The 121,896-nt window shown below is 36.6% G+C and overlaps 2 protein-coding genes across 5 annotated transcripts; one reads left to right on the forward strand and one right to left on the reverse strand.

Annotated features, from left to right (window-relative positions):
• Positions 1–14,973: 14,973 nt before the first annotated feature.
• ASIC5 (acid sensing ion channel subunit family member 5) lies at positions 14,974–52,193 on the forward strand. The gene is made up of 10 exons (XM_003899295.5): positions 14,974–15,013; positions 17,439–17,745; positions 26,862–27,099; positions 28,807–28,932; positions 37,304–37,453; positions 38,787–38,934; positions 42,165–42,221; positions 44,140–44,308; positions 49,074–49,165; positions 50,963–52,193. The coding sequence occupies exons 1-10, from the start codon at positions 14,974–14,976 to the stop codon at positions 51,151–51,153; spliced, it is 1,518 nt and encodes a 505-aa protein (XP_003899344.1). The 3' UTR covers positions 51,154–52,193.
• Positions 52,194–71,575: 19,382 nt separating this feature from the next.
• On the reverse strand, positions 71,576–120,022 carry GUCY1B1 (guanylate cyclase 1 soluble subunit beta 1). Of its 4 annotated transcripts, none has more exons than XM_021938889.2 (14): positions 119,857–120,022; positions 119,140–119,213; positions 104,027–104,127; positions 101,443–101,561; positions 89,136–89,333; positions 85,149–85,379; positions 83,918–84,034; positions 82,857–82,990; positions 79,276–79,473; positions 76,576–76,813; positions 75,410–75,550; positions 74,433–74,587; positions 73,952–74,078; positions 71,576–72,784 (listed from the first exon to the last, which is right to left on the reverse strand). In XM_021938889.2, exons 1-14 carry the CDS (start codon positions 119,857–119,859, stop codon positions 72,761–72,763), a joined length of 1,860 nt encoding a protein of 619 aa, XP_021794581.1. In that variant the 5' UTR covers positions 119,860–120,022; the 3' UTR covers positions 71,576–72,760. The 4 variants fall into 4 exon arrangements, with proteins under 4 accessions (XP_021794581.1, XP_021794584.1, XP_021794582.1 ...); XM_021938890.2 differs by lacking the exon at positions 119,857–120,022 and adding an exon at positions 119,459–119,815 and having other exon boundaries at positions 72,267–72,784; XM_021938892.2 differs by lacking the exon at positions 119,140–119,213 and having other exon boundaries at positions 119,857–120,008.
• Positions 120,023–121,896: the final 1,874 nt, after the last annotated feature.

Consider the following 121,896-nt stretch of genomic DNA (forward strand, 5'->3'; position numbering starts at 1 on the left):
CTATCTCCTTTTCTACAGCTAAATATGTTTGTTGGTGCTTTAAATTGAGAAATGCAATTCTAAAGCATTAGAAGTTTGAATTATTAAATTATCAATGTCTTTTCTTCCAAAACATATTTTACATTACTTACTTTTAATAGACAATTGTGGAAAATGAGTGATATGGTTTTGCTTAGTCCCTACCCAAATCTCATCTTGAACTGTAGCTCCTGTGATTTCCACATGTTGTGGGAGGGACCTGGTAGCAGGTAACTGAATCATGGGAGCGGGTCTTTCTCATGCTGCTCTCATGATAGTGAATAAATATCACGAGATCTGATGGTTTTATAAAGGCGAGTTCCCTTGCACACGTCCTCTTGCCTGCTGCCATGTAAGATGGAACTTTGTTCCTCATTCACCTTCTGCCATGATTGTAAGACCTCCCCAGCCATGTGGAACTGAGTCCATTAAATCTCTTTCCTTTATAAATGACCTAGACTCGGGTATGTCATTATTAGCAGCATGGGAACAGACTAATACAGTAAATTGGTACTGGTAGAGTGGGGTGCTGCGGTAAAGATACCCAAAAATGTGGAAGTGACTTTGGAACTAGGTAACAGGCAGAGTTTGGAACAGTTTAGAAGGCTCAGAAGAAGACAGGGAGATGTGGGAAAGTTTGGAACATTCTAGAGAATTGTTGAATAAAATGCTGATAGTGATATGAACAATAAAGTCCAAGCTGAGGTGGTCTCAGATGGGTGTGAGAAACTTGTTGGAAACTAGAGCAAAGGTGATTCTTGTTATGTTTTAGCAGAGACTGGTGGCATTTTGCCCCTGCCCTAGAGGTCTGTGAAACTTTGAACCTGAGAGAATTGAATTAGGGCGTCTGGTGGAAGAAATATTTCTAAGGAGCAAAGTGTTCAAGAGGTGACTTGGGTACTGTTAAAAGTATTGAGTTTTATGTATTCACAACTATATGGTTTGGAATTGGAACTTATGTTTGAAAGGGAAGCAGAGCATAAAAGTTCAGAAATTTGCAGCCTGATGATGCCATAGAAAAGAAAAACTCATTTTCTGAGGAGAAATTCAAGTGGGCTGTAGAAATTTGCATAAGTAATAAGGAGTCAAATTTTAATGGTCAAGACAATGGGAAAAATGTCTCCATGGCATGTCACAGATCTTCATGGCAGCCCCTCCCATCACAAGCAGGGAGGCCTAGGAGGAATAAATGGTTTCATGGGCCAGGCCCAGGGCCTTGCTGCTTTGTGCTGTCTTGGGACTTGGTGCCCTGCATCCCAGCTGTGGCGAAAAGGGGATAACTTGGAGCTCAGGCTGTTACTTCTCAGGGTGCAATTCCCAAGCCTTGCCAGCTTACACATTGTGTCAAGTCGATGGGTGCAGAGAAATCAGGAATTGAGATTTGGGAACATCTGCCTAGATTTCAGAGGATGTATGGAAATGCCTGGATATCCAGGAAGAGGTGTGCTGCAGAGGCAGAGCCCTCATGGAGAACCTCTGCTAGGGCAGTGCAGAAGAGAAATGAGGGGTTCCAGCTCCCACAGAGTCCCCACTGGAGCATTGCCTATTGGAGCTGTGAGAAGACGGCCAACATTCTCCAGACTCCTGAATGGTAGATCCACTGACAGCTTGCACTGTGTACCTGAAAAAGCTGCAGATACTCAATACCAGGCTGTAAAAGCAGCCAGGAAGGGGAATGTACCCTGCTAAGTCACAGGAGTAGAGGTGCCCCAAGACCATGGTAACCAACCTCTTGCATCAGTACAACCTGACTATGAGACATGAGTTGGAAGGAGTTGGGCACATTCCTCAGCCCCGGGCTCAAAACTCCCTGAGCCTAGTACAAACACATCCCATCCTCCCATCCCACCACATACCACCATATATCTCTCCAACTCCCTGAGCCCAGTACAAACACCACCTGGAAAGTCTCCGATAAGGGGACAGCCGTTCAAGGTTACTGAAAGCACAGGAGCCAAAAGAATTTCTTTGTTCCCCTGCAACTTTCGGGCTATAAAAAGCAAATGCTAGCATTGTTCGGGGCCCTCTTGTGTACTGTGGAATGGAGGGACCAGGTTCGAACTTGTAGTAAAGATCCTTGCCGCTTGGCTTTGACTCTGGTCTCTGGTGGTCTTCTTTGGGGAACCAACTGTCTGGGCATAACAGAGTCAAAGGACAGCATTTTGGAGCTTTACAATTTGACTGCCGTGCTGGATTTTGGATTTGCATGGGGCCTGTAGCCCCTTCATTTTGACCAATGTCTCCCATTTGGAATAGTTGTATTAACCTAATGCCTGTGCCCCCATTGTATCTAGGAAGTAACTAGTTTGCTTTTGATCTACAGGCTTATAGGTGAAAGGGACTTGCCTTGTCTCAGACTGAGACTTTGGACTGTGGACTTTTGAGTTAATCCTGAAATGAGTTAAGACTTTGCGGGACTGTTGGGAAGGTGTGATTTATTTTGAAATGTGAGGACATGAGATTTAGGAGGGGCAAGGGGCAGAATAATATGGTTTGGCTGTGTCCCCACCCAAATCTCATCTTGAATTGTAGCTCCCAAATGTCATGGTGATAGAGACAGGAGGCAGCCAAGGGTCCTGCTACCCTTTGCAACCCACCCACACCCACCCGCTCCGCCCCTGTGAAATGCAACCTTCAGGCCTAAAACAGCCTGAAGGGTGAAAAACCAGACTGCCAATCTGAATGAAGCCCACCCTTTCCTAACTGACTCTGAATAATGCTCAGCTGTGCACTGGGAGGATGGGGTGTAGTCTCAGGAACTGCATGTCATTTGTTGGGGGGCAGAGCCTGGCTTCTCCTGTTCCTGGGTGTGGACCTGGGATTCAATTTGTAAGATGGGAAACCTGCTCACAGGACTCTTTACTGCTTTGCTTAGAGTTAGTTTTCCTTTTTGCTTAATAAAATAAATTTTGTTCCCCTTCCCCCTTTAAAATGTCTGTGTGCCTAACTTTTCCTGGTTGTGTGACAAGAACCCAGTTTTTTCTACAACATTTTTGGTGGCCAACATTGGTCTTGAGGAAGGAGGGTGTGTACCCTGCAAACCAACAAATCTTTTTTTTCTTTTTGCTTCTAAGCCTTTTTCTCCTTGGACCTCTTCTGAGGGGAGAGGAAATTGTGCACCACCTCCACCACCCCCCCCCCCCCCCCCCCCGATGACTGCAGGCATGCACTGGATGGGCAAATAAATGGTGGGTTCCCCACTCTCCTCCCTGCCAGGACTGGGCTGCATGGCTCAAGGGTGCCCAACAGCAGGCTGGTCAGTGCTCCCTGCCATGCAACCATGGAGCCTTTCCCTCCCCTGGCCAAAGAATTGGACTCTGATTGACTGCAATTAAGTTATCTCCCTTGTGGAGGAAACTATTTGCATAAGAATAAGAGGTTCTTCCACAGGCATCTTTTCTTTTCTCCACCCTGTCAGCAGTTAACACAGCCCTGCATTTAAACAGTCTTTTCCTTTTCTCCACTGGGTCAGGAGCTGACTTCAGCAAGTTTTTTTTTTCTTTGGTTTGGTTTTGTTTTCCTTTTGGAAGATGTTTTGCTAGGCCAGGAGTGACGGGATCATTGTTTATATTTTCTGCAGAGTTTTAATTGTGACAAATTCTTTATGAGGTTGGCTTTAAGCTGTAGCCAATCTGGCATGCTTTGCATGACTTCCTTTTTTTTTTTTAAAGATGGAGTCTCACTCTGTCACCCAGGCTGGAGTGCAATGACACAATCTTGGCTCACTGCAACTTCCACCTCCCTGTCTCAGGTGATCATCCTGCCTTAGCCTCTCAAATAGCTGTGATTACAGGCACGCATGCACCACCACACCCAGCTAATTTTTGTATTTTTAGTAGAGATGGGATTTCAACATGTTGGCCAGGCTGGTTGCTAACTCCTTACCTCAGGTGGTCCACCCGCCTGGGCCTCACAAAGTGCTGGGATTATAGGTGTGAGCCACCACTCCAGGCCTTTGCATGACTTTCTGTATGGTCAGCAGTGAACTTTGCTGCAGGCCTCCATCTTGGTTTATGGATTTGGGGGCATGACCTGTAACCCCCACGGCAATGCTTTGTTTAGCCTTCGCACAGCCTGGGTTCAATCCTGGCTTAGCAACTGAGTCCTTTCAGGTTTGATCTGCATAACTTTGCTATTTGTTGATTCTCTTCTCCTCCATGAACCGCCCTGGATTTTTCTTTCTCTGAGGCTTTGGTAAAGTTTGAAAGGTGGAAATACTGGCTTCTTATTATGGCTAAAGTCGAGTAATAGGGGATTTAAAAGGATTTTCTTAAGGAGTGGTTAGCTTAATTAAAGATGAATATCTAAGTTATAGGTATATTTAAAAAGCCTTTATGGTTTTTTTTTCTCTCTTCTGACATCTTGCTTTGCTGCAAAACAGCTTTTTCTCAGTCGGCTGTATTATTTTTCTCCATTTTGCTTTACCAATTTTAATGCACACATGAGAAGGGAGAGACCTCTGTCTTCTTCATGGAACCCCAGGAATTAAAAGTGGATAGATCCCTCTCAAAATCTCTTTTTGCCTCCCAGTAATACCTGCCTATTAGGCTCTAAAAGCTGCATGTTTTCCTAGCCCTGCCTCTTAAAGGGACCAATAATCCAAATAGGAGGTCAGCAAATGAAAAATTGTATGGCTACTGGATTTTCTTCTTCCTGTCTGTGTAGTTATATATGTGTTGTGTGTGTAATGTCTATTTTTTTTTAAAAAAAAGGTCTAATTAATTGGCCTAAAAGAAGGTAAGTGCTTGGATCAAATATTTTTAAAAAGAGGAAATAAAAGCTGTGGTACCTTTCAGTTCACATGACTTTAAACTTCAAAAAATTTAAACAGCCTAAAAGATTATTGGTAAAGTGCAGATGTCATCAAAATATAAATAGGTGGACTAAATTATGTAGGTCAAGTGCTTCTTTTTGGGTTTTGAGAACTATTTGTCTTGCCTGCTCCACAATTGGTAAGGCCTGGGGACATATAGAAGTAACCATGCCCTTAATTATGCTGGAAAGAGTCAAATCTTGTTTACAACTAGCACATAATCAAAACAACTTACCAAGTTTTAAAGTTAAAAATTGCTAGGAGTAACCATTATAACATGTAATAGAAACTACTGGAAATAGATTTTCATGCAAGCTGTATAAGAACAGTAGGATGTGTTTTTAGTAAAAGAGTACAAGAAAGAGTGGAAATGTAAGTTCTTGATTAGGTTTAAAAGATTGTTTTGAATTTGATAAGATAAAGCTAAAAGTCCAAACAAGTTGTAAAGGGATTGTACAAATTAATCTTGCAAAAATTCAATATTTGAACATATTGACTAAATTCAAAAGGATATTATATGGTTTTATTGTGAATTGAACATTAAAATAAAAGCAAAACAAGGTTCTTTAAGGCACTAATCTGCTCTTAAGCAAAATTTGTGAGGGGTTATAAAAGGTTTTTTGTTTTTTTAATTTCTGATTCATCATTTTGGCAAAATAAATAACTTAAGGTAATCTGGAGTTCTATTTCATAATATCAAGTGTTTTAAAACTCTAACACATTTAACACGCTTCTGAAAATCAAACTTCAGTTTCAAAATTGTCTTTCCTGATGCCTGGCTTTTGGATGCTTCAGAGAGCCACTGGAGTATCCAAAAGAGAGGAAAACAGGATTATTTGACATATTTACATATATGAGATTGCCAAAATGGTGTTCAATATTCTTTAGGTTATATTTTGGTAAATAATACTAATATATGTTTCAAATTTGTATGGGATTTTAAAAATTCTAATGTCTCAGTATATGCTACCATAATTAAGGTTTTTATGTTAAATAATTATAAATGACAGAGATAACCATGCTGCTTTGTCAATTGTGTTTCTAACTGTAACTAACCTGGACATTTTGTTATTCACAAACAATTTTCTTATTTTAATCCTTTTCAAAAGATGGCTTATAATAAGCTGTAGAACTCTGACAGGTGCTCTCAAATACAGGTTTCTGGTAACTTCGGAATAAAGGGAAAACGTACAGAACTCACGAAGAGCAAAAATATTCATGAATCCATAAAAACTGAGGCAATTTTTTTTGACTTATGCTTGGAATATTGCTAATCCTTGTTTTTTTTCAGATACAAGGAAACTTATTTTGAACTATTTATGACCTTTAATATTTGAGTAAGGTATACTCCTGTGAACAAAATACAGAGCATGTTTGTCTGTCTGCCTGGCTTCTCCAGAATTTGGAAACTAGTTGTCAATATTCTTAACTTATGGCAATATAGATGTTTGCATCAGTGCAATAAGAATACATTTTCTTTTGAAAGAGGGTGCAATTGGATAAACTGGTTGTTTTACTAAGGCATTGACTGGAAGGGTATGCTTCCTTTTAAGGAGTCAAGCTCATCTTGCAGATGAGCTTCTTGAAAAAACTGGCCTCATACCCTTGTCTACCCAGTCCCTCTACAGGGTTTCTGACCTGTGGTGAGTAAAGAATGTCACTTTCTTACAGACTCAGAAGCTCCAAGTTTATCTTGGGACCTTAAGAGGAGAGAATTACCCAACTCACAGGTATTTGAGCATACAAACTGATGGCTGGGCTTGGCTTTAAAAAGTCTTATCTGAGATTCCCTGTGGAACAGATTTCCATCAAAGACAATGTAAAAGGTCTATGTAGAAATAGTTATTCCTTCTGCACTTTATGCAAATAATTAGTCCAAGTGTAAGATTAAAGTCTATTTTACAAACAACTCAGTCCTATAATGATTTTTTTTAAACAAAATTGAGGATTGGAGAGAGAGAAATTATGTTTCAAAACTTATCATATACTTGTTATTAAATTCTAGACTGAGTTGTTTTTAAGTTTTTGCCTATATTTTAGAGTAACCCTGCTTCTTCCTGTGAACCAACCAGTAATCTCCGACTACAGCTCAGAAGAAATAAAAGGGATGGGTAATGTCAAAAATTTGGATCAACATTCTAGTTCTGAGCAATTAGCCTGCAAATCCTGCCAGGTGATGGGAATAAATAGGATGCCCATCACCTGTAGGTTTCCTTTTTGGGAAAGTAAGACGAAGGGAGCTAACCAAAGCCAAGCCCCATGCACCCAGATCTTAGCAAGGATAACTATAGCCACCAGTTATCTGGGCATGTCACAAGACGTCCTTTTCCTTGTTGGAGGAGGACTCAATTCCACAGCCTCACCTAAGCATTTGGCTTGTGATAAGAAATCCACACTAGCCCCTGAGACACATTTTTGTGCCAAACTCAATTCTAACCTTCAGATCAAAGCCCTAGGGGAAAACAACAACTAGATCTGAAGACCTAGATGCAGATGATAATGGCAGTTAAAAGGCACAATGCCAAGCTTCCCATTTCATGAATAAAGGTCACACTAGTATCCATGGCATAAATGAGGTCTGGAGAATCCAAAGGCTATTGACAGCAGGGGAGATAGGGTGTACAAGGGTAAAAGCGAATACTCCCACCCACATTACCCCCTGTTAACAACATAAGTGAAGACCGCTTTGACACCCACCCAGTCGCAGTCTCTGGGACTTGGGGATACAAGTAAGGAGGAATCTGCTCCTCTTTTTGTAAATGAGTAGCCGTTCATCATCAGTCTGTATACCTTTCTTTTTTTCTTTTTCTTTCTTCTTTTTTTTTTTTTGAGACAGAGTTTCATTCTTGTTGCCCAGGCTGGAGTTCAGTGGTGTGATCTTGGCTCACTACAACCTCCACCTCCTGGGTTCCAGCGATTCTCTTGCCTCAGCCTCTCGATAGCTGGGATTACAGGCATGCGCCATCATGCCCAGCTAATGTTTGTATTTTTAGTAGAGATGGGGTTTCACCATGTTGGCCAGGCTGGTCTTGAACTCCTGACCTCAGGTGATCTGCTTGCCTCAACCTCCCAAAGTGCAAGATTACAGGCATGAGCCACTGCACCCAGCCGTCTGTACCACTTTCAAATGCATCCTGAGTCTCTAGGACCCCTTTGAAAAAAAAAAATCCTTCTTTTTTCGTGTTTCTCCTCTATTCTGTCTTCACAGATACGTAACTGTGTTTCCATACTATGGGACACCTCCCCCAGATGCATTCTCCAAACTGGGGAGAGTTAATTTCTCAAACTTTAAACTGGTTGGCTTAGGATTGGGCTCAGGGGAAGGGAATCCAGAAGCCTGACATGCTGGCTAAAGGGTAAAAGATTTTTTTTACCAGTTGGGCTTTTGGCCTCCCTCTCCCTGTGCAAACTGGTAAAAGGCCTCAGAATTTTTTTAGCTGTGTTCACCCCCACCCCCATTTTGTTTTGATACATGTTTTCTATAATCCGGTTTGTTTCTCGCCTTTAGGCAATCAAACTCCAAACGTTCATGCAACCAGAGACTTGGATGAGGGCCCCTTTTGCCAGGGACCCTTTGATAGGCTTCTGAGGGAGCTCTGACTGCCGTTTTCCCCAAACAGCGCCCCCTGTCAGCAGAAAGCAGTTAAGATGAGTCTTTGTCCTTATCCTTATTCCAATGGAGGTTAGGTATACTTCTTTAGAGGGGGAAATGATAGAGACAGGAGGCAGCCAAGGGTCCCCCGGTGAAACTCTACCTTCAAGCCTAAGATAGCCTGAAGACTGAAGAACCACACTGCTGGTCCCGGATGAAGCCTACCCTTTCCTGACTGATTATTTCTAAATGACGTCCACCTGTGCACTGTGATGATGGGATGGAATCTTGGAAGTGCATGCTGTTTGCAGGGGAGAGGAGCCTGGCTTCTCCTGTTCCTGGGTGGGGAGTTGGGATTCAATCTGTGAGGTGGGAAACCTGCTAACAGGACTCTATCCTGCTTTGGTGAGATTGAGTTTTCCTTTTCATCCAATAAATTCCATTCCCCCTCACCATTCAAAGTGTCTGTGTGCTTAACTTTTTCTGGTCCTGTGACAAGAACGCGTTTTTGTTTTTTGTTTTTTGTTTTCTAAAACAGTGGGTGGAACCTGATGGAAGGTAATTGAATCATGGGCGTGGGTCTTTCCCATGCTGTTCTCATGATAGTGAATAAGTCTCTCAAGACCTGATGATTTTATAAAGGAGAGTTCCCCTGCACATGTCTTCTTGCCTGCTGTCATGTAAGATGGTACTTTGCTCCTCATTCACCTTCTGCCATGATTATGAGGCCTCCCTAGGCATGTGGAACTGTGCGTCAATTAAACCTCTTAAATTACCTAGTCTTAGGTATGTCTGTATTAGCAGTGTGAGAACAGACTAATACAATGAGTAAACTTATTTTAATTAGTCCTTCTAAAAAAGGTGCCAATTTGAAGAATTTCTTAAATGAGTAACCACAGAATAGGTTACAATGCATAAAATATTGAAATAATCCATGAGTCCACAAATACATTTAAAAACGTTTAAAAATTAGGAACATCAGAAGATGAAGTTCTTTTGTACAGATGAGTGCCAACAAATAAATATAGAATGCTAGAATTTGAAAAATCATCATTTTGAAGCATCATAAAAGTAATTATTTCAGACAGGATTCATTGATTTATGCTAATAACATTGTGTGAAAGATTGGGAACACAATACTCTAACCTGAAATAATTGCCTCTGTAGATTACTTGTTAGTTACAAAAAGAAAAAGATTCATTTACAAAGTAGAAATTTTGCAGACACCTCCATAATTAAGAGATCAAAGTTACTGTCACCAAATATAGGAGACCCTGAGATCACATGCTTCCTGATATGTATGTGCACTGTGAAGGATACAAAATCACCTATGTATTACTCCTACTGGAAGTATTTGACCTGAACTTAATCATGAAGAAGGAAACAACTCTTATCTGAGAGGCATTTTGCAAAGCCTCTGAGATGGATTCTTTGAAAATAGCAATGTAATGACAAGACAAAAAAATAAAAAAATTAATTAAGGTCTAGGGAACTTTTCTGGATTAAAGGAGCCTAAATAGACATGTAAACTAAATGTCAGCTATGATTCTTGATTGGGTTCTGGATTAGGAAAATTAAACATCATAAATTTAATTTGAGGAAGAATTTGGAAAATTTGAATATGAGTTGCACGTTAAATAAAGTGCTGTATAAAAGTTAAATTTTCTAAGTGAGATCACTGTATTGTATTTATGCAGTAGGATATCCTGCTGAAGAGATAGGAGGTTCATACATTTAATAATGAAGATACATCAAATGTGGGAAAACATGAAAAATCATTGAATTAAAGTAAAGTATATGTGGGTATTCCTTGTATAGTTTTTGTAACTTTGCCATAAGTTTGCCCTTTTTTTTTTTTTTGAGACGGAGTTTTGCTCTGTCACCCAGGATGGAATGCAGTGGCACAATCTTGGCTCACTGCAACCTCTGCCTCCTGGGTTCAAGCAATTCTCCTGCCTCAGCCTCCCAAGTAGCTAGGATGACAGGTGTGCATCACCACGCCCGGCTAATTTTTGTATTTTTAGTAGAGATGGGGTTTCACCATGTTGGTCAGGCTGGTCTCGAACTCCTGACCTTGTGATCCAACCACCTCAGCCTCCCAAAGTGCTGGGATTACAGATGTGAGCCACTGTGCCAGGCTAAGTTTGCACTTTTTAAAATAAAATGTTTTAAAAATTACAATAATTTTCATCATAATGTGTAATAAAAAAGGGCAAACTTCTGTATTTGAATTTTTTTTTTTTTTTTTTTTTTTTTTGAGCCAGAATCTTGCTCTGTCACTTAGACTGGAGTGCAGTGGTCTGATTCCAGCTCACTATAACCTCTGCCTCCTGGGTTCAAGTGATTCTCGTGCCTCAGCCTCCCGAATAGCCAGGATTACAGGTGTGCACCACAAGGCCCAGCTAATTTTTGTATTTTTAGTAGAGACAGGGTTTCCCCATGTTGGCCAGGCTGGTCTCAAACTCCTGACCTCACGTTATCTGCCCACTTTGGCCTCCCAAAGTGCTCGGATTACAAGTGTGAGCTACCACACCCAGTCCAGGGATGAACTGACTCATTCAATGAGCAGCCTATTTCTTTGCAGTTGGATAGATAAACAAACAAAACAGGCAAAAAGCCCTTCCTCTGTAGAACTTACATTCTTTCTCCTTATTTCTGAGCTTCCTTTGTTAAATGGATGAGGGCGGGGAATGGTAAGAAGTATTGGATTTGATATTTTGTGGTCTCTCTCTTCACTACATGGAATTATTTCAGATGCATGAATTTGTTTGATTTGAATATATATACCTTGGCTAATTTCTTCCACCTAGGGCTCTATAAAAATATTGTAATAAAAACGCTAACCAACAACACTTATGCATAGTCATAACAGAAAATGACCCTATTAGTTCTGTCTTTTGTATTATTATAGACCCAAAGCAAGACACCACTGAACCATTTATTACTCTAAAAACATTCTAAGCTGTGAGGTTGCTTTTGTTTTTCCTTCTGAGATTAAGAATAAAATATCTATTTCAGATGTTTAAAAAAGCATTCCTTAAATTGTCTTTGTTTACAGGCCTTGTAGGCTGTATCTTGTTTGTCTAAATCTAAAAAGATTAATTGTAGCATTATTAATGGTCATGTATCACCCCCAATAGAAAAAAACTATAAAATTTTAATTTAAAGCTAAATTAAAAAATAGTACTCAAAGTTTATTTATACCTTTAGATACATGCCAATTTAACAGAATCAAAATTTATATTAAAACACATAAGAATTTTTTAAAAATAGAGTTAACAGGAAATATTTGACTAACACACATTTATGTATCTATAAAACTGGTAATGGGTCAGAAAGAATATACTTCTCTAGACACTGCATATTGTTTTTAATGTTGCGTAGGCTCTAATTTCAATTGCAGGGTCAGATAAAAGGTTGGTTGCATTGTTTTTCTATATATGCTTTTTAATTTCATCCTTTGCATTTATTAACACTAATAGGTAGTTTTGTTGTTGTTGTTGTTGTTGTTGATGCTACCTGTTCAGAGGTATTGGAAAACAGTTTTTCAGAACTCCCTAGATTTTCACTTGGTTTGGTTTTTTCATTTAATTACCTACCTTTATGTGTATAAGTATTTGGGTGGTATGGGAGAGAGGAAGAAAATTTGAAATCTCTCTTTTTAAATTTTTTTTCTTATTACTTTTTTACAAGTCCCTCCTAATGAAAATCTACATCTGTCAAACACATTTGCTATTCAAAACAACTTTAGTGAGCAGATGAAACAGAAGGAAGGAAAGTGGGCACTTCCATATTTATTTTCAATGAAATATCTTAGAAAGTTAAGAAACTTGAGATCACAAAGGAGAAGCAAGGCATAACTCTGAAGAGGACACTGGGTTTGATTTCAAATAAGGGAAATGAGGGAAAATGGAAGGAGATTTCCTAACTCAACAGAGAAGATGGAATTTAAATTCAACAAAATAATAATAAGGTAGAAGTGAGAATAAAGTACTTTCAAAGCTAAATAGAGAAGGAGAAAAGTGTTTAAATGCTCATTTTAAAGTAAAAGAGAGATGAGGAGTTACTGGATTTGTGTGAGAAAGTGCAGATACATTTATTGTTTTTAAATATCATAGAAGAGAGGAATAAATTTGAGCAAATAAGTTTAAGAAGAAGCTTTCTTTCCTTTTATTATTTGTTAATCACCAAGACAGTGGGGAAAATGTCTTTAGGACATGTCAGAGACCTTTATGGCAGCCCCTCCCATCACAGGCCCAGAGGCCTAGGAGAAAAAAATGGTTTTGTGGACCAGGACCAGGGTCCCCCTGCTATGTGCAGCCTAGGATCTTAGTGCCCTGTTTCTCAGCTGTTCCAGCCATGGCTAAAAGGGGCCAAGGTACAACTCAGACCATGGTTTCAGAGGGTGCAAGCCCAAAGCCTTGGCAGCTTCCATGTGGTGTTGAGCCTGTAGGTGCACAGAAGTCAAGAATTGAGATTTGGGACCCTTCACCTAGATTTCAGATGATATATGGAAACATCTGGATGTTCAGGTAGAAGTTTGCTGCAGGGGCAGGGCCCATGGAGAACCTCTGCTAGGACAGTGCAGGAGGGAAATGTGGAGTTGGAGCCCCCACATAGAGTCCCCATGGGGGCACTCACTAGTGGAGCTGTGAGAAGAGGGCCACTGTTCTCTAGACCCCAGAATGTTAGCTCCATTAACACCTTGCACCATGCACTTGGAAAAGCTGCAGACACTCAATGTCAGCCCGTGAAAGCAGCCAAGAGGGGGCTATACCCTGCAAAACCACAGGGGTGGAGCTGTCCAAGGCCATGGGAGTCTACCTCTTGCATCAACATGACCTGGATGTGAGACATGGAGTCAAAAGAAATCATTTTGGAACTTTAAGGTTTAATGACTGCCCTGTTGGATTTTGGACTTGCATGGGCCTTGTAGCCCTTTGTTTTTGCTAATTTCTCTCATTTGGAAATGGGTGTATTTACCTAATACATGTATCCCCTTGTATCTAGGAAGTAACTAACTTGCTTTTGATTTTACCCACTCATAGACAGAAGAGACTTGCCTTGTCTCAGGTAAGCCTTTGGACTGTGAAATTTTGAGTTAATGCTGAAATGAGTTAAGACGGGGCACTTTTGGGAAGGCATGATTTGTTTTGAACAATGTGGGGACATGAGTTTTGGCAGGGGCTAGGGGCAGAATGAAATGTTTTGGCTGTGTCCCCACCCAAATCCCATCTTTAGTTATCGCTTCCGTAATTCCCATGTTCTGTGGGAGGGACCCTGTGGAAGTTAATTGAATCATGGGGGCAGGTCTTTCCCATGCTGTTCTCGTGATAGTGAAAAAGTTTCACAAGATCTGATAGCTTTACGAAGTGAGGTTCCCCTACACAAGCTCTCTTGCCTGCCACCATGTTAGACGTAACTTTGCTCCTCTTTCACGTTCCACCATGACTGTGCAGTCTTCCTGGCTATGTGAAACTGTGAGTCAATTAAACCTCTCTCTAAATTACCCAGTTTCGAGTATGTCTTTATCAGCAGTGTGAGAATAGACTAATACATAATTTAACCCCAAAGAAGAGCTCTTTAATGGAGAAATTAATATATCATGAAATTGATCCTATTCCTGAAATCTTTACTGTGATGACTGAGGACCTCTAGCCAGGTTCCTTACTTACATCACTTCGAATTAGTTGGCCTCCATATAAGACTAGTTTGAACTGACAGTGCTGAGTTTACAAGTTTTCAAATATATGCAAAATATACATAACCATATTAATGATTAATGGTGACATGCTTATAAAACGGTGACTCTAACAACCTCTATTAGGTAGAGATACATGCAATCACTGAGTTCTGTCAAGAGATGGTGCCATTTATGCACAATAATGCACATTTTTCAGTTTATTATTCAATATAATAAATTCTAACAATTTTCCAAAAGTGCTCATATAAAAAATAATTAGCCTTTATGTTTTAGTAAGTTGTTGTTTTTAGTAATCATTTCTTCCTGAGCAGATATTTTTTGGTGTTTTATTTTGTCATATTTATTGGCTATTATTTCTGTTGGAAACAGCTTCTGATACTAAGAAAGAAACATCAACAAGAGAAGACACCTCTCCCACAAAAAATTTATTCCAGCTGCATTTTGATTTGAAGTTGAATAAAGACAAAGGTAAAAAGAAAAGCTAAGAAGACATTCCCAGGTGAGTCATTGGAGTTTCAACTAGCCTGGTCAGGGGCCACTGTTAAACTACAGATATTTGATAGGAATTGTCCCTTTAACTGTGAGAAAATGGTTTCTTAATGATACTTTTTGCTTTTTACTCTAGGTTAGCTTCTCTTCAGTTCATAAATGCCCATACCTGGTTCTGTCAACATTTTTGGTTCAGATTATGTGCTTTATGAGGCCAAACATAGCAACACAAACATTTAAATTGCTTCCATGTTTTACAACCTCAACTGCTGTATTTTATATAAAGGCCACAAAATGAATACTGTTATTGATGAAAATTGGGTTACCCTGAGGACTCTTGCTTAACTGAAATCACAAATGGAGCAGACGGAAAAATCAAAAGTGTATGCTGAGAACCGTGAGTAAAGAGTGAACTCCTCAGAGCAGTAATTATTTTCATTTCTAGAGGCCAGAAGTAAGAAAAGAAGGATTTTTTTTCTTATTGGGAAATTTTATTTCCAATGTTACAAAAATGAATAGTTTTAGTTACTTAGAAAAAAAGTTATTTGTAAGAGAGACTCAAAAATAGTTTTTAAATATTACTATATGCTAGAATCTGATTGTGTTTATTTGTTTTGTTTTGTTTCTTTTGGTTTCTATTTATCGTAGGCCTGCAGGTTTTATTTTTAAAATGTAACAAAACGTATTTGATGTTCCTCAAAATGCTTTTATGTTGATCAGCACTCAATGCTAGGTCTACCTGTCATAATTATACTGTATATACTTCAGTCAGGAAAGTAAGAAGCTTCTGCTTTGAAAACTAGTGGACCATTTATTAAACCAATTTTAATCTTCCTGACAGTCATACATTCACCTAAAACAATAATAATAATAATAAAACTCTATTAAAACACTAGAAAATAGCTGGTATTTCTCCAGAGAGACCAAACCAATTGTCAAGGATTAGATCTATATTAAATGGGCTGATTTTTGACAGGCAAACTTGAAAGTTAAATGTTTTTGGGTAATGCTTGCAACTAGTCATACTTTGCTTGTCAGTAGCTAGTTACTAGGCTAGTCTTCCCCTTCTAATAGCTTTGATCCCTATTGTAGGAAGGGTACAAATTATCCAGAGACTGTTGTTTTTTTATCAGAGTAAATTCTTCACATATGTTTGCATATGTGCAAAGACTAAAGAATACACAAAAGAGCATATTTAAATATATTTTGCTAATTAGTAACAATAACTTTTTTCTTGTTTCTGATTTTTCTCTGGGATTGTGCCAGTTAGTTGATACATGTTCATTAATTTTATACTAAAAACAACATTAATGAGGGTGCTATTCTAAGATTTTAGTCCAACTTCAAGCTAATTATATTAATACAAGCTCTCCTGCTTAGTGAATAATAATCATAATATGATTTGTAAAATAATCATATAATTTGTAAGTGAATGAAATGAACTCCCTTAGAAAATGTTAATAGAGACTTTTTTATAGCGTATGTCCTATAATTGAATAAAAAGCTTAGCTAATTGATTGGTTGTTTATGTTGTATTAAATAATGATTTAATAATAAATGGAGTTTTAAACTTCTTGTAAGTAAATTAATGCTGGATAGTTGAATACCTATATTCCAAAAGTATTATTTTGGGCAAAGGATATAAAAGTTAATTCACATAACTATGAACATATATAAAGCCATTAAGAACTAATTTTTTAAGACACTTTTAAAGTTTTTTAAAATTCCTGAATAGTTTGCCATTTACTACATCACCACTAAATTAGCAGAATAATAAATATAGCTAATACCCTTGAGTACTTATTATGATCTAGATAATGTGCTTAGCTCTCTCCAGGTATTATCATATTTAATACAACAAACTCATAAGGCAGATACCATTGCTGCCATTTGACAGAAAAGGTATAAGACTAAGAAACTTGGCCAAAGATGTGCAGGTTATAAGAGGCTAGGAATGGGCTGGAAGCCTGATCTTCCATTGCGAAGCCCATCTCATGCTCTTACCTGTATTGCACCTTTCCCTCAACAGAGGGATTCTTTGCCTCTTCTCCTATGAAAAAATGGAAAGAAATTTAACCAAAAGAAAATTTTCAACATATCATATATTGCCAAAAAAATGTAGTGTTACCTTCCCTGGTTCTCACCAATGAATATCAATAAATATTATTGATTGATTCCTGATAGATTTGAAAGGATGAATTCATTCCCTGAAGAGGTAGAAAATAGATTACTAAACTAACACTACAACTGAACACTGAACATTCTGACTAAACAACCAACAAAAATTAAAATAGTCGTACATTAAAGGATACAAGAATGAAAGCTACATTTATCATAAATTATACCATCACAGGACAAACATTAGTTAAGAACAGATTACTTTTAGCCATACTTATGACTCTCAGAGGAATAAGCCTGATTTTGTTCATGACTTCTAAAGGACTTTCAAAGAGAAAGAATATTTAAAAAGAAGAATTAATATTTAAAGTTTATGAGTTGTTGTAACCAACCTCTTGAAGGTGGATTGGTTTTAAAGCTGGAAGTCACCTATTAATACCATACCACTAATACATTTGCATTAATAATAGCCATTCTATGAATAGCATTAGCATCTTCTCAATAAACCCACGTAGTCAACACTTATACTTCTTGATTCCTGAATAAATCATGCAACAAAAGATGAATTTTTAGTTTCTATGAATTACACATAAAAGAGTCACCTCTTTAATTTATGTGAGTTGTGTTTTTTTACAGATAGCATTAAGGTTTCCTAACTAATTACTTTATTTTTGGTTTAATCTTTTTATGGGCAAAACCTTAAGGACTCTTAGAAAAGATAAAGCTTTGCCTTTCAAAGAAACCACTGCTATCTCCCACTGAACGAAAGAAGTTTGACCATGACTTTGCCATCTCCACTTCCTTTCATGGGATACACAATATTGTTCAGAACCGGAGCAAAATTCGCAAGGTGCTGTGGTTGGTGGTGGTTCTGGGCTCAGTCTCACTCGTGACATGGCAGATCTACAGTCGCTTGCTCAACTACTTCACATGGCCAACCACAACGTCCATTGAGGTTCAGTATGTGGAAAAGATGGAGTTCCCAGCTGTGACATTTTGTAATTTGAACAGGTAAAATTAGTTTTTTAAAAATAATTAGTTCCTATAAACTTGCTAGTGTAATCTTTCTTGGATGACTGACAAAGAGTTTTCGCATGTGGAAATTATCATATGTAAAACCACTTAAGTTCTTAAATTGCACTTAAAAGCACAAATTTAAGGGAGCAAAGAATTCACTAATTTCTTTTTTCACTTATTTTCCTTCTTTTCTTCCTTCCCTCCACAATCATATTCTAGGTAACATCCCAAATCCTATCATTAAATAGATGTAAAAGAGATGGGGGTTTCACTACATTGCCCAGACTATTCTCAAACTCCTAGGCTGAAGTGATCCACCTGCCTCAGCCTCCCAAAATGCTGAACTTATAGATGTGAGCCACTGCGCCCAGCCCAATGTAAAAGTCTTGATCTCTGCATGTTAGAAGTTAATTAATTGCCAGAAAAGAGAAATATCAACAATCACAGTGCAATATGGTAATTGCGCAATAAAATAAAACAATGTGCATGGGTTCTGAAATCCCAGAGAACAGATTAATAGTCTCCATCGTGGGTGTTATGGAAATCTGGGTATTAAAAGATGACTAGAGCTTTCTAAGTGGAGATGAAGAAGAACTGGAAGAGGGAACTACTTTGCAAACACATAAAGATATAAAATGTTCTGATGTACACATGAAGAGCTATTTAATGTAGTAGAGGCAAGGCCAGCTCCATGGGTCTGTGATCAGTGCAGCTGCAAAGAACCCTGAGCTTAGAAGAGGGTTACATTTGATTCAATGCTCTACTGCCACTGTCTTGAGTCCTTGACTGCAACTTATTCCAGAAAACTGCAGTCTATTGACTGTACACCAAATCTGCTGAGAGGAGGGCAACTTTCCACCACTAGGCTTCCAGGCAATGCTTTGTAATTGCCTGTGGTGAAGCCTGAAATATCACACATAGGATTTTTGCCTGAGAAAGGAGGGCTTCTTAAGACCCACCACTTAGTTATTAGGGAAGTCACTCAGCCTTCTTAGTGTCAATTTTTATATTTATAAAATAAGATAATATCATCTACTTCACATATTTGTTGTTACATTAGATAAGGTAATAAGTACTCCATTGTGTTTCATTCCTGGGGGACTTCTAGAACTGGTGCTCAATATACAGTAGATGTTACAGCTTGTTTGTATGATTGTCAATATTTCAAGAACTCAAGATACATGTCCAGGTCCTAACAAGTCAAAGCAAATCAATCCTTTCCCACCCAAAAATGATTTTCAATACTATTGTCTCATACTATTTTAAGTAGCATGTGTTCTAACAAAAACAAAGATTGGTTGCTGTTATCCTTGACTGAATGAAAATGTAGATATTACTTCCAGAATGGCAAAGTGAGGAAGTCCATCAATTCTATCCCCTACAAAACCAACCATAACTGGTGAAAAAGTATTTATCTTAAAAGGCAAACTTTTCTGTTAAAAAAGAAACATTTCAATAGTATCTCCTCAAATTCAAGTCTACTGGAACCTCAGAATGATCATATTTAAAAATTGGGTCATTACAAATATGATTAGATAAGTTGAGGTTATACCACATTAGGGTGAACTCTAAATCCAATGACTGAAGTTCTTACAGGGAGAGGAGAGAACACACAGAGATACAGCAGGGAAAAGTCATGTGAAATAGAAGCAGAGATTGATATAGTTTTGCCACAAGTCAAGGTATATTTAGGAAAAAAGGCATAAGACAGAGAAAACAAAAAGTAAAATGGCAGATGCAAATCTAACTATATTACTAATGAAATTAAATTAGAATGGATTAGACAATCCAATAGAAAGGCAGAGGTTATCAGAATGGATTTTTTTTAGAAAGATCCAGCTACATGCTGTGTACAGGAGAGACAATTTAGATTTGAAGATGTGAATGGGTTAAAAGTATAAGAATGGAAAAAGGTATGTCAACCATGAGAAAGCTAGAGTAGATACCCTTATCTCAGACAAAATAGACTTTAAAGTAATATATGTTACTTGATATAAAAAATTGTCATTTTATGTTGAATACATGATCAATCTATCAGGAGACATAAGTTAACCTATATAGTTAGATTTTTCAATACCCCACTTTTAGTAATCAATAGAACAACTTGACAGAGAATAAACAATGAAACAGAAGACATAGAAGACTTGAACATCCTTATAAACCTACTAGACTTTGCAAACATCCTTAGAACAATCTACTCAACAATAGCAAAATATGCATTCTTTCCATGTGCACATGGCACATGCTCTTAGAATAGACCATATACAAGGCCATGTACAGGGTAAAGTAAGTTGAAAAGATTTTAAATTATTCAAATATGTTTATCAATCACAATATAACAAAATTAGAGGTCAATAATCAAAATAAATTTGGGATATTCACAAATATGTAAATATTAAAGAATACACACCTAAATAACAAAGAAATCAAAGAAGAAATCACAAAGAAAATTAGAAAATACTTTGAGATGAATGAAAATGAAGACACAAAATAGCAAACTAATGGGATGCAGCTAAAACAGTGCTTATAGGGAAATTTGTAACTGAAAACAGCTAAATTAAAAGAAAAAGATGTCTAAAATTATTTAATAGTCTATGATCTGAGTACTTTTATAATTTTTGGTATGAAAACCTAATCCATTTTGCATAGCTCAAATCTCAAATCAATGATTATAGCTTTTGTGTTAGACGACATTGAAAAAAATGATTGTATATCCTAGCTCAGTTAGATATAAGTATCCAGACCAACAAAAAAAGATTTAATATTTTAGAGGTTATAATGATAGAACAGGAAAATTCTTAATTATAAGAAAATTATTCTTCCTTAGGGAACAAGAAACTAAAACAACATCAGTTTACAGGCATTAGAGATATCTCCAACTCCCAAAGTACAATTTTACAGAAAGATAATTCAGATTCCCGCTTTAAACATTATACTCAGCATTGCTCAGCAATACTGAAATCTATAATTTCAGTTCTCAGAGGCAATGATCTTCAAACATTTTAGTTAATGTGCTATATAAAAAAATTTGAAAAACCGTGTATTTAACTTGCATTTGCACTTGCATATGTCTACATTTTTAGCCATAACCCTAAATAATTTATTCATTATTTTTAGGAGATGAAAAATATTATATTTTATATCAAATTATATTATCACAAATGTAAGTATTATATATCATTATATTCATGAGATAAAATAGGATAAGGATTTACTGTAATAGGAATAAACATTTCATGTATTTTCATAAGATTTTAACTACTTTATTGACTAAAATACACCAGTAGAAATTATTTAAAATTTTTATCTGTGGATTATATTCAAATAACCCCAAATCTGGAAGTCTTAACAAATAGTCTAGTTACATTAAAAATAACAACTTTCATTATTCTACTTAAGACTCTGTCAATTTAGTCTTAAGCAAGGGTCAAATACCCTGTGTCTAATGCAGAGCTTCACCCTGGCTGCAAATATGTGTATGACAGGCCAAGACAAGATTTTAGGAGCTTTGATTAATTCTTAAAGGAGTCTTTCCCTGAAGCAAAATACAATTTGTATGCCCGTATTAGGAGCCCTGAGGTTGTTATACACCAGTATGCATTCTATGTTAAGATTTCTGATGGGTGACAGGTTAACACTTTTTTATACATGGGAGATGAACCACTGTAAAAAGAGGATGGGAACTTTTATTTCCTTAAAATTCTCTGTGCAGGAGAACACTCAGACATATGCACATTCTAGTTTGAAGGCCATTGTTCTAAGTTGCATAGTCTCTAATTCTATTGAAAAAAAAGTAAAGCTTAACGCTGTAATTTACTTAGAGTTTACCAAGTTAGAAACTGGAAAAGTCTGCTGATAGATCCCAATTTCTATGCTTTTTTTGTTAAACCACCTTGTGACTAGAAAATGGACACCTGAGATGAGGAAACTTTGCCAAATGACTTTGGATTATCAGAAAGGTTTTACTTTTCACAATGGGTACCAGGAGCCTGTACCAAGTGTATGTCAGAGATCACTTTATAATATTTCCCTCCTCTGTGTGACAAAATCATTTTTGGTAATAGTCATGAAATCAAACAAATAATGAAAATGGCCTATATATATTCAAGTCAATAAAAATGTTAAAAAAAATACAAAAATAAGAAAAAGTAATGCATTAATACTTTTTGGACACTGACATATTTTTTTTTTAAAAAAAAGGTTTTAATATCTGTTCCAGTTGTGAAAGTAAAATAAAATCTCAGGACCCCCAACTCACTATGTCAAAGGGGAAAGTTAAGCTCGGGAACTGCGTCACACACAACCGCTTCCCATTTTGTTCCTAAACAGATAACCACAAAGACAGAAGGCACATACCTTCTCAGGGGCCCTCTATTACAATTTTCTCATAGGAAATATCCTGTGGGCCCCAAGATCCTTATCATAAAATGAAATTGTAATGAATTTCACCCTGAGAATGTAAATCAACAGCTTATCTTCACAGGTACAAGACAAAGATAGAACTAGAAGTCATCCCTCTACTCACCTGAGGCAAATGCATATTTGACTTCTTCCTCTACTCTATGTTTATTTTATCCTATATAAAAATGAAGATTCACTGAGCACCAGACAAATACGTAGTTGACTATTCCACTACCCACTCCTTTCACAGGTAAAATGTAAATTCAGTGAAATTGATCAAAGCTTCAAAAGAATGCAACTGCTAGCCTCCATTATCTACCCTCCCCTTTTTGTTCTTACCTTTCTCCCCTACTGCCCACTCTTTCCGCTTTAAATATTGTGTCCCCAAACCCTGTTTGGAAAAATCATGGATCACAGATATTTCTGTGATTTTGTTTCTTTTCCCCAGGCTCATCCTCAACCTTGCAAAATAAACCTCTAAAATGACTGGGGCTCCCCTCAGATATTTTCTTTAGTTTTACACAGAAATGAATAATAGCATTGTGTTTCCATTTTTTAGCCTTTCTTTATAAATATTTGTCAACGATTTCATCAAAATTAACTTTATCCATGTATTCATGTTCCATAGCACAGCCATATTAGTCTAATTTTACCTGTAGTTGATTAAAGAATACTTATTAATTTTAATTTTGAAAAGTTTCTTTCACACAAAGCAATGGTTATACAGAAAGACAAACTCCTAAGAATACAATTGGCAGAAATTAATAAAAAGTCACATTTCACAAAAAATTCCAGAAATTTTAATAATATTTGTGACTTGGTTCTTTGGTATCAGTTCTAGTGCTTTTCAAATGTCTTTGTGTCTGAAATTTTCACTAAAATATGTTTATCACAAAATTCATCAAAAATTTCTGTTCATTTGGTAAAAACTTCAGAATTTTATTTTCTTCCACTAAAATCAGAAATAATAATTGGATGTAGTGACTACTGATGCTATTTGATCCATTGTTTATGAGAACTCATGTACTGGGTCTTCATGTTTATAATCACTGTGATTCTTTGTTTATTTCAAATTTGTTTGATGCAAGAAAAAATTGCTCAAGGATTTTTAACCAAAAGTAAAATCATTGCTTCTCATACAAATATAAAGACATATCAAAGGTTTCATTAGTTAATCAGAGAAAGGTAAGATGTTAAAATTTGCTCAAAGAAGAATACAAAAGACAGACATTGTTCCTCATTTTCCTTCTCCATAAAATTAACTGTAAAATGTACAAGAAATGGGTCTGTTTTGGCAGGACTCAAATAAGACCTGAGTCAGGCATCAACTTGGATTTTAGATGAAAATTAATCATTTGGGTGACATAATTTGGGGAAGTACATTTAGAACCATTGATATACATAAGAAGGACAGATTTAATTGGTTACCAGATGTTAAATTGTTTAAACCAATTAATATATTTTTAGTGTTATTTTCTTCTACTAGGCTCTTTACCAGTTGTGTTAAATTAAAGAGTAAGGCAAATTCTAGCTAAGCAAGGTTTTTGAAAGGAAAGCTTGGAAGAGTTTTGAAGTTCAAATTAAAATTGAAAATAAGCCAGATGCAGTGACTAATGCCTATAATCCCAGCACTTTGGGAGGCCAAGGTAGGCAGATTGCTTGAGCTCAGGAGTTCGAGACCAGGCTGGACAACATGGTAAAACTCTGTCTCTAAAAAAAAAAAAATACAAAAATTAGCTGGGCATGGTGGTGCACACCTGTAGTCCTAACTACGTGGGGGGCTGAAGTGGGAGGATTGTTTGAGCCCAGAAGGTTGAGGCTACAATAAACCATGTTCGTGCCTCTGCACTACAACCTGGGCAACAAATTGAGACCTTGTCTCAAAAAATAAAATAAAATTGAAAATAAACTCAGTGCAAAACACTTTTGTTTTGTGCAAAACAATATTTCTCACAAAAAAATTTTCTTCCTTGGCTTAATATGGTTAGGCTTTATTTATTAAATTTAATTAATCTATATAAATTACTCTCATGGTCTCAAATATTATTAGTATAATAAAAAAGCTTAAAAATATTTTAAGATGCCCTCCTATTTAACCATTTTGTAGGTTGTATTCATTCCTCCTATATGTATAGTAATTCCTTTACTTCTCTGCATAATGATTTTGAATATAATCCAATGAACATGTATCAGGGAGTACTGGCTCTGACTGTGCAGGATTTCACAGTTGTAGGGCTTTGGAGCAGATTGCTGGGAACCTGTCCATCACTCGGAGTTGGAAACCTGTAGTAGCTTGGAGGTCTATCTCTCAATACAGGGTTTACACCATCCTTCTGCCAAATCTGTTGCTGATGTAAACTCTTAATTTCTTAATGATCCAAGAAATACTTTTGACCAAGAAAAGCAGGGTTATTAGATGTACTGTAGTTAGACAGAATACCACCATGACAGACGACCAATAGTGCCTTGGAATCAGGAAGTTTGAGGAGGATATTTACAGAGTTTTAGGACCTGGGCTAGCTTTGCAAGGATCAGAGCCAGTTTAGTAAGCTACAATATTAGATATTGACTATGAAAACAGTTTTTCATCACTTAAAGAGTATGTAATGTTGGCTTGAGGTTGTTTCTCCATTTTTGTGTTTTGTGTATGCCCTACCTTGACAGAGAAAGGACTTAATATAGCTTGAATTTGAAAGAAAAATTATATGTATGTATTGTATGTATGTATGTATGGCCCCCTAAAGATATGCTGAAAAATCAGTGACATGAGGCAGATTGATTAATAGAAGAAAAGGCTTACAATGATATTTAATGTGTATACACATGAGCCTTCAGAATAAAGCCCAACATCCCAACCAGATACAGAGGCCTATTTATCATCATGAGATTACAGAAAGGATGTGGGCTCAGAACATTACTGAAAGCAGGTTTTAACAGCAAGACAGGTTATACAGGTTATAGTAGGGAGAAAGGAAAAGGCTTGCCTAGCAAAGGTGACCTTGTTATATAGATGATGACTTCTTCAGAGAGACAAGATGGCAAATGTTTCTTTTTAGACTTTTAAAGGTGTCAGAATCTCAGTATCTCCTATACCTAGCAAATGCCTAGCAAGAGGAGGCCCGGCTGCATTAATGGACATTTTCTACAGATGCAAATTTTCCACATAAAAGACAGCTTTGCAAGGTTACTTCCATTAGCTGACCCTGCAGCAGCCATTTCAAAATATGCCAAAAAATATATTTTAGAGTAAATATTTTTATTTTCTTCTCTCTTTATATGTACATATATACACCCATATAGATATATATATTTATATATTAAATAAGATATATAATATAAAGGAAAATAGAAATAAAATCAGGGATACAAAAGAGGTTCAGGTGTAACATACGAACCACATATCCCATATACTTACCAAGAGTGGAATATACATTCTGTTCTATGCTTTCAGCAGTCAATTTAAAGAGAGAACATTTGTTCAGTTTCAAAATTTATAATATCCAAAATATGAAAGTCCTGATCATGTTTGTAAAGGAATGGAAGGCATGCAAATAAAGAACCATATGGAATGCAAAACAAAATTGCCCCACAAGATAAGAGAATTAGAAAGTGATACAGTCGTTAAGTTAAATAGATTACTTCTGCTTTGGTGGCCAGAATGAATCATTTATTTAATAAGTGCTTACCTAACACTCACTATATTCCAGGCAGCTATCTAAAAATTTTAAGAAGAACAATTAATGTAATCATTAAAACAACACTTTGAGGTAGGTTGTATTAATATATACAGATTTTACAAGAGAGGAAACTTATGTCACAGGGAAATGAAAAAATTAACTAAGTCATACCATTAAATGGCTGTAACAATTAGAACCTAGCTGGAGAAACAGGAACACCATGAATGACAGAATAAAGGGCTTTTTTCTAGGGATTAAGCCCCACTTCGTTGCAGGAGCTGGGTAAGCAGTCTTTGTACAGTCGTTCGCCTGTTCCTAGTGCTGGGGCTGAAGTAAGCAGGGCCAGAAGGAAGGGAAAATGGATATGAAGTTGGGGAAACAAATACAAGCTCAAAATGTAGGTCTCTTTTTCACTACCTCCAATCTTGATGGTGTGAATGACCTGCAGGATAGTTGTCATCTTTACCAGGTTGTACTCTTACCTAACCCAGTATTTGAAGAAGCTGAAGGAAGAGGTCACAAAGGAGCTGGAGGAGCTGTGGTCCCGGCTGCTGCCCAATACCAGCAAGTTGAGTCAGCAGATGGATTGCAGTGTAGGTGAGCTACCACAGCTCCTGCACGACAGTGAAATTCATATATATACAAGGATGGGAATGCTGGGAAATGCAGTTCTAATTTAGCTAAGCTGACATAGGACAAGGCCACACACAGGAAATCTGGCTCCTAAATGCATTTTTAACAACTATACATTCCCACCTCTTCCTTTAAATTGAATCTTGAAGATCCATTAGGTGTAATCCAGATCAAGGTCTGGGGTATATTCTAGGTAAACGAAACTACATGTGCAAATAAAAGATAAATTGCACAATGGGTCAAAGACTTCCTAGGAATCAAATTTTGCTTAAATGTCTTGCAAATGAGGGAGAGTGTAGGAGATAAGAAGAAGCTAATAGAATCCAGATGTTGGTATCTCTCTTCTAGATAATTATACGTTTTCATTATTCTAACTATGGCCTTCATTCCTGCTAATAGGTTCCAAACAGATGCTGTAGCCAAATTTGGTGTTATTTTTTTCTTATGGCACATTGTATCCGAAGTCCTCCATCTTCGAAAAATTACTGCCAATTCCACTGGCTCTACAGAGGCTACTGATTTTGCTGCAAGTCACCAAAACTTCAGCATTGCAGAATTTATCAGGAACAAAGGTTTTTATCTTGACAACAGCACTTTGTTGGACTGTGATTTTTTTGGAAAGCCATGTAGCCCAAAGGTAACGATTTGCTATTCTTCAAATATAATCAAAGTGATAAGTTCCTTTACTACACTGTTTCACATTGAGCTCCCACGGCATTTACTCCCATGGTGAATCAATCCAAATTTCCTTACAGATTCTATTTCATTAGCTCAGCCTTATGATATTGGGGGTATGGAAAACACATGAGACAAATTTCCTCTTTCAAGCAGTTAGATAAGGAAAGATAGAAAAGAGAAAACTTGATTGCCTTTCTTGTAGTATAGTCTTTCCAAAAGAAAGACAATTTAACACAAGAGGATATTTTAAGTTTTTCCATTCATCAACAAACAACCTATTCCAACATAGTATTTTTATAATCACCAAATATCCATCACTCTGCTTATATGCTTATGGTATTGCATTAGAGACTATAGAAAATAAGAGGATCCCAGCATTTAACTATGAAAAATTTATGTATTATTATATATTATATACAATAACTATTATATATTATATAATATACACTCACTCATAACAAATAGAAAACAAATACATAAGAAATACAAAATCCTGTTATTGTTTATAGAGTTAATCTACATTTAAGATAAAGTACTAGATATATCTGCAATCTATTAATAAATAACTACATAGGCAATTTGATGCCATATTTCCTGTATCAGCAATTCCGTAGCCTGTGTTGTTAGGGGAGTCTAAGTAAACACAAATTCTTGGTTCTTGGATACAATTTCTTATGTTTTTGGTAGGCCACCTTAGCACACAATAAGCAGAAAAAAATGCCTGAGAGACATTTCACAGAGATGAGTTTCTGACCTAAACTCTTAACTTGGAAAGTAAGCTCTCTTATGCTGTTTTTATTCACCAACATGTTTAACTCACTACCAAGAAATTTCGTGTTAGAGAAATTTTTCAATTGCATATTATAGAAACCCATTTCTGTTCTAGTAAACTGAAGACTAAAAGTAATGAGTTGGCTTAATTAAGCGGGAACTCCCACAGTAGTTCTGGCTTCAGAAAAATGCTGAACCAATGGTCTCCAAGACTATCTTTAAGATTCTGACTTTGTTTCCATCTCATAATTCTGGTTGGCTTGTTTCTGTATGAGTTCTCCCCATCTCACCAAAATGGCTGCTGACTGCCCCTAGACTTTCATTATCAGAGTTTAGCACTCCAGTATCCACTTAATAATCTCACCGAAGACTCTGATTAGCTCTACTTGGGACACATATCAATTCATGAACCAATCACTGAGACAAGAAGGTGAGGTTTAAGTTTGGCCCAGCTTGTGTCCCATGCACACCTCTGTAGTGGCTGGAAAAAGAGGGTCAAAGGAGCAGGGTCATATGATTGACTGCCACAATGTGACCATACAGGTCACAGAAGGCGTAGCTCCTCCAAGAAAGGATGCTGCAGTAGTGCTCCACAGGTAAAAACACATTTCCATATATCTTCAGGAAAATACAAAAAAAGTAATTTTTAAAAATGTTTTAAATACATGCTTAATTTTATATAAAAATGTCTCCTTTAAATAATCACATGCAAGTTGACAAATGTATATTACCAAAAAAAACTACCATTGAAAACACATATAAATCAGACTATTCTCTCTGATACTTCTGCAGTCTTGTTAGATATTTGTGCTTTTTTAAAAAGAAGTTATAGCAAACTTCAGAGGTGACAAAAATATCAAATTGATGATTTTTTTGGTTCATTTACATATTGGAGGATTTTGGACATGTCTTCACTGAATATGGAAATTGTTTTACTTTTAATCATGGTGAAACTATCCAAGCAAAGAGAAAAGTGAGTGTCTCTGGAAGAGGCTTGAGCTTGCTCTTCAGTGTGAATCAGGTACTGAATTTTCTCCAGGTTCAAGACAAACAAGAATGGGTGGGGGTTCCAAAAATTTGATCACACTATTGGTCCATATCAGATAGCTCCCATACATTGGATATTATTTCAGTTTTTGTTAATTTAGTCTAGACTCCTATGGATTTTATATAACTATTGGCTTAGAAATTAAACAGGCAAAATTTTGAGGCATAAACTGGAGATTTTTATTGACTTAAATTTTTGACTCCAGGGAATGTTCATGCCACAAAATAATGAAACGCAGAGATTCTAAGTTGCAATGTATGTAGCTATTTTAAGAGAACTCTTTGCATTTAACAATAATTTTAGAAATATGTTATTGTAAATATGACAACATGTTTTAGAAAGAAACTCTACATACACATTTAACAAACTATAGGATGTACATCTGGAAAAGTGATGGAAAACATCCTGGTTATATAAGGAATATTATGTAAATAGATTTTGTCCGAGCCCAGCTTTTGGAAAGTTGTAATTGACCTAATAAGTTCTAAGTGTTTAGCTCTGGGAGGCAGATGTTCAAACACCTAAGAAATGCAGTGGTGTTTTCCTTCAAGGTTTCCTGGTATAGCTCCCACCCAAGATTAGTTAATTCTGACCTTTTGTCTTACATAACCACTTCTAGTATTACACATTTAAAGGCATTCTACTTCATTATGATGGTTTTATAAAAGAGGATTCTAAAATGCTGATAAATTAAGTATCCAAAAATCATACAATTAATGACAAAGATGAAAAACAAACTTGGTGTTCCTGCATTCACCTTCCAATCCAAGTGAATCATGCCATTGGCTACTTTTAAAGAATTTTCAGTAATGTACTCTTCATAGCTTCCTTTTGTATCCCATTCAAGATATTTTTCTTTATATCCAAACATAACATTGAAAACTTCAATGCATGTACCCACCTATAGGTGTAATGTATTTGATTAATACTTTCGAGTCATTCAAATATTAGCCATAAGGTCAGTTCAAACATTATATTATCAATTTTTACAAACTAGAATTTTCCAAATATTTTTAGAATGCAATGAAAATCTATAAATTCAATGCAATGTTCCATAAGAAAATAACATTGAGATATTTCTCCAGACTAGATATTTAAGTGTTTCTTAGAGGGTTACAAAAGGGCCAGGAGAAATAGACTTTTGAATTACAAATAGAATAGTATGTTTATTATATGTAACTACATATGCAGTTGACTCATTCATAGACTATATTCTTTATACTCTTAAGCCTGTTCCTTCTCCTTATAGCCTAAAATTACAACTAATGACAAAAGTTTAGTCTTAAATTTCTTCATCTGACCTAAGATTTATTAAAAAGAACATTAGTGTTAAAGAAATAGTGTAAATCTTCACTTTCGATTTGAATTTTACATAAAGACAGAGATTTTGATTGCAAAATGAAGAGGGCCAAATGATTTTCTATGCAAATGAGTCAAAGAAAGCAGCCAAGAAGGAAGCAACTAAAAGGCAACTAGGTGAAGATAAGGCCAGAGGAAACAAGATCATTAACAGTAATTGTAAATACTTACCTGCAACTATCTAAGATGAAATGTGATCCATGGAAACCTATAGAGGTCTTGAGCAACGATTGTCAATCGAGAAAAACGATGAGACAAGTCTCAATCATTTTAGGAGGTTTATTTGCCAAAGCTAAGAACAGGCACCAGTGACATAGCCTCAGGAAGTCCTGAGGTAGTCCAAGGTAGTCAGGGCACAGCTTGATTTTATACATTTTAGGAAGACATGAGACATCAATTATATCTAAGATGTACATTGGTTCCATCCAGAAAGGTGGGGACAACTCGAAGCAGGGAAGAGGCTTCAAGATCATAGGTAGGTGAGAGACAAATGGTTGCATTTTTTTTTTTTTTTTTGAGTTTCTGATTGGCTTTTCCAAAGGAGGCAATCAGACTAAGCATCTGTCTCAGTGAGCAAAGGAATAACTTTGAATAGAATGGGAGGCAGCTCCCAGTTTCAAAGGGCCCAAGATAATCTCCTTTCCCATTAAACCACTCCCTTTAAAAAAAATCTTCAGGAGAAAGCATTTTAGGAGAACATGAGTCTCTGGTCTCAGTTTTCATCTGATTTTCTCATGGTTAGGATGGTTTATTACTAGATGGGTAGGTCCCAAAAGTTTATTTTTAGAAGATTACAAAGTCTTATGTTCTATGAAGAGAAAATAGGGGGAGGAAGGGAGAAAAACAACAACAAACAAAAGAACAATCCTGGAAAAATTAATATAGTCCACATTACTTTGAAGTCTGTACATCAGTAGCTAGGTATGAAAAGTGGCTATATATGTAAATAGATTGCTGTTACTTTCTTCTAAAGTTTAAGTTGACAGGCTTCAGTTTGCAGGACGTTAAGAAAGCACAGTTTAGTTTTCAGGGACTCCAAATTAGGAAAAATGGGGGGAAGAAAGAAAAAAATTGAAAACACTATTTTGAAGGCTTGCAGCCAAGAAAAATTATTTGGTCTATACTGTAGAAAACAATAAAAACTGAAAAACACTGGGCAAGACTAGAATCTAACAACAGGTGTACTATAGTTTTGGAAACATAATTTTTCTGTCTTCTCTAATCCTAATTAAAGGATTAATTAGGACATAAAGTTTCACATTTTTGCTAAAGACAAATCATGTTAGGACTAGTTTACTTTATTTTATTTTGCCAAATTATTTGTATACAGTTCAGCAAGAATAGTTATTTTTTACATAGGCTTTTAAATTGTCTTTGGTGGAAATTTGTTCCATAGAAGGAATCTCAGATAAGACTTTTTAAAAGCCGACTCCAGCCATGGATTTTTGCCATCAAGTATCTATGAGTTTGATGAATTTCCTCTCCACTTGAGGTTCCAAGATAAACCTGGAGCTTCTGGGCCTGTCAGAAAGTGACATTCTTTACTTACCACAGGTCAGAAACCCTGTACAGAGACTCTGTACACAAAATATGAGGTCAGTTTTTCCAAGGACATTATTGGTTTCATAAGCCAAGTTTGAGTCCTTAAAGGAAAGCACACCATTCCAGTAAAAGCCTTGGTAAAATAACCAATTTCCCCAACTGTGTCCTGTTACAAATGAAAACAGATTCTTATTACACTTATGCAAATAACTGTATCAGCACAAGTTAAGAATACTCACAAATAGTTTCCAAATTCTGGAGAAATCAGGCAGAGAGAATTAACTATGCTCCACATTTTGTTCATAGGAGTATACTAAATTGTTAAAAGCTGTCAGTAGCTCAAAATAAAAGTTTTAAGACTCTGAAAAACAAAACAAAGGATCAGCAAACATTTTAAGTAAAAAGTCAAAAAGATTATTTGAGTCCATGCAGTTCATTCCTGTTCTGCTTAATATTCATGAACATTTTAGCTCTCCATGAGTACTGAAAGTTTTTCCTCTTCTCTGATGTTACAACCTCCAAAGTTATCAGAAACCTGCATTTAAGGGCACCTGTTAGAGTTTTATAGCTGATTATAAAAACACCTTCTAACAAGGACCAAAACATGAGAACAATTGTCCTTGGATGAAAAAAGTTTCTAGAGCAGACATAGTCAAAGACACAACTGACAAGGAAATTTGTTACCTTGGTGGTAAACAATAATTTTAGCATAACGATTATGATTATTATTGATAATGTACACTAAGTCATATCAGAATTACAGGCCTTTCCATTAATTCTGGAACACATACCAATAACATTTATATACAGCCCAATGAAAACTAAACACAATTTCATATTTGATAATGCTTCCTGTGTAATTTTTATACCAAGTAAGCCAAATTATTTCATTTTTGGACTTTAGGGAAACTAATATCTTAAAGGATTAATTAGGTCAGAAAAAGACATTTATTATTTGATTTTAGAAAGATCATCAAATATCAAAAGTTTAAAACACTTGATATTATGAAATAGGATTACAGGTCATTGTAAAGTCATTCATTTAACCAAAGTGATAACTCAAGAATTTTTTTTTAAAAAGAAAAAAGCTTCATTCTTTGAGAGAGGAGACTTAATTTTCCAAATAAGAAGCCTTAATAAAAACAGCATGAAGCCATTAAATTTGTTTTTCAAAATTTTGTAAACAATCTATAAAATTTAATCTTGACCATAAAATATAACTTCCATAAGCCTTTTATAACCTTTATGACCTTTATTAAGTAGTTAGTTAATGCTTCAAGAAAACCTTGTTAATCTGACACAGGAGTCAATATGCTGGTCTTGAATCATTGTGCCTTTGATGTTCATGATTAATTTATAGAGAAACTGAACTTATTTTGTCTCTTAATGTCACCCATTGCAATCTCACATGCCCACTTCTTCCTCAATAGGCACATGGCCTTGAGGAGTTGAATGGCTTTAATTTCTGGCCCTATGTCTCAAAAATGCATTTTATTTATTTATTTATTTATTTATTTTTTATTGAGACAGAGTTTCACTCTATCACCCAAACTGGAGTGCTGGAGTGCAGTGGCATGATCTTGGCTCACTGCAGCTTCTGCTGAATGGGTTCAAGTGATTCTCATGCCTTAGCCTCCCAAGTAGCTGGGACTACAGGCATGCACCACCATGCTCAGCTAATTTTTTGTGTTTTTAGTAGAGATGAGGCTTCACCATGTTGGCCAGGCTGGTCTGGAACTCCTGACCTCAGGTGAACCACCTGCTCAGCCTCCCAAGGTGCTGGGATTACAGGTATGAGTTCCTGTGCTGGCCAGGAATGCATTTTATTTTGATTGGAGTCTGCTATGGGGCCTGAAGTTGAGGCTTTAATTGCTGTTAGTGTTTAAGATTTAGTAGGACTTGGTGTCCTTTTTAGACCCTGGAGTCAAAGCCCTGTAACTTAATGTCACAAGGACTATAAAAGCACATACAGGAAGATACATGGATGTAATAACCTTAATTTAAAAAAAATTTATCTCAGTGTTTTTCTTAAGCAAACCAAAACTTAATAATAATGTGACAACTGAACATATTAAAGTTTTTGGTTTTTTTAAAAATTAAATCTTTATTGTGACTTCCACTGACTATTAATGACATGCTTGGACTTTCTGGCTTGTCCTGAACACCTCTCCTTTCTTAAACAACCAGTCATTTTATTTTAGGACTAAATTTACCATATTATTTCTCTTTAAGCTGTCTTACCACAAAAAAACCTCTTTATTTTTATAATTTTCTTTACATCCCTTTTTGTTTCCTTGTTCTTTTTAAATTGTGTTATACATAACCTTTAGATAAGCTTTAAATTAGACAAGATTTGTTTATCTTTATTTAAAAAGGACACACTTTTTTTTAGCAAGACTGTTTTTCTATAATACATATTTATTGGAAAATACCCACATAATGGCATATCCATTATTAAATTAACATAACTTTATATTCTAAATTATGATAACTTTTCTAGAAGTATTTATCCCTTACCTATTTTATTTTAATTGTTCACCTAGATTATTTATGAAAACTGCAACAGTCATGATTTAAAGTTATGAAACTGCCATTGCAAAAATATAACTGAGGCAGTAAAAAAGATAGGACCTAACTGACTGCATCTTGCTTCTAACGTCCAAGCTGTCCTTGTTCATTCCTGGACTTTGGGAGGAACTTAGTTTATTGTTTAGCTTTGAAACAGAGACAATAGCAGTCCTTTCCACAACAAACCTCCTTACTGCCTGTGGAATAGGCTGCCTAAAGTTACAAGATTGGAAGTTATGGTAATCTTAGAAAATTTAAGCTGCAGCTATTTTCATTAAACCAATATCAGTATCTTATTTATTAAAAACTGCATAAGCAGCAATCATTCTCTTTGGGGCTAGGTTTATAGTTTTGTAAACTCTCTGCCAAATTTTGACATTTTATAGTGTTTGGCAGGGATAAGTTGAAATTGCCTGATTAATAAATATAAACAAAAAAAGTATGCTGGCAATTCTTAAGACATTTCTGATATTACTTTACCAGTAATTTTAAAGCTAGTTTTTTTTTTTTATTAAAGATTTTACTTAAGTTACATAAACTTGAAAAATAATTCGACTATTCTTTTCTTCTTTCCTGATAAAATATTTGATTTAAACACTTTTATTTTTCTTTAAGACAATGAATTAGAGCCCTTTTATATATTTTCTGTAGTGAAACACTGTGTATATGACATATAAATACATAGACATGTTAGGTATGCCAATAAAGGTACATTTTATAGATTCATAAAGATCCTTTTATTATTTTTTTCCTATCTTAGACTTTCAGATTCTTGATAACCTGTTTTGCAACCCTAGGCAGTTTTTAGCTAAATAGCCTTAAATTTGCTTATTAAATGAAACAACTCAGTTGAAAATAAAATAGCAAACTTTATATCATAAGGTACAGAGAGAAAAAGTCTGTTGGTGCTAGAAGGAGATGCTTTTAATTTTCTTTGAGCCAAATCTAACCTAAACTTATAGAACTCTACCATAGTATTGTATAACGAGACCAGTTTTATTTAGATAGGGACTACCTATATTTTAACTGGCTCTCTAAGCTCTGAGCAGAGCTCACATTGAATCCTGGGTCTCCAAAAAAAGGTAGAATTATTTTGAGGTTAGACCATGTGATGCTTTTACAGTTTGCTTATTTTTTTTTAACAAAGACATTTCTGAGTGTCTAAATTACACTCTTCCTTAAAAACCCAAGAGAAGCCTCTGTTGCAATAACTATTTTAGTCAAAAGGTCAGATGAAAACAGAATTCAGTCAACTGAAGGAAAAAAAAAAAAAAAAAAAAAAAAAACTTTTGCTGAAAAAAATAGACAAAGTCTTAGGAGAGAAAAACAAAAAAACCCAAAAACCTGAAGGTCTTTTAAATACAAACATGCACCCATGCACACACACACACACACATCTTGGATGTTAACCTTTAATTTAGTTGACTTTGAACCATTGAGCTCCTTTAAAAAAATTATTTTTAGATCTCATTACCATATTTCAGCTAGGACAAAATGCTGCTATTTCAGAAGTACAGTCATTGCTCTTTCAGTTTGGTCTGGCTGATAAAAAGGTGACTTTGTTATGTAAATAAAGCCCCTTTAGTAGTCAAAATCAAAAATCTTTCCTTTTTTTTTTCCCTTTTGATTGCTATTTTCTTTCCACTTCAGAGGCCTTGTTCCCCATAATTTAGAGTTCCCCTTTGGATTTAACCAAGTTGGGACGTGCGTTGGAACCAAAATGTGCTGCTAACAGACCTAGCTTTTCAGGGCTGTTACCCCCTGAACCAGATTGGTCCTCTTGTGTTGCAGCTCCCTGGCACAGTGTGTCAGGGGCTCAAGATGCAGGAGGGGTCGGCTCCTACTATGCACCTGCCAGCTGAGATTAGACCCTAAGTATATTCTTCTAAGGGGGATACTTATTTAGAGCCACTACACATTTTAGGGAGCATTCCTCCCAGACACCCCCATGTGATTCTCAGTCACCTGAGAATGCCCCAAAAGGCTTAGGGGAGCAAGGTGCTCTATTTCTTTGGAGTGGAAAATTCCATACTCATGAGTTAGAGGATTCTGAGTTGGTCAAATCCAATGAGAGGAAGAACTAAAACACATACACGAACCCAACAAGACAGAAACAAACAACAAAACAGTTAAGCAAAACTAACAATGATCAAACACAAATTATATGATTTCTGAGCGCTCTAAGTTTAAGCAGAAATTAATACCATCTGGTTGTTAATGCTAACTTTAGTTCTTTAAAAAGAATTTGCAAGAAAGAATCCCAAACCAGTTTTCTCACCTAGTGATGGGGACCAAGCTGAAAACTGCTCTCTGCCAATACAGAAGCCAACAGGTTCACTTTCCTTGATGGAAGCGAGTGGAAACTTCCACAACAAAAGGAGTTTTTTTTTTTTTGAACAGTGAATGAACCTCAGACCCCCAAATGAAAAACAATGGATGACCAGGGGTCCCTGGAGGAAAGAATTCCTGGACTTCAGCAATCATCCTATTGGTTTGGGCTATAAGGTGCCCAAGCTGGTACCAAGCACCGATAGGCTAGCTGCTGCGGGCCAGGTTGCCTTCACTCAGGATCCCTTTCTGGTTACCAGATGTCAATCAAGAAAAATAATGAGACAAGCCTCAATTATTTCAGGACTGCCCTGAGTAGACCCCAGCTTGAAGGGACCCAAGATATTTTCCTTTCACAGATTCAACCACTAAAGTATGTCTTAGATGTTTAATTTTCACACACTTTAGACAAAAAGAGGTTGAAATATAACATAAAATATTTAGGATTAGTCAAATGCTATCATGAGATGATAAAACGAAATCCTAAACTTGTATAGAACTGATATAGTCAATTTGCAATTTGGGCAAAAACGTATTTTTGTTTCAGGAGACATTCACTGATAACCCAGCCCTTGGTTTCGTTGATGCTGGGATCATCTTTGCTATCCATTCACCAAAGACGGTGCCACAGTTTGATGGGTTAGGCTTGTTGTCACCTGTGGGAATGCACACAAGGGTAACCATCCGCCAAGTGAAGGTAAATACTGCAGAGAAGTCAAGTCTGAGGAAATTAGGTGGGGTAGTGAATGCATCAAACACATAAGTAATGCTTTTCACTAGAAATTCCTTTCTCCCATACCTGTAAAACACCATTAGAAATTCCAAAATTTCATTTCAGATCCTTTTCCTTTATCTGAAGGTACATGATTAGTGGAAACAGAAACTATATAAGTGAAAGCTGGGAAGCCTATCAAATCCAAAGTAACTTTACATTTCATTAGAAATGGAAAGGGTCATTAAGTATAAAAAGGTACCTAAGTTGCTGAGCCATGATTCTTCAATGAGACTATCTGGGAAGGAGAAAATTAGTGGGAAAAGCAGGAATCTTGGAGTCAGGCTGGTCTGGTAGGTTTCTGTTTGCCAGCCACTTACTTGCTCAGTAACTTTCTTTAACTAGCTTCCTGAATTTGCATCTCCTTTCTGCACAAATGGGACAGGGGTAATATTTTCCTTTCATAGTAAGGAAGTTTAAGTGAAGTACTGCAAAGAAAGCACTTATCATTGATAGACACAAGAGACAGCCAACGGCCCCTGGTGAAACTCCACCTTCAAGTCTAAAACAGTCTGAAGGCTGAAAAACTAGACTGCTTGTCTCAGATGAAGTCTGCCCTTTCCCACCTGATTCTTTCTGAAAAATGCCCATCTGCACATTGGGAGGAAGGGGTGGAGCCTTGGGAAGTTTACATTGTTTGCAGTGGGGAGGAGCCTGGCCTCTCCTGTATCTGTGTGGTGACCTGAGATTCAATCTGTGAGGTGGGAAACCTACCAGCAAGACTCTCTCTCACTTAGCTGAGAGTCATTTTTTTTTTTTCCTTTTTAACCAATAAATTCCATTTCCTTACCCTTCTATGTGTCTGCGAGCCTCATGTTTCCTGGTCATGTGACAAGAGCTCAGTTTTAGCTGAACTAAGGAGAAAGTTCTGTAACACCGTGTTGCCTGGCACATAATAGTTGCTTGTTAAAGGATCTTTTTAAAATGTGATTTTGGTTGCTGTTTTGTAGGTGAGCTGATTACTACACTAATATAACATTTACGTAAGTGATCTTTTTTTCCTTATATGAGTTGATTTTTAGAATACTCAATGTGTCTGACTTTATTAATTCACATTTGGGATATATGTTTAAGGATCACTATTATACTTAGCTTCAGGGAATTTCAGGTCAATAGAGTAGGCAAAATAGACAAATGTAACCAATTTTGGTTTTGGAAATCCAAGAGCTCTGAGAGTAAAATAAAAATGTGTATCAGCTTCTTGATGGAAAATTGATGTAAATAAATCTCCTGAACCAAGTATTTATCTTATCTTAAGACAGTTCATCAAGAATACCCTTGGGGAGAATGCAATCCTAACATCAAGCTGCAGAATTTTAGCAACTACAGCACTTCCGGTTGCTTGAAGGAATGCAAAGCCCAGCACATAAAAAAGCAATGTGGATGTGTTCCTTTTCTTCTTCCTGGTAAATAAAGACTAACTGCCCCCTTACTTAACTAGACAGTTAAGTGTTTCTTACAGGGTTACAAAAGGTCTGGGAGGAATAGAGTATTGAAATACAAATGGAATATTAAGTATTATTAAATGTAATTACAGATGCTGCTAACCCATTCACAGAAAATTATTATATTCTTAAACCTGTTCCTTCTCTTTGCAGCCTAAAATGACAACTAGTGACAAAGTCATCAGAAGTTCAGTCCTAAATTTCTTTGAATTTTATGTTTATATTTACTTAATTTGAAACATAGCAAATCAACATGTCACTAAATTGTTTTCCACTCTTATGAAATTCTACACTGGAAAATTATCCACTTGCCAAGTACAACTTCGACTGACAAGTTTTACATTATAAAATCATAGCAGAGATTTCTGGAAAAGAAAATTGTTTTATCAGGGTGGGGCCCCAATACTTACTCCCAAAGGCTAAAATTTGATGGTCTTAAATATCTAAAACAGCACACCAAGTTTTTCTTAATTTTGAAAGAAAAATTAGATCATGGATATGTCTTACCAAGCCTGAAGATTTCACTGTTGCAAAGTTGTTTCCTTTGTGACTGTAAACTTACCTTCCGGGGCCTCCTTTTCATACAATTTGCAGCTTTTCCAGAACCATGGGTGAGAGGCAAGCATTCAAGGAAGCAATCGAGCAGGGTGAATAAGAGCCAGATCTCAACTAGGCCGCTCATGCCAGCTCCACAATTTCTCTCCTAGGTGATCTTGAACAAGTGACCTAACCTCTCTACTCTGCTGTCAAATGGAGGAGAGGATAATAATTCCATCTTATAGGGTTGCTGTAAGAATGAAAGGGGTATGTAAGTGGTTCAAATAGTGCCTGGCACAGAATACAGTCTATATAAATGTCAGATATTTTTATTCAGGTCTCTTACATCCCCCTCCCACAGCATATCTAGAAAGATATATTGTAACACAATCTACCTGCCAAAATATTGTAACTGCCCAACGGGCTCACTTTGCCTGCTGCCTAGACAGAACTGATTTATCAAGACAAAGGAATTGCAATAGAGAAAAACTAATTCATGCAGAGCTGCGTGCGGGAGGCTGGAGTTTTATTATGACTCAAATCAGTCTCCCTAAGTATTCTGAGATCAGAGTTTTAAGGATAATTTGGTGGGAAGGGGACCAGTGAACCAGTGAATCAGGGATTCTGATTGGTCAGATCAGAGGTGAAATGATATGCAGTTGAAGCTGTCTTTTTGCACTGAGTCAATTCCTGGGTAGGGGTCACAAAACCAGATGGGCCAGATTTTTTATCTGAGTGGTTCCAGCTGATCATTGGAGGCAGGGTCTGCAACATATCTCAAGCACTGATCTTAGCTTTTATAATAGTAATGTTATCACTAGAAGCAATTTGGGGAGGTTTAGAATCTTTCACCCTCCAGCTGCATGACTCCTAAACATAATTTCTAATCTTGTGACTACTTTGTTAGCCCTACAAAGGCAGTCTAGTCCCCAGGCAGGAAGAGGGTTTGTTTTGGGAAAGGGCTGTTATTGTCTGTTTCAGAGCTAACCCATAAAAAACTAAGTTCCTCCCAAAGTTCAGCTAACGCCCAAGAATGAACAAGGACAGGTTGGAGGTTAGAAACAAGATGGAGTCACTTACGTCAAATCTCTTTCACTGTAATCATTGTTTGAGATATAAATTTTGCAAATGTGGTTTCATTATTTTTCAGAGGTTTCCAGAATCATCACATCCTTCTTTCTAGTATCCAGATTATTGATCTCTGGCCCCTCCAAAAACTGCTGTTCTATGTAAAACTGCTGGCTCTGGCTTTGATTTCTCCTTCCTAATTTACTGGCAAAGTAACTGGAAAGAAGTCTGAATTGTTTCATGCAGAATAAGGTTTACAATTTTAAAATTTATTATTATTAAACAAAAGCCTACTGGCTAATGTGGACCAGAAACTAGGCAAGGTGCTACATAAAACACAAAGAAGGATATCTGCATGATCTTTAAGATATATATCAAATGCATTCAGGAATATGATCTTATTTGGTTAGATTCTCACACATACCTTTAAGTCTACTGATATATGAATAAATGGAAGATTCTAAACGTTAAATGAATTCACTGAGGTAATTCCACTAACAATTTGAGGAAGCAATCTCCAAAATAGCTTTTCAGATATTGGTTATTTCCAAAATTTCATTGCTCTTTTTTGTTTGTTTGTTTTTCTTTTTGTTTTCTTTTTTGTGTTCCATCTACCATCTTTGTTTTTTTTTTTCTCAATTGTTCTTTATAATGGAAGAAATATTATTGCCAGAGCAAGAAATAATTCAGAAAAATGAAGCTTTTTCCTAACTCACTGTTGGAGGTAGATTTTTTAAACTTATTTTATTTTATTCATAAAGAGCACTTCCTTATAGTTAGTTAAACATTCCACAAATTGTCCACACATTGTAAGTGGACAATCTCGTTTGGTTATTTTTAAGATTACTGACTAAACATTGTGGCTAACCGTTGAGCCACATGGACTATAGCAATAGACAAATATTGTGTTAAGGCTAAGCGACTAAGGCTTTAGAATCAGCCCTAGGAGTAAACCTAGCTCTGATACATAGTGATTTTACTACGTATCTGACAATCTGACAATCTATAGTAGGTGCTTAACAAATATTGGTACTTACCTGCCCCCCTCCCATCCTACCTCTGGAATGGCAGTCTATCAGGAATGTGTGTGTGTGTGCGTGTGTGTGTGTAAATGGATAGAGGGAGCAGGATGGAAGACATACAGAATGTGCCAAGGTTCCCCTAACTGTGTGGTCTTGAGCAAGCCACTTTCTGAGGCTTAGTTTCTTTATCTGTAAAATGAAGATTCTCATATCGCAGGATTGTGAACAGCGTCAAATGAGATGACGACTGTGAACATAATTTTAAATTTGGAAACTACTCACATTTTAAAATTATTATTCCCACTTAAAGATTTTAGAATAATGTAGACAGACGGAAAGAGGTATGGAAAGAAACGAAAGCATTATTCTTCCTCCCAACACATATTTTCACTGAATACTAACTTGATTCCATAGTTTTGCTTATGAAAGAATAAATGCTCATATAGATGAATGGGTGGGTGGATGAATGGATGGACAGATGTATGTAAGAAAGGTATTTTTGTCATTAGATCACTTATTTTACAAAATGTAAAGTCTCTATATGTTACACTTATTATTTTTAAGGAAATGGGATAGAATGCGACCTACAAAAGTACTTCAACTGTGTTTCTCCTGTACTTGGTAAGTGCTTAATTTACTTTTGTTTTCAGGATTTATATTAAAGTTGCTCAAAGTAATACAAGACATTAAGTCAAACTATGGATAGCCCAGAAATTAAACAGAATATAGTACATACGAGAAGATCTTTTTGTAAGTGTTCTTAAATAGTAGCTAACAAACACAGGCAGTACACACAAACAAACAAAAACCCTCTGATACTAAGACACATCTGAATTTTCAAATTTTGTTCTTTTTTATAATCAAAATATCCTAGTTGTTTTTTTATTGTTCCACAAATAAAACATGTTTATTGTGAATAGTTAAAATACTACAGAATAGAAAGGAAATCACGTAAAAATAAGTAGAAATTTTATTACTGAGAATTCCTCTCACTGTTTGGGAGTAATCTTTCATTCATTCATTTCATTGTATGTTCATGGCATATAAAATTTTTTCATAAATGTAATTATAACTGTACATGCCATATTTATTGGGGGCAAGTTGTTATTAAAGAGCCCACTCTTTTTTTTTTTTTTGCTTTTACCTTAACCTGGAACAATTGCTAACACTTTAGTATATCCTACCATCACTTTCTCCACATACACATCTGCATATCACTTGAAGTCATGGGTTGTTTTATTAAAACAGAATCCCAGTATATACCCTTCTACACAACTTGCTTTTCTAACCCATTGTGGAAATATCTCCAGGATAGCAGGAATAGATTGAAAAGGTTCTTTTCAATGGTTGTAAAATATTTCAAGGTATGGCTATAGGTAGAAGGAATCTTTTTTTATGTAGACCACAGACTGAACATGCAAAAGCCATATTACTAACCAATAGACTTGAAATGATGTTGCCAGATTTCTTCTGATTCCTTATCCCTGTTGGAGGCTGGAGGGAGAGCTTGGAGAAAAAAACCATGCATGCAGTTCAGCAGGGACTGTTGTGGGATAAGGGGGTCAGAAGAGTGTGTGTGTTTGTGTGTGTGAGAGAGTATTATGTACATGAGAGTATATGTATGTAAGTGTGTGTGTGTGTGTGTATGTGTGTGTGAGCTTATGTGTGTATGGGATTGTGTGAGTGCATGTGAGTGTAGGGGAAGAGTGATGGTCTTTACCAGCAGTGCTAAAGAACTAGCAGATGCATGCAAAAGTTATCTCCCAGAGAAGTCAAAGTTAGAGTCTGAAAAACAAACCCAAAGTTTGTCAGTTACCGGGAGGTCTTGGTAAACAACTGGTTCATGAGAACAAAGGGTTTCAGTATCAAAACCAAAGGAAAAACAAGAACCTGAGTATCTAGCTTGGATGAGGAGCAGTGAGAATGGGCACTGGGAGGTGGTCCAAAGGGAAGCTGGAGACAAACACTACCTGCTGCAGGGACTTTTTTCCAGTATGCGTTTGCATGGATAGCCTGGTTGCTCTGAAGGAGCCAAGAGAGAACACTGAATGGAGAACCTCGGGGGTTGATTTGGAAGTGACCGGGCCAACAGAAATAAGAGACTGCAAATACCCAGGAGCACATTTCATACCACTGTATGTTGAGAGAAATCTGAAGATGTTTAGTGTAAACCTGAGACATTGGTTTGCAGGGTTGTTTGACTGTCCCTCTCAAAGTGACATGGGGCCACACACTTTCCATCTTTCTTCTGTCCAAATATCTGATATTTTACAGAAATAGACCCAGATACTTCCTGAAAATAATTTCTTAAATCCAGTAAAGATCCCAATCCAGTGACTCAATGAATTCAAAGATAAAAACTTCCAGGCCTTATATTGTGTCTCCTCTGCTACATTCAGAGTAACATATAAACACCATTTGTTGTTGGTAACCACTTTTTTTTTAACATTGAAAGTGAAATGATAAACTTTATAAAACTATCCTAACCATGATGAAATATTTCTCTTCTCTGAATTCCCTGTCCTGATTTTCATTTCAGACCACATTGAACTTAAGGAGTTATGTACAGTGGGAACACATAACTCTAGCTGCCCTGTTTCTTGTGAAGAAACAGAATACCCTGCCACTATTTCTTATTCCTCTTTTCCAAGTCAAAAAGCTTTGAAATATCTTTCCAATAAGTTGAATCAAAGCCGGAAATACATCAGGTAATCTTACTAGCTTTTTAAACTACTGATAATTAACATAGATTTTTTTTTCTTTATTGAAAACCCTCGAAGACTTAGGAAATGAAATTCTGATCAATCAAGGGAGGCAATAGCTTTTTTCACTGAACTAACAATGAAACCATAGAATTTTAAAAGTAGATAAGTTCATATCGTTCAACTCCTTACTTTAATTGTGTGAAGAGGAAAATGATGCTTGTGTGAGTAATTTACTCATGATCAAACCTTTATTGCCCAAACTGGGGAAAATAATAATGTTGACTGATAACAACGGATGCCTTAAAATGTGAAAATTTCCTACCTGTACGTTATACACTTTGAGTCTTCTAATAACTGTACAAGGTAGATGAAACAGAAATTAATATTCTATTTTTACAGAAGAGGAAACTGAAGGACATCGTATTTTAAATGGTTCTGTGAAGGTAGTCAGGGGCCCAGAAAGAAGTTATGCCTGAGAACTTTGATGCTGGTCCCCATGTCTTTGCAACCCAGATACATGATTCCATGTACCCTGATTAACTGAGAATTAAATTAGTCCTCTTTCTGCTATACCATACTGCCTCTTAAAAATTACAAATCAAACTTCATAAATAACTCTTTGTTTTTTAACAGGGAAGCAACTTTAGCATTTCTCTGTGTTTCTTCTTTGTAGTTTTAGGACTAGGACATGAAGCAGCAATATATATAGTATACTGGTGTTTGTAGTTATATCTATTAAAATGAAAATATGTTAACTAAGGTTGATGTACATTTTCATAGATGTGTGCATAATTTGGAAAGCATGCTTTGATTCCAATGTTAGCCTTGTACTTACTTTAATAAAATAAAAAAAAAATTCCCATGTAAACACCAAGATAATAAAGTGGTCTTTACAGATCAGAAAGAAAAAGGATTTTCATCAAAACAGGGCTAATGGAGTGATTCCAAACAGCAGATAAAATGATAAACAGCTATAAAATGTACAATTATGTTTGTTTACACTTCCAACTCCAGCACAGACATCTATTTATATATTTTGTTTTAATGTGAGAAACTGATTTGCTTTTAATATTGTTCCTGATATATTTAAATATGACTTAGAAGAACATTTCCTGTGTCTTTTGGTTGATGGAAATCTCCTGAGTTTCATAATTATTTAATATGCAGAGAAAGTAGACATGATTTTGGAGACATACTGGTGAATCAGAAAAGAAAGCCATGTATGAAGCAAGAGGATCTTAAGGAATGCTGTTTTTTTCTTTTTTCCTCCCCGCAAAACTCAGATTATTCTTGAAACAGGAGAGTTCTCTGATTTCTCCTTGCAGAATGTGCAAAAGGGGTGTGGCTTGCCTGTTCGGTGTCCCTGCAGCTCAAACTCCTATGGAGAGCATGCAGAGGGGCAGGTGCAGAGGCCGGGGGAGCGCTTTGGGCTCCTGCCCCATGATAGTGTCTAGGGGTGGGTGCCTGCAACCCTAGGGTTGCAAAACTCTTTCAGCTTTGCTGTCTACAGATGGCTGGAGGTTTAATCAACTCAATGGACCCTCTGCCTTATCGTAAAGGCAAGGGCCAGTGCGACAGCCTTCTGTATCCCAAGTTCTTGCCCAGTGTCCCAGAAGAATCGGATTACACACGGGCTCGAAGGATGAGTGCAAGATTTTATTGTGTAGTGGAGGTGGCTCTCATTGAGATGGATCAGGAGCCAGAAGGAGGGATGGAGTGGGATTGCGATCTTTGCGTGGAAGCAGGCAGCCTATGGCTAGACTCTTCTCTCTACACCCCCGGCTGAATTCCCCTTGGTGTCCAGATGTGCCTCCTCTTCTCTCTTTCTCTGCCGCATCATTTTGCCATCACTGGTTTGTTGATCTGCTGGTCTGCTGGTATCTTCTGGAGCTTGGGGTTTGGGTTTCATATGGAGGCAGGATAAGGGGTGTAGTAGGCCAAAAGGCAACTTTTTGGGTGCAAAAACAGAAATGCCTGTTCTCATTTAGAGCCACTTTATCCAGGCCTGAGGGTGGGCCTTTGCTAGGGAACTGCCCTCTTCTACCCAGTATTTTTCTGTTTCCTGTCCATATAATTATGAATAGTTCTCCAATTAATCTTATCACATAATGTACATGTAGGGACCTTACATGGTTTTAAACAGTGGAGGCCATTACCAGGAAGACTAAGGTGAGCAGCTGAACAAAGGTGGCTGGATTCAGGGATTGTTCAGCTCCTACATAAAGACAGTTAGAAGTCACACATATAATTAAATAACTGGTTTGTGTAAAGGTACTGGAAATCAGAGAGTGGTAAATCAGAAAACAGAAATGCAGTTTGTCAGGACGGCAAATGTGAAATATTAGCAGCAGTCATTTTAAAAGAAGCAACCCCTAACTTAATCATGAAGCTGCATGTGTGTCTTCCTGGGACAGAAATAAATGCTACTTCATGGTCAATCCAGGGCCTCACGAGGCTGCTGCTGGACCTCAAAATGTTGAGAGGCTTAGCTTCACCGTAGCAGGCAGTGTGGAGTTTACCGTTGAAGATAAGGGTAAATTGTGTCTGAAGTTAGGCCAACCTCATCAGTAAAACAGGTGAATTTTTAAAATTGTTCTGTTTGAACTTAACAAATTTTGAAATAAAAATTGTATAAAATTATTTCCTTTATGCCAAATTAATTAATTCCTCTAATGTAGCACTCCTGTTCAAGCATCTGGAAGCTCTTTAAAAACTATCTTGGGATAGAATAAAAAATTTAGTTTTTATTTTATAATTGTGCCTCTCCTGACACAAACAAATATTTTTGGAGTTAAATCCTGTTAAATCTTGAACAACTTCACTATTGCCATGAGGCACAGATTCAGTGAGACACAAACGATTGGACAAAACAACTGCCTGAGAGAAGTTGAGCAAATATCACAATATTTTTGCAGGGGAATAATTTATCTTCTCTCAAAATCGCAGGTGGATAATGCTTGGAAATGATTATGAATGTTGTGCTTGGGAAATTAAACAATATTATCAGTGCACATGCAAATTAGGAGCACAGTGGAGGCCAAAGAGATTGGAATATTACTAAAATTTCTGGACTTCCTAGACAACTTTATTATTTCCATTACTTTGGGAACTGGTTTATCATTTGTAAATATTACTTCAGTCCCTGATTATCTACTTAAACATAGTACATTCTCCTGTTACTCAGGGTTAAACCAGTGAAAATTAAGTAAACATATTAATGATATATTTTGAATTAAGTATATTTGTAATTATTGATTTCAAAAATTGTAAACATGAAGGAGAGTGATTTACAGCCATGTTCCTTAGGTGTGTTAAAGATCACCACATAATTTAGGAAACCCTGCTGATAGTATCCATTCTTAATGGATACTATTATTATTATTGACATTTTAAAATCAGAAGGTGCTTGGTTTCAGATTCAGCTTATAACACTGAGAGGGTAATATTGATCCATTCATTTATTGGTTTTCATCTTTAATTTGCTCCCTTATTTGTCCGTTTTACATATAGGTAATGAACAACCTATTATTTGTTAAGATTCAGGAGTAGTCTAGGCATTAGGGATACCTCGGTGTACAACAGACAAAAATCCTGCCTTGCTGCGCTTCTGTCCACTGGGATGGAAATGGGTGATCACTGTATGTAGTCTTGTCGGATGGTATAAAGCACTGTGAGGGAGTGGCAGCAGAAAAGCAGCCTGGGGAAGCCAGGGTCAGGGAGGGTTGTTCTCAGGTCTGTGGATTATTATTAGAAAAGTCCTTCCTGACAATACTTGTTGAAGTGGGAGTACATTAAAGTTGGAAACAGAAAGACCAGTTAGCAAGCTATTGCAAAAATCCTGGTGAGAGGTCATGAAGGCTTGGGCAAAGGTGGTAGCTTTGAATGGGGTGAGAGGTCGTAGGAGTCCAGATATATTTTGAAGGTGACACAGAAAATGGGATTTCCTGATGGACTGACTATGGAGTGTGAAAATTTACACTGTAAATAACGGAAATGTGAAGGATTTGACTTAGAACATGTTAAAGTTGGAACATCTATTGGATATCCAAATAGAAATATAAGAATGAACTGAATATATTATTGAAGCTCAAGGTAGGGGTCTGGGCTGGAGACAGAGAAAGTGAGGGCTTCCAAGACCATGGAACGAGCTATTAATATCATTTTAAAAGATGTTTAGCCACTCTGGTCACGTATAAAGATTTCAAACAGCCATTAAGAAAACAGAGTCTTTGCCTAAGTATACTAATGACATATAGTTAATAATTAGTATTCATCGAACACCCAATATACTTCAGGCTCTGTGTCAATTTTGCATATACATAATTTAATTGCACCTCACTACCACTCTGTGAGCGTAACTCTAAAATCCTGACTACTCATGAGGAAACCATGACTCAGAAAATACAATGTGATTTCTTGAAGGTCGTGTAAGTAACAAAAGACAGAACCAAGATTTGAATGAAAACCAAACACACATTTAAATGTTTGTAAATACTTTATTCAGTAGATATTTACATTTAATGCCTTTTTCTAGTTTCTCAGGAATGAGGTACAGAAAAATTATTGGGGAAAAATATTTTTTCTTAAAAACCAACATGACAAAATGCCTTCTACATCCTGCTAATGGTGCTTAATAGTAAAAACAATCCTGTGTCCAGTTTAACATGAAATAGCGTATAAAACAAAAATGAATATTACTTTTATTAGATGGGAATTAAAAGTAATGCTGACAATCTTAAGCTATATTAACTCTATTTTTTATCCCTAGAGAGAATCTTGTAAAAATTGAAATTAACTATAGTGACCTAAACTATAAGATAACCCAGCAGCAAAAGGCAGTGAGTGTGCCTGAGTTACTTGGTAAGTGTTATTTAATTGCTCCTTATCATTATTATTATTATTATTTATTGATACAGAGTCTCGCTCTGTCACCCAGGCTGGAGTGTAGTGGCGCGATCTCGGCTCACTGCAAGCTCTGCCTCCTGGGTTCACGCCATTCTCCTGCCTCAGACTCCAGAGTAGCTGGGGCTACAGGCGCCCGCCACCAAGACCAGCTAATTTTTTGTATTTTGAGTGGAGACGGGATGTCACCATGTTAGCCAGGGTGGTCTCGATCTCCTGACCTCATGATCTGCCCACCTCGTGATCCACCTGCCTCAGCTTCCCAAAGTGCTGGGATTACAGGCGTGAGCCACCGCGCCTGGCCTAATTGCTCCTTATTTTTTAAAATTTTTATCAGTTTTTTTCTTTCATATTTAAGATTTAGCTTATCAATGGAGGACAAGAATTCAATTAAACTTGTCATTCAGCTGCTATTTAAATCTGTCATATTTCCACTCCCTAGAAAACACTGTACAACCTCACATGGACTTTTATAAAGAAAAGGCTGGTGGTGTTTCATCTCCACTCACACTCACATCAAACTTTACCATTAGATCCCTCATCAAGTGACTCTTGTAGAATGTTTCATCTATCCTACACCTGGGTAAATGTCAGCCACCGTATACCTCCACACAGGGCTCTATCCCAGAGTGGCTTAAAAAGAAGAACCTGAGAAAGCAAAATTAGGCATTTCGTTTACAACCACTGCCTGCTCGCTTGCCTTCTCCACACAGTCCCTAATAAACATAGTGGCTGATTTTCTAGATCTCACCGCATCTTAGAGGAAGCCGTGTGGGAGACAGAAGAAGGGCTTAGACTCAGGCAAAAGTGACAGCAGTCAGACATTGCAGCTGAGACCCTGAATATGGAGGAAATATGTCAATTCGCCAAAGCTCTTGGAGAAGCCTATACTTCATTATTGCACTTTACAAAAACAGAATGGTCCTAAGAATGGCCTAGGGCAATGAGATAATGGCTAATAATGTAATCTATTTATGAAAGTGGTGCTGGAGTAGTCAGATTCAGAGACAGAAAAGTAAAAGAGTTGTTGCCATGGGCCGAGAAGAGGAAGAATGAGGAGTTAAAGTTTAATGCATACAGTTTCAGTTAGGGAAGATGAAAACATCCTGGAAATAGATAAAGATGATGGAATGGCTGCATAACAATGTGAAGGTACTTAATGCCACAGTACTGTATACTGTGGTTAGTATGGTAGTTTTTATGTTTTATATATTTTATCACAATAAAAAAGCACAAACAGTAAATATAAGTATCAATTTTAAAATATCAAAAAAGGCAATGTTGTGTTAATATATTTTGGTTAAAACCAATATTATGAATGCATAAAAAGAAATACAGTTTTGACACTTGATGTCAAAACTTGTTTGGAAATTAATTTTCTGGAAAACATCATCATCCAGTAGTGCCATCTGGATGACACTTTTCTGCTCTTCATTTAACACCTAGAAGTGAGTTTGTAATTATCTAGAATCTCTAATGAATTTACCTAGATTTTATATCCTCCAAAGTCTTAGAGTTATATGTTTGGAATCAGATTTTATGTTTGCTTTTCTTCTCTGCTTTTTATGGTGATTTGTAGGAATATTGCTTTGATATTACCAATTGCTATTAACTTATTCATAGCAAATGCTAAAAAACAATTAACCAATCTTCATCTCAGTTATGATGATATTTTGCTTCAACTAATTTAACTTCTGATAATATTTGTTTTTTATGAAAAATAATGACATTGAATCTTTACTGGTTTTATTACAGCAGATCTTGGTGGTCAGTTGGGTCTATTTTGTGGGGCCAGTCTGATCACGATCATAGAGATTATTGAGTATCTATTCACCAATTTCTACTGGATATGCATTTTCTTTTTGCTGAAGATACCTGAAATGACCCAGTGGACTCCTCCACCTCAGAATCATCTGGGAAATAAAAATAGGATAGAGGAGTGTTAATGGTCATTTAGAATAAAATAATTTGCTTTTCTCTTCATGATACCTTCAGATTTATCATGACTAATTCATTGTTATATCACTTTGCCATAGTTTCGAGAGTTCAATAAAAGCCATTAAAGATATATATCTCTTCATAAATATTTCTATTTGTCTTTATCTGCATATATGTGTGTGCATGTGTGTATATATATGAAATAAAGAAATAGGAACTATGTTTTTCACCTTTGTGTTCCCTGCACCTAGAACAGTAAAAATTATATAAAAGACATCTCATAAATGTTTTTCAATGAAAGAATATTGGTGTAGTGAAAAAAAGACATTATTTATGACTAAATATGCAAACTAGACCCAATAAACTATACATGAGGAAACAAAATATTTCTTTATTCAAGAAATGGTATGTATAATTTATGCTTTATAAAGTTTTAAAGAATTTTTATTTTCATTAAGATTCAACATATTTTTTTTTTTCTATTTTATGTGGAGTGTTCTATTGTAAGTGACTTTTGGAGGGACAGAAATCTATGTTTCCCATACCAGTGGTACTTAACACCTATCTAATTGAAAATAAAGTTATATGTATGCTATCTTGAAAATACATGGCATTTTCTCATTTTTTCCCCAAGTACTTCTATTTACATATTTAGTCCAGAGGGAAATTCAGGAGTTTCGGTGTTCTCTCTCCCCTTCGGGTAATAGGTCTACTTTCAGTCTCTCAGAATATTCAATTAAAGGTGACTTTTAGATGAATTCTCAAACATATTTAAGAAATAATAATAAGTCAAAGAATCTTTCCTCTAATTTATTCTCGATGGTATTGCAATTTCTTCCAGATGTAAGAGAATAACTCCTGAAAGTCTTGATATTGTTTTCCAGCTTAATGATAAGCAAGTACTAGTTCCGTGAGAATGAGGCCAGTGCAATTTGATGGTACTAACATTAGGAATATGAATATCTCATAACTCAGAAATCCCAATCTTGGGTAAATGGGTAAATACTCTGGAGAAATTCTCCCACCGATGTGGCATGCAGCTTCGGACTTTATTGCAATTCTTCTACTTATCCTTTTTTTTTTTTTTTTTTTTTTTTTTGAGATGGGGTCGTGCTCTTTCACCTGGGCTAGAGTGTAGTGGTGTGATCTCAGCCACTGCAACCTACGCTGCAACCTCTGCCTCCAGGGTTCAAGTGATTCTCCTACCTCAGCCTCCCAAGTAGCTGGGATTACAGGTACCTGCCACCATACCTGGTTAATTTTTGTATTTTTAGTAGAGATGGGGTTTCACCATGTTGGCTAGGCTGGTCTCGAACTCCTGACCTCAAGTGATTCACCCACCTCAGCCTCCCAACATGTTGGGATTATAGGCATGAACCTCCAGACCCAGCCTACTTATCCAAATATTGGTTCTAATTATAGCCATGTGCAACTCTTTGAATGCAATAACTTTTTTGCTTATCTGTGTTGGTGGATATCATGAAAATTATGCATGGATCTTCTTTTTCCAGTTCATCAGCTATCATTAGTGTTAGTGTATTTTGTGTGTGGCCCAAGAAAATTCTATTTTCTTGAATATAGTGATGCCCAGGGAAGTCAAGAGGTTGGAGACCTCTTAAAAATTAAGCTAGAAGATACTATTCTTTCCCCTTTTTTTCAATATATTGAAAAATATTGAAACAATTTGTATTTTGAGTGATTCATAGAAGGATTCCACAAATTTTGTTGTGTCTAACATAAAATGGGTCAAGTAGCAGAATACAATTGAGAAAATGCTATTTTTTGAACTTGAGGAAGTCTATGTTTTAGGAAGTATTAAGTATCACATATAGCTCACTAATTTATCTTCCAATTCTCCTGTGGTAAGAAAACGACAAATACATATGCGGTTGACCCTTGAACAATACAAGGGTTGGGAGCACCAAGTCCCTGTGCAGTGAAAAGTCCACATATCATTATAGACTCATCCAAAAGTTAACTACTAATAGCCTCCTGTTGACAGTTAATTAACACATATTTCATTTGCTATATGAATCATACATTGTATTTTTTTTTTGAGACAGTGTCTCACTCTGTCACCCAGGCCAGAGTGCAGTGGTGGGAATCTTGGCTCACTGCAAGCTCCGTTTCCCAAGTTCACTCCATTCTCCTGCCTTGGCCTTCCGAGTAGTTGGGATTACAGGTGCCCGCCACAACGTCCGGCTAATTTAGTACAGATGGGATTTCACCATGTTAGCCAGGATGGTCTCAATCTCCTGACCTGGTGATCCTCCAGCCTCGGCCTCCCAAAGTGCTGGGATTACAGGCATGAGCCACTGCACCCGGCCTATACACTGTATTCTTAAAATAAAGTGAACTAGAAAAAAGAAAATGTTATTAAGAAAATCATGAAGAAGAGAAAACACATTTACTATTCATTAAGTGGAAGTGGATCATTATGAAGCTCTCCATCCTGTCTTCTTCATGTTGAGTAGGCTGAGGAGGAGGAGACAGGACAAGGGTTGGTCTTGCCATCTCAGGGGTGGCAGAGGTGGAAGAAAATCCATGTATAAGTGGACCAGTGGAGTTCAAACCCACGTTGTTCAAGGGGCAACTGTATTTTGCTTGAAAGAGATAATATGGGGTTGATGTCATGGAAGAGCTAACTAGCTGAGAACAGAGATTATTAAAATTTAGGCCTCCTTAAAGGTTTGGAAAAACAGATTGTCGATCAGTTTGGTTTCTACCAAATACATTTTATTTACATGGTGACATGCCACTGCTATTAGTATGTACCTACATGAGATAAGAAGCTTAACATTGTATCTTATTATATCCCCTACCATCCTCAAACTGGAATCAAAACACCTTACTAAAATGTGGGAAGGATGTGCTAGAGACATGAAGAGTTGAGCTGACTCCTGAGTAAATACCTTATCTGAATATGAGGGATAGTGGAGGAGGAACACCTTTGAAACGGTTTCTGGGATATGGGGATGAGGATGAAGGTTCAAGGATACTCTCTGACTTTCTCACCTCAAAAACATTTTTCTTATTTTACTGCATCGAGTTGTACCAGATCTGGGATTACATTTGTGTGCCCCGCATCCTGGGAAGAATGACCATGCAAATATTATGCCGATTCTTCAGAAAGTATAAATATTCCTAAGGGAACAGATAGATCGAGTGAGGACTCCGCATCATGTGACTAACGGAGGGCTGACTGGAAATGCTGACCCACTGCCTCTGGTAGGGATAGTCCTATAATCCTTGCCTTTCTAACGGTACTTCTTCTTGAAAATGGACAAAAGGGGATGTTCAAGGAAGGCTGTTTCTGCTACTTGTCTATAGATGGTAGAATGACTGAATGAGAAAAATCTCACCTGAAGAGGACAAGTCTGAGATGAGACAGGTGAAAATGGAAAGGGAGAAACTGTAAGAGATGGGAAGAGAGCACGTTAATGACAAATGGGAAAGGATGCTATTATTCTTTTCCTGAGAGAGAGACTCAGAGCAAGATAATTAAGACTCTTAGTTCTCTCAAGGTGGGGTATGGGTCAGGATCCATGCTGAGACAACCCCTGGATTTGCTTTTCCCCGGAAGTGGAGAAGTGACCTGAAGGCAAACTCTGATGTTAACCCAACAACTCTGTTTGAGTTATTTGAAAAAGTATATCAATCAGTATCCCTCGATGACCTGCCTAAAAGAAGAGCAAGTTGGAATCATAATTTGGGATTTTCTTTCCTCAAGTTATGTTGATCATGTTCATACTTCTGTATATTCATTTATCACTGGTGATCTACTCACAGAATATCCATAAAGCACCTAGGGGACCTGGCATTACTGGAAGCTGCCTGAACAGATAATGTAGAGATACAAGGGACAATAGATATTTCTACACTAATGGAGCATCCACTTCCCAAACATCCTGGGAAAGAGCACATATCCTTAGTCAGGAAGGATTTGATAAGATCTTGATTGCAATAATAGGGCAGCAACATAAAAATAAATGAGCTATCGATCCATGAAAAGACATGAAAGAACATTAAAGGTATATTCCTAAGTGAAAGATACCAATCTGAAAAGGCTACATACCACAGGATTCCACTGATATAGCATGCCGGGGAAGATAAAACTATGGAAACCATAAAGAATTTAGAAATACCAGTGATTGATGGGAGCTTGAGGGAAGGAGGGAAAAGTGAATAGATGGAGCACACGGGATTTTTAGGGCAGTGAAACTAGTCCGTATGATACTGTAACGTTAGATACATGTCATTATGCATTTGTCAAAATCCATAGAATGTACAACACAAGGAGTGAATCCCAACGTAAACTATGGACTTCAGTTAGTAATAAGGCATTAATATTGGCTCATCGATTACAACAAAAGTACCACAATCATACAAGATGTTAATAATAGGGGAAACTGGGGATGGTGGGTTGAGGGGGTATATGGGAGCTCTGTATTTTTTACTTAGTTGTATGTGTGTGTGTGTGTGTGTGTGTGTGTGTGTGTATAAACCTAAAACTGCTTTTAAAAGTGTATTTAGGCCAGGTGCAGTGGCTCACGCCTGTAATCCCAGCAGTTTGGGAGGCCAAAGTGGGCGGATCACCTGAGGTCAGGAGTTCTAGACCAGCCTCACCAACATTATGAAACCCCATCTCTACTAAAAATAGAAAAAATTAGTCAGGTGTGGTGGCAGGCACCTGTAATCCCAGCTACTTGGTAGGCTGAAGCAGGAGAATTGCTTGCACCTGGGAGGTGGAGGTTGCTGTGAGCCAAGATTGCACTGCTGCCTTCCAGCCTGGGCAACAGAGTGAGACTCCATCAAAAAAAAAAAAGTGTATTTAAAAGTGGGGAGGCAGTGGCTCAAGATGATAAAGATTGAAGCTACAGGAGTACATTTGTAGGAATATTATGTACAGACTAAGCCAATGTCAATGATTCTCTGGTAAGAACACTCATGTAACATTACTATTTCCTGGCCACAGTGCTGCAAATGAACAAGGAATTTTCCCATTGTACATTCAATTGGTTGGGAGGTAGATGGTCAGTGCTTCATAATGATACCTGGTAATATGATTTGACTCTGTGTCCCCACCCAAATCTCATCTTGAATTGTACTCCAATAATTCCCATGTGTTGTGGGAGGGGTCCAGTGGGAGATAATTTGAATCATGGAGGCCGTTTCCCCCACTGTTCTCGTGGTAGTGAATAAGTCTCACGAGATGTGATGGTTTTATCAAGGCTTTTTGCTTTTGCATCTCCCTCATTTTTTCTCTTGCCGACAGCATGTAAGAAGTGTCTTTTGCCTCCCGCCTTGATTCTGAGCCCTCCGCAGCCACGTGAAACTGTAAGTCCAATTAAATCTTTTTTTCTTCCCAGTCTTGGCTATGTCTTTATCAGCAGCGTGAAAACGGACTAATACACCTGGAATCTTATGTTGTTGAAAAAATTTGATTCTTGAAGGCTGAGTTATGGTTAAGCTCCCCCTATTGCAGATGGAACCTGAAGTTTCATGAGCCTCTGGTAACTACCATAGTAGCAGGAAATGCATCTTATATAGAAAATCTGTGCCGGAAGGTTTAGGAAATAACATGATAACATCAACTGAGGTGTGGTATATAAAGCAAAAATTTAATCTCTCCACTGAAGTTATATGTTATAATAAAAGATTTATAGTTTTACTTATAGACCTAAATATAAATGAAAGGAGTAGACAATAATCCTAGAATGGAGATGTGTTTGTGGAAGGAAATACCTGAAAATCGTGTTGATGTCATATCCATGGAGATTGAATGCCAAGGAAAAAATAAATTTAAGTTTGGAAAAGTTGTATCTGCAGTTAAATATCCCTAGCAAAACCTACTCAAAGGCAGGCAAATAATGGATAAAGGAAGGAAGTATGTAGTTTAAGTGGTAAAGAATTACCAGAAAAAACCTGTGAAATTTTTGGACATAGCTAGCACTATTCAGATTTAGCCAACATTATATTTTGACGTATTTCCATCCTATTTTCTGTGTATGAAATCATGCTATGTACATTAGCCTGAAACATACTTTTCAATTTTACCTGTTTAAAGTATGTTCATGTTAACAAGTAAAGATCTGGTTTATTAAACTATTGCACAAAATTACATCCATACATATATTATGGTTGATTGATTTTCCCCTATGAATGCATATTTACATAGTTCCAAATTTCCACTTATAACAAAGATACTGCAATGAAATTCTGTATACATTTCCTTTTCGTATGTACCTGGAAGTGAAATTGATAAAATTTTTTGGTATATGCATCTTTACCTTGACTACATATTGTCAAATTGCTCCCTGACATAACTGTACCGATTTATACAACCAACAGTAGCACATAAAAATTCAGAAATCCACCATTACCTTGTGAGAAAGATTTCTCCAAACTAATTTGTGAGCATTAATTTTTTGCTATAAGAGCTCAGTAGGCATTGAAGGGCAGATGGAATTTGAGATGTCCTGGAGAACAAGAAATCATGGGCAAGTAGGAAGAAGCTGCAGCTCAAAGATGACCAGGTATCTGTGTAATTTTGACGGGATTCAGAAGATAGTAAACCTGCTACAGAAATTGTGACACCAAAAGAGTCAACAGGGTGAATGAACAGTCACACTTACATTTTATCCCCTGTAACATGATGGAGGGTGTATTGCATGACTTTCAGGTAGATATTGGCTAATCTATCGAATACAGATACTGAGCAGCTTCTTAGGTTGTTTGTTTTGTTGTGGTGTGAAAAGATAATCGCAGTAAATGTCATAGTTACTGGGGAAAGAGTATTCTAAATACGAATGGATGGGGATTTTGAATTCTTATCCAAGATCTTCACCCTACCACAAATTTAGAAAGAGCTACTGCAGTTTCCTGAATGAGGTGGTCAGATTGTGGTTAGGGCCAGAAAGGAAAATAGGCAGTACAGTGCCAAATGTTGGCAAGGAATATAGGAATATGAGAATTCTCATGTACTGGTGATGGTAATGTCCACAGGTACAGCAATTCTGGAGATCACTGTGATAGTACTTAAGGCAAATTAAATATAAACATAATTAGGACCCAGCAATTTTACTCTTGGAGAATGTGTGTATGTGGGTATGGGTGTACCTGTGTGTGTATGTGTGTGTGTGTACCATGTATATATGTATATAACATCTCTCTAGCAGGAATTATCACATAAAAACATGAAGAGACACATACATCTCAAGATTGGAAGTTGGGCACATTCTGGGATCCATTAGTAAAAAGTGTTACTCTGTAGACTGTTACATTGATGACACCCATACCTCCCAGTATTCATACCCTTTGGGAATCTTCCACATTGGGCTTGGCATTGTGATTCATTTTGACCAAATGGGTCAAATGTAATGTAAAGGATCATTAAGAGCTTGCCTTTAGGGACTTGTCCCTTTGAAACTTGTCCCAGCTGCCATGTTTAGGTCACATACAGTTAAAAATGTCCTATGGAGGAGTATTGAGATGTGTAACAAACGGCTAAAGTCTTCTTGGACAGTTGCCAGCTAAATATAACTGAATGAGTGACTCTAGCCAAGGCTATATGGAACAGAAGCAGCACTCAGATGAATATGCTATTTTAAGCCACAAAATTTGTATTAAAATAACATGGAGATATGAAAATATATAGCAAACAAGGGAAAGATAACGATAAAAAAAAAAAAGAAAAAACAAGAGAAAGAGAGAGATACAAAGAGAGAGAAAGAGAGGAAGGAAGAAAACCAAGTAGCTGCTACTACACTGGAAATTGCATGATTGTTGTCTCATGAATGATTCTTTTAAAGGTGTCTATAAGCACTCATTATTAACATGATTTAGAGAAGGGAAAGACACACAGTTGCATGATGCATGGTCTTATAGGTATGATATGGACAAATGTAGAAAAAAAATCAAGCTTGGTGATCTGGGCATGCTGGGGACAAAGCATTACATGCACAAATACCTCTAATACACAGAATAGATGAGTCTATTTGGTCAGAGGTGGTCAAAAAGTCTACAAGACAAAGAAGAAAAATCCCCTCAGGACACCGTTTCATTAGTAAATGCTCAACCCCAAGAAACATTACAAAAGAAATGGAAATAAAGGAATAAAAAAATGCTGTGTACATTAATAGAATACTTACATCTCTATTAAAAGTGTGTTTCGCCGGGCGCGGTGGCTCACGCCTGTAATCCCAGCACTTTGGGAGGCCGAGACGGGCGGATCACAATGTCAGGAGATCGAGACCATCCTGGCTAACATGGTGAAACCCCGTCTCTACTAAAAATACAAAAAAGTAGCCGGGTGTGGTAGCGGGCGCCTGTAGTCCCAGCTACTCGGGAGGCTGAGGCAGGAGAATGGTGTAAACCCGGGAGGCGGAGCTTGCAGTGAGCGGAGATCGTGCCACTGCACTCCAGCCTGGGAGACAGAGCAAAGACTCCGTCTCAAAAAAACAAACAAACAAACAAAAGTGTGTTTCATAGTGTTTATAAAAACAAACATCCCACCACCAGACACCAAAAAATACAAATAGGCCATAAAAATCATAATATACAATGTGTTTACAATATTGTATATACAATGTGCTACCTATGAGCTTTTTCCATATAATTCAAAATATAGATATATCATTAATTTAACAGTTTTTATAAGTTAAATTTATTTTCATTTTTAATCATTACAAATCATACTTCAATGAACATTCTTAATCACAAAATGTTTTGCCCATTTCATATTGTTTTCAGAGAACAAATTTCAAGGATTTCTTGATAATGTTTAACCTGTTTTTTATGTATTTTCAAATTACTCTTCACACAGTTAAAGACAAATTAGTAGTTTAGGAGTATGTCCATTTTCCTGTACTGTCAACTTGTCAACTGCAAAGAGAGTTTTTGGTTTTATTTAGAGACGAAGTCTCTTTCTGTCAGCCAGGCTGGAGTGCAGTGGTGTAGTCATAGCTCACTAGCTCACTGCAGCCTTGAACTTGTGGGCTCAAGTGACCCTCTGCCCCAGCCTTCCAAATTGCTAGGATTACAGGCATGAGTCATCACATCTGGCCAGTTATTATTTTTATATTCTTTAAAAATAATTTATATTAGCAAGGATATCACTGTAGCATTGCTTATAATAATTGAAAATTGGAATTAATCCAAATATCTAACAAAAGAAGAGTTATGAAAAAATTGTGGATAAGCTATATGATGAAATAATACATAGTCATCAAAAACCATTACCAGGAAGCAGGGAGCAGACAACAGCAAAAGGCATAAAAAGGTTTCATGAGTGAGAATAGCAATGCATGCAGGATATTTCAAATATCTCCCTATTACATTGGATCAAAGGATAATTATGAACTGTCTCAGCTTCCCTGGGACATATATTTTCTTTCTTATAATTAAACTCGTAGATACTAAAAGGCTTGGTTGCTCCTGGTACACTCTCCTTTTGGTTCCTGGAACACAAGCAACTTGAACCTGTCATGAGCCCAAATACTGGCAGTCTCTCCCTGAGCTTCTTTTCTGTCAAATAGTTGCAATACCTACCTCACAGCATTCCAGTGTTTACTCACTCATCACCTTCACTCTTCATCGAGGCCATTCCCAACTCCTAATTTCCAAATTGCAAGTAGCCTCACCGCATCCTTGCACTCCTGATCTCCCTTCCTCTGTGCTTAATTTTTTCCCCATAGAATACATCATCCTCTATCATTTAATTTATCGTTATATTATTAGGCTGGTGCAACTTACTTTTAATGTCAAAAACACAATTACTTTTGACCCAACCTAATACATTTATGGTGTATTTTCTGTCCCCCTCTGCTAGAAGGTAAGCCCTCTAAGGGCAAGGAGCTTTGTTTACCATCAGTCTAACCCATGCTCTTAGACCAGAGTCTAGCACATTGTGGGAGCTCGATTAATATGTGCTGAATGAACTGGTAGGTCTTGCTTCAGTGTATTAGGGCTGTACCATGTAGGCAACTGAAATGCACAAGAAAACTGGGCTGTGCCTCACTACCCAATCCATCCTCAGCTTCTGAGTGTCAATGTCTGGCTATTCTAAAATGGTTGAGAAAATCATGGTCCAGCTACAGGATGAAATTTTATGTGAACATGATATACTCAGTCTATGAAAACTCTTAAGATGTGGAAAAATGCTTAACTATGATATTGAGTGAAAAAAGACCCAATACTGTGTAATCTTTTACAAAAAATATATAAACTAGGAAAAATACTGTAACTATAAGCATGGGGTTATTCCCTAAGAATACTTTGAGGAAAAAAAAAACCCAACTTTTCTATTATACTAAGGATGGTGTAACAGAGAACCATTTTTAAGCACACAAACCACTTTTTATGGTAAAGGGAATCTCACAAAGATATACAATAGTTTCGTTCTAGGTACCTGTTGATTAATTTCACTCCATGTTAGATCCATTACTCCAACTCTCCAAATTCTGTCCTTCCCTCACCCCAAGTACTGCTCTATTCATAATTATTTTTATTGAAATCATTCTGTAATGAAGAGTTGACCTTTTTCCCTCATTTATTTATTATTTCAGTCATTTACTTACATAATTATGAGTTCAGGAAGTATTCTTAACTATATGGGCTATAATCCAATACTGTCATTATTAATTTTACTGCTCAAATCAGATTCATATGAATCACTGAGCAAATCAGGTTCTTTCTTCTCTCGCCATTTGATGTAGAAAAATGGATGAAGATTTTATATTTTGGTGACATTTGATATTTGTTTTTAGTATAATTTGGCAGCATAAATAACTTATGCTTGGAAAAATGGTAATTTTTGGTCATGAAAACAGTATTATTCAGTGGTGTTAGTGATGGTAAAATATTGATACTTTTTTGTTGTTATTCAGCTTAATTCATGCTTTAGTTTTAAAAGGAGCAAAACTTTCCAAATGATTTTTTAATGATGTAATGATGTTTTAATGATTAACATAATATATTCATAGTAATTTAAAAACAATTTAAATCTAGTCATTAAAATGTGGATAAACATATACAATCCCATATAAATAATGTGTAATTTCTAAATTACTAAATGAAAACCAGAGGGGCAAGATACTTTTTCTTTTCACTTAGAGTGGTTGTTGCTTTTGGCAAATATCTGCAAATCACGTTCTTTCTTATGGCATCATTTAGAAGAAAGTGCATCCATAATGCTTGAATGCTGGGATGTCTTCACATATATCAACAATGTTTTATTATGTGATAGTAATGATAATTGCTAACAATTTAAAAATTATTCCCTTAACTTCATAATAAATTGTGATAAGTTCTAGACATCAATAATGCAAGAAAACTGACCAAACCTCTAGGTAGGCCAAGAGAGATTTAGAGGCACTGGGACTTGGTGAAGAGTGAAGGTAGAAAAGATTCCTCGCTGAAGCATCTTTTGGATGGCACTGGGATGCCATGTGATTGAATATAGCCAGGGGAATTTAGAAACTTGAGAAGGAAGAATAATTTTTTTTTTTTTTTTTTGAGACTGCGCTCTGTTCCCAGGCTGGAATGCAGTAGCACGATCTCAGCTCACTACAAACTCTGCCTCCCAGGTTCAAGTGATTCTCCTGCCTCAGCCTCTCAACTAGCTGGGACTGCAGGCACCAGCCACCATGCCCAGCTAATTTTTGCATTTTTAGTAGAGATGGGGTTTCACCATGTTGGCCAGGATGGCCTCCATTTCTTGACCTTATGATTTGCCCACCTCGGCCTCCCAAAGTGCTGGGATTACAGACAGAAGAATTTCTAATCTTGAGTGTTTTATATTCTGAGCAACTATTCCCTTCTGATATTATCCTTCAAATGTTCAACAATGCTTTGTTAAAAACTACAACATGGTATCAGCCATGGGTGTGTACATGTATGTGATGGGAAGGCCATTCCAGTAAATAAATCTAGAGCCGATGTAAAAAACAGACCATCAAGTGGAAAACACAGATACTTTACAAATTGTACAAATGCCATTCTTCCTCACCAACTGTTCTCCAGTATTTGGAGGAAGGACTCCTGACAATTCTGAATCCCTACTGTGTGACAAGGCTCCGGAACTGGCTGCTGGGGCTCATGAGGGGATGTGCAGTCTCTGACCTGATTTCTCCCACAGTCTATTTGACAAGAAGACAGTAGTAAATCATTAAAATTGTAAGAGAGAAGAATAGCAATGGTCTTCTACTTAGATACTATGGAAGCACGGACCTAACTTAGATTGGGAAAGCTGAAAAATGTCTTCTATGTTTCTGGAAGAACCTGTTACAAGGCTTAGAAAGAGCCCTCTCCCTGCCCCAAATTTCCCTTGTCAGAAGCCCATACAAATAAGATTAAAGTGCTAGTCATGGTGGCAGAGTGAGGAAGACTAAGTCTGTCTACTTTCATGGAGGATTCCCTCCACATCCAGCAAGCCTGCTCTCTTAGCAGATGCCCTAATGGAAGGATACAGTCAATGACATTCTTTTCCTACTTTTACAGTTCATCAGGGTTTGCTGTTGGAGTTCATCAGTCCCCACATCTGTAAACTCTAGAACCGATCTGGGTTTCAGGCAGAAGAATGTAAACCTTTTATACATAGAGGGGCAAATAAGTATCAAGATGACTTTCCTCCTGCACAGCATATGGATTCTCCTGGTCTAGCCTTTATCATTGCTGTCTTGTGAGCCATCTTTAGTGGAACATGTTCGCCCTTCCTGCTTCAGTCCCCACTGCTTGTGCCCCAGCCTTCCACCTCCTGTTCTTCAGAGTTAGTCATAAAGTTTAAGGCCAATACCACCTGCCATATCTTCTTCACACTCCTTGCCTGCTTGCCTGACTAGAACTTTGTTACCTGGCACACACTCACCTGGTGTTAAAACTCCCACCAGATGTACACCACTTGCCAGCTGCTAGCTTATTGTGTTGTGAGATGCATCAGAGCATCCTGGTTGGAAGCTTGGGTTCTGGAATCCATTTGTCTGGGTATGGATACTGGCTTTACCCACTCACTCTCTGTTTAACATTTGGGCAGTTCCCCAAACTTTATGTGCTCCAGTTTCCTCATGAGTGAAATGGAGTCGATAATAAGAGTATATACTTAATAAACTGCTACAAGGATTAAACACGTAAAACGTTCAAATCACCATTGAATTGTAGTGACTGTGGGATTGCTCCCTGATTGCCATGCTGGTAGTTGTGAGCCTGAGGGGCAGCAGGGATCTGTTCATCACTGAACTCTCGTGTCTGTTGTTTGATGGTCAGTTGTAATACAGCACAATATTTAAAGAAATATACTTTTAAAAAACAAATTTTAAAACTTTTATTATAGTATTAACACTATCTTTAAAAGAACTCTTTTTGAAAGTGCTTTACATGTCAAGAAATCCAACAAGCTGTATACAATGAGTTTTGAATTTCAAACATTCAGGAATCAGGAAGAACTTTTGGTAAATTCACAAAAGGACATATGGTCAGTGTGACAGGAACATTTGTTCCTCCTGAGGTCTGAAGGGTCCTGAACGTTCCGATACACTTCACTGAGCACGAATCAAGTAAAAATTGTTCATGTGTATTCAAGGGTACAAATCTTTTGGTAGTCATCTTTTGCATAATTCTCTTTCAGTTAATACTTTGGTAACATTACTGTCAAGTGCAAAAAGAGTAAGTTGGGTTGACAGGGAAAGAACAGCTTTTAACAGGAATACAAATGAAAAAAAGAAATATGATGTGGGTGGTAACTGACTGATGAACTAGATCTTTATAAAGAGCCTTAACTTTGTCAAAAGATAATAGGTACTTCTTAGTGCTTTATAATTGCTTCTTATTAAGAGACTGCAAAAGAATTGTCAGGTGAAAATGTAAGATCCTTAATCATCTCAAATCGTGAAGTTGCTAATGTTAGCAACTTACAAAATAGTACAACTTATAAAATAGTACACTTTCTTTTCTGTAAATGTTATTCGAGAAATACCTCATATAGAACTCATTTTCCTTTATTACTCTTTTTATCACCATTTATATTATGTTGTATTATATAGAATGTTAAAGTTCAAAAGAAACATCTATTCAAAACTACATCTTATAAATCAGAAGAAAAAGTATAAACCTGCCTATACTCTTTTTCCTGAATTTAATGACCACCTCAACTCCTTAGCTATTTGTTTTGTTTTTATAAATAACAAGGTTGATCCAATTTTCTGGTAAGAAGGAAACAAAACAATCAAGTATCTAAGATGATTGTTTTGGATGAAAGATCCAGTCAATAACCTGCATATCTAGACCTGCACTGTCCATTATGGTTGCCGCTAGCTTCATGAGACCACTGGGCACTTGAAATGTGTCTGGTCTGCAAAATGTAAGATACACACTGATTTTAAAGTGTATAAATACACACTGATTTTAAAATATACACTGATTTTAAAGTGTATAAATACACACTGATTTTAAAATACACACTGATTTTAAATATTTATTAATGATTTTAAATGTATTACATGTTGAAATGATAATATTTTGCTTATACTGGGTTAAATAAAACATATTATTAAAGTCAATTTCACTGGTTTCTTTCTACTTTTTGAAGCGTAGCTCCTAGAAATTTTTAAATTTAAAAATCCACATGTCATATGTGACTTACATTTGGGTCTCACATTGTATTCCCATTAGACCATGCTGTTAGACACAACCCTTGCAGTTTTTTTGTTTTTGTTTTGTTTTTGTTTTTTTTGAGATGGAGTCTCAGTCTGTCGCCCAGGCTGGAATGCAGTGGCGCGATCTCAGCTCACTGCAATCTCCATCTCTGGGGTTCAAGCGATTCTCCTGCCTCAGCCCCCTGAGTAGCTTGGATTACAGGTGTGTGCCACCATGCTTGGCTAATTTTTGTATTTTTAGTATAGACGGGGTTTCACCGTGTTGGTCAGGCTGGTCTCAAACTCCTGACCTTGTGATCTGCCTGCCTTCGCCTCCCAAAGTGCTGGGATTACAGGCATGAGCCACCACACCTGGCAGTTTTCTAAACAGACTTAAAAACACCGTGCTTTAGAGGAAAAAATAGTTATACTAATATATTAAGGAACTGCAACTACGCATTATTCAATATCCCGTCCAATACTTACAATTGAGGATATACAATTATTAAACAGGTGCCAAAAGCATCACTGCACATACGAACTAGCACTGTGCAAAAGGCTTTCAATGCCAGACACAATTTACTTCAAAATGCTTCCTCCTGTAATCCTTCTTCTGGCTACTGGCTTCTTTGGATAGACCACTAGGGTTTTTTGTCAGATCAATTTGAAATCTACATATTTCCTGAGACTTGTATTTTCTTTAGGTGCTGCCCTCACTTTGTCTCGGATTCTAGGACACAGACTTCTCAGAGACTCCCCTGGCCTCTCCTTTTCAGAGCCCAGTTGCCCGGGAGCAGAGGACCCAGTGGCTGGTTTCACTCATGCCTGCCTTAGACTGTAATGATTTTTACATAAAAATAAACAAAATGTCTTTGATTTCGTTATTTGTACTAGTACATCCAAAACTATATGTAGTCACAGTGTCAGATTAAGTGCTGTTTTTGTCCAGAATGATATGATGGTATTATATTCATGGGAATATGAAAATTATTAATATATTGGAATTTATGCATATGATGCAGAAAACCACAAAAGGGGCAGTATTTACAACAGTTTAAAGTGTTTTCCAAGTTAATACTTTATTTTTATGTGACTCCTTTCCCCCTAATGATCTAAAACTGTTTGGTAGGCAACTGTGGTCACTACTTTACATAATTGAGAAATATATTTCATAACAATAACATTTTAAAAACCTCAACCTATATATAATACTCACTGACACTTCCTATCTGTATTTTTTTTTTGGAGACAGATTCTTGCTCTGACGCCCAGGCTGGGGTACAGTGGTGATCTTGGCTCACTGCACCTCCGCCTCCCAGGCTCAATTGATTCTCCTGCCTCAGCCTCCCGAGTATCTGGGATTACAGGTGCCCACCACAACACCCAGCTAATTTTTGTATTTTCATTAGAGACAGGTTTTCACCATGTTGGCTAGGCTGGTCTCAAACTCCCGACCTCAAGTGATTCACCTGCCTCGGCCTCCCAAAGTGCTGGGATTACAGACGTGAGCCACCATGCCCGGCTCCTATATTTATGTCCTATTTGGGATAGACTGTACTACAGCAATTGTGTGAAGACATATAATTGAAATAGCGACATATATTCTCTCCTTGTTTTCAGGTCATCAAAAATGAAACTGTGTATTAAACACTTAAATTTAGCTAATGTAATTAAATATTATAGGGCACACTTTTAGTAGAAATACATACATTAATACTCTCATAAACTAATCAGGACCTTAGTCATTTTGAATTTAGCTTGGATTCAGAAGTCCTCAGCAGGTGTTTACCTCAGATTTGTTTATTTCTTGGAAGTTAGCTTTCCAGTCTTTCAGTCGATCTACTCAACACTACTAGATTGTCAAAACTTTAGATTGTATTCCCAAAAGGTTCAGGCCAAAGTCCTAGCACAAGAGTTACTGGAAAAGGGTACTGATCCAGACCATAAGAGAGAGTTCTTGGATATTGTCCAAGAAAGAATCTGAGGCGAGTCCACATAGTACATTGAAAACAAGTTTATTAAGAAAGTAAAAGAGTAAAAGAATGGCTACTCCATAGCAGTGGCATGACTACTGGACTGAGTAAACTTATGGTTATCTCTTGATTAAATGCTAAACAAGGGGTGGAGTAGTCATGAGTTTTCCAGGAAAGGAGTGGAGAATTCCAAGGACTGAGAGTTACTCCCCCTTTCAGACAAGATAGAGTAACTTCTGATGATGCCATGGCATTTGTAAACTGCCATGGGGCTAGTGGGAGCGTCTTTTAAGCTGCTAATTTATTATAATTGGCATATAATGAGCAGTGAAGATGACCAGAGGTGGCTTTCAGTGCCATCTTGGTTTTGGTGGGTTTCGGCCTGCTTATTTACTGCATGGTGTTTTATCAGCTGAGTATTTGCTTAACTACTGTTCTACAAGAATCTGCATTATTATCTTTAAAGCAAAATATATTCTTAGATTAAGAATATATTTGTTCCTAAGATATTGGGACACCTGGACATTTCCTGGGTCTGTTAAGTCCTGGGTCTGTTCGGTAAACATTATTAACCTATTCCCTTCACTGTAGACATTCTGTGACTAAGAATGCCCAATGTTCTGGGAATGCAGCCCAGCAGGTCTCAGCCTCATTTTACCTACCCTGTGTAAAGATGGAGTCCCTTTGGTTAGAATGCTTCTGACACAAAAACCCTGGAATTCTTACCAACAAAATGATGGAATTTTGGAGCAATAATATGCTTTGGATATCACCTTAACCAGCGCCTTTTTTTCAGATGAGGTAACTGAGTTGTAAAATTAAGTGACTTGTAAAGGCCGCAATATTTTCTTACCAGAATTGGACTCAGGCTCTTGATTCTCTGTACAGTGTTTTGTTTTTTGTTAAATTTTGTTTTATTAATTTGCACTATATTTCTCCTCTCTGATATGGTATAAGTAGCAAGGAAGAATCACAAAAGCATTTTTTATTAATGTAAAATAATTTTTTTTTCAATTTTATCCTTATAAGTAAATAGTATGCTATTTGTATTTAATAACTTTTAACATGAGCTACAAGCAACTTAGTTTGCTCCTAAAAATATTGTACAAAACTATTATTCCTATTATAAATTGTTTGTTTTAGCAAATGTTTTACCTTCCTGCAGAATTAGCAGGAAATACTTGGATGACATTTCAGAACAAGATATGTGTGGATAGATTTCATGCTATACGAATGGTCACAATGAGTAGAAATAATTACTTTTATTATATTCCTTTGAACTTGAGAAAGAGTAGAAGGAGTGAATTCAAGGTTGCACACAGGAAGTGACTGTTGGGAGACAAGATGAACTCTCTCCGGTGAGAGAATCTGTGTCCTTTCAATTCTTTTTCAGATTTCAATTACAAACAGCATTCTCTGCTGCCCTCTAGAGGTTCTATAAGTCATTAGTGAGGGTCGTACAAAGAAAGAAAGAAAGAAAGAAAGAAACCTATGAGGAAGGTAAGCAAATTATTTTTCCCTTCAATGACAAAGGAGATAGAACATATCATTTGGCGAATTAAATACAGATTTAAACCAAGTGAAATAGTGAATTAGTACTGAAATACATATAATATATATAATCTACAATATACTAAATATATACTATATAATAAATACATAAATATATAGTATATAACATATAATTAAAAATATATATGTTTAAATTGGTATTTAATTGTTAAAGTTTAAAACAATTCAGTTCAGACTGATAAACTGTTATCGTTTCACAACTTTTGGTTCTAATTTTTTCATGGTTTTCATTGGGTTTGTTTCAATAATTGGCAAAGATAAATGTGTTCATTGATTTTTCTTGTTGACCCTCCTGTTTTTTCATGACATGTGCTGTCCATGATTCAACTATAACAATATCTATTATCAATGATTTGTAAATTTGCATTTCTTAGATTACCTTTTAGTCTTCCTGAAATGGCAAGCCAAAGTTCCAACTCCTCTAATTTCTTTGTATTTCGATTAGCTCTGCCAACAACTCTAGTGAGTGGTTATTATAATCTCTGTTTTTACAATGACCTAACCAGGTTACACAAAGGTTAAATGACTTTACCAATATCATGGAGCTAGTAACAGGTTGTTTGGAAACTCAAAGCAGTTTGTCCCAACTTGAAAAAACGAAGTTCTATTCTCTCCACACATTAATGCTACTTGAAAATAATTGTTTTTTAAAAATGTGTTCGTCAGAGCGTCAAAGCCATGCCTAATATAAGACGCCTTTCCTCTAAGCTCAGTTACCTTTCTATATCCTCCACCACATGTAATGGAATCATAAAACTACCCACTAAGCAAGCCAGAAGCTTTCTACTTGGCCCTAACCTTCTTCTCATCCCCTTTGGCCTGTGCGTTATTATGCACTTTTAATGTGAATCTTGACTGCTCTTCAATTAGTCTCCTGTCCTGCCATCACCTTAAAGCAAGCCTATGCATGAAGTACAGTAGCCCCCTAATACCACCCTTAAACCAGGCTTTTTCCCTCTAAATCAACCCCTGCACCAACGTCAGCATGATTTTCTCTAAGCACAAATTTAGCAGTGCCATTTTTGTGCCTCCTCTTTTCTACAGTCTCATTTATTATTCCTCACTCCCTTCAAATCTGGCTTCCAGCCCCACTGCTCGAAGAGGCTGCTCTCTCCATTTCTTTGTTCAACAAATATTTGTCAAGTGACTATTTTGTGGAAGGTTCAAGGAATATCTGGGGAAAGAGGAACTATTTTAGCCATAAGAAACTTAAAGCCTAATAAGGAATCTTATACATAAACAGATTATGTGTGAACCATTGTAAAGATCCTGGGACAATAGGGGAAGCTAAACTTGCCTAAAAGGGACATTTCCAATAAGAGGATATTGAGCTGAGTCTTAGCAAGAAATGAGTTTGCAGCAGGGTGTGGGTAGAGGGTATTCAGACAGAGCAAAGCATAGAATTACAAAGGTAACAATTAGCAGATAAGGCTGGTTAAGGTGACAACGTTTGCATGCTTTGCTAAGGTGTACAGACAATGAGTAGCATTTAAGTGATGGTAGGCAGGAAAGCAATTTGGATTTGTAAAAGACCACTCTGCCAGCAATTTGAGTGTGGAATAGAGGTGGCAAAGATAGGAAGTAGCCAGATTTATAGGGAAGATCTTGCAATTGTTCAGGTTACACATGATGAGTGTCTGGACTTAGGAGAGTGTCGGCAGCATAAAGTCGAGATTTAAAACTTGCAAGATGTAAAAACTGGAATATGAGGTATGCAAACGCAGAGATGTTTTGTTCAATGACACATCTCAAACATCTTGAGCAGTGCTGACCAAAAGTAGATGCTAAATAAATATATGTAGGATTCTGGGAAGATGTCAGTGTCATTGTAGTTTCTGAGTATTACTAAATCTCCCCCCAAAATAGGCATAATAACTGTCCCCACCTACCCCTTTTCTTTCAAGTTACTCTTTCTCTAAGTATTATTTCTGTATTTGAATATATTTCTTCATTATGAACATCGCATATTTTCATTACTTGTATATATGTCTATCATCCCTGAATGATTCAGAGCTCTTTAAGTAAGCTGATGACATTCAGTATTTAACTGTTTCCCCTTCCATGTCCAGTCTTTATTTCCTGTCACTTTGTTGGTATTAAAAAGAAATATCGCATTTAAGAATATGCTGTCTATGAGGAGTCAGTGAAAATTTATAATGGTAGCAAATAGGCAAAATTGTAAAATGTATTTACAAAATAGTGGCATTAATAAAATGAAAAATAATGTTAATATCATTTTTATTGAAATAAAAAGTGTATAGAGACAAGTGAAAAAAATAATTTATTGCAGATTCTTTTACACATTAACATGGAACATTTATACATATATCGAGGTGCTGATATGAAATACTAAATTTAAAGGCAAACATTTTTACATAAAAGTAGTTGCACTCTATTTTATAAAGATAATAAGTTATCAGAGACATTTAAGAACTAGAGGCCAATTATTCCAATAGTAATGCATTCTATGCTGATATTAAACTAAAATTTTCTGAACATGATATCCTGGATATAATCACATTCTTCTAAGCTAAAGAAAGGGAGCTCATTTCTGGGAATACAAAACCAAGAAGGGCTCTAACAGCAGTATCCCAGCAGTATGTTTCCAGCTTTATTCTTGCATGTGGTTGGAGCTCCCAACATTTAGCCTGAACTAATGTAACAGCTCAATGTGAAACAATGCAGCTTTCTGTAACAGCCGCCTATGGTTAATGAGATTTAATACAGGGGATACAGTTACAAATGATAGCATTTTAGAAGAATTATAATTGCCACATGATTTGAATTAGTAACCAAATACTTTAATAACAGAAACGGGTATTCTATATTTCCAAAAGGAAAGTAGCATACTTCAAAATAGTCACTATTTTCTTGGCATGATATATTAATTCTCACTTTGGGAGTCTGAAAATAAATTGCATTTTTCCCCTAAAACTTAGAATTCACTCCTTTAGAAAATGATTTCTATAATGATATACACCAACATGATATAAACTTTATTACATATTATAGTCATTAAAATATACATATACATATATATGGAGCACTAAACAGATTTGGTAAACCATGATATAAATATACACATGGTCAAATACTGTTCAGTTTCATTTAACTAAATTCAACAAATATTCATTGGGTGCCCACTACTTGCAGATCACCATGCTAGGTAATGCTTGTAGTAGATTTTAAGACACATGAAGCTCACATCAGCCACAGCAAAAGTCAAACTTTAGATAATATATTAAAGCCTAAAAAAATAATCAAAAGCAGAGCTAAAGTTGAATAATGGATAGTGAGAGATACACCTAGAAGAAAGGCTTGGGGTAATTGACAAGGACAAAAGAAAATCTGTATCCGTAGGGAAGGACTGCTCCTGGGCTTGGCATGTGTTAGGAGAAAACTGGAACCTCGTCTGCGCTCCTCTTCACCCCATAATCCAAGATTCAGTCATCATCCTGCTTTGTTTCCTTAAAAAGGCAGAAGAAAAGAGGGATTGATTTACAGTGAAAATGAAGTTTATAAAATCAATGAAATCTATTTTTCTCTTTATGAGAGTGTGATCCACGTTCACATCTACAGTTTCTGTAAATCATTCCCACCATAATTCTGGGGAAAACAGGACCACGCGACTAAGATGACCAATGTTTGAGGTAGTTACAGTTTAGTTTATCAGAAGAACATCAATAAGCATTTCCACCTCATAGGAAAATGATTTAATGTTAAACCAGGTGAAAGAAGATAAATATTTCCAACCCTGGCGTTCTATTCCCTTTAGAAGTTGCTATGCTCTAAAAGCATTTTTAGAGAATGTATACATACCAAAAAAGAAATATGAGCATGTAGTCTTATCCCCCATGAAGAAACAACACATCAACAGGGTAACAAAGTATCAAACCTCCTTCTGATGCCACACTTTACAAAAGGCTAGGAAGAGGCTAGCCATGATCTTAGTGTGTGCAAGGCCTCTACGAGAGGTGTGATTCCACTTTGGATGTGCCACTGTTCTGAAGTCCATTCCAGCACATGGGCTCTGCCTGGAGTATAACCACAGTACTAGAAAGAACTTAAATCTTCCATAAGGAAGTAACCGGATTCTAGCAAGTTAAAAATCACTCATCCATCTAGGAGAAACACACATGAGGGACTAAGATTTCCAAAATTCCCCAATCACTCCATAGAAAGATAGCCTGGCCCTTAAAAGGATCTTAAGCTTCATGGTTAGGAAACCTCCCATGAACTACAGCCCTTATTTAATGACGCTGGTGATCTCACAGCCAACTTAGAGAGCTGAGGAAAAGAAGGGTCAGGGGAGCCCCTCACAGCCCACTTACCTTTGAGCCAGACTACAGAGGAAGAGCAAAACAACCACAACAGCAAGAAAAAAAGCAGCCTTCTCAATCCAGTCCATTGGGTTAATTTCATTAGAGGACAAAAGTCACTAAAGTATCCCCTAAAAAGTACTTATCATTGTAACCAGCTCGTTAATGTTCAGTTATGTCCCCTGCTTTACTTAAAAGTTAATTTCTGTTAGCAAGAATTATTTTCAAATGAAATACATTTTCAGTGATTACGCTTTGGTTTTCCATACTTATACTGTGTCTTAAGTACACAAATTACACTTTGATTATTCATACCTCTGTTCCTGTATTTTTTCTGGATAGAAACCAAACTTGCATTGGTTCTTTTTTGCCCTTCATGGACACTGGGCCTCTGTGCTCCAAATGGAATTGTGGATCTGAATTTTCTGGAGACATAAGACATCTAAAAGACAAGGGAAGGGGAGTAGAGAGAGAAGCATACAAAAGTTTTATGGAGAAGGTGACAGGTACCATGTTATAAACTGCGACGGCAAGAACAAATGCTGAAGTTGTACTGAAAGGTAACTCGAAGTTTTAGAAACAATGATCATATCAGGATTTCCTAAGATGATGTGAAATCATATAAAATGGAAATAATGCACAATCTTCTCAAATAAAAAATAAACAATTCTACAAGTGGTAGGGAAGAGTGGTGGTGATAACTCTGTTAAAGCAATAAAATCTCTTAGAGAATTAAACCACATGTAAAGACACATTTTCTTTGCAAATCAGTAAATAACAAGACATTTTCTCTCACCTGTATGTATATTCAGACACATTTATTTTTCCCTTTTCTCCTGTGGTTTCTGTTCGGCTTGTGAGGTTGACGGTATTTCCAAAAAGACAGTATCGAGGCATCCGCTGTCCTATGACACCTGTAACTACCTCTCCAGTGTGTATCCCTATTGTTATCTGCAAAAAAGCAAGCTTTGCTTCAATCACTTTCATCACTAACACATGAATTTTTTTTTTTAACTTTAAGTTCTAGCATACATGTGCAGAACGTGCAGGTTTGTTACACAGGTATATATGTGCCATGGTGGTTTGTTATGCCTATCAACCCATTATCTAGGTTTTAAGCCCCACATGCATTAGGTATTTGTCCTAATGCTCTCCCTCGCCTTGCCCCCAACCCCCCAACAGGCCCCGGTGTGTGATGTTCCCCTCCCTGTGTCCATGTGTTCTCATTGTTCAGCTCCAATTTATGAGTGAGAACATGTGGTGTTTGGTTTTCTGTTCCTGTAACACATGAAGTTTTGCTTACTTTATATTACAGAATAATGTAGAGTCATCATATAACATCAGAAGAGATCTCTATAAGAATTTCAAGCATATTACTGACAACTTCAAAAGCCCTCCACGAAATCTCTGTCCCCCCAGAGAAATATCCTGTCTCAAGAGAAACATTTGAAATCTGAAGATTTCAAAGATACGAATCTAGTAACTTACATGAGACATGAGAGAGATTTTTAAAAACAAACTAGAAGTTACAAGAGGTTTTTTTCTCATCCCCATGATTTTCAGTACATGAAACGGACTAGACAATTTCAAACAGGTAGACAAATCTCTATGTCTATGAAATACTGTAGTACAGTGGGCTGAATGAAATACTACAGCTTTTGTTGTCAAGACACCCTTCTTTCTACACATTAATGATTTTCTGGTCAACAATATGAATCAATTGTCCGAAAGGGTTTATAAACCATTATTACAATATCTACTTCATTTACTAACCTGAACAGATTCCCCATCTACTTGAACCTGGCCAGCAATTTCCATCATGTCCAAGGCCAGGTGGCAGATGGATCGTGCATGGTGAATGCATGGCTCTGGTAAACCACTCACTGTCATATACTTGTCACCAACAGTCTCCACCTAATAGTACATATATTTAGATGTTCATTCGTTAGCATAAAAAAGACTGTTTCATGTGTTACCCTAATAAAAACCATATTTTTTCAAGGCTACCAACAACTTTAAGCTTCCCTTCCTCTTTAACTCTCCTAGAATTTCTAATACATTCAACTCCAGCAAAATGAAATCTTGAATTACTTATAATTTACACACATGACAGACACTTGGGGTCTTTGATGATGGGCAGGTACAGACATAGAATTATTTTTGCTTTAGTAAGCAATTAATTTCTCACCTCAGATCACCTTATAATTCAGAAGAATAATTTTTTACATTTCTCCCTAAAACAGCAATGGCTTGATGGCATGGAGAGCCACCATTTGAAGTTCAGTGATTTATCATGGTCATTAATCATTTATTTTTATGATGTGCTCACCACATGCTACAGTGTACCTCAGAAAATGACTATAAAATAAATAGTCTTTGTGTAGTTATATTACCCCAGATACCTAGGGATGGTTTACTTAACATTCTTGCCTTTATGCAGCAATATTCCACTGACTTCTTTTTTCCAATATTATATTTATTTCTAAATGAAACAAAGGGTAAAAACACCTTATAAATGTTTATCTTCTTCAAGTTGATGTTATCTAAACGCAAATCTAAGTCCTTCTCACGCTCCATGACTTATATATCTCAGTAAAAATGTCTCTTGCAGAGCACTAAACTGAATGCTATGTTTATACTAAATGGGATAAACAGCCTGTCCAGATTTGTTAGCCTAAGTGCAAATCAGATGGTGAACATTTCATTTTAACCAGGCAATCACCCACTCCATGAAACATTCATTGTGGTTACAAGGAAGAGACAGTTTTATAACAAAAGGCAATTATTTAAGAAAATGGTAAAGAGTGAATACACGGAGGCTCACTGCACTCAAGGCTGCAGTGCTGGAGTCAGAGAACTGTGATGGCATGGCCTCTGGAGGGGAGGCTCAGAATGCCAGCCTCCGGATAGCTCTGCAGTCAGCGATAATGAAGACTTGCCTTATAAACAAATGGGTTTTTCCGGGAATCAGTCAGTGTGTCAAATCTGGTGTAGAGGTCGTTGAGAAGGTTTACGATCTTCATGGCCCCTTCTCCAGATGCATGTTTGCTACAGAAAGCATTGAAACCCACAATGCCACTGAAGAGGATGGTCACATTGTCATATCTTTTGGCAGGCACTGGACGCTTGTGCCGCAGCTCATTGGCAACAGATGGAGGAAGGACAGAATACAGCAATCTGTTCAGTGGAATCAGGAGAAAGCCACTGTAAGAAATGCTGGGAAAGCCCTTAGTGCTTCTGCTGTCCCTTTCACATAGCATCAATGTCATTTGTACTTTAAAGGCCTGGATTCTAGCAGGACATCCTCTAAAATTAGCATCAAATATTAGCCATATTTATAAGCAAGGACTTACAGAAAATATAAATTATTTGTTCATTCTAATCACATAAAACATCCGCAAGCCCAAACTAGTTCAAACCAAATCAAAATAAGCCAAGCAAACAGACAAAACAAAAAGACTGGTAAGAGAAAATCAAAGTTTTCATTTGTAGTCCTTTATTCTGACCCTGCTATTGTGATAGTCACAGTATGAAGACTGTCATTACCAGCACCTAAAACATGGTATGAATAGCACAGTAATAGAAACAGGATTGCCTCTTAGAATAAGAAATATATCTCTATTTTTGGTAAGTAATATTAAAAGAAGCAGAATTTCTCTCCAGTCTCATTCATGCCTCACTCCTCCATAGAAGAAACTGATCAAACCAGCGGAAGTTGGTCTAGAATATAAAATATTTTATTTCTTTAGGCACAACTGAGACTAGTATGGTAGCACAGTATACTACTACTACTATGCTAAGGGACAAATGTGAGCACACAGGAGGAGGATGATAGCTGATGAATTTAGAGGCAAAGAAGCAGAAACTAGACCTATGGGCTCTGGATTGGAAGACTCGAGAGGAACAAATGAGGCCTTCCTGCCTTTTTCTTCCTACCTTTTGCTCTAGAGCAAAAGGGCATATGTGGGAAGTTTAAATATGCAAAATAGAGCTGAGCTCTCAATATTTTTCCTAGTCATAGTAAAATTTCTCCAGTCTTTCATTTTCAACTTTTAAACATTGAATGTTTTATAAAATATTAAAGCTATATTTGAATAGTAAGTAAGAACAGTAGAACTACTTAGCTTTAAAGAAAATTAATAGTAAATGGTTTCTAACGACATCACCTTGAAACCCAAGTATCTACAAAAACCAAATTCTAAATCTAATAATCTAAAAAATAATATAAGAATTTTTGAAGCACAGTAACTCGAAATGGTGCAAATAGTTCCTGAATGTGAAACCCACCTTGGGGAATCCAAACAAAGAAGTAATTCTGTGATAAGTACTTATCAGCTACTCTTATTAAAGACAAGGCCACTGTTTAACTCCCAGCAACTCCCAGGTTTCGACTCCTGGTCTGGGAAGAGAAGCTAATGCTCTGCTTAAGCTGACAATTTAGGAAACACAGTGAATTGAGTTTTTTCAGTACGGAATATCTTGGATATGCCATAATTTAAAAGATATATTTATATATATATATATCTTTTTATAGTCTTTATACATAGTTATATATATAATCTATATTTATAATCTATATATGTTTATAATCTTTATAGTGCCAGTTATTATCTATTTATCATGAATATAGATATTAGCAAATTGGGTCACAATACAAAAAAATGAAACCTAGATGATTTTCTAATACAAACAGCCAAAAGAGAATACTGAGTAACTCAAACCTACAAACCAATGAAACTTTGAACGTTCGTCCTAAGGTCTTAGAAGCACCACAAAATGTTTATATAAACATTAAAAAATGAACACATAAGAACCTGGGTAAAATAGCTTATAAATGTCAGTTTAATTAGCGTATGAAAGCAAGGCCAAGTAGTATGCATGCTATGTACTTACTTAAATGCATTTCTTGAAAATGAAGTATTATCTTTCATGTCCTTGCCCAGTATTTCATAATTCAATCCACCACTCATAGAAATGTTTTATATTTTGATATTTTTGTGAATGTGTGTCACTATACATGTAATTATTGTCATTACATATGATATTACAATTTGTCAGATTCATTTCTTTCTAACCCTAAATTCAAGTTTCCAGAAATTTTTAAAAATTTAAAATTTTCAACATTTTAAAATTAATTTAAAAATTTTTTTAAATTAATTTTATAATTTTTAAATTAATTTTTAAAAAAATTTTTAAATTAATTTTAAAGTTAATTTTTAAAAATTAACATGGCCAATGAAAAGTTCATTGTGCAGAGCAGCTCTCTGCATGCGGCAGCCCCCAGCATACTGAAGATGGTCAATATGTAACTCTTGTATGAAAGAATACGTGAATAAATGATAAACTTTAATTTTTGAACTAAATTTGAATTTGAGTTATTCTCATCATTTTCTAAAAGATATATTGGCATATATTATTTCAACTTGGCTTCTAAAAATAGAAGACATATTTCCACTACCATTAAGACTAGTTTATTTCCTTAAGCATAATTTCTTTTTAAAAGCAATGTGAAAGATTTTATTCACTACACCAGAGCTATTACAGGTCACATGGCTTTTCAGTCTGGTTCCCAATGGTAAATATAGTAGAGTCACAATATATTATGAATAACAGTTGTGCCCTAAGAGTTACATTCTTACGTGTCTGTCTTTTTCTTTTCATCTTCCAGGGCTCTTAACGTGAGCTGTAGCCTGTCAGTGAGGATTTCCAGTTCTTGGGTGAGTTTGTATTCCTCTCTAAATTGTTCTCCCAAAAGAACGAGATCGCGCGTGGCATCATGCAGAGGGATGTCACTTAGATACAGCCCTCTCCTTGTCAAATCGTCCAGGTTCATGACACTGTCATAGGAAGAAATGAGGTAAGATCATTCTCAACATATACACACGACAATGCAACCCTGATTTCTGTCAAGGAATCTGATCCTGCCACCTCCTACCATTCAAAACATCAGGCTGAAGAGAATCAAATTATGGAGAATCGAATGAAGATTGTGAGTGTATTCTCTTAGATATTTAAACATCTACCAAAAAGCAGTGAACTTGAGATGCATTTTTGCCAGGTTGTACTTTTTGGTGCCATCAGTCTAAATTGAAACGATCCTGGAGAAAACATCTCTGTGATAAATGTTGAGGTATTTAATACAGTGTGTAATTTATTATTCTCAAATTTTTTCTCATTATAAGGAGAGGAAAAAAATCTATCTTTATTCACTTTCTCAAGAATAATAGTGCTTCTTTTGATTAAGTATTTCATTTTGCTTTCTGTATTCTATGAATTTTGTAACTGGTTATTTTTTCCTTCTGGAAACAATGAGTAAAAATTCCCAACCACATTTATGACCAATCCTCAGCATGTAATTTATGTATCTAAGACTATGTGTCGTTCTTACTTCTGGCTCTCATGTCTTCTTTTCCTTTGACAAATTTTTCTCATTTATTTGAAATAGTATTCAATCTTGCTGAATTGTATGCATCATCATTGTAACGTGTGTCATTTTTCCAACAATACAATAATGTTTATTATTTCAGTGATGATCTGACAAGTAAAAAGTTAACTGCTTTTTAAAAATGTACTCTTTGAGGCTGGGCACAGTGGCTCACATCTGTAATCCCAGGACTTTGGGAGGTTGAGTTGGGCAGATCACTTGAGGCCAGGAGTTCAAGATCAGCCTGGCTAACATGATGAAACACGTCTCTACCAAAAGTACAAAAATGAGCTGACTGTGGTGGCTCGTGCCTGTAGTCCCAGCTACTCGGGAGGCTGAGGCAGGAGAATTGCTTGAACCCAGGAGCAGGAGGCTGCAGTGAGCCGAGATCACGCCACTGCATTCTAGCCTGGGCGACAGAGCGAGACTCCATCTCAAAAAACAACAACAACAACAGCAACAACAACAACAACAAAACTAATTGGTTAAAATGGCATAAGGTTATATCTTTGGCTTGAAGTTTTTTAATGCAACGGCATTACTTCTGGCCACTGAGAATAATAATCACTCTAAAATGAAAAAATTTAGTTACGACTTTGGAGAATCTGAGATTAATAATTTGAAGAATTTTGAATTAATCCTATCCAAAATTCTTTAAAAGGGGTGACTTTGCAGAATTTTGGATTAATGCAATACATTCTCAGAAGCAATGTTCAAAAAGCAAAGCAAAAATTAGCATACCTATAAAGAAAATAAAAGAATTAAAGATTTTACTAATGAAATACACGATATCTTTTAATTTTGTTAAAACGGATACGTAAGTCCACTTGCAGAAAAAGACACATCTAGAAAGAGGCCAGATCATCGGCCAAAGCTATACCAGACCTGCCTAGGAGCAGAGAAAAAACATGACTGTAAGTTCAAAAATGAATGGTTAAGAATGCTCATACTGAGATACAAAACTTACATCATAAAGGTCTCATGGTTCTCAAAATGTCCTGCATCATTATGTTAATGAACCATTAAGATTTTTCTAAATTTAAACGAATCATCTTAGAATTATTTTACAAGTAAAACTACTTTTAATTGATCTTTCGTTTATGTAGTGTGAGTACAAATCTTCCTACACACCTGAGCATATCTCATAGGACAATCTGCAGTTTTCTCACTGGGTGATGTCTGCATATGGGAATTAACAAATAAACTCCAAATTTTCTGCTTTTATTTCTGAGGAAACCTTTCTTTCCATAAATAGAAATTACCCCTAATGAGAAGCTGACATTTTCCTAAGCTCAACCTGCAAAGAGGCAGAAGAAGAAAACACTTACTGATAGCAGATGGGACATCTTTAGACCAATGTAGCTTATTATTTTTTTAAAAAAAGGGTTTATGTTTCTTAGTTTTGTTTCTTTTATTTGCGCTATATTTATTTCTCAGGGAAAGACATCCATATCCTTATATTATCGGATACATTATTCTTATATGTTATAGTTAAACAATATTTAATTAACCTTAAATATATTTGTCAATTAACTATATAATATTCTTTTTTCTTTTCTTTTCTTTTCTTTTTTTGAGACAGAGTCTTGCTCTCTTTCCCAGGAGTGCAGTGGCATGATCTCGGCTCACTGCAACCTCTGCCTCCTGGGTTCAAGCGACTCTCCTGCCTCAGTCTCCCTAGTAGCTAGAATTACAGGGGCCCACCACCACACCTGGCTAATTTTTGTATTTTTAGTAGAGACGGGATTTCACCGTGTTTGCCAGGCTGATCTCAAACTCCTGACATTGTGATCCACCCGCCTCGGCCTCCCAAAGTGCTGGGATTACAGGCGTGAGCCACTGTACCAATGATATATTATTCTTATTTGGCCTTATATATTATTGTTATGTAATGTGCAATACAATAGTAATAATATAAAAGGGGGTTGTTACAAAGTTCATTATATTTTTCAGAAAACTTAAGATCACATTTTTAAGTGAAAAGTGATCATGGTGGAATTCAAATTAAATTTTTAACCAATAGCTCACCAAAACATGCCTTCTTGATTGTGTTATTACATAATGCACATACACTTTGTTTATACAAAATTATGAATACACAGAATATCATCTTATGATAATCCCCACAGTTATCTTTTCTATTGTTCTGAAGCAAATTTAGACATAATTTTTATATTCTGAATTCCCATGTATCTTCTAGTAAAATGCTTTCCCAAATTGGAAAACAACAATCTATAGTTTTATTTTTCTCTGATGTTTATTTAAAATCACATTTTACATACATTTTAATTGAATATACTTGGAACAGTGTATTTGGATTAGAGTAGGTAAATATTTTTAATTTAAAATAGTTCAAATCCAGAAAGAGACCCTTTAGATTTTTTGCTAACATACTATAGAAAAGATAATTTTTTGGTGTCAAATATACCAATGTACTTATTACGCCATCCTATTAGCTGCTTTAAAAAATCGCTTTTCTACATAATGCCTATTTTGAAGGTCCAAAAGTATAGAATGAGCTTACTGCAGATTATTTGTTCCATGGTATAATGGCATAAACACTCCACAAATGTATTAAGACGTGGCAAATAACATAAGAGTATGTGATTTCTTCTGAGTTTATTAGCAAATATTAAATAAGATTATTATTGTTACAAAGTAATACATAACAAGGGTTGTAAAATCCAATTACACCTCAGAGAATATGTAAACGTCATGGAATAAAATATTGTGGCATTCCTTTGTTAGCTAAAGATAGGTACGGATAGTCATTATAATTAATCTAAAAATTATTACCTTGGTGAACACAGAAAAAGTATGCTATCTGCTTCAGGTAAGTAGATCATTTGACCCTTGAGACGTAAGCAGCTGATCTCAGTCCCTGTCAGTTCATCCTCACATTCTAATTTCTCCACATCCAACAATCCTTCCTTGAAAAGGCAAGATATAACCATTAACGAATGCCTTTCTCCCTACCTAAGAATTCAGCAACAAGGACACACATATCTCATTTCCCACCAAACCACAAAGCAGAATATGTACGTCATTAGAACAGAAGAGGGTCTTTCATCAGAGTTCTGCCTGTAATAAGCCTAGTGGCTATCTTGCAACGCTGCAGAAAAGTGACTGTCTCCTTTGAATTCAGGATAGTAACTGTGCTACTCTTTGCATAATTATTTCAAGCTTTTGTGAATCTTTTTTATCCCCCTGATTTTCCGGTATGGTTACAGCATACATTACCAGACACTACCAAACAATAAGCCAAGCCTCCCCATTCCCCCACCCTGTATTCATAGGGCAGCTGGGAACAGTCAGTTCTGAATACAGAAAGGATTAAATGGGTACTCTAGGAAACTGACTTTTGCTGTATCTATCCCAAGAAAAGAAACTATGAGATCCCAGCACTATCTAAATTACCAACTGTGTGAATATTTTATCACTTTTATTCACCCACAAAAATGCTACTAAGAACAACAGACAATTTAAGAAAGAATAAATAAGTGGTTTTGAGTGAAGTTCCAAAAACAACAACAAAAAAAACTTTTTAGTTCTAATTTCTGAACTAAGGCATTGTACCTGTACAGGGAGTAGAAGATGTTGGTTTTATGATGTGAAACGAGGCCATCTCAGAAAGACAGTTTCTAAAATTTACTTCTGTTAATTTTAATCAGCCGATAGAGTTCCACGGCTTCTCAGGCAAACCAAAAACCAATAGCATTGCCTTTTAAATAGAACTTCCTTTGAGGTCTGCGTTTTATCTCTCTATATGTTCTCAGAGAATGTAATAATTTCCCCCCCGAATACTTCTAATTTGTAACATACCTTTCTCACATTTAATGAAATAATATCTTGATTACCTTGCTTCTCAATACAAAAACTGTGTTGATGTGAGAAAGGATCCCATGGAAACTAATATCAATATGAGGACGAACCAGCGAGAAGACAGAGAGAAGGCTGCAATTCCCAGGCTGGAGCTAAAACGTAGATAGACAGCAAAGAGTATCTAATCAGTTAAAATAGTTTTTATACTTTGATATTAGTCACTTGATTAAATCAGCTCAGTTATATTTAAAAATAGAAAATTATAATTATTATAATTCACGGGAAACTTAGCTGAACTATGAACTCAAATCTCTATCTCTACAACTCGGTAATTGATAGGTTAAATGTGTATGGTTTGAAATGAAATCAAAATACCAAAAACACAAGCAAACACTCTCTTAATATTTATCTAGAGGACTAAAAGCGAAAACAATAGGTAACACTGATTGATTGCTTGCAATAAACTAAGTGTTTTTCACATGCTTTCTATCCTCATGCCAGAACAAAGAGAAACAGGCTGAGAGAGGTGAAATACCAAGTTCAAGGTCATACAGTGAGGGACAGGCGGAGTCAATACTAGAGCCAGGGCAGCACACTACTCTGCTTCCATTTCACCTGATCCAATTGCGCTAATCCTGAATTTTCAAGTCTCTTTAATTACAAGCAAAAAGTATCTCGAAACACATGCCATATACAACTCCAAAAGTTAGTATATAAGAAAGAGTAAGCATAAAGATTTTACCAATGGATCTGTCATAGAAGTTAACAGTAGGTTCTCATCATCATCCCAACTGCTTCCTTTGATACTTTTTCTACTCAATCCATGATCATCTCTATTATTTTGTGTTTTAGTGCCTTTTAAAATCCCCCCTTTTCCCTTAACACCATCAATAGTTGATTTTTAAAGCTATTTACAGATGGTAGATATCCAATGAATATTTATTCAGTGAATAAACAAACATATGAAAGGTGACTGTTACTAAAAAGTTACCCATTTTTTTTCATTGAAACAAGTATACTGTTCTTACATAACATTCCTACTGTTTCTGTATGTGATTATGATAAAAAAAAAAATAGTTGTCCTAGGGAAAGTTGTGGTATGCTCAAATACACTTAGTTCACAATTAAACAATTTGTGTAACTTACAATAAACTGCATATTACCTAATACATAGTCAGAGGGTTAAATCAATGGATGGCTGCCTGTAACAATAGTATTTCTATGGGCTTTAGTCTCAGACCCCAAGGAAGTGTGCTGTTATTTTACCTGAGGGAGAACTCTGTATATAGCATTGCCACACTGAGTGACCACTAGGTCCCGGTCAAATATTATATGAAAAGGAAAAGCTTTGCAGAATGTATATGGGCTGATGCGTGATTCCTGGGTACCATTTTCTTCAAATCTGTCAAGATCTTCATAAAAATCCTCTTCTTTTGACTCTTTTTCTTCAATTAAAAATTGAGTATGATCACATTCTTCATTTCTTTGCTGAATAACCTGGATATCAAAGGGGGAAACGGCATGAATTGTCTTCATTTCAGTTTAATTAAAATACCTAAATATAAAAAATGAGTTATGAATACTGCAGTTAGAAGATTAATTACAAAAATTCAATACATGTATGCAAATACTACATATGTCTAAACTAGGAAAATATTTCTGGACTTTGATCTATAAAATTTGAAGTTTGAATAATCATTGTAAAATTACAAATCTGGTATCAGTTCCCCAGTATCCTATATGGTCTCTTTGGTAGAATTAGGGGGGAAAAAGCACTGGTGGACTCTGCCTTCTCAGCCAAGCACACTTGTATAGTGAACAACCTGAAAGCCGTAGAAGCTGGCACTATCAAAAAAGATTACAATGCTGTTTTAAAACAATGGGAAATAAAATGATAGAGATTCATATTCAAAAATAAATGCAACATCATTTAACTATCAATTGGCAAATATATAAAGTTACAATACCAGGCTAAGTGCAGTGGTTCAAGCCTGTAATCCCAGCACTTTGGGAGGGTGAGGAGGGCAGGTCACCTGAGGTCAGGAGATTGAAACCAGCCTGGCCAACATGGCGAAATCCCATAAATTAACCAGGTGCTGTGGTGGACGCCTATAATCCCAGCTACTCAGGAGGCTGAGGCAGTAGAATTGCTTGAACCTGGGAGGCTGAGATTGTACTGAACCGAGATCATGCCATTGCACTCCAGCCTGGGCAACAGAGCGAGACTCCATCTCAAAAAAAGAAAAAAAAAGTTACAATACCAAATTAGATAAGGTACAGAAAAAGAGGCATCTCAAATACCACTGATGAGAAGGTATTTTGATTAATCTTTCTGAAGGATAAGTTGACAATAGGCATAAAAATTCCTTAAAATTTTGTGGATTCTTTGATTTAATTGCAAATCTAGAAATTCATTCTAAGGAAGTAATCGTAATTGTGAACTAATATCTATAATGTAAAAAAATCCTACATTTCTAAAGTATTATTCACAGGCAAATACATTATTTTTTTTTCTTTCCAAATTATCTTTATTAATTCAAATGGAAGTATTCAGAAGATAATCTTTCATTTTCTTTTTTTTTTTTAATTATATTTTAAGTTCTAGGGTACATGTGGATAACGTGCAAGTTTGTTACATACGTATACTTGTTAAAGTACAGAATTTTCCTTTTCTTTTTAGGTTAAGAAATTGCAAGCAATGAGTCCTCTTACAAAGGGAAAACTCCATCTCAACGGCGACCACACCCAAAAGGGAAAAAATTGGGGACAACATTTCTTCAGTTACAGGTAAATAAAAACAAAATGTTGCTCATTTTTCTTTTTTGTTTTGTTTTGTTTTCAGGAGTACACTGTCACATTCTCTGAGATTTTAGAAAACAAATCACAATAACTATAGATGCTATTGTATATATTCTTTCAGATATATTTTATAGCAAAACTAGGATGTTACTACTCTCACTGTCAGAATAACTTACTATATTGGTTAAATATTAGTATCCTTATTTATAATTTGAAAATTTTACCACATTAAGGTTGATTTCCCTAACTCATAGACAAAGCAAGAGAGTCAACCTTAAATGTCAGGCCTAATTTTGATGTTCTACTCTGTTTCTATTTAACTAGAGAAACTGAATTTTATGTATCCTACACTTATGAATTAATTATTCAATTCTAATTTTTTGCTTCGATCAAACTGGCAAAACGAATAGCTTTTCTAATCATATTTTTAACTTCTCATTGGTATATCACTTTATGACATGATCTAGTATTAATTATGTGGTTCAAATTGTCTGGTATCTCTGGACCTGATAAACTTAATGTGGGAATGCCTCAAGAAGTCAAAATAGTGCCTTTGAAAAAATTAAATACACAAAATATACTTATAAAATGCAAATATTTCAGAAGTTCATATTGAAGCACTTGAATAAATGGTCAGAAGAGAATTTAAATATTTTATAAAGTGAACCATATAATTAAGTAAACACTTGAGTTTCATACAGTTTGCTAAAGCCATCGATCTCCCATGCCAAAGATTCTAATACCACAGTAGTAGTAGTTTCCAAGTGGTCCTAATTTGTGTTTATCTCTGAAGTTTCTATGAACCAACCTCTTTCTCAGTCTGGTTAAGTAAAAACAAAACCAACAGTGCATACAATATGCATATAGGTTCACTCAGTATAGATGCTGTGTTTTTTTTGTTTTGTTTTGTTTTGTTTGTATTATTTTGAGAATGGAGTCTCGCTCTGTCACCCAGGCTGGAGTGCAGTAGCGGGATCTCGGCTCACTGCAACTTCCATCTCCCGGGTTCAAGCGATTCTTCTGCCTTGGCCTCCAAGTAGCTGGGATTACAGGTGCTCACCACCATGCCTGGCTATTTTTTTTTTTTTAATTTTTAGTAGAGACAGGGTTTCACCATGTTAGACAGGATGGTCTCAATCTCTTGACCTCGTGATCCCCCTGCCTTGGCCTCCTAAAGTGCTGGGATTATAGGCATGAGCCACTGCACCCGGGCGATACTGTGTTAGTTTAATGTCAAGAACAAAAGATTGGAAATATGAGGTATATACTTTTTTGATTGAATACCAGTGAGATTCCCAATCATGGATGAATTGTGATACTTTACCCAAGGTTTTAATTTTTAAATGTCTGCATTTGATAATGCCATGTTATATGCAGTCCTACTTTCTGTTAGGTTGGTGCAAAAGTAACTGTGGTTTTTACCATTACTAATGGTTGTAGAAAAATTATTGATGCACTTGGGAATCACCAACAAGTGCCATGTAAGAACTAACACCAACTTCTGAAAGAAAGAAAACCATGAACTCTAACATAACCTTACTAGGTTAAATATGTGGAATACATTTCTAATTTAATTAAATGTTACCATTTTCATTTTGCATAGTACTCCACTTAAGGGTTTTAGACTTCCCAAGTGTGTTACAACATATCTATGATCTATAAGAAAGAATTGTCTATTAGGTTTTCTATAAACAAAGAAAGGTTGGAAAAAGGTATCTATCTCCCCACTTTGGTCTCAAGTTCAAGGCTACTGAGAATTGATTCTTGGGAATGAATATGCTGAACACATAAAAAGCAGCCTGACTAGGAGAGACTATAAGGGCCAAAGATAAAGAGAAACAGTGATTCTCTTTGTGATGCGGTTGCCCTATCAGTACCTTGAAATTAGCACTTAAAACTAAGAGTGTGTATTATCAATAACAGCATAATTTTTAAAGTACCAGACCTGGCTTCTTTCACCAAGTAACTTGATTAAAAACAAAGACAAAAACAAACACTTTCTTTCACAAAATCAGACATTCCAACTATATTTCAGGGCAGACAAAAATCAACAAGGAGATAATGTTCTATAAAATAATACTTAATTTTAGATTGCCTTAGAATTTGACTATCCATATTATGGATAGTTTACATGCTGAAACCCACAGCTCAGTCAGTCATATAGCCTTCTGCTTCCCAGCTGGTGTGTGTTCACAGGGAATGCAAAGTAAATTTCTTGTAGCCTTGAACAATATATAATTAGAAAGAAAAATCTGCTGTCAGAAGGAAAAAATATCCTGTATAATGCACTCCCAGGCCAAATATAGAAGACTCCTGGTCTTTCCACTGTTTTGGCTTCTATATACTTCCAGGGAAGAGCACTAACAGTGATAACTGCAGGTAAATTTAAAGAGTGTCATTTAAAATACTTTTAGATGTCATCTGTGTTCAGAAGTCTCCACTGCTGTTTGTTACCTTCATGTCTATTTCAGTGCCATGGATTTGTTGAGCCACTGTTTTGATGATTCCAATGACAATATCCTGAAGTCCTTCTCTCTCTGAGTAGTAGTGCAGAATGAGTCCTTTGCCCTTTTCTGCATCAGTGCACCTAAAGGAAGGTGCACGCATTCCTGGGTAGATAGTAGCAAGGTGGTCGTGCAGAGCATCAAGGTTCTGCAGCAAAGAAGAAAGGGAGACCAATAAACAATGCTTCCACAATGACAGCAGACTCTGGGAAAGCAAGTTATGAAAATGAGTCAAATCGGAGTCTAGTGGGCAGATCAGTAAAGCAGCACATGTAGCAGCACATCCTTCACTCCACCAAGATATCAGTAAAGCAAGTGCCACAGAGAAAATGAAACTAACATAGTAGAATTAAGAAAAATATCTGTGCTATGAATGGTTAGTACATTTTAAGAAAAGATAAACAAATGGGATTAAAAAAAATGGCCGAAACAGAAAAAACATAGTTAATGGCTAAGGCAAAGATACTCATATTTACAAGAGCTTGGGGCAGTTGTTTAGAGGTGTTGTGATCAACAACAGGAAATGCCCAAAGGACTCACATGTTTCCCTTCTGTTTATACTGCAATTCTAAAACTTAATTTTCAACTCAAAAAAACCAAACTATGCCCAAATTATAAGCATATAAAACATAGGCATATTCTTTTGTGATTTCTATTTAACTATTCTAATATGTTAGAAATTAAAAATCTATTTCAGAAACTAAAGCAAGGTAATTTCTTCATGTTCTTTAATACGCTATCATCAAGGTGGAGTTTCATAGCTAATCTGTGAAATAACTACATTTTGAAATGGAAGTCTTGGAAAACTAATAAATTGGCCAATAAATATTTTCTGTTCTTGTAGCCTTGCCATTAATTTGGAAGATGCCACATTTCCCTGAGTCTCAGATTACTAATATACAAAACTAATTGGTGTAAAGAGTACTAGAAGATACGGTGTAAGCTATACATTTTATTTGGCTCAAGATGATTTTTCAAGTAACACTCAGTTCATAACATGTTGGGGGGTGTGTGTGTGTATGTGCTGCACATATATAGTAGGATATACACACAGCACAGCATGGTGTAGGAATTAAAAGCAATATGACTTAGGATCAATTAAACTTAGACATGGGTTTAAATAATGACTGTCACTTCGTAGGAAGGTAGCCAATTCACCCAATGTTTCTGAGACTTTATTTCTTCTGGCAAAATGGAGATAACTTTAAAAATGTATATAAAGCACTTAGCACATTTCAGATGAGTTGGCAAAACAACTGTCTCTGAAAGATTCCCTTGCCTTAATCCCTGCAAATGTGTTGTATCGCACGGTGAAAGGGATTTTGCAGATGTGATGAGGGTTATGGACCTTAGTTGGGAAGATTATCCTGGATTATCCAGGTGAGCCCAACCTAGTCACATGAGTGACTGTGCACTTAAAAGTCAAGAAGCTTTCCCTGCTACATCGTGAGAGAGAGAGGTGCAATGACAGAAGGTCGAAGAGATGGGAGTATAAGAAGGATTCAACACCATGCTAGCGATTCTGAGACGTAGGAGACTGTTGAAGGACTGGAGAGAGGTCTCCAGGACTTTAGGGCAGCTGCCTGCTGACAGTCAAGGAAACTGGGTCCTCAACCCTATAACTGCATGGAACTGAATTCTGTCAATACTTGGATGAGGAAAAAAACGATTATCCTCAAAGGCCAACATAAAGAAACACAGTCCCGCCAGCACAGCACGCTGAATATAGTCCAGTAAGACCTGCAATGGACTTCCAACTTACAAAACCATAGGGTAATAAATTTGTGTTGTGTTAAGCACTTAAGTTTGTGGTCATTTGTTATGGTAGCAATAAAAAACAAATACACCAAGCAAGTAGGAATCTATTCACAACTGGTGATTATTTTTAAAGAGAAGAAAAAAAGCAACAATAAAACAGTTTCAAAATGTCATGGGCATAAAAGAACATATCTAAAATAAAAGTACTGGAGGTACGCCAAAATTAAACTATGGCTCTCATTCCAAATGTCTCAAAGAGGTCAATTTAGAAAAACAGAAAAATCCAGTGAGATTACTGGGAAAAAACTAGAGTGAGGATGAGATGATTCCACGGGTGTCCACATTTGAGCAATACTCTACCAGGGCACCTACAGCATTAATTTTCTGTCCCTTCCACACATCCACTCAATCATGCACTCACTCTATAAAGTTATTGTATGTGCATTATATATCATACACTGTGCCATGTGGGCTGGGGGGGCAGGGTAGATGTTTGGATGCAGATCTGCATGATGTGGATTAAGCAGCTCATGGTTTATATCACAAATGGATGTGTAAAGAGGATTTTGATGAGCAAATGAGGAAGCCAACAACGCAGACTGAAAGAATGGAGTTAAAATCCTTCAAAATGAAGATGAGATTTGAGCTAGGTCATGAATTTTGGCACTCTAATCCAGATAAATGATTCAATGATCTCCTCAACTTGATAAATCTGGTGACTTTTTGAACTGTCTGCATCTACTGTTTCCTTCCCCACAATTATACCTGTCCAAGTCAAAATAATTCTTAGCAAAAACATCAATTCATCCGGATTGCCTCTAGAGGCTGCTATTGTCATGTAAAAGTAATCCAATATGGCAGACACTAAGTATTGAAGAGTTGTATATAACCTACAAACCCCTGAGTCCTAAAACTGTTTTACTTGGTAGTATGAGAGGTTCTTCCAATGACGAATCATTCTCATTAGAACTCTTCCCTTAGAAAGGACGACCTGAGAACTGCTTCATAGCCCTCCGAGACTCCTTATACTTGTACTTATGTGGTGAAACATTTTGTGAAAGAAAATCGGGTGAGAAAAAAAAATCACCAAGAGAGTTTTATTTTTATCTGCATTTCTCACAAAGTCAAAATTAAGCTTGTGGCTGCATTTAGAAAACGTTTCTAATAGAGTCAGGCCCAGGTACTGTGTTGTAGCTTACTTAAAAAAGAAATTGAGGTCGGGCACGCTGTCTCACACCTGTAATCCCAGCACTTTGGGAGGACAAGGCAGGTGGATCACTTGAGGTCAGGAGTTTGAGACCAGCCTGGTCAACATGGTGAAACCCCATCTCTACTGAAAATACAAAAATTGGCTGGGCACGGTGGCTCACGCCTGTAATCCCAGCACTTTGGGAGGCCAAGGAGGGTGGATCACGAGGTCAGGAGATCGAGACCAGCCTGGCCATCATGGTGAAACCTCATCTCTACTGAAAATACAAAAATTGGCCTGGTGTGGTGGCTCACGCCTGTAATCCCAGAACTCTGGGAGGCCGAGGAGGGCAGATCATGAGGTCAGGAGATCAAGACTATCCTGGCTAACATGGTGAAACCCTGTCTCTACTAAAAATAAAAATAAAAATAAAATTAGCCGGGTGTGGTGGCAGGCACCTGTAGTCCCAGCTACTCAGGAGGCTTAGGCATGAACCGGGGAGGCTGAGCTTGCAGTGAGCCAAGATCTCACCACTGCACTCCAGCCTGGGCAACAGAGTGAGACTCCATCTCAAAAAAAAAAAAAAAGAAAATACAAAAATTAGCCAGGCGTGGTGGGGTACGCCTGTGGTCCCAGCTACTTGGGAGGCTGAAGCATGAGAATCGCTTGAACCCAGGAGGTGGAGATTGCAGTGAGCCAAGATCTCACCACTGCACTCCAGCCTGGGAGACACAGCGAGATTCTGTCCCCCCCCCCCCAAAAAAAAAAAAATTGAACCAAACAATAACTTGAAATAGGCATTTTAATATTTTTTTCTATACAGAATGCTTACATATTTCATAAATCAGTGTATCAATGTGCTTATATCATTTTCATACTCTTTTTTTATTGGATTATTAAGACATTTCTACATTCACTCAAGCAGATGGCATAAGGCAGTAACAACTTGCACCACTTATGTTACTGGCACCACTTATGCTAAGGTAAGTCAGAGAGTGGACACAATCGTCCAAGTCAGTACTTCCTGAGTCACTAAAAATAGGCACTGCACGCTCACTGTAGGATACCAAAAACGCCAAATGAGAATGTTCACCTTTTCAGTCTTTTTGCGATAACCAACTCTCCAGAGATTTACTGTGTTATTGAATTTACTATTAATTAATTGAACAAGTAAAGTGCTTTCCTGAATCATAAAAGATTGAATACCACTTAATGTAATATTGATTTTCTTTAGATAGTATCTAATATAAAAAATACTCTTGGGATTGCTTGAGTTACAACCTTCCTTACTTGGCTTTACTCTTTCAAAATTTAAAGTAATTACCACAGCCAGACCATTACAAGAAATGGGATTAATGATTAAAAGTTAAGTTATTTTCATTTAAGTACACTTACATTGCTAATAAATGTGTCATCCTCACATACAAGTTACAGGTTTTTTTGCTACAAAAAGATTCTTACAATAGCCAACAGAAAACGCTTTCTACATTTGATAATGCTATCTAAACAAAGATGACAGTTCATCCACATTGCTCTAACAATGTATTCTGGAGAATAAGAGTTTCATATCAAAACTGATATTCTGTGTTATTTCTAAATATACCCACAGAAGCACTTACAGAAAGTAGAGAGCTGTGTGGTCCATTGCAAATAAGTATGTCTATATGTATGAAAGTAAAAAAGACACTGAAAAAATGTAAACTCTCATATTGCAGCACAAGTAGATTTCCAGGAAACAATGATGTAAACCTCAAATATGCTTTGATTCACTCTTGTAGGCTTCATGAAATCAAAAAACAGGAAAAATATAGAGAGCAGGACCATTCATCTATTTTGATATCTTGAGATACCTAAAGGTTTCAATTTCATAATTTCATTTCTTCATGTACTAATATCATTTTATTGTTTTTCTACAGACAAATGAATGTGGTTTTTCTACTCAGGAATTCTGCTCCCTGTCAGTCTGGTTTATTTTATCATCTGGCATTTATCATTTGTAAAAGAAAAATTAGTTATGGTATTCTAGGGTACTGTACTGGAGTTTCAGACATAGTACACTTCATAGATTTAGAAAACAAAAGACAATTTATCATTCCTTTGAGTAATACTTTAAAGTGTCACATTTTTAAAGACCTTGGAATGTTTCAAAATAAATGCATAATTTCTTTTTGTAATATGCATGCCAAAAATAAGTTCTTACATAATTACAGAGGCCAAGTCCCCAGAAGTCAACTACCTGATTTTCCTGTTTCAAGGACATCTAATTAAAAATTTTAAAGGATCCACAGAAATGGGTAAGACCTTGCCTTGAACGTTTTAAAGAAAAACATTTTTCAGTCTCTAAGAATCCTTGTTTTGGTGAATGGGGAGAAGGGAGTTGTCTGTTTTGAGAATATTGCTGCAGTTTAGATTTGCAAGAAATCTTTAAAATCAGTCATTGCAAACCTCTTTTTGTTTTTCAATGAAGGAGGATGAGGTACAGGATTTCCTTTCTATCCCTCACACCTCTGAAAAATAGGACCAACACCAACATTCTTTAATGAGAGTCATATAATTTAAAAAACATTTTGTTAAGTTTTATAAGAAAAAAGTCATTTTGGAATTTGAAGAGAAAACATTTAAACAAACTAGACCTAAGTGAAATGGAACACCAAACCCTAGATAATGAGAAACACCAAAGTAAATAGCATGAGATCGGAGTGAGTATGAAGTGAATGCTTTCATAATACTTTTCCTGCCTTTTCTTCTTGGAGCTGCTCCTTGAGAATTAAATAGCTTTCCAACTGAAAAGATATAGAGATTCTTTTCTAAAAGAAATACTGAAAATCTCTATTTAAAAAGAAACTGTACCAGAGTCACTAAACTTATTTAAATAGATATAGCTTTAAAGCTTATTCTACTAATTGCTTTTAAACTCATATTAAAAAAGATCCAGCCTATATACTACTACATGTAACAATCAATATTTTGAAAAATTATGAAAATATATACCAGTTATTCAAACTGAAAAGCCTTACAATTCTAGAATATTTCTTATCTTCCTTCACAAGTTTTTTTAAAAATTAAAACTACATCCCTACTTGTCGATTTTTAAATTGTGGATTATAGAAATTGGCATTGTGGATGCTGAGAAAACAGTTCTTTTTGAAATTCCAAAGTTAAAAATAAAGTGAATGGTGCACTTTTTTTCTTAAGAAATATAAATAATTTAGGGAAGTAGTAGAATTTACAGCTGTTCAGGAAAAATCCTCATATTTCCTAAAATAACTCTTTGCACAAACATTTAAGAATTAGATCAGTCATCAATCTCAGATGGTTCCTGATGGCCAAATCACAATGTTGTATTTAATAAGCCAAAACCTGGAGCCAACAGGAATTGAAGAAAATCCCACTGCAGGCTGAACAGAGGCGCAGGTTGATAAACTCAAATATATCTGAGTTGAGCGAACGACTGAAACTGTCACCATATCAAGGTTAGTTGAAGAAGCCAGTGTCTCCAGCAAATAATGAAAGAACGTTGATCTAACCATCACCTGAGTTCTATATGCATACTTAGGTCATAATTTAAATTCTAACTGTTCTCTAAAATTGCATTTGCCCATGTATATTTTCATAGTCAACCTGGCAGCCTTTGCTGCTCATTTTAATTGTATTTTAACTCTGTAAATTTGTAGGGGAGGTAAAGACAATATAATGTAATAATAATGTAATACCGTTGAAATTGAATTGGTAGCCCTGTTTGGGACTGACATGGCTCCTATTCCCAGGGATAATAGATTATCTTATCAAACACAGCTTTCTCAAAGCTCTTGACTCATTGTACAAGCATATACACACATACTAACACAGACATAAAATATAAAGAGAAAAATAATGCACAGAGTAGTAGTCTAGTTATCCATAGCTGTATGTCAAACAACTTTAATAATTTATTTGCTATCTTTCATGGTTCTGTAATTTGTCTGGCTAAATTAGAAAGTTCTACCCTTGGGATGGAATCTGATGGAAACTGGGCTGAAATTATCAGAATGCCAGAGTAGGCTGGTTTTCCAAGATGGATCAATCAAATGGTTGGTAGTTATTTCTAGCTCTTTGCTGGGAGCCCAGCTAGAACTGCTATCTGCCAATCTACACTCGGCCTCTCCATGTGGCTTGTGCTTCTCATTTCACGTGTCTGGGTTTCTAGAGGTACCATCCCAACAGCAACTGTTCCAAGACACCCAGGAGGAAACCAAGACTTCTTGTACTTTAGCCTAGGAAATTTAAATATCTCACTTCTGCCCCATTTGATTGGTTAAATAGTCACTAAAGCCAACCCAGATTCAAGGAAAAAAGAATTTTATGTCCCGCAAAGAAGAGGCAAAATCATACCACAGAAATGCATGTGAGATGGGAGAGACTGTTGCAGTGATTTAGGGAAAATATAATCTGCCATAATGCAATAGGACATTAGAGTGTAGAGGTGAGCATGGATTAAGGTGGAAATAACATTCAATTGAACATTCTTTATCAGCTATTTTCTTATGAAGCTTGCAAATCCCATGTATTCTTTGCAGTCTTTTCATCAGTACACTAGAAACTTCCGTTAGAAATTGACTATAGCGGCTGGGCGCGGTGGCTCGCGCCTGTAATCCCAGCACTTTGGGAGGCTGGATCATGAGGTCAGAGGAGTCTGAGACCAATCTCTGGCCTAAATAAAAAAAATTAAGCTGAGCATGGTGGCGGGCACCTGTACTCCCAGCTAGTAGGGGAGGCTGAGGCAGGGGAATATAATTGAGGGGTGGGCTTTACAGTGAGCTGAGATGCCTCTGCACTCAGCCTGAAGGCGACAGAGCAAGACAAATCTAAAATAATAATAATAATAATAATAATAATAATAATAAAAACATTAAAGAAACGCTAAAAAAAAAATTGACTATAGTAATAGCACAGAACCACATATTTTATTCTGAATTTACAAATAAAAAAGTGGAAAAAACTAAGAAAATTCTTTTCTTTCTTTTTGAGCGGAGTCCGCTCTGTCGCCAGAGCAGGTGCAGAGTGGCCAGATCTCAGCTCACTGTAAAGCTCCATGCCTCCCGGGACAAGCGCCCATACACCTCGCCAGCTAGTTTTTTGCTTTTTAGTAGAGGCGGGGTTTCCGGTGATGTTAGCCAGCATGGTCTCTATCTCCCAGCCTCATGATCCGCCCATCTCGGCCTCCCAAAGTGCTGGGATTACAGGCTTGAGCCACCGCACCCGGCCTGAGAAAATTCTTAAGATCCAAAAATCAAATTTAAAAAATGTCTTATTTCTTTTTCTCTTTTTTGATAAATTATATTTTCAATTATTAAATCAACCAAAGAATAAATGCCAAAGATTATTACTTTTTTCATCAGTCCACAAGTTGATGGTTTCACTGGTGATTTAAGAAAAAATCAATTCTAAACTGTGAAATGCTTTCCAGCTATTTTTGGTTAAAGTTTCAGGGTGGCTTAAAATAAGCATAATGCAAATTTTTTAAACTTGAATTTGGAAGCACAGGAGAGACTGCATAAGCAGGGTCATGAATTGGATATTGGCACCAAAGCCTTTCAAGGGGGTAGATACGTTAGTATTCGTTAAGTCAACTATGAATGGATATGATAACGTCCATGTGAAAAAAGAAATATGTTTCTGGAGCTAAGCTACAGATATTATCTCTACAGCATGTCCTTGAGTACAAAATTTAAGCAAAAGAGGTATTATCCTGATAAAACAGGCTGGACTAAATAATTATAAAGACACATATACTTCAGAATTAATTAATTCTATTATTCAAAGACTGTTTCATTAATTGCCTATTATATGCTGTGTCTAGTACTTAGAAATTTGTTTTTAAACTGTTTCAAAAAAAGGAAAAACAATGGTATGGTATGTATATACATATATAAGACAGACCTATTCTTAATAATGTATTCAACTGAGACGCTGTGGACAGACTACTTCCAAGGAAATTGTGCTTGCTATGATGAGTGAGTCAGAGTTGCTCAGCTAATGCATAATCAAATAGTCTCCCCTGTTATGATTTCAGTAGCTATTTTAGTGCTCCCTAAAAGCTTAAAATGGAAATATTAGAATGACTATTTTAAAAGTGTCAACAGACACATGCAATGTACCCTGTAAATTAAATAATAGACAGTAATTTAGTATGTTCACCTGAAAAGGAAATTGATCTAGTGTATGTCTCTTCTTTTATATTTCAATCTATGATTCATCTGTAAATAAAATTACAGGCTCTCCCTCAAAATGGGTTACCCTGAGTCAAATAATTCAGCTTGATCTATTGGTGTGTTTGCTTCCTATTGTGTGTTTTCTGCTTTTGCACAAAAAACAAATATTCATTTTTTTAAAAAAGATATATTCATTTATTCTCAGATATACAGATTGCACCTGTGAAGGTACAAACATTAAGAAATTATACATGATCTCTGGCTTCCTGAAGTTTATATTCCAGTCCATCAAATGGGAATGATAATGCAGTATGAAAACTACTGTGGCTTGGGAAATGCAGTGTCCTATGAAAATAAGAGAGAGGTTAGTTACCATGACTAGGATAAGACAGAGTTTGGAGAGAGGAGTGGCGTCTTCCCAGAAAAGTAATTTTACCTGCAGGATTAATAGCATTTATCTATGGGGAAAATGCTGGAACCATATTCCAGGCAAACAGAGAAGAGCAGTAGAAAATCTGAGAGGATAGCGGGAACAATATAAATACAAGTTTCTGAAAGCAGTTAAGTTTGGCTGGACTGGGGGAGAGGGAGAGGGAAGATGGAGAAAGAATGAAGGTTTCTATTGTTTTAAATATTTTGACAGTTTCCAATGAGTAATAAAAAATTACTCCATAGTTTAAGCAAGAAAACGATACGTTGAGATACATTTGCATTACAGAAAAAGCACCAGAGTTATAGGATGGAGAAGAGATTGGAGGAGTCATGAAGAGAAGCAGGGAACCCATCCAACCTCTAGATAACGGCAGACTCTCCCAAAGAAGTGTGGGGGAAATAGAGAAAAGTGGCAGAATTCCCAAAGCTCAGTATTTGGGAAATAGAATCTAAAGATGTGGTGACTGATTAAAACCAGGGCTGAAACAGAAAGAAAGTCTTTAAATTTTTAGCGAAGAGTTGAAGTCACCATAAAGAATATTTTATTAATTTATGTGATAAAAATATCAATCTTTGTATGTGTGCTGGTATGTTAAAACAATGTATGAAAGTTAATGATTTTGTTTTATAGTCACACAGAAAAAGTCCACTTAATTTCTGTGTAATCAGCCTAATGATAACATAAATATCTACTTTTTAGAAAAGCAGTACTTTAACACATTCAACTTGCCCTTAAAATGTATAATTTCAAAACCAGGAGAAAATAAAAGAACTGAATCATAATGTAAAATACTGATGAAAACTTTACAGTATTCTAACTTTCTAGTTTCTTCATTTTTCACTCTCACATTGAAAGAGAAATAAAATAAAATTGTGTATAATTTAAAGCTATGTTAACTAAATTTTATACAACCAAATATATCCAAAATATTATCATTTTAACATGAAATCAATATAAAATTGTGAATGAGCCATCTTCTATTCTTTTTCTACTGTCTTTGACATCTGGTGTATATTTTACACTTGCAGCACATTGCGCTTTGTTGTATGTATGCATGTATGTAAAGATAAGGTCTCACTTTGTCACCCAGGCTGGAGCACAGCAGTGTGATCATAGCTCACTCACTGCTGTCTCCATCTCCCAGGCTCAAGTGATCCTCCTGCCTCAGCCTCCGAGTAACTGGGACTACAGGCGTGAGCCACTCCCCAGCTTGCACATCTCATTTTAAATGCTGAGCAGCCTCATGCAACCAGTGACTGTTCCATTGGATAAAGCAGTTCTGGAACACAGAGAAACACACCTAAAAGGCTGCTTGCTCTCTTACTGTGCTGTAACAAGCTTAGCAGATGGTCACCATGAGCACAGGTTAAAAAAAAAAAGGAATTAATAAAACCATTTGAATCTTTGTTTTGTTATGTAAACATGGCCATTGAGAGAGAGAGAGTTAAAAGCCAGAACAACTGAAAGTTGAAACTTTGCTAATAAGTTGATAGTGGTCAACAAAAGTACTAAAAAGTGAAATATGTATTCAAAAACCCCATATCTCCCAAAACTTTAATCCATTTAAAATAATCCCATTAAATGCTGCCTGTTCAATTTTATTTAAATATCTCTTGGCAGCTACTTCATTTGGAAGTGGCAGCTTTTTTTGACACCAGTAGTTTAGTAAATCCATGGCAGGAGATTGCAAACCAGTTTCCAACTTGATTTAATGCTGTTTTAAGTTTATAAGAAAAATGTCACTATGTAAACAACAGACATTTTGATTAAACACGAAAGTTCTTATTTTGGCTGTTAAATCAATAATGCAGCTGGATTGAAAGTGTTTACATTCCCTCAAAACTGGGCTTCGATTCAGCTAGTATTGCACTGACATCATTTTCCAGCAAGATCTGGCAGCTTTCAGCAGCCAGTTTAGAAATATCCTTTGCAAACAACCACATAATTTTCAATGTTAACACATTTCAAGAAGAGGGTCTCACAAATGCCAATGCTTAAAATAGTATAGTCAATCCAGAAATAGTCTCTTATCTAATGTGTAATTTACTAGTAAAATCTTTTAAGGTAATTTTAACAAGAATATAAGACAAAGGCCTTTGATTGCATTATTTATCTTTTTCACCTGAAACTGACTTTGAACTGTTTCCTATTTTCCCTTGTACAGTAGATTAATTAATATGTAACTCATGATAATGTGTCTTAAGTATGTTTTGGTGACAGAACACCTGAAAACCCTGCTACTTTTTCCTAAACATTGAGCTCCAGTAGAACTTCATAAACACTGATACATTGCTTGATTATATCTACAAACTAGGAATGTTTTGTAAATAGAAAATAAGGCCATATTAAATGTCTAAAACCACAATCACTAGGATATATAGCCATTACCCCCAAAAAGGGGCAGTTGAACAGATCACAAAAGACCACCTGGAGCTTTTCAGGGAACATTAATTTACAACTTGCATATTCAGTATCAGCAACCAGAAGTTAAAGAAAAAATATAATGCTAAAATGGATTCAAGACCCTCCAATAACTATGATTTTATGTGAACTAGAAAAAGGTCACGATGATTCCATTTCAGAAACAAGACACTCTCGTCCAGCTGAGTGAACAAAAGGATTCTAGAGTCTATATTTGAGAGTTACAAACACAGAACTTTTAACTATAGGACCTCAAATTGCTTACCTGTAGAAATTCTCTGACATTAGAGCCCAGGACGCGCAAGATTGTATCATAACCAGATTCTTGGCAAAAGACGAAAAACATCTTTCCAAACATTTGGAGGATTTCTCCAGCATTGAGATCTATTTTACAAGTTCAAGAGGGGAAAAAAAGCATATAATAGGTGAAATATTCTTAATAGAAAGAATGAAGGTAAGTGTTTATTAAAATAATTTAAAATGTCTTCAATTTTTGTGCATGGCAAACATAGATCATAGGAAAAAAATCCCTTCAGGACAATACAATGAAATCAGAGAAGACAATGTATAAACATGTTAATGGTGTACATTTGCATTTACAAGCAAAGCAACCAGTTTTTCAGCTTCTATTACAAATTACAAGTGGAGCATACCTAATCTGAAAATCTGAAATTCGAAATGCTCAAGAAATCTGAAACCTTTTGGTCACCAACATGACACTACACGTGGAAAATTCTACACCTGAACTCGTGATGGACTGCAGTCAAAACGTTGTTTCTTGTGGAAAATCATTTAAAATATTGCACAAAATTGCCTTCAGCCTACATCTATAAGGTGTACATGAAACATAAATGAATTTTATGTTTTGACTTGAATCCCTTCCCCAAGATATCTTCTTATGGATATGCAAATATTCTAAAATCCAAAAAAAAAAAAAAATCTGAAAGCCTAAACATTTCTGGTCCCAAGAGTTGTAGACAAGCGATACTCACCCTGTACTTAATTTTGACCTTTTTAAAGCATATATTTGATATACTACTTCTTTTTTCCAAAAAACACAAATTTTTAAAATCATCAAGAATGCACATGACAATATTTTGATACAAAATAGTCTTTATATAAATATGTGTATTTAATAACTTGATTACATATAATATGTACCCTGGTGTTCTGCTTTTTTCTTAATAAACAATCATTAATATTTCCTAAAACTTAAATTTTCCATATTAATTTTTTTTTTTTTTTTTGAGACAGAGTCTCACTTTGTCGTCCAGGCTGTAGTGCACTGGTACAATCTCGGCTCGCTGCAAACTCCACCTCCCGGGCTCAGGCCATACTCCTGCCTCAGCCTCCCGAGTAGCTGGGACTACAGGCACCCGCCACCACACCTGGGTGATTTTTGTATTTTTAATAGAGAGGGGCTTTCACCACATTGACCAGGATGATCTTGAACTCTTGGCCTCAAGTGATCCACTCACTTCGGCCTCCCAAAGTGCTGTGTATCAATTTTAATTGCTATCTTATTCAACATATGAATGCAATAATTTATTTAACCAATCCCTTCTTATTGAAAATGTAGGCTTTTTTCAGTTTTTGACAATATATGGATCTCTGACATGAAAACACATACATGCATCTTAATGAAAACAGATCTAATAATTTCTTTAGGAAAAATTCCTGAAGAGTTTTAATATTTTTAAAAGGCTTTCATGATGCAAAATTATTCTCCAAAAAAGTTGTCGTAATTATCATCACATTAAAAATATGTATGATTTCCCATTAACTCTACTCCATCATTACACTAGATATTTCCATTTTTGAGACTGCCAAATTGGTAAGAAAAAAGTTATTTCATGTTTGTTTCAATTTTGATTGCTAGAGGCTAGATATTTTTCTTGTTAATATTAAATATTTACCAATCTTTTAAAATTTTTTTTTACTCTACTATAGATAGCATTTAGTTTCCTAGTTATATGTAGCAAAACTAAAATCCTCATTCTATTGTATCCAAACTATAGCCCAGTTAAAAATTAAGCACTATGGGAATAATAGATACCACTTTGAGAACAACTTTTTCTCCATGAAATTTTTAAAACTTTGCCTTCTTCAGGAAGGTATTTGTCTGTGGTAGATCTCAGTTTCACGTTTCTTTTACCAATAGCTAATTTAACTTGTGACTGCAAAAGAGATTTGGAGAAAACACATACTATACTTGAATAACTGCCATATTGTTGACACCACAACTGACGTTGTTACATTAAGTACCAATAATTTTCTTTCCTTCCTGAATACATGGCTTTCTTTTGCAGGAGACAAAGAACTGGGCCTGGCATGGTGGCTCACACCTGCAATTCCAGCACTTTGGGAAGCAGAGCCAGGTAGATAACTTGAGCTGAGGAGTTCAAGATCAGCCTGGGCAACATGATGAAACCTTGTCTTTACCAAAGATATAAAACATTAGCTGGGCATGGTGGTGCATGCCTGTAGTCCCAGTTACTCGGGAGGCTGAGATGGGAGGATCACTTGAGCCTGGCAGGCAGAAGATGCAGTGAGCAGGAGTTAGGCCACTACTGCAGTGCAGCTTGGGTGACAGACCCAGACCCTGTCTCAAAAAAACAAGAAGAAGAACACATTTACTCTTTTCTATTCTCTAAAGAACTTGTAAAAGGAAAAATAAGACTTGGCATAGCCTGAGCCTAACATGATATGTGGATTTCCACCACACAACTGTGCAGGTTGTACAAATGCTCTGCACCACTCACATAACCCTGCGTTGTGATCTTGAACCACGCATTCTTTGAGCTTCTATGTGTAACTTAGCCAAAGAAGGAGAGTTGCATTCAACTTACTGAGGACTTTGCTTGCAGCAGCAACCAAATCATAAGTTTTGGAGTCATCATATATTATTCTGACAAGAAACTGTCCTTCTTCATCTAACTGTGCCTCTTTTCTGGAAAACAAAAACAAGAGAGAGAGAGAGAGAGAGACAGAAAAATTGAAGTTAAAAAAAAAAAGCTACTGTAGGTATAATAATTGTATAAACAATGGTTTTATCTCTGAAATAGAATTTTTTTTGAGCAAATTTGTTTAAACAGCATCATGTACCTAAAATTCTAGTGAGAGAGCAGAAATGATGTCATATCCCCCTCCCTAAATTAAAATGATATATTTAAGTATATTTTAGCAAGATTAACAATACATAGTACTCTACTGCTCAATACAATACCTGCCATTAAATATAATCAATTAAATAACTTTTGGGTTAATAAATGTTTAGCAAGTTTTTGTTGAGTCCCTATTATGTGCCAGACATTGTCCTGGGTACTAGGGGTACAATATTTAGTAAAACAGACAAAAATCTCTGACTTCTTGCAATACATATATTAAGGGAAGACAGACACAACATAAAATTAATAACTAACATATAATGGTAAGTATTATACTTTGGAGAAAAATAAAGCAGAGCAGAGCAGTGGAGAGCTCATGTACAACAGCCAGGAAGGCCTCACTGAGAAGCCGGCATTTGAGTAAAGTCTGAAGGAGCTCCGAGAGTGAGCCACGGGCAATTTAGAGAGCTTGTGCTCTGGGCAGAGGGAAAAACAAGTGCAAAGGGTGAGGCAGGAGCGTGCCTGGGGTGTCGTAGGACAGCAGAGGCCAATGTGGCTGGAACAGAGGAGGGGGAAAAGTAGCTATCAGGGAATGGGTGGGAGAGGTAACATGAGGCTACAGTGCTTGGCCTGGTTGGACATTGGGATAATTGCCATTTCCCTCAAAGAGGTGAAGGGCTTGAGCGCTTATGACATGAGTGGTGATATAAGCTGATCTAGGTTAAAGGGGTTCACCTGGCTGCTGCATTGAGAATAGACTAAAGGGGTACAAAACAGAGGAGGGAGACCATTTAGGAGGCTGCTGCCAACATTCAGGTAAGAAGTGTTGGTGGGCTGGGCGCGGTGGCTCTCGCCTGTAATCCCAGCACTTTGGGAGGCCAAGGCAGGCGGATCACTAGGTCAGGAGATCGAGACCATCCTGACTAACGTGGTGAAACGCCAACTTTACTAAAACTACAAAACATTAGCCAGGCATGGTGGCGGGCGCCGGTAGTCCCAGCTACTCGGGAGGCTGAGGCAGGAGAAAGACATGAACCCGTGGAGCTGGTAAGAAGTGCCTCAAACTCATATATATTCCAAAGGTAAATCCAGCATGATTTGCTATGGATTGGACGCAGGGTGTGAAAGGAGAGGACTCAAGGAGGACACTGAGGTTTTTGGTCTAAGCAACTAAAAGTGTGTTGTCACCAGTAGCAGAATTGGGAAAGACTTGTTGGAGGCAGATAGGGGGTCAAGGTCAAGAGCTATGTTTTCAACATACTAAGTTTGAGATGCCAAGTGGACTGATAAAATCTTCAAATACATCCTTAGCTTATTAAACCCAGTAGCTCAAAACATACACAGTACTAGTGAAAGAAAATTATAATTGTTTTTAATAGTTGTCATGATTATATAAATGTATTTATTTAGGTAGGATTTGAATTACTTTTCTCAAATAAGCATTCAAAGAAGAGGTGAAATCCATTGTTCAAAACATTGCCGCCTACTATGCATGCAACAAAATTGCACATGTACCTCATAAATGTATGTAAATTTAAAAAAACCCACATGGTCAACTGTACAAAAGAACTAAGTTCCAGATATCATTGCCAATGTTAACTTCACAAAAATACATGGAGCTTGGATGTGAACCTCTTACTCTCAATCTAATTCATCGGAATCCTTGTACGTTGCCAGGAGAATACAAAGGAAACTAGCCACTCTAATTAGGCGAGCTTGCAACACAACAGCTCAAATAACTCTTTAAATATTGTCAAGGAAGTCGTTAGTCGCTTTCTCTCTTTCAGAAGCTGTGCTATCACAGCTGCCACTCATGACTATATCTGTGTATGCTCAAGGGGAAAATTCCAAATGGTGGTATGTCTTATATCCATACCTTAGTATGCAGATAGTCTTAAAAACATCCTCTGTTCTTCAGAGCACATAATTTATTTGCCTGCATTTATTCATATTTTTTTAAACACGTTTTCAGTAAGCACACAGATCTGCATTTCAGAGCCCAGGATTTACCAGCTAAATGAACCTGAGCAAATCACATGAAGCACATAAGCATTAAAATCTCTCTTTTCTGGCCGGGCAGGTTGGCTCATGCCTATTATCCCAGCACTTTGGGAAGCCCAGGTGGAGGATCCCTTGAGCTCAGGAATTTGAGAACAGCCTGGCTGACATACTGAGACCTCTTCTCTTCTAGAAATTAAAAAAAAAAAAAAATCAGGCAGGCATGGTGGTGCAAGTCTGTAGTCTCAGTTACTTGGGAGGTTGATGTGGGAGAATCTTGCTTTAGCCTTGGGAGTTGAGGCCTCACTGAGGCGTGATCTTGCCACTGCATTTCAGCCTGGACAACAGAGCCAGATCCTGACTCAGGAAACAAACAAACAAACAAAACGTCTCTTTTCTGAAGTGGGAGCAACAGATAATTCACCTTTCACAACAGTAAAGAGATAAAGTGTACAAAAATATATTCTAAGCAGTTAAAGCACTATACATATTCCCAGTGAGTACAGTGCTCCCCATGTCTACTCAAACAATTATAGCACTGTACATAAAATATGAAATTCTTCTCCCTTTTTCCAAACATAAACAGCTGTTAAACAAGAGCGACACAACTCTTCAAAGACCTCAAGTCTTTTTAATACCAAAAGTCAGTGAGATATCAAAAAATATGAAAACGTAATATACAAACATTTTCTTATCCTCTGATAAACGCTACTATATATTTTCTGCATTCTAATTTCTAATTGTAAAAATATATATAAAGTACAGGAAAGGAAAAACTAAAAAAGAAAATAAGCCTCCACTATCCTGAGATAATCACTGCTAGTATAATTTTCAAGTTGTTCATGCTTTAATATACTTATATATAGAACATACTGCTTTAAAACCTCCTCATTTGAGTGCATATTTGATGGATGTCTTTTCATATCATAATTATACTTCTATACCATGGCTGCATAAAATTGCATTGTAGACATATTGAAGTCTTGGTAGGTAGTTAGATACTTTTATTTTTTCCACAAGTATAAAAAAAGTGACGAGCATCTTTGTAGCTTATTATACTTCTACGTACAAATAGAACAAATTCCTAGGAATGGGATTAATGGTTTAAAGGATATGGATACCCTATGTTTTATCATTTTGCTATTAACATTTTATTATGAAACAACACTGATCTATAGATTAAAATTTTGGAGACTCTGACAGAACATTCTAATCAAAGATACAATAAAGTAGAAATTTATTCATGTTTTCACCATTCTGTTTCTTCCAATTGGAATAAGTCAAATCACCTATATTTCTGTAATAAATGCAGTTTATTTGAAAAACTCACCAATCTCTAGTAACATAAATAAACAAGGTACAAGCAGAATCCACAGTCCCTCTGTGTAAAATAGGGGAACAGCCATTTCCTCAGAAATCCCCTAACCATGGGTCAATGCATTCCTCCTTTCCTTTCTCTCTCTTTATTAAAATAAGCTCCCTTATTGTCGAAGCTTTACTTCCTGAAATGACCAGTGTCAATGCTCCCTGGTGGGGACTGAAATAGAAATTAAATAGTAATACATGGAAGGAAATAATAATCTTCTTTTAAAAATTTAACTCTGAATTCCTTTGAATTATTCAAAGTTCTTAGGACTCTATTTACATCTTTGGGAATGTGGGGCTACCCTTTTTCTTTTTCTATTTTTCTGGTGGAAGAGCTTTACCACAAATATTTGGATGCCTATTATCTCCCAGCACTTTTCTAAGCACTTTTAATATATCAACAACAAAAGAGATAAACATCCCTGCCCTTATAAAGCTTATATTTTAGCTGGCAGATACAAGTAATAAGCAATAAACATGATGTATAACAAAATGATATAATATGTTATAGGAATATCACATTATCTTATATCAAATATCTTATAATATGATATAAGATGCTATAGGAAGAGGTAGCTCAGGATAAAGACATGATAGTGGAAATGTAAGTGGAAGGGGCTGGATGCAATATACATATGAGGATAATATACATACATGCTCATGGTAGGCTTCATGGGGACAGCAACATCTGAGCAAGGACTTGAACAGGAAACCTCCGTCCTTACCACCTTACACCTAACCTTTCTGGGGCCACTTCCTTTCCTTCTCTAGCCTATTCTTCATCTTCTTTCCTTTCAGGGGAAAAGTTAATTGGAAATATTGCAAAAGTTAATTGGAGGTATCACAAACTCTTTAGTTTGAAGTAGTTTAATACACTAAACTGAGATGGAGAACTTAGTGGAAAAGGAATAATAACTAAGAGAATTAATTTCAGACAATATGGCCGTGGAAGCTAGTAGAAATTTTGAATCAACAAAGCCTTCTCTGTTGTCTCTCAATTCTCAACACAACTTTTCTTTTAACTTTTAGGTAAATTTATATATAAACAGACTTCATGCTGTCAAATGTTTTAGCCTCCAGAAAGCACTGAGATAAGATGATAACCATTTCCCAGAACTCTGCAAAATATAGCTGTCACTGTTCTTTGAGGAAAGGTTTAATAGCTTCCCTTTCCACATTGCACACTTCTTTCTCTCCTTAGCTTTAGAGCTGTTTTTTCATCTGCTACCTAAAGTCACAGAGGGCAACCAGTAAAAGTAAGAAAAGTCAGGAAGTAAGCTAATATGTAGATTACATAAACAATTTACATAATTCAAGTAATATTACCTCATTATTCTCCATCCCCCACTTTGCTATCCCATAACTTTTAAGTTCTTTCCTCAAAAGCAAAGGCAAGAATAACACTTCTAATAATTTAAAATTTATTTTTGTAATAAGTAGAATTTGTATGGACTTAAATTATCCAAATTCAGCCAAGTACATTAACCAAATTTTCTAGACTCAATCATTCTTTCAGAATTATTTTTTGAGCTCCAATTTTGTTTAAATTGTTGCATTATATATACATTGTTACATTATTATTGCGTAATTATATAATTACATCACAGGTCAATTATGCAATTTCCTTATTATTTAAATTATACTTATTTTACATGTGAGAAAACCCACAGGTTTCCCTGAGAACCACAGTTTAAGATTTGCCTGAAAATTTTGGACACACTGTCATTTTTTTCAATGCTTCTTAGATGACAAAAAATATTATATAAACTATAAGTAAATTGGATTAAACTGTGTTCAAGAGTGCTCATCTATCAAATAATAACCAACAGCACTACAATCCTCATGCGTCCTAGTTTGTGTTACATTCTGTTGTTACTTACTATTATTATTTTTATTTTTAAAAGCCCTACCAAATCCCAAGTGAACATAGTCTTTCACTATTTTCAAATACTATGACTTGCTGTATTTACATACCCAATGACTCTGCTTGGTTTAAGCATTAAAATTTTCTATTCAGTGGATTACTCAATGAAAGAGATCAGCAGACAATAATAAATATTTAGAGAGGTTGAAGTTTAAAAACACTTTCATTGGCTAACAAGCAAACCTAGATAAAGAGAAATTCCCTTGATTTCATCTATGTCATAAGTCATAGTCTTTCCTCACACAGTATGGAAAATAAACAACTAAGCCGATCCCATGTGCAGTTTGGGCAGATTCACCTCTTGGTGTTTCATTTCCTCATCTGTAAAACAGGCTAACAGCAGCAGTTACCTCCGGTCATTGTGTTGGTTAGCAGAATTAATCCATGCAAAAACCTCAGGATAGTACTTCTCGCACACTTAATGCCTGATATTTCCTCTAACTGGTATGTTGGAGAAGATGAAGAAAGGGAAAAAGGAGAAAGAGGAAATGGCAAGTGGAAGAAGAGAAGGGAGGAATGACAACAAAATCTTAGTCATTTTTATTCAGAATCAAATGATTAAACTAAATATGTGCACTTAGTATGCAGATTCGCTGATAGAATTTACTAACTAAAATAGCCAAGATAAAACAAGCTTTGTCTCCCCTAAGAGCTTTAAAAATAAAGATCAAATTCTCACCTGGGAGCAAAATCAGAAATAATCACATTCTTGGTATTTGTAGCCACAATAACTGTTTAGAAGTTGAATGCGTATAAGTGAAATAGTTTCCCAATAGCAGTCAACTTCCTACTTACTCTTATTTGCTGGAATTTAAGCAGATCCTTTATTTATACTAATTACCCTTCCACAAAAAGGTAGTTGGTATTTTTATAGTGGCGGTGTTTGGTAAGTTGGGATTTTTTTTTTTTTTAATGTAATTACTGGTGCCTAACCCAGGTGCCTGGAACTGCGCATATGCTTAATACAGGTATACATGTTTAAAAATTAGTGAATGAATGAATTAAATCGATTTCCCCATGTTTCTAAGCTCTCTACAAACAAACAAAACAAAACAAAACAAAAAAAAACAAGCAATCAAACATTATTGACAAAAGTCCATCATTTGCTTTCAAAATTAAGAATCTTTTTTAATTTATTTTTTAAAACTAGGTATACAATTTGTCCAAAATGTCCAGGTAACATTTCTTATAATTTCACATACAAGGAGATATTCCTTAACTACAATATGTGAACACAGAGAAACTGAATTCATATTCTGGCCTTGAGCTTCTGCTACTGTACATTTTTAGAGTAAGTTAAGAATATGATAAGACTGCTATATTTCAGTTAAAGAAGTTTTCCGTGGAGTATTTTGAAATGGGAGAGCCTGAACACAGGCATGTTGAAAACATAATCTCAACACAAGGTCTGCTCTTGGGCAGAAAAGGTCAATCAGGATCAAACGATCAAACTGACCAATGACAGCTCCAAGACACTATTGATCCCGTAAACAACACTATCAGAACACATGCTGTATCAAAAAGCAGTATGTAGATGTCGTCTTGATAATAAATCCTAGAACGGTCCATTGATGTGAGCTGAAATGGTACCACAATGTTGCATTGTCCCCAACCATTATTAAAACTAAAATCCCCCACTATAAACTGTGGATAGGAACTATATATAACATCTAAAAAAGTAAAACTTTATATTCTTTTTTTATAAGTGGCTGTGAAGCATGAATAGCCTCTGAGTTTTCAATAGCCTAATCTAATGATTCTCAGTAAGCCTGAACCCCAAAGGAGAGACTCTAGTTTGAGGGAGCTGTCAAGTGGAGAGCCAGGCCCTTTAAATCCAGTAACGGCTTCATGCCTGAACCCCCTTTTAGTTGGTAAAGGTCAGTCCTTTCATGTCAATGTGTTCACTCATCCAAGCACTGTAAACAGTAACAATAAATGCTCTCATGAGTAACACCCATACCTTAGTTTTAGGGGAAGCAACAACAGTCTTGATACATAATTGCAAGTTTCTTTCTGTGACCAGCCTGACACAAGAGACCCTTAATGGTAATTTCTCCAATTTTGAAAACATATCCACAAAACTTACAAACCTTCATTTGAGCTGCTGAGCCATTGTCAGCAGCTTTAACAGACAAATGAATTTACTTAGACACTTGTGTGTATGCTTTATGTCAATTCACCTTTAAAAATATTATTGTCAAAAATCTCCTGTACGCATGCTTGAACATTCCAAGAAAAAAGAAAAATCAGCAGGTAGCACTAATACACAGAAACATTGCCCATGTCCTTGCTAAATTGGTTGTCTATAGGTCTTTCTCTTTGGAAGAAAACATATAACATGATAATTATGACTTTATCTGTGTTCAAATCCCAGCTCTAATAATTAATAGCTGAGTGTTTGAGGCAAGCTTTTTTTAAGCCTCTATTCTCTTATTTGCAAAATGAGGATAATGAAGGAATCTATTTTCTGTGATGGTAATGAGGATTAACTGAGATAATGAGTATCAAGCATGTAGGACTGTGACTGCAGAAGCATATGGTATGTGTTTAATATACGTGACATATTACATTCAAAATAGCATGACGTGGTGAGAGCCCATCTGGTTTTCAAATTTAATTTCATTATTCTAAACATTGAGCTATGGTCTATGACACTGACTTTAAACAGCACCACACATCCCTGCCTTTTAGGCACTTGCTAAAGGATTTAGTCATGTCCTGAATTCAATCTAGCAATTGTCTTTTGACGTATGAAATCGTCATTCTAACAATAAAGTTCTTAGTCCTTCCAATATATCCACATATGACATGAGAAAACATAAAGGAACTCTGACGGTTCCAAAAGGAAGTGCTGTTATGTATTGCTACATTTCTGCACCTTCTGCCTTTGCTGATATAAGAAATGTTTATTTTGCACAGCAATGTCACTATTAACAATTACAATGAACAATTACAGTTAGCAATATTATAATGAATACTTGAAATGTGTTAAGAGGGTAGGCCTTAAGTGCTCTCACTACAAAAAAAAGAGGGTACCTATGTGAGGTGATGAATATGGCAATTGGCTTGATTACAGTGATTATTTCACAATGTATATGTACATCAAAACATGAAGTGCACCTTAAATATATACAACTTTTATTTGTCAATTATATCTCAATAAATCTGGGAGAAAAAGAAATGTCTATTTGAAAACAGCTTTTATTTAAATAGTAGTTGAAGATGTCACCATGCTGACATAAATTCTGGTTGCAGAAAAAAATCTTTGATAAAAATATGTATGTGCTCTATTCTTTGGAAATGAAAAATGTGAAAGATACATCATTCATGTATAAACATCCATATTTTTATTACAGAAAGAGAGCCTGATATTTTATTGAATATACAGAGAGAGGGAGAGAGAGAGCACTCTAGAAAGAGTTATGGAGGCTAGAGTCATGGAGGATAGACATTAATCAGCAGTACAAATACTTAAGTACAAGCTCTTGGATTATATCACTGTGACGGAAAAGGAAAAGTTTGGATGTGAGAGAAGGTTCCCTTAAGAAGTGACATTTGTTTTGACATCTCAAAGCTGAGAGGTGTTTACATTTACAGGAGGGTTGGGGAGGGTGAAGAAAAGGAGACCATACCAAGCACAGTTGTTAAATGGACACATTTAAGGCTCAGTGTGGCTGAGAAACTAAAAACAGGCCAATGGGGCTGGAATGCTAAGGGTATGTAGGACAAGTTGAGTGAAAGGTTTCCATGTTTGGGTTATCTGAAGATTGACCACAAAGAATTTCAATAAAGTTAACAATTTCATAATTCATGATTCAACAATGAAGGGGAAGTAGACCAGAATAAGCAACAGAACCAAAGCCATGGTAACAAGGAGGTCCAATAAATACTTCAGAATGTCTACTTTTAGCTGGAATAAAAACAACTTTAACTTCACTATTTTTGATATAGTTTGACACAGAAAAAGATGCTTCATTTTGCTAGACACAAACAATAAAGATTTTTTTTCCTCCCATCATTTCCTCTTTAATGAACAAGGAGGCAAAGGAGAGAATGAAAAACCTGCAAGTACTCACGTCTGCTGAGCTGTTACCCTTGGATCTAGCCAGTTAGATTTCTTTATAGCATTCATTTCCTTAAGTGTGTTTTCCTGTTGATGTCTGCACAGCATCAACCCATAACTATAGTTTTCCAACACATTAAAGAGAAACATTTGCTAGAGGCCCTTATTCTGGAGAAAGGCAAGAAAGTAGAAAGGACATTGTTCTTGCAAATCATAACAATGCTTAGTAAATGTTTGCCAAAACTACATCTGGGTATATTAAGGGTGAGAATACAGATTTTCTGATTTCTGAAGTTCACTGTAATGTGCAAAGATCCTTCTGACACACCAAATTAAATGATGTGCTCCTCTGATTTTTTTTAATTCTCTAAAATTGCAGAATGCAAGGAAAATAAAGACTCCAAGACCCAGTTTGACTTCTGGGGAATACCTCAGATCATCAGAACCAAAATAAAACTCAAAAGAAACACCCACAAACCCCCTGAGATCATGTGATGACCCGCCTTATCACCTAGGTGCCTGCCATGCTGCTCCCAGACATGGTCCAGGTTCTGGAAGAGTCCTGTGCAAAGAGCTCACTAGCAGGTATGTGATGGAGTATACACATGGGCATCCAGTTCCAGCCACAAAAGATAACTTCAAACATTACTGAGCTTGTCAGCCAACATACAATACAATGCAATGCTTTCCTCTGTATTTCAGGTTAACTGGCAGATCTTTCTACAGAAAAGGATCCTGATCCTAACAATGATCTGGTTTACTTATTTCCTTAGTCTGTATATTAATGTGTTTATTTGTACTGAGGAAGTTTCTGGGTAAGAAAATAAATGCGGTTTCATTTTTGTATGTATACTACATTAGTTCCTATTTCACAATTATATCTTAAAAGAAGCATTAAACCCGGCACCAGAAGAACAAGGGCTGAAGTTCTGACTTTTCAGCTTCCCATATATAATTCTCTGGGACAGGAAGTAATTACATATGGGAATTAACCTCTTGGAAAATCAACTTTGTTATTTAAAAAAAATTGAGCCATAAAGTCCTTTCCTCTTTCAAATGGATGTTGTAGCAGTCAATCAAAATTATAAAGAGAACAAAACTTTAGAAATTTGAAATTGCTTTATAATATAAAGTACACTTACTACTTTAAAACATACATAGGCTTATTCCTACTTAAGCAGGTCTACAGAAAGGTATATAAGTTTAAATCACACCTTCATACATATGAAAATCTGAATAAACATAGCAAAACATGGTGATGTGCTCTTTTGTTTGTTTTAATTTTGGATATTAAGAGCATATGTTGCATTTCAAAACAAAATAATGAAAAATGATGATGATGATGATTACTTATCCTAGAGTGCTAAAAAAATTTAGACTGATAGAATATAGACTGCAATAATATTTTTAAAGGAGGGCTTAATATCTTTCAAGTAAATTGGGGAAGTGGAAAGTTTAAAAACTCTGATTCTAGAGTAAAATAAAACATAATCGTCATTTATTAAGCTATTGTCAAGAACTATGTTAAGCATTTTGCAGACATTATTCAATGTATTACATCAACTCCATAAAGTATTATTCTTTTTCCTTTATGCAGTGGAGGCTTGGAAAGTTTAGGCAACTTGGAAAGTCCCATAACTAGTTTATAGCAAAGCTTTTGCTTATTTGAACCATAATGATTAATTTGTGATTAGCAAATTTAAAAAGACACATTAATTTCAAAACTGGAAGCATATGCTATCCAACAGACAAAAGGTTCCTATATTTGAGTTACAGGCAGGAAAATAAAAACAAATAATAAGACTAAAATATCATGAAATCTCTAGAATTTTGTTTGAAGGTAGGGATTACATCATTGCTTTTCTATCCTCAGTGCCTAAAACGCTCAGTGCCTATGCTCATTAAAGATAAACATTGAATCTGATTAAGCCAGGACAGCATACTTTTTTTTTACAGACTTTTAATCATTTGGGATTTTTCACTGTTTTGGATCTATCTTCATAATTTGTATGTTTCAGTGAGGTTAGAAAATCTAAAATTGGGCTGGGCGAGGTGGTGCATATAATCCAATACTTTAGGAGGCCGAGTCCAGAGGATCACTTGATGACAGGAGTTTGAGACCAGCTTGGGCACATAGCAAGACCTGTCTCTAACTGCTCTTCTCTGCTGCCACCCAGAAAAAAAGAAGGAAAGAAAGAACAAACGAAATCTAAAATTAAACCCAGTAATTTGACGCAATGATGAGTTTAGTCAGGGCTGATGGAAGGATAACAGAGATGGGAAATCAAGTATTCAGGTGTTTTTCTAGGGTATATCACTCCTAACTTTATTTATTTTCTACCCTGATAATTTATTTTTGTCACTACTTAGAAACCATAGCCTCTTAAAAGGACTGTCTGAATATTGAAAGGAAATCAACAAAACAAACTTTGAAATAGATTCAGAGGTCTCTTGCTTTTTCATATTTCTTATGGTCTAAATCAGAGGTCTGCAAACTATAGCCCATGGATCACATGTAGCCCACTTTGTCTGGTTTGGTTGGTTGGTTGTGTTATCCTGCTCCAAGAGCTCACAATGGTTTTAATATTTTTAAGTGGTTACATTTTAATAGTTATATTGATTCCTACATAATACCCTCAATTTTACCTTGGCCTGCAACACTTAAAACATTTACTATCTGGCCCTTTAAGAGAAAGTTTGCTGGCCCTTGGTCTAGACAATTTTTCTTCTTCTTAAGAGGAATTTAAAACTTTTGTGAAATGGTTATATTGTTGGTAAGAGTGTAAGTGGATACTGAGTTTACAATGAAGCATTTTTGGCCCTTATCCACTTAGAATTTTCTGTCTGCTGTCTGGAATCTGTTACTTAGGGTTTTATTTGTCATTAAATGTTTGGCATCTTTTTCCATCCTTTCTCATGAAGGATGGATGGCCATTTCCTAGTGAAGCAAAAAAGTATTATGTAAATTTGTATAAACATCATTTTAGATAGCTTCTCAAAGACCAAAAGAAAAAATAAGAGTTTGGTACTTACTGAGACAAAAACATTTTTTTTTCCTCCTATATTCAATTGCTTATAAAAAGTTAAAACTGAAAGCATCTTGGACCAATGACTGCTGTAATATTCCCTGAAGCAGAGGGTAGGGAGGGGAGGAGGAACCAGAATCACCCAAGGAGAATTTTTCAATTACACTCCTCCAGGTTCTCCTCCCCTCTCCCCAGGTAGCAAGATTCTTTTCTGTGGAAAGCAAATGCTCTTCCAGGAAGCATTTAGTAATTACTCAGGGGTATTGGATTGGAAACCAAGGAGCAGCTTTAATCCCCTCAGTGCAGAGAGTTCAACCATGTTCTCTAGCCCAGACACTAAACTACATCCAAGACCAGCTGGGGTCCACCCAAAGATGCTTAGACAAATAAAGAATCAACACTAACACCTGGATTACCAACTCCAGTGTGACTAACAGTTTTTCCCTTGCAGGGGCATAACCTTGAGGCAATTTTATTTAAGAAGAGACCCATATAACTTGTTTCATTTTTACCAGAAAAATTATGTTGTGGATGATTGGAATTTTTATTATTTAGACAAATTATGAATACTGTTGGAAGCTACTTAAAAATAAATTAGTAAGTTAATAAATAATTTTTTTAAGTAGAATGGAACAATATTCTCAGCTTGATTTTGCAGAGCTAAATTATCAGCAATTGAATCTTTACATATTTGGACTTTCTCTGGGAAAATATGAGCAATATAAACAAATCTCTTGATAATTTTAACTTTTTAAAATGTCTGATACATTTCCCTATAAAGTATTATTTTTCATCTCTGTATTTAACAGTGATCTAAACTGATAATGGCTAGGATATACAATCTAAATCTGGTTAAATTACATAATGACTGTTTAATCATAATAGCCATCTTTTATTCTGCTCTAAAAATTCTAAGCATATTCATTGTCATAGCATATCTACCAGCACATTTGGGAATTTCTATCTTACAGATGCAAAAGCATCATATGGAGGATATATATATATATAGCATTTATAAATTCACAAAGGAAGTGGCTTAAAAATAATTCGGTAGTTAAGTTATACTGTTAACAATCTTTTTTTGATGTCTGCCTTCTCAATATCTGTCTACTAAGCAAAATAAAAATTATAATGGTATTAAGATGGCCAGAAAATTCAAATCCCAAAGTAACTCTTGGTGCCTATGTTCTCATTGGATTCGACCACATAATTGCCAAATCTCTGCTTCTGTTTATAATATGTAGATAATATGCCCTGTGGATAACACAAATGGTTTCTGAAACATGAAAGAAATGCTCAGTGATACAGATCCTGGGGAAAGAAAAGTTAAATTTTAGTGCTTAATATATAACCCTGGTCATTTCTATGGAAACAGTCATGAGAAATCACCATCATGTAACTGCATAATAAGGCCTATTAGAATTGATTGCTAATAATTGTAATATGCTTAGGGAAAAAGAGCATGGAAGCCTCACCTACTTGAGACAACAAAATGAAATCAGTAAGTACAGGAAATCAGAGTCAATAATAACAGTGTATTCCCATCTACCCACCCAGGTAACCCTTCCTTCTAACTTTGTTACAAAGATAGTCTGACTGTTGTGCTAATATGAAAACCCATAAATATGGTTTTGGAGTAGCTAGTTGGTGGTGGTCGGCTATTCCGTAAGTTACATGCAAATTTTATGAGAGTGAGAAGGAAAAGGAGAGAGAACTTTATTAGAGTGAAATAGTCAACCTGCCTGCAGACATGCTGACCCGTGAGTCATTCCAACAGGTTTAAACCCTCAGGTGGGTGTGGTATTTCCATTCATACCCCCAGTACTGGGCTCAAAGCTCCAGGACTAAAATTAGAATGCCTCCTAGAACTGTAAGTCTTCAACACAGTAGAAAAAAAAAGGCGGGGGGGGGGGGAGGGGGCGGGCAGTGGGATTTGGGGAAAACGAAAAACTTCCAATTTTCACTTAATTTAAAAATGAATAAATGCGCTTAATTCACTGTTGCCCAAGAAATAATCTCCTGCGTGTTTTAGCATACCAAAAAGTCCTAACTTATGCCAGGTGTGTAAATCATAAAGAAGCCGAAGTCTCCCATTTGTTTCTAAGGCCTCCGGGCGCAGGAACCTCTCGGAGGCCCGTGTGCTCCCCCGGGGCTCTGTCCGCGTGGGAGCTGCCCGGCCCGCTGAGTCTGGGAGCGCCGGCAGCGCGTTCCCACGCTCAGGCCGGGTTGGGAAGCCGTGGTGACCCCTAGGGGCTCCTTTCCGCGGTTCTCGCCCTCGCAGCCCCGCCCCAGCCGCCCCTCCCCTCCTGGTTCCAGTCCCAGAGCGTGGGAGCGCAGCTGCAACGGGGAGCGCGCGGGGAGGCACCTCCAAGGATGCGCGAACGCGACCCGGCCAGCCGGCTGAGGACCAGGCGAAGGGCGGGGGGCCTCCCACACTGGGCGCCGACCTGGGCCACAGCCAGGGGAACCGGCCACTTACTTGATATCTTCCCACACCTCGGGGCCGTAATTGCGGATCACCAGCAGCTCCAGGGCGTGATTCACAAATCCGTACTGCGGGGACAGGGAGAGACTCGAGCGTCAGGGACCCAATGTAGCTGAGAAGCGGCTTGGGGGCGAGGCTGCTGCCTCTGCTCCCAAGGCGTTGGCTTAACCTTTCACCCCGCCCCTGACTCCTCTCCCTTAGGGGTACTATGTACCGAAGGGGTTGGATTGTGGGGGCGCAACCCCGCAATCCCTGGTGGATTCTCCCCGTCACCATCCGCCCCACCCCCACGCTACCTTCCCACCCTCCTCACCTGTCACCGCTCCGGGAGAGGCTGGGCATCGGGGGCAGGGCGGGGACGCGAACCCGGAGCCTTCCCTGCCGCCTGCGCTCAGCCTCCCACAGTGGTGGGGCCGGCCAGAGCTGGGAAGACCCCACGCCTCCGTCGCACCTCCCCTTCCCGAGCTCAGGAAGCTGCGGTGTGGAGCTGCGAACCCGCCTGGGAAGCAAAGGCACCGATCGCCCCCGCCACGACTCGCGGCGTTCCCACCTCCCCTGACTGGGCGCGGGCAAGGAGTGAGGCTGCTCCCGCTGCCGGCGGTGAGCTCCCAGGGCCCCCGAGCCAAGCTCCGGCTGCGCGGTCAGTTCCCTCGCTGCCAGGCCGGACGAGGAGGGATGAGGTTCCGGCCGCACCCGGCTGAGAGCACTTACCATGGTGTCTGCACCGGGAGCCGGGGAGGCAGCCCCCAAGCAGAGGCACGGCCGAAGGGACCCAGGCAGCGGCGGCAGCGGCTACAGCGCAACCGGGCCGGGGAGGCAGCATCGAGCTGGAGCAAGCACAGCCGCGTCGGCCCGCCCTGATTGCCACCTCTTCCCGGCCAATGGCGAGTCGAGCCGCAGGGGGCTGGTCGGTGCCCCCCTGTTCTTCAACCAATAAGGGACAGAGGAGGGAATTCGGATGCTCTCAATGCTGCTGCGCTACAGTGCCTTCCCGCCCCCGCCTGGTGACAAGGCCTTCATTTGAGGCCGTAACAATGACAGTGGAGAAGCCCCAGCAGTGCTCCTTGCATGAATTCTGGAGAGGAGGAAATGCAGCTCTTGTGGACCTACTAAATGTATTATTATTCAGAGATCTGCCCTCAGTGGTTAACACAAGCAAAAGGGGGCCGGGCGTGTTTATTGTGTGAGCGTGTATGCGTGTACTTTGCAATGGACAGACCTTAAAAGGAATATCCTCCGTTGTTGATATCCTCATGCTTATCTTTGTCTTGCGGATAAACATTTCCTCTGAGGCTTGGTCCCACAACAGTTTATGGCAAATTTAAAGCTAGTAATATTGAGAAAAACACATTTTTACTTCTAGTCAGTGAGACTAGTTGAGTGAACCACCAAAAATTTTCAGTAGCGTAGTTTGGTGGGCATCATGTTAAATCTAGTCCTGCCCTTTACTAAACTGTACAAGATCCAGCGATGTTCTAGGCTTGATCCCAATGGCACACCTTTCCCTACTCCATGTCCGGGAGCCATAATTCCGGGGAGTTTGTAATACTCTAGAGCGGGCCTCTGTTGCTGTTTCTCAGCAACAGAGGAACTGGAAAGGGACCAGTACAAAATGCACAGACTTTACCTACTCTACCTGCAGCTTACGTTCTACCAGGCCCTTAGGTTAGTTAACACTCTGAGTCCTGCCATAGAGAGAAGATTAGAGGAACAGGAAGTGGCAGCTTATTAAAGCTATTTGTACGTGAGGTATATAGATTCCAGTTGACTTTTAGGGCAAGGTCAGAAGTGAGGTCATCAGTCTAAAGTGGACCTGAGAAGCCAGATGGTATTCTAAGATGAGAATAGTTTGTTGTGAGAACAGTCTCAATATGGTTAGAGAAAAATGTCAGAACAACAAGATTGTGCTGACATCAGAACCCAGAGAGCTATGATGAAGGAAACTGATGAAGAAATAGCGGTATATAGCAAACAAGCAAAACAACAAATTACTTTTAAAATTTCCATCAATGGTGGAATGAGTAAATAGATTACAGCCTTTTGTACAATCTAACACCTTGTTTTAAACAACTATTAAAATATTAACCATTATTTAACAACCATTAACCACTAATTTTGAACCATTAAAATGGCACATTAAACAACCATGAAAAAGCAGGAGGGTGACTAGAACATGATGATGCAGAAAAGTATTGTCAGGTTTACAAAAAAACACATGAATGTAATAATTTTCCATTTTTTAGAGGTAGTGCACAGTAATGTGCTATGTGTGTAATAACACAGGCACATACATGTTGCTGTAAGAATAATTGTCTGGGAGGAAACACAGGAAGTGTTGATATGGCTACCGTCTGTAATTAGAACCAGTGACTGGAATGGCCATGACTCTTACTTTTTATAACTTTCTGTATCTTTTGATTGTTTTTCTACATAGATTAATTTTGTTTAGTGTTACATAACTGAATTTTTTTTTAACTTTTATTTTAGTTTCAGGGGTACCTATGCAGGTTTGTTACATAGGTAAATTACATGTCTTGGCGGTTTGGTGTGCAGATTACTTTGTCATCCAAGCACTAAGCATGGTACCCAATAAATAGTTTTTTGATCCTCACCCTCTTCCCACCTTCCATCCTCAAGTAGGCCCCAGTGGTTGTTGTTCCCTTCTTTGTGTTCATGTGTACTCCATGTTTTGCTCCCACTTGCAAGTGAGAACATGTGGTAGTTGGTTTTCTGTTTCTGTTAGTTCACATA

This window comes from Papio anubis, chromosome 3 (genome assembly GCF_008728515.1).
Source record: "Papio anubis isolate 15944 chromosome 3, Panubis1.0, whole genome shotgun sequence".
Lineage (NCBI taxonomy): Eukaryota > Metazoa > Chordata > Mammalia > Primates > Cercopithecidae > Papio > Papio anubis.

Excerpts from the sequence above, each read along its gene's own strand:
- ASIC5 (XM_003899295.5), top strand. The coding sequence starts at position 14,974 with ATGGAGCAGACGGAAAAATCAAAAGTGTATGCTGAGAACC. Across the intron at positions 27,100-28,806 it reads GAAAGCCATGTAGCCCAAAG|GATTTTGGACATGTCTTCAC; the intron begins GTAACGATTTGC and ends TACATATTGGAG. Across the intron at positions 37,454-38,786 it reads TAACCATCCGCCAAGTGAAG|ACAGTTCATCAAGAATACCC; the intron begins GTAAATACTGCA and ends TCTTATCTTAAG.
- GUCY1B1 (XM_021938889.2), bottom strand. Across the intron at positions 85,380-89,135 it reads GCACTGAAATAGACATGAAG|GTTATTCAGCAAAGAAATGA; the intron begins GTAACAAACAGC and ends TTTGATATCCAG. Across the intron at positions 72,785-73,951 it reads GAAAAAATACAGGAACAGAG|GAAACAAAGCAGGATGATGA; the intron begins GTATGAATAATC and ends TGCCTTTTTAAG.